This window comes from Ammodytes marinus (genome assembly GCF_949987685.1).
Source record: "Ammodytes marinus genome assembly, chromosome: 4".
Classification (NCBI taxonomy): Eukaryota; Metazoa; Chordata; class Actinopteri; order Uranoscopiformes; family Ammodytidae; genus Ammodytes; species Ammodytes marinus.
The window spans coordinates 15877284-15986845 of record NC_137233.1 but is presented as its reverse complement, the minus strand read 5'-3'; the positions used below and the strand labels follow the sequence as shown (position 1 = coordinate 15986845).

The 109562-nt window shown below is 39.8% G+C and overlaps 3 protein-coding genes across 3 annotated transcripts; all 3 read left to right on the top strand.

Annotated features, from left to right (window-relative positions):
• Window positions 1–43126: 43126 nt before the first annotated feature.
• cfap20dc (CFAP20 domain containing) lies at window positions 43127–85305 on the top strand (the record flags this gene model as incomplete). The annotated part of the gene is made up of 22 exons (XM_080026549.1): window positions 43127–43147; window positions 43293–43382; window positions 44036–44129; window positions 44214–44286; window positions 45315–45429; window positions 45552–45699; window positions 46578–46712; window positions 49265–49428; window positions 49523–49631; window positions 51479–51583; window positions 51707–51835; window positions 53158–53477; window positions 60144–60539; window positions 62639–62854; window positions 72781–72842; window positions 78242–78327; window positions 79165–79277; window positions 81520–81523; window positions 81659–81693; window positions 82466–82572; window positions 82851–82956; window positions 83092–85305. The coding sequence occupies 22 exons, from the start codon at window positions 43127–43129 to the stop codon at window positions 83104–83106; spliced, it is 2643 nt and encodes an 880-aa protein (XP_079882675.1). The 3' UTR covers window positions 83107–85305.
• Window positions 85306–89859: 4554 nt separating this feature from the next.
• On the top strand, window positions 89860–92931 carry LOC307250010 (protein FAM3C-like). Its single transcript, XM_080026933.1, has 9 exons — window positions 89860–90001; window positions 90092–90184; window positions 90287–90316; window positions 90419–90542; window positions 91274–91332; window positions 91532–91582; window positions 91704–91788; window positions 91879–92020; window positions 92141–92931. The coding sequence occupies exons 1-9, from the start codon at window positions 89989–89991 to the stop codon at window positions 92243–92245; spliced, it is 702 nt and encodes a 233-aa protein (XP_079883059.1). The 5' UTR covers window positions 89860–89988; the 3' UTR covers window positions 92246–92931.
• Window positions 92932–95237: 2306 nt separating this feature from the next.
• LOC307249698 (actin-associated protein FAM107A) lies at window positions 95238–106659 on the top strand (the record flags this gene model as incomplete). Its single annotated transcript, XM_080026548.1, has 5 exons — window positions 95238–95350; window positions 101686–101740; window positions 104909–105092; window positions 105169–105325; window positions 106552–106659. The coding sequence occupies exons 1-5, from the start codon at window positions 95327–95329 to the stop codon at window positions 106657–106659; spliced, it is 528 nt and encodes a 175-aa protein (XP_079882674.1). The 5' UTR covers window positions 95238–95326.
• Between the last annotated feature and the right edge of the window lie 2903 nt (window positions 106660–109562).

The window sequence follows — 109562 nt, the reverse complement described above, 5'->3', positions numbered from 1 at the left end:
TTTGTTGCACAGGTGTTTGGTTTTGAATAAAAATGCCCCGCTCATTTGCAAATATAATTCAATGTGAGATACAGGAAGAGGTTTTATAGAAGTTATATAACTCTTGACAAATCGCTTATTCAACAAAAACATCTCATAAACGGCTTTGCCTGATAATCTCAGTATGACCATTCAATGAGAAAATACCAACTTGCCACCAATGTTTTTTTTTTTTACCCTTGGCGGCATTATCAATCCTCTTAGCAGGAAGTGAGATTGGGCTTTCTTTCACGGTGCATTCATAGGTGCAGCAGCACACTGACAGGGATGGTGCATATCCACTGTGAGGAGATAACAATTATCGGCTATCACAAGTCATTCAGCCCCTGCACCAACGCCAGAAGCAGCCTTTTTCAAGATGTTAGCGATTAGCATAGGGCCGGCTCTCGCCGGTAATGACATTTCGGAGCGTTCTCCAATGACAATGCTCGTATACTGCACTCATTAGCATTCCAGACACACGGGGCCGGGTCAGAGGTGGCAGGCAGGCAGGCAGGCAGGCAAGAAAGCAGGATGTCTGACTTCATGCCAAAAGCAGCACAGCTGTCCACTTTACCAAAGACCGCAAATGCCCCCTCAATCATCCTTGGCGCAGTTTCACCCTAAGAAACGCAGGTATCTGCTGACTCACCCAATGCGTACAGTGGCCACAAAACAGACTGTGATGAATGATGAGCAAGTTGGCTGGTGGCAGGTCTGTTCTTCCATCTGACTTGTTTCCTCTGCAGAAACAGAAAAATAATATGACAGGAGCAAGACAACGACAAATGTAAAATGCAGCATTGTAATGTAGCTCCTAAAATAACTTTCTCATGCTCCAACAACTCTTTTGAGGACCCGTGAATGAACGCAACATGAGAGAGAATCTCGTCACAGAGTCCAGTTCAGTCCAAGACGAGTGCTGGCTGCAGCCGGGATCTATTGATCTCCCTGCCATATTGTGTCTTAAAATGTTCTCTTTATATTTTCTTTAACATTTTAGTTGGGTTTTGTTGGGAGTAAGGTCACGATGCTGAACAGTCACAGTAACAGATGCTGACAGGTGAGTTGACAGATGGCTTTTTAAAGTCCTCTGAGCTCAGTGCAAACATGAAAAATAAATAGATAATTGTAAATACTGCATCATGTCAAAGATTAGACACTACTGTTCTCATCTCCACGAGTGTTAGCAGAACCATTAGGGTTTTATGTTCAGCAGAATGGAGATGGAGATCCACACTGGCTGCATGCCCATCAGTTGGCATTTAACCCCACACAGGTGCCAGTGATGCTGCCTTTGGATTTTGAGTAGTGAGTCAGAATGATAATCTCTGTGCTAAAACACAGGTAGTGCAAGGCCAACCCAGTCTCACAGTGAAATGTAAAATAGCTACGTTGGTCCACAGTGCAAAATGTAGAGATTTCACAATAAAGGCCTTGAAATTGTGAATTACCTACATTTGTTCCCCCTATTCATTTCTAATGGACAGCGTACATGTCACGTGACTTTCAAGTCCTCCAGGCCGAAACGAAACCCAAGCTGTGACCGCCATTGCCCCAGCTTTTATTCTGCAGATTTTTAAGATGTATAAGCTATTAAATGGGTTTTTGATAACATTGTTAGTGAGAAATGTGTGTCTTGCTTTCACAATCTTCACTCAGTGAATGTATACGATGTAGTTTGATGGTTATCACGAATATTATTCTGGACATCGCCAAGAAAATGTAGAAATACAACATTTCTTTCAGTTGATATACTGGTTGCTATGCTGTTGCTATGACGCTCCTGGCGCTGCCTTAAACCGGAAACCGGAAGCGTTTGAATTATTATTATTTATTTGCTGTAAATGCTTAATTTGTTGTTCTCTCATTTAAAAAACACATGTTTATTACAGAGGAGGGATGACGTCTACATAGTCGCCTGCTTACAGCTCCCGTGACAGTTATGAATGTTTTATATTTTCTTTGTCACGAGGAAAGCCAATCAAGAGAGCAGAGCTCAGTCATCCTTCACGGTCAGACAGGAAGTGAAGCGATAAATTACAAAGTAAAATCAGTTTGACACTTCCGGTTTCACCATATGTAATGAATTTAGCTTTCTTGATATGTCATTTAGAGCGATCTGATGATTCTGATCACTCGATATTGCGGACTTTACAGTTAAAATAGCAGGAGAGATCACTTTGCTTGCTTTTTAACCTCTGTATAATCTTGTGGATTAAATTACTTTTTATTTTATTCATTATTTTACATGAAATTACCTTTGAGGGATATCCTTGACACCTATTTTTTTTTCTCACCTGCACACTTTGTTACCTTTTACCTTTTACGTTGTATCTTATTTTCTATTGTCTATATCTTTTTAGTTTTTTTATTGTGCAAATAAATTAAATCAAATCAAAAGCATTAAACCGGAAACAGGAAGCGTTTTGATGACTTTCGTTTTTTATTTTTATTTTATTCTTTGCTGTAAAAGCTCAATGTAACTGCTAAATTGTGTTCTCTAATTTTTAAAAAAACATGTTTATTTAAGAGCAGGGATTACGTCTCCAGAGTTGCCCGCTTACACCTCCCGTGACCGTTAGGAACGTTTTTTTTTCACGAGCAGCTCCCATGAAGCATGGGAGCGATGCCTATGAGTGAGTTCCGAGCTGTCCACCGGTGATGGGCCGCATTCTTTCAGCTTGTGACGTCATCTGAATGGCCGCATTCCATTTTCATGTCTGCACCAAGCTAGTCTGGCATGACCACTTCCGCCAGCGTCTATTCGCTTGCGTCGAAAAGCTACGCAGCCCTGACGCAGCCCCCTCCTTTTCCGGTTGCTGGCTTTCCCCTATTGTGATCCCCCTCAAATTCGGAAACAATTCGCTCACAGTCAACCCGTGTGCTTATGTGCAGCGCTCTCTCTCACACACACACACAGGGTGTGAGAAGTCACATTACTGTAGACAGAAATAAAGTGTGGCGATACTTCGGGATAATAATATTGGCGGCGGCGGTCCGGGATGCATCCTAGCTTAGCCTAGCTGTCCAACTTCATTGTACAACTACCCCCGGGCAGAAATACCCTCATACACTCTGGAAAATGAAGCGTGGGGGTTTGAATTGAGCACCGGACCTTATAACCAGCTAGATTAAGATCCGCCGTTCCCTTTCTTTGGTGAATTAGGGACTATGCAGCGGTGTTTTAGCGACGGGGAAAGATTCCAACAGCTTCCACTATCACCTAGCAACTCTACCGGCTACTTGCTGCAGTTGGTGTAGCGCTCACAACGTCAAAACCCTGTTCTGCCTGTAAACAGACGGACTACGGCTCTGACTACAGCGATAGGAGGTGGTGACATAAGTTCTCGAATGCTAAAAATTCTACTCGACCGCCGTAGCCGTCCTCTCAACCGCCGATGATAATGTTACCAGAGATAACACTACGTGGGTGGCTAGTTAACTCCAGTTAAGTTATCCCGTGAGCTCCTCGGGGGCTAAAGTGTATGGTGTCTTGACATGCTGGTTAGAAAGCAACACACTATGTATATTCCTTTTGTCTTTAATAGTTTTTGTGTGGCGTTTGCGGGTTTAGCCATTTCTCTGACAGTCTCTGGACGTGAAGACGTTCCATCAAAATAAGTCCCCCCCCGGCACTATTTTGCAGGACACCGCTGCTGCTTCCCGGGGTTAGCCCCGCCCTAGATGATTGTGATTGGTTTAAACAAATACAAACAGGCTAGCCCAGTTTCCCCCGGTTTCCCCACCCGAATAGACGGCTCTAAACAGAGTGCTTCCAGACCCTACTACTTGCTGTAGTTTGGTCTGGCTTTGCGAGACTAGCACCAAGCTGAATCAAAAGGCCACTATGTTTGTTTTATAGCCTGATATTGATTTTAATGTATTTTCATGTGGCTGATTATATTTATTTTGAAATAAAATATATTAAAAACATATATTATATCAGTTAATAGGCCTATTGAACCAAATCATCCACTAAAGCCCTACTGTGTGTGTGTGTGTGTGTGTGTGTGTGTGTGTGTGTGTGTGTGTGTGTGTGTGTGTGTGTGTGTGTGTGTGTGTGTTTGAGTGATAGTGAGAGAGAGAGAGAGAGAGAGAGAGAGAGAGCATGGTCAATCAGACTGAAGACTATGCAGTGAGTGAGTGAGTGAGTGAGTGAGTGAGTGAGTGAGTGAGTGAGTGAGTGAGTGAGTGAGTGAGTGAGTGAGAAAGAGAGAGAGAAAGCATGGCCAAATTGACTAAAGACTGTTAAGAAATGTTTCATTGCATGCCCCTCATTTAATCCCTGCACTCTCTTCATAGGCCTATTTTAATAAGATATTCAGAATATTCAGCAGTTGAGGGTGGTGCATGCATGGCATGCACCATGCATGGCACAGATTTGTGCCATGCATGTTGTGTGAGGAAGATGATCGAGATGGTTGTGGATTTTTGGATGAAATGGAGCACTAGGCCGAAAACAATAGGATGCCTGGCTACTCGAATCCTGGGGGAAGAGGATGAGATGGTGGAGGGCTACAGAGACCTGCATTTACTTCTACAACAGACTGCAAATGTAACATGGGGGTTGTGCATGGAGGGACAGAGCAGACTGTACTTCATGAGCAAATCATTATTCACCTATTTGGGCCCATAGTTGGTTGTGGAGAGAATGATAATTCACAAGCTGCTGAAGATAATGGACAGCACTGCTCCTTCAGCTATTCAACCACTACAGAAAGTCATTCCTGCCAACTGCAATACAATCCACAATAACTGCTGCTTCAATGCTACAATTTCCCTATGGCAATAAATAAAGTAGGCCTACATTATCCATCTACAAATCCATCCATCCATCTATGCAGGTATATTTGATTTAGGCCTGTATTTTAGATTATGCATAGCGTTCTGCATTATAATCTCTGAAAGTGACATCCTTTGGATTATTATTTCCAAAAGAAAACAAATGAGCAAACAAAAAGCTTAATTTTCGTTATTGGGCTTTAAAAGTGATCAGGGGCCTATTTCAGGTAGCTGGTTTTGAGGCAACCCAGAGTTTGTTCGCTCCGAGTTAGTGGAAACACAGGGTTTTCCGTTTCAGGTAGCAGGTTCAGCGCAACCGAAAGTCAGTTACTGCGGCAACATACGCCGTGGGTCTAACCTGCTGGATAGGTGGTTAGACCTACCCTGAGTTTGTTTTCACTTTACGCTGCAGCTCCGACTGAAGAAAGAGTGTCACTGTCACACGCGTCCCTACAGTTTGAAGCAAAATCACTCCATAGAAATCTCCATCGGGATGTTTTTATCATTTCCTGATGATTTTACGTTTGACCGATTATTTATCTGATCAGTAGCCTTGTTCTCAGTCCGTTCATATAGGCGGCCACCTTACACATCGTGACATGCTCTACATTCAGATTAATAAACCTATTTGTATTGTTTTTAACGTCTGTGCCACTGAACAGATTTATGTCAGGTGGATTCATGTAACGCTGCGGCTGCACGCGATTGTTACTGTTCACTTGTGCGATCCTAAAGTCACAGACGAGCCTCGTTAAATAGCCTAATATGAATATAAAAATGATATAATAATTTAAACTGTGATCACTTGAGGAAAATGGATCTGGTAATAAATCAATCAGGCTCTTCAATGGAAACTGTCACCTTATGTGTCAGACGTTAATGTCTTTCACTCCCCATTTTAAAGAAGCGACAGTCTGTTTACTGCACAGTGGGCTATTAGGCTATAGCTTCCCAACATATTATACAGCGAATATAAAACACTGTCAGAAAATGCTGTGCCGCGCCAGCTTTATTACTTTACTGCTGATATGCGTAACTTTTTTAAATAGACTATGGCTTCTCATACGGAAGCGAAATGATTGCTCTGTTTTTTTTCTGAATTGCCGAGGAGATTAGATCAGAGTTATGTGACAATATCCCCGTTAATTCTTCTCCATATAGGCTACCATAAACTCATTCGTTAATATTTCTAACTCCAGTGGGAGTAGCGGAGAAGTTTTTTTTATTTTTTTTTTAGAAGTGGTGAAGTGGGAGGATCACGCATTTGTTTCTTCTGTTTCCATGGTGAATCATGTTATCAGCGATCCATTGACGATGGCTTTTATGCACACGCTCCACCCAGAGTGAACACGCTCAGAGTTGATTGACCCAACGCTGATCCACTGTTCTGTAACCGAAAACCCAGAGTTACTCATCAACCCTGCGCTCTGAGTTGACCAACTCAGAGCGCAGGATTAAACTCAGAGTATGTAAAACCAGCTACCTGAAATAGGGCCCAGAAGATCAAAACCTTGCCATAAGAACACCAACTGAATACATCGCTGGAAAGGTCTTGATGTTGTCAGTGTAAAGATTCTACGACTCTACATTTAAACACACCTACAATTCACCATCATGCTTATTATTTGATTTAATTTATTTGCACAATAAAAAAATAGGCCACAGAAAAATAAGATATAAAGTAAAAGGTAACTTGTGCAGGTGAGAAAAAAAATGGGTGAAGGATATCTCACCTCAAAAGGTAATTTAATGTCAAATAATGAATAAAATAAAAAATATACAGAGGTTAAAAAGCAAGGAAAGTGCTTTTTGTTAGCACTTTCCTGCTATTTTAAATAATATACATATATTTTGCAGGTTTCATAAACTTCTATTTTAAAACGCTCTATAAGTAGAAGACACCACCACTCAAGGGCATGTCCGTCTAAAGGAAATGCAATGAAGAGAGTAAATCATGATATCTATTTCTTCTCTTCTCTCTCTTTATGATGAATGTAAGTTTGATTTAATTTATTTGCGAGATAAAAAAGGAGGTGTAAGCGGGCAACTCTGGAGACGTAATCCCTGCTCTTAAATAAACATGTTTTTTAAAAATTAGAGAACACAATTTAGCAGTTACATTAAGCTTTTACAGCAAAGAATAAAATAAAAATAAAAAACGAAAGTCATCAAAACGCTTCCCGTTTCCGGTTTAATGCTTTTGATTTGATTTAATTTATTTGTACAATAAAAAAACTAAAAAGATATAGACAATAGAAAATAAGATACAACGTAAAAGGTAAAAGGTAACAAAGTGTGCAGGTGAGAAAAAAAAATAGGTGTCAAGGATATCCCTCAAAGGTAATTTCATGTAAAATAATGAATAAAATAAAAAGTAATTTAATCCACAAGATTATACAGAGGTTAAAAAGCAAGCAAAGTGATCTCTCCTGCTATTTTAACTGTAAAGTCCGCAATATCGAGTGATCAGAATCATCAGATCGCTCTAAATGACATATCAAGAAAGCTAAATTCATTACATATGGTGAAACCGGAAGTGTCAAACTGATTTTACTTTGTAATTTATCGCTTCACTTCCTGTCTGACCGTGGAGGATGACTGAGCTCTGCTCTCTTGATTGGCTTTCCTCGTGACAAAGAAAATATAAAACGTTCATAACTGTCACGGGAGCTGTAAGCAGGCGACTATGTAGACGTCATCCCTCCTCTGTAATAAACATGTGTTTTTTAAATGAGAGAACAACAAATTAAGCATTTACAGCAAATAAATAATAATAATTCAAACGCTTCCGGTTTCCGGTTTAAGGCAGCGCCAGGAGCGTCATAGCAACAGCATAGCAACCAGTATATCAACTGAAAGAAATGTTGTATTTCTACATTTTCTTGGCGATGTCCAGAATAATATTCGTGATAACCATCAAACTACATCGTATACATTCACTGAGTGAAGATTGTGAAAGCAAGACACACATTTCTCACTAACAATGTTATCAAAAACCCATTTAATAGCTTATACATCTTAAAAATCTGCAGAATAAAAGCTGGGGCAATGGCGGTCACAGCTTGGGTTTCGTTTCGGCCGGGAGGACTGATAGGCCTTTCACACCAAAATGAACCAAGAGTCAGTTCCAGGCTGGTGTTGGGGTCAGTTCAAAACTGGTTACAGCCTTATCCCAGTTATGAACCGTTTGGTTTCACATCGACCGGAGACAGCCATGGAGCCGGCAAGAGAGCAACGTCATGACGTCACTGTAAACGTGTGTGTACGTCACCCGACGCCGCTGCTCTTGTGGCTAACGCTAAAGCTACCGCTAGCTTTAAGCACAACAACAGCGGCGAATACGTCTTATTTTTACACTTGTTGGCTCTCGCTTTGCTTTCTTAAGCAAACAGGACCCATACAGCGTATTCTCGCCGGTCAATTTGATCGCTACGTTCGGTAATTATGTTATGTTTACGTCTCGTAGTAGCGGTGTTTTTAAATATGGCGGGCATGAGGTTTGAGTTGCTCTGGTTGGTCAGGATAATCCCTCCCCCAACCGTTCGCGCAAGCAGTTCTTATCAAACCCTGCTCAATCCTGGGGTATGAGTTCCCCCGGTTTTTACGGCCCGGAGCAGGCTCTCTGGCGGTGTGAAACCAAAACACTGGCTCTAACTCCGAACAAGCCCAGAACTAGCTCCGATTTTGCGGCGGTGTGAAAGGCCAGAGGCAGGCACCTATTTGCAGACCCATGGGGAAAGTGGAGCTCCACCGGAAGCCACGCCCTGAACTCATTTCATTGGTCAGAATTGTAACCTACTCTGAATTTGTTTTCTTCTTTTTGTTTTACTGCCGGAGTTCACCTAGCGGTGAATAATAATACACAGTTTCCACCGGTTATGGTGCTAGTACCTAGTACACAGTAAAATACGTCAGTTTGTTAAGGGTCCCAAGTGGCCAGGACGGTGGTAAAAAAGTAGATGTTGAGGTAGAAGATGAATGAAGCAACGAAGCTTTGTGTACATCTTCCGAAATCCGTCTGTTTAATTCACAATTATCACGAGTAGGTCAATCACATACAAATATAAACTCTTATAAATGAAACACAAAAAGTGCCACCACATTAAAATAAATAACTCATTTTAAAAAGTGCAAACACATCAAAACACACAACTCATTTTAAAAAGTGCAAACACATCAAAATACAAATACAAAATTCACATGAACTTTTTTTGTTTTATTTATAAGAGTTTATATTTTTATGTGATTTGTGTCTTTCAGTGACCCCCACATTATTATTGTGTGTGTGTGTGTGTGTGTGTGTGTGTGTGTGTGTGTGTATTTTACAGTACAATCATTGAATGAAGCTGTCAAATGTACTGGCACTTATAGCTGTCAAATTTACAAATCGTCTTCTAAACCAATGAAATTGAGAGTTCATGGTTTTCCACCAATGAAATGACGTTCGGGGAGGGACAACGCTTTTGACCAATGAACGAATGAACTGAGTTTGGGGTGTACAATTCTGACCAATGAAATTAGTTCGGGGCGTGGCCCCATCCTATTTCCGGTGGAGCTCCGTTTTCAATAGGCTCGTTCGACCTAACTTTCAGCTCGTCTGGAAAGTAGACGAGAGTAGCCGAGTGCAGTCGGGGGAGTGACGAAAAAGCCTGACTGAAGCCGGACAGCTCCGAGTCGGAAGTAGCGTCCTTGTTGCGGATGCAGTTTGTTTTCTAGTTTTATTTTGAAGGCCTATAAGAAACATATTCGCAGGAGAGTCACACATGCTACAACCGATTAGAAGCAGAACACAACACAAAGACGAGTAAACACTTTAAAAGCGAGGGGCATTTTCAAAACAAGAAACGAGATATAATATCCCCATTCCCCACACATCTTTATCTTTCTTGTTACTTTACTAGAAAACCTAATTTTAAGTGATAAAGAATAATTTACAAATCCAAATAAAGGAGGTTTAGTATTTCTCCCTTCACATAACGAAGATGATCGGCCTAAATAAAGTTAAAGAAGGTCTAAGAAAAGATCCCTTATTATTATTGTAGAGATGGATATGATGAACTGTATTATGATGTGTAACAAACAACTACTTGTTGTAGTTTTGGTCTGGCTTTGCGACACTACATGTAAAATACAATTCCCAGACCATTTAGATCACTTGAAATAAGCCTATGATTTAATCTTAATGGTATAAAAATCACTTCACCAAGATCTTATGTGACTCAAGTTTGTGTTCACTTTTAAATCTATACAGGAGAGTTACACATCCAAATTATTTCTATGTCAAGGGTTCAGATCAGTGGAGGTTTAACTCTGATTAAGTAGGCTACATTTCTGCTTAAATGCATATTGTGGCGGCCTAATGATTAAACATAAATTAAAATCAAAAAGAATGGATCGTAATTTAATTTTGAGCGGTGATGTCAGACTTTTGCCTAACCAATTGGGGAAACGCATCGAAGGCACGAGGTTTAAACTCCCAATTAGCGCTCAGCTCCGCCTGTCAGCAAGACGTTTCCCATCAGACATTTCGCTCCCGCAGCCCGTGGGGAGCAACTGCAGCGACTTGCTCCAGTGTCTGTGTCCGTCTTGATACCGCGGGACTTCAAAGTCTCAAGCAGCCGAGCCGCAGCCAGCCGCGGGTGCAAGTGGGACAAAAAGTCTAACCATAATGCAGTGCGCTCAGCAAGACGAGCGTCATAATTGCGCAGGTCTTAGCAAGACGGCGACAGGTCGAACGAGCCTAATGGTTTCCCCCATGGGTCTGCAAATAGGTACTCTTGGGAGGACTTGAAAGTCACGTGACATGTACGCTGTCCATTAGAAATGAATAGGGGGAACAAATGTAGGTAATTCACAATTTCAAGGCCTTTATTGTGAAATCTCTACATTTTGCGCTGTGGACCAACGTAGCTATTTTACATTTCACTGTGAGACTGGGTTGGCAAGGCCTCATGGTTCTGTTTTAAAAACAAAAATAAACAAACCTGTCCTTTAAAACTGACCTTCAACGTGCTTGTGTGTCTCTGAAAGTGTGTTAATGTGTGTGTGTGGGTGGGGCGGTGGGTGGATGATTGAAGGGGGGGTATGGTGGGTAGGGGGGTGATGCTCAAAATGGTAATCGCAAATCTCGTTGCATGTATAATGAATCACTGACAGTGAATCAGCATTCACATTTGAATTTTTACAGCTTATGTGGACAAAAACAATGATTGTCTGTTTACACTTGTACACGTATGCATTTAGGTAATCAACCGGACTGCCACAAGATGATGCGTGGTAGATCATGGTATCTACTGACATCAATAAAAACAAAACATATCTTTATAAAAATAATTTGACCCATTTTTAAATGTCTATGTAATAATGATCTATGTTTGACTGACATACCGAAATATACAGTATATATATTTTTCTTTTAACCTTTATTTATACAGGTAAATCCCATTGAGACCGAAGACTCTTTTGCAAGGGAGACCTGTTCCCATTCACACGTTACCATTTACACACACATTCATACATCGATAGCAGGCTAACTATCGACATTCACACGAGGCAAGGTGGGTGAAGTGTCTTGCTCAAGGACACAACAACTGTGACACAGATGGCAGGGTGGGGATCGAACATCCAACCCTTTGATCATCGGCCGACCCGCTCTACCACTTGAGCCACAGTCGCCCCATTATGAGGCTGCAAATAACAATGATCTACAAATGTCAAGTAATCTGCTTATATTTTTATTCATACACTATTTTGCATCTAAAACATTTAAAAAAATTACCATTATAATTTAGCAGTCTCTAAGGTCACATTTTAAGAATTTCCAGTTCAAAACCCCGAGATATTCAGTTAAGAAATCCAGCAAATATGTAATGTTTGGGATTGAAAGATGAGAGAAAAGATTTATCAATAATTTAAAATATTTATTCATTTTCTGTCTGTAAATAAATCATTGTAGTTCTGGCAGAATCTGAATTTCTGATGCGAAGCTGGGATTCTCCCAAACCTTACAGTGAACCACTTTACATAATAGATATTGGCATTTTAAACAATACAATATGTCCAATTCTTGTCAAGGTTCATATGCAATACAACTGTATTGACCGCTTAGTAAATATTGTCCGTGATCATGCAGCAACGTGTATAAAACACTTCAAAACACATTACATTAAACACATTACATCACAAAAATCATATACAACAGGAAGGACCTCAAATATACGTGCTGTATTAATAATATGCAGAGGTCAAGGTAAAGGCCAGAATAATAGTAGCCTAGCAGTAGTGGTGATAGCGTGTATTGAAAATAAAATCAAAATTTGAAGTTTAACATATCAGCTGCACCGGGAATACATTACTAGGTAAATATTATTTTTTGCCAATGGCATCCCTGAGGGCCAGAATTCAAACAAGGCATACAGGTCCGGGAGAGATGCTCTCTCGAAAATGCTCAGCGTTTTGTTTTCCGTTCTGATCTTGGACAAATCCCCGGCTGATGCTGTGCTTTCCACTCCAGTTTAAAGTGTGTTTGTGCTTAAGGTGTCCATAGTGGTGTGTAAGATTGGAGAGGGTATTCAATGTGAAGCTTTTAATGCAAGTTCAAGCAGAAAGGCAGTTATCATTAGAACTTCCCATCACCCTTGAGATCCACCTTTCAAGCATTTCACTGCGGTTTGTTTGCTGTTCATGTTAGCTGTAGAATATATACCACCTCTACTGTTTGGACTGCTGTCATTGCAGTCTATATCGCTCAGCCCCTCAACCATCCCACTGCCAGCAGTCTTATTTATAGGGCCAAAGCCACTCGATGTTAAATAATGCTTTGGTGTTCACTTGTAATGTCTTTCCTGGCTGAATTATGTTCATTGCAAACAGCATCACAACCGGAGAATCTTATTGCTCTTTGCAAAAAGATAAAAGTAACAGGGTATCGTGGTGATTATGTATACCGTTGCCCTTTTGCATGTTGGGTAATTTTCACACTTTCTATTTTCTCTCTAGAGAACCTGCAGTTGTCATATGATTTTTCATGTATTTTTCATTCTGTGAAAGCCTCGGAGGCTGCAACTATTATTAAGGGATGCAAATAAATGTGACTTGATGCAAACGCCTTGCTTTACAGACTTCCGAATACATCAATAGTTCCCCAAAGATTGTTTTCCAAAAGGAATTTCCTTGTTACTTAACATAACTCAATCTAATGGGGAGATACTTTGGTGGGTTTCTTTATTTTTGTCTTCGGGTTGTGTAGAAAACAAGTCCCAAAGTCTCAGTGGGAAAAGCCCTACAGCTAGGCAATTGCTATATGCAATGGAATTCTTATGATATATTTTCATTTTGTACTGAATAATGATTAACATAATGCATTATTAATTATGTATTTAAAAAGAACATGCATGTTTTCCCTTTCTGCTGATTTTGATCTTTGTCTGTCAAATACATTAAGAAAATTAATTCATTTATTGAGGGACGTTATCTCCCTCATTTGATTTGCAATGTTTTCTTTGTTTTATAAATGCTCATTAAAACCCGGCCTCAGGTTAAACACACAGGAACATGGTCTACACATGTGGCCCATCACATGCTGTGTGCATCAATACACTCTGCATGACAAAATCCCCAAACCACTTTCATTTACTGAACCCTGGCAAGATCTTTGATGTAAGAATCTACAATCGTAACTGTGGTAATATCAGGAGGATAATAAGAGTCAATGTGCCAAATGAGGTCCATTAAATAGCAAAATAATGAGAAAGTAGGCGAAAATCATTTACATTTGCGGTAATGTGAAATAATAAATCAAATAAAAAAGGGGTAAATTAGATACAGCAATATGAGTCAAATCAAAAATGCATTTCAGTTTATCTTTGCTAATTTTTGAATGTTTTTGAGCAAGTCCATCATCTACTTGTGGAGTGAAAAAAAGCACTTTGATCTAAACATTAGTTTTTAAATGGCTACGGGAAAGGAATGATAGAGGTGTCAACCCAATTATTCCTTTAAAGTAATTAATAAAAATTGCCATAGAATTAAATCAAACAATTTTTTAAAATTTCAATCATGCTCATTCTGGCTTGAAGGTATACTCCTGTGCGCTTCATCTGAAGGACACAATTATAATTTAATGCTGGAGGAGATGTCTTTTGTTCCAATCCCTTATTTAATGGCTTTATCATGCATATACAGTAGCTCGAAATTGTTCTATGAGCAATCACACCGGGGTCATGAATGAAGGCTGTTTTAATGAGGTATTCTGCCCAAAAAGAAAATTCCATGGGGGATTTGTGTCCCTGCAAACAAGTCTGCAAACAATTGGAACCATCATAAGACTGTCAGGTCAAAGAAGCTCACTCACTGGGAAACCTATTTGGCAAATGCGCTTTGTGAACATTTAATTTATAAAAATAAAAAAAAAAGCTCTAAACTAGACATTACTGATTTACTGCCCTCATCTCCCTCGTGTAAACATAAGCCGAGCTCAACACAGCAGAGATTGGAGGGTTGGCGGTAATAACGCCTTATCAAATGCTGCATTTACTTAAATGTTGTTGGAGGTGGCAGCGGTGTTATCCAACACAGACTTAGACCACAGAGGAATATTACAGCCTAGTGAGCGCTCTCTTTGTGAGGTCTCAGGGCTCCAGATAGGCTACCAGCGGCCCTCCCCCATCAAAGCACGCGTTATGTAAGAGCATGCCCACACAACACGGCAACTGAAGAAAGAAAAAAAATTGCTAACATAAATTGCTCTTGATTTAATTTAATAACATCTTTTAGGCTAATATTGTTTTCATGACCAAGAAGGTATACAGCCATGCTAAGAGGTGCTTTGAGCTAAACGCTATCATCATGCTCACATGCTCATTGCTCACAATAAAAACTGTGATGTAGTGTTAAGCATGTTTAATGTTTCCTTGTTCACCTAATTTGTTTGATGTGGTAGCATGCTAACATTAAGGCCAAATGTCATTGGCTTTGCAGGTAATCTGTCAGAAAGCACATTAACCAGAGTACAATTTTGACCCGGATAAGCGTATTAATATGATCTCTCGCTCTGTCATTGTCTCTCTCAATCCTTCTTTGGCTCTTTATAATAAACAAAACAAAAAAGACATCATCTGCGAGGCACTAACTGACCTGTATATGTTAGATGGGTCATGCTGCTGAAAAGCCCTTAAGAAAAATCTAACTGGATACAGGTCGAACTTGTATTCTCAAAGAACTCCCCTCCTTCTATTGTGGCTTGACTTTGCTTTTTTTTGTGTGTCCCTTCAGACAAAAGCATCTGCCAAATGAATAAATGCAGTACAGTGTCAATGTAATATGTTATCATGGAAGCCCTGATGAAAAGTTAATTTTGAGGTGGACATGAGCATGCGTACCAAAATTCATAGCAATCCATCCAACAGCTGTCTAGGCGTTTCACTCAAAACCACAAATGTCAACCTCATATTGGCACTAGAGGAAAAGTCAGGGGATCAGTTGTGGGATAGATTGTGTGTGTGTACTAAATGTTTTCATCCGCAAGCATCGGCGGCCTCGTTCGCTGTATAACATTATACTGAGAGGTGTTTCTACTCACACTGAATAAAATGAGGTGTAATGACCTTTCTCAAAAAATCTCAATCTGCTGCGCCTTTGAATTTTAGTCAAGCTTTCAAAATAACGCTTCACTTTTTGTAAAACAAAAACAAATTGGTGCTGTGACTTATCAGCACTCCAACTTAAAGGTGCTACGAGGAACTTTTAAATATTTCTGAAACAGTCTTTTCCTCTGATGATCATAAATAACATGTAACAGCAAACGAGACCATCAGTTCAAAGAATGCTATTTTTATATAGTTTTTCTTAATGCCTTCGTCATGGGTCCCTCACCCTGGAACTACAGCTGGCATAGTAAAAAACACCACTGCTTTTGTCCAAAGGGGGTGAAATTTCCTCAGAGCACCTTTAACTTCTGAAAATGTACTTTTTTCTGTTAATCAGTGAATTGTTTTTGCAGAAATTAAATTTTACGGGGACACCATATTTATGAGTTCAGGGAGACAGTAGGCAGTAGTTAAATTGAAAGCAAAAACACCCACAGTGCATTTTTATTTATTTTTCATTTCGCAGTTGGATTCCTTGAGATATCCGCGGGACTGGATAGCAGCACGAGGGGATACAGCTCATTTGTTCGATGCTAATGTGATGGAAAAAAGATGAGGTCGGCAAGGCATCGGAGTCACCAAAGTGGCAAATTGGCGTCTGACCGTGGGCGCCGCTGCTGGGGGGTGGTATCATGCCTTGCCTCCGGACATGCGGTCGCGGCGGCCTCCGGGGCTTGGCTGGGTGGTCATGTCGGCTGACGGGGTTGGGCTGGGGGTGGGGCACTGGGGCGGCGGCGCTGCCTGCCGCTGTCATTGGTGTGCTCTGGGCTGGGGGTGGCCGGGGGGGTGGTGGTGTCGGGGTGCGTGCTCAGGCGTCTGCAGTGGCGCCGTGCTATTGCCTGACTGGACCGTTGGGTGGGGTGGAAATGGGGCATCGGGTGCAGATTGTGTAATTGTTGCACTGGTAGGTGGGCACTGCGATGTTTTTAATCGTTTGACGCGGGTTGCTTTTGACTTCCTCGGGAGACAATAGATTGTCCTGGGGTGGTTAGAAGCAATCTTTGCAATTTGCGTTTTAACTGTTTTTAACTGTTTTTAAACTGTTTTAATAATTTAATTGCATAACTGATACCATTTCTCTGACATTTGTTCTCCTCTGTCTATCTTCCATGATTGGCTGAGCGTTGCCCCGGGGGTTCTCTCCCTCTGTCTACCAAGCACTCTCCATGCTACTCGACTGACTCCGAGTTCTGTGCGGAATCAGCTGTCCTAGGAACGGATGATCCCCGCCTGCTATTGCCTCACATCAGCACTGATTCACCGTCCATCAGGATAGTACTCTTTCTACTCGCTTGCTTGTTCAATCTTTAAATTCATTTTTGCTTTGCTCACTGGTTGCCTGTCTGTCCTCTTCCAGTTTTCCCTGGTCGTGACGAGACAGTGTGGATCTGGTCACCCCTCCGGTAACATCTGAGAATGGACCATCAACGCGGAAGATGTTGCAGTGGTTAAGGACGCCACCTGGAGACGTGGGATGTAATCCCGGCGCTGGAAACCTTAGTTTTCCCTGGTGGAGACGAGACGGTGTGGATCCTCTGGCAGCATCTGAAGTCTTCCTGCATCACACTATTCGCACTTTACTTTAGTATTACCATGTAATCACCTGGTCGATGATCAAATTCCTTCGTGATTTTCTCTACTTATGACATCTATTGCAGTATGTCCGTCCTGGGAGAGGGATCCCTTACTTTGTCGACTCTCACTGAGATTTCTTAATTTTTTTTTTTAATCCCGGTAAAGGGTTTTTACTGGGAGTTTTTTATCAGCCGAGCTAAGGGTGTAAGGGCAGGGTGTCATATTGTATCATATTGTATGAAATGTAAAGCCCACTGAGACAAATGTATTTGTGATTTTGGGCTATACAAATAAAACTGATTTGATTTGATTGATTCCAGATCAGATCTCACTTACATGAGAAACACAGGTGTAAACGTATTGATTGATTGATTGAGTGCTCGGAAATCCTCAGTGGTTCTGGCTAGATTAAAGCAGCTGGAGCCAGAATCAGCAGTGTCCTTCTCCTCTGCCCTGTCCTTCTCTGACAAGATTGTGATTATCAGGGATCTGACTCTGTCAGTCCCCCCCCCCCACCCCACCCCGCCAACGAATCTACGACATTAACAACTGGTCAGCATAACTTTACTGGAAATCTCACTCGCTGAAGGTGTTTAATCAAAAGCTACAAATTCCATTTGCAGAGGTATTCCCACAGTATTACATTTAAAATGCAAGATTAGAAAAAATATGCTTCAACTTTGTCTACGTGCTACATTAATTGAGTATTATTTCAGTAGATACAAGAGAAAACTGCTTCCGTGCAAATATCTAATCATTCACAAGGTGACACTGGTAGACCTCAGAGGCGGTCTCCTTCACAAGTCTTAATAATAATCTGCATTTACTTACATCACTGATTATGTCTGTGGAAGAGAGAGTCCACCGGGCATTCAGTCCCGCTTTTGCACAGAGACAGAGAAACACGAAACACACAAGATTAATAATAGCCTGCGGTGCTCCTCCCCGGGGCCAAGCAGCTAACAACTCTTGACAAAACAGGGTTTAGAACGGCAGATGGATTGTCTGTAGAAATTAAGTGAATGTGCACTGGGAGTGTAATGAAGAGAGAGACCGGGGTGCAGGCTTCTCCCAGAGTCCCTTTGTCTACAAGTCTATGGAAATTAAATCAGCCCGTGACAGTTCCCATCGACTGGTTCCACCTGGGGACAGTGGACACAGATATGAACATTCGCTAATCAGCAGAGATGGGGGTAAGTCACTAATGTGCAAGTCACAAGCAAGTCTCAAGTCATAACCTTCAAGTCTCAAGCAAGTCCAAGTCACTGTGGTGAGAATCAAGCAAGTCACAAGTCAAGTCATTGCTCAGGTCAAGCAAGTCACAAGTCAAGTCATACAAAAATCATATTATCTAACCCAGTTTCTACATTTAAAAGACCTGCATTTCACAGTTCTCTTCTTCATACCGTCATCGACAACATCATCCTTGAACTACAATTGAATTATTCTTGGTCTGACCGAGGGGTCTTCAACTAAAATTGAAATGGGTCCAGTTGACAACATTTTCTTACAGCAAAGGTCCGAATCTCATAATGTCTGCATCCAATAGCGACCCCTTATCTATCACATATGATCAACACCGGACATTTCCTTTTCTTTCAACCACATTTAGGCTACTTTCAATTTTCAAGTAGCTTACTTTTAACATGGAAAACAAGAAAGGCAAATAGTAACAGATAGCCTACTACTTAGGCTACACAAAACAGACACTTAAACCTACAGTGTGTAGAATTTTGGGTTTTATTTCCTAGCAGATTTTGTAGAAAGTAATTATAATATCCATAAGTACATTTAATTTAGTGCATAATAGCTGAAATTTTTTTTTTTAATTATTTATTTTTCTCTTAGAAAGGGTCTCATATATGTCCATATTTCTGCATATTTTGGACCAAGGCCTAGTGCCGCCATCTTGAAAGTGTCATAGTTGGAATGTCATCAGGTGCATTGTTTAAAATTTAGAATTGTTCTTGTCCTTGAAGGCCACTGTAGCTTCTGTTATTATTCGAAAGGGTTGGGGTTACCCAGGGAGCGTTGCATTCTAGAACTTTCTAGAACTTTCTTGATGATGTCATATTACACACTGCACCTTTAATCCCCATAATGCATTTAGAATAAAACAGGGCAAGGATCTGTGCTATGGCAAAAATATCATATCACCTTTTATTTTATGGCAGGATCACATTTTGATTTATCCCGATTAATTAATTTTTCATACTGGGGGGCGAACTGTCATAACGGGCAGTTTGCTGTGCTGTCGGTGCGGGTGCGGCGGCTGTGAGCTGTCGGAAGGAGCCGGTGAACGTGGAAGGTTGAACTGCATCATATTAATAACCGCTGTTTTGTCTCACAGAGATGCTTATATATAAAGCCTACAGTCCATGGAGGTAGGGCGCTCGATAAGGAAGCGTGCGTTATCAAGGCAGCAGCGCTGCAGGAAACGCTCGTTATTTTCGTTTTCTTTCACAAGACTTCCCGGGGCCGTTACAACGTGAAAAGGGAAGGGAAGAAGGCGCTACATATTTACTGTGATAAGCGTGTGGGAGGCTCACGTGAATTACTCTTGGTCTAGCCCATGGACATATAAAGAAAGGTCTAGCCGCCTCCATGACTGCTGCTCCTGTGTTGACCTGCTGACGCTGTTTGTGCGTGCAGCGCGCTGCTTGCATTGCACTGTAAAATCACTCGATCATGTTTCAAAATAAAACATAATTTCTAACGTAATCTAATTTTTAAAAATTCAAGTCATTTCGAGTCATCCGTCTCAAGTCTAAGTCAAGTCTCAAGTCATGAAGACCAAGTCAAAGTCAAGTCGAGTCTTTTATCAGTGTTAGTCAAGCAAGTCTCAAGTCCTCAAATTTGCGACTCGAGTCTGACTCGAGTCAAGTCATGTGACTCGAGTCCCCCATGTCTGCTAATCAGCCTTTCTGTTCCAAAGGAAAGAGAGCTTTTAATAATCACAAACAATACTCGTGTGGCTCAATAAAAAGACAACCAGTCCATGGGAGAGTTACTACTGGGCCGACTAAAAATTCAAGGCGGGCATCAACATCTTTGCCGGCTGTGATGAGAAACGTGGGATGCATTTATTTATGAAAAGGGTAAGACCAGTGGAGCGTGTTTGGATGTGAAAATTAAAAATGTTGGATCATCTTCAACATCAAAGCTTTCAAGCACCTTCCTTTTAATTATAAATCTCGCTTCTCTGCTGCTGGAACTGAATGAGATTTTTGAATTGAACTAGAGGCTGTGGGGACAACTAAGTGTTACAGTTATAACAACGTGGGTCTGTTGCAGTTTTGCTCACCAAATGCAAACAGTACAGTGGAACGATCCCACAGGTACATATGACAACCCCAGATTAATTTCCTTTAGTTTGAAAAGGGAAACATAGGTGAGCTGTATAATGATTACCCATAACTGTATGCTACAAACATCTTAGTTTACAGTCTGTCCTTCTGATTGTGCGTGCACACAGAGTTCCTGTACAAGAAGGATTATTCCAACATTTTGGGTGGGCCGTCTCTCAATTTTCCCTCCAAATATTGTTTTTGATAATCCATGGCAGGAATAACATTAAACCCTGGTTAACCCACCATTGCCCCCCTTATACTCTCTGTAAAATGTTTTTCCTTGAACCCTGAACATCGATATTGGCCGATTATACAAAACCCTGGATTATGTTCAGTGCCAAACATTTCCAAGTACTAGGGCCAATTTTTTATTTTTTTTTAATTTGTGCCTTCTTTAATCTGTGCGTGTGGCAACATGACATGGTTACGATTAGGGAAAGATCACGGTTACAGATCAACACAGGCTGGAATCGATTAGGCAACGTTGCGATTTTTAGCAATGAATGGTAAGCCTCGGTTACAAAGGTGCTCCATGCACCACGTTTTCTGTGTGGTAATTTGATTAAACGGATTCATTTGGGAGCTTGCATCACAAACAAACATACACCCCAAACAATATAGCTCCAACTGCTATGTTATACTAATAATAATATTATACTTATGTTATTTTTTCTGTTAATAATGTGAAACAGGAAACTAAAGGTGATGATATAACTCCACTCTGAGTGACATATTGCTTCAGGGTCTTTAAAATCACCATCTTGTTTTGTTTTTTTGCCCAGCAACTTTTGGTTCACTCTTTCTCTAGTATATTGGCTGCAGCAAAGAGCTGCTTTTACTCTCAAAGCCCACTGTAAATTAGCTCCCCAGGATTTAACAGAAGACGGACAAGGGTATTAGATGTCTTTGGAAAACCCAGTTGAATTTTTTTAGCAGGAACTCAAATCCACACTCTGAATAACACACCTGGACGTGTTGAAATAATCAGTGAAAGGTAGCTTTAATTAGAAGGTGTAACAGCTCATGTACATGATGTGCAGACCAAGTAATACCTGACATATTTCATCCTTTGAGAGGGTCGAAATTTAGACAGGCATGGCCCGCAGGGAATGTTCAGAAGCTTGTCAACTCTAAAGGAGAAGGAGACTGCCACGTCCAATTGATTCCTTATACACTTGATTTAAATGTGTCCTCTGCCATTTGACCACATGGAAACAAAGAGGGGCTCTGCCATAGTTCTTTAAATAATATAATGCAACCCAACAAAATCAAAAAATATTTCTAGTTTTCCTCTCTATTTTTTATCATTAAAAAATAAATCTGAAACAAAAACTGAATGTTTGAATTGAAAATTATATCTTGTATTATCTTTCAGTAATCTGGAAATGAAGACATCAATATCACTTTGTTTCATATCTGATCATCTGTCAAAAAATTCAACATTATTGTCTAAAAATTTTAAAATACGACATAGGATCCTTATAGCATGTCAGGTTAGCCTGGCACCGGCCACATACCTACTTCTGCTCAATTTTTATTTCTCTTCAGTCGTCAGTCCGGGTTTGCGGTATATTAACGGGTTTTCTCCGGCAGATTTGTACCGGTCCGATCAGCGAACAAAGGGTGTGGCTGAGAACAATGACGTTGAGGTCGTGTGTCAGTTTCAGTTGTAGTCAGAAGCATGGACCTATAAAGAAAGGCGCATGACATACATCACGGCCAAACGTTATGTGATTGGTTGGCAGATCCAGAGTGGAACTGGGTAGATCCAATAGTTTTAAACTTCAACAGACACCCGCCTTCAAGTGAGTTTACATTTGTCAATTGAGCGATTCCAGACCTTCTGTACAAATTAAATGAAGTACGATGGTCTGGTAGGACCAGGCTAAAATCAGGTTGTACAGCTCTGAGTTTGGGCACTGAAATGGAGAATACAAATACAAAACGTACAATCCTGTTACATCTGTCAAGTGCCCATTTCTCACATTGAAAAGGATGAAGCTGAGTGACGTCACTTGTCAAGTCATAACCCCTTCCCTAGAAAAACCTTCAGCTACAGGCTTTTATCTATAGAAAGGTATCAAATAGTTCTGAATGCTCCCCTGCTTTTAGTTATACTATGGCATTAACATGAGTCATATCAATTTTGATGCATGGCTTGCATCACTTCCGTTCTTAAAAAGGATAAACTGTTTAATTTAATTTGATTGGAAAAATCACGCAAGTACAGGTACTTCAGTTTTAAAAGGACTTTAATTACTGTCTGTTGAGTTTCCTGTCTTTTTTTAAAATACTTACCCAAACCTGGGCAGCGTCCAATACCCATACTTCCCTGCTATTTAGTATGGTAGAAATTATTTAGGATGTCAGTTAGGCTTAAAAATTCCAAGAATGCTTCTACATCCGGTTGTAACTTTTAGTGTGGAAATCAGCATGCTATTTTGCCGATTCTGACCCCTGGAAGTTATGTGACATTGACAACCCCGACGGATCTAAAAGGGAGTAGGGGGTATTTTTAAGCATGCTGCATCTGACCACAAGAATTGGGATATCCTAAATCTTTTTCTACCATAAATAGCAGGGAAGTATGGGTATTGGAACGCAGGGTGCATGTGATTTGGAACGCAGGGCTGGTTGTTTTAAGTTCCTTTCCTCCTGTGCCGCCCAACCCTTTGATTATTGACACCTGCTCCCTATTTGTCACCCTCACCTCATTGGCTAATCAGCCTTCTCTACCAATTCACTTCCTTTATTCCAGATAAAGGGTCTTTGTTCGTCCCAGTTTGTTCATCGCTTTCCAGCATCTTTCCTAGTGATGGTCTCTGAGAGTTTTTGTATTTTGGCCTACTCCCCCATCTGGATTGATCACTTCGTTTTACTGCCTGGCTTTCCAGTAAAGACTTTGCCTTTTGAACCTTTCATCGTGTCCTACTTCACTGATACGCCCAGCGGAAGCGTTCAAACTTTAGCCCTGAAGGAGTTGCATACAGTAAGTATTTTGAATGCAACATCAGTTAAAGGCACAATGTAGTGAAGCTGTTGAATGCAAGTCTTGACAAGACCTTGTTCCTTTATTGATGCTACCTATTATCTAAAAATTACACCATCAACTACCATTGTTGCAGATTTAGAAGCTCCTCACAAAAGACAGTTCTATTTACTCTAATGTAATAAAAAAAGTCAATCAATTGGCTTTTGTGAAAGGGCCATTGTACAGTCAATACATCCTGAACCAGAGAGCAACTGTACGCTCTGGAGAACGTCATACTGCACACAGGAAGACACAGGTGGCAGGACACGGATAATGAATATGAGGTGACGATAGCGGAGGATCCTCAAATTTTTGCTACAACCTAACCTGCTGAAAGCACAAGCGGAGAAGTCCCCTGTTGAGAAAGATAAGTGGGGGGCCATCATGCAAAGATCAAGCTATCCTGATCTTTCAGACACGCCAGTATTAAACTACTACTATATGGTGCAGGTCGTCACACTATTCGACTCATTTTAATGAGACTGTTTTTGTTTTGATCTATTTTGGGCTACAAGAATACAAAAATATAACTGTAATGATTTGCTATAAATTGTCAATTTCTTGACAAAAAGTGACAGAACGTGTTTTGTTATTTCCACAGTCTCATGCATAAAGGAACAACACCCTGACCGGCACAATTTCCAGAAAATTTTGCTTGAACTTCATCCATGTGAGTTTGATTTGGTATGGTTAGTGATACTGTGTGGCCATCAGGTGACCCTCTGCTGCAAAGGATGCCCATTCATCTTTCTGCTGGCTTTTTACAGGACCACAAATCTGCTCTTGTTTTGCATTATACTAATTTGAGTAGAAGGTTTGGCTTAGGTTTAACATAGTGGAGGCAGATTTTCCCTGTTGCTCTATGGGGAGTCGGTCACTGGCTGGATGACTCCCTAGCATGCTGTTTAGTGGCATTATGTGGCAGCAGGGTGCTGTTTCAGGCATAATGCGTGACTAGAGAGTGATTACCGACTCAAATGAGCGTCTTACACAGCTTTAAGTATGTAAATTAACAGCTGAGTAAACAGTGCTTGCATAAATCATTAATATCGTTCTACGGTGAGTCCCAGTCATGCACATTTGCAGAACACGGATAACTAGAATAACTATTTTTTTCTAATACAGAGACATGGCCCTGGCTCTGGTCCGTTCAGGGGTCTCAGAACCTGGTACTTTTTGGCGAACCAGCCCACGTTCATACCAATTTGAGCAGAACCAAAGTTCCACCAGCCTACATGTCATGTCATGTTTCTGCTCTTTTGTTTTGTACTGCTCTCTAACTTCTCTTGGAAGTATAGGTTGATGCACCAAGCATGTATTTTCCTCGGCAGACCACTGACTGTTTCTTCTCTGCTGCCTTGGACATTTTCGTATTCTCCTCCCTTCTTCTCATCTTCACAGCTTAGACACGCCTGTTTATGACATCTCTGTTCGCAAAAAATAACGAATGTGTTTTTGTTAGGGAAAACCAAAGCACAACGTTTGTGCTGGCCTTGTCCTTCAATGAACTCAGAAGGGATATACTTTTCGCCACAGTATATACAGGTCCTTCTCATATAATTAGCATATTGTGATAAAGTTCAATATTTTCTGTAATGTACTGATAAACATTAGACTTTCATATATTTTAGATTCATTACACACAACTGAAGTAGTTCAAGCCTTTTATTGTTTTAATATTGATGATTTTGGCAAAAAAGTAAAGAAAAACCAAAAATCCCTATCTCAAAAAATTAGCATATTTCATCCGACCAATAAAAGAAAAGTGTTTTTAATACAAAAAAGTCAACCTTTAAATAATTATGTTCAGTTATGCACTCAATACTTGGTCGGGAATCCTTTCGCAGAAATGACTGCTTCAATGCGGCGTGGCATGGAGGCAATCAGCCTGTGGCACTGCTGAGGTGTTATGGAGGCCCAGGATGCTTCGATAGCGGCCTTAAGCTCATCCACAGTGTTGGGTCTGGTGTCTCTCAACTTCCTCTTCACAATATCCCACAGATTCTCTATGGGGTTCAGGTCAGGAGAGTTGGCAGGCCAATTGAGCACAGTAATACCATGGTCAGTAAACCATTTACCAGTGGTTTTGGCACTGTGAGCCGGTGCCAGGTCTTGTTGAAAAATTAAATCTTCATCTCCATAAAGCTTTTCAGCAGATGGAAGCATGAAGTGCTCCAAAATCTCCTGATAGCTAGCTGCATTGACCCTGCCTTTGATAAAACACAGTGGACCAACACCAGCAGCTGACATGGCACCCCAGACCATCACTGACTGTGGGTACTTGACACTGGACTTCAGGCATTTTGGCATTTCCTTCTCCCCAGTCTTCCTCCAGACTCTGGCACCTTGATTTCCGAATGACATGCAAAATTTGCTTTCATCCGAAAACTACTTTGGACCACTAAGCAACAGTCCAGTGCTGCTTCTCTGTAGCCCAGGTCAGGCGCTTCTGCCGCTGTTTCTGGTTCAAAAGTGGCTTGACCTGGGGAATGCGGCACCTGTAGCCCATTTCCTGCACTCGCCTGTGCACGGTGGCTCTGGATGTTTCTACTCCAGACTCAGTCCACTGCTTCCGCAGGTCCCCCAAGGTCTGGAATCGGCCCTTCTCCACAATCCTCCTCAGGGTCCGGTCACCTCTTCTGGTTGTGCAGCGTTTTCTGCCACACTTTTTCCTTCCCACAGACTTCCCACTGAGGTGCCTTGATACAGCACTCTGGGAACAGCCTATTCGCTCAGAAATTTCTTTTTGTGTCTTACCCTCTTGCTTGAGGGTGTCAATGATGGCCTTCTGGACAGCAGTCAGGTCGGCAGTCTTACCCATGATTGCGGTTTTGAGTAATGAACCAGGCTGGGAGTTTTTAAAAGCCTCAGGAATCTTTTGCAGGTGTTTAGAGTTAATTAGTTGATTCAGATGATTAGGTTAAGAGCTCGTTTAGAGTACCTTTTCATGATATGCTAATTTTTTGAGATAGGAATTTGGGGTTTTCATGAGCTGTATGCCAAAATCATCAGTATTAAAACAACAAAAGACCTGAAATATTTCAGTTGGTGTGCAATGAATCTAAAATATATGAAAGTTCAATTATTATCATTACATTATGGAAAATAATCAACTTTATCACAATATGCTAATTATATGAGAAGGACCTGTATATGTTTTACTTGAAGTTGAAATGCTTCAAAAGGGCAGAAATGGAAAAGCAGGGGAGAATATAGCGTCTATTATAAAATGTAATAATGTACTGCACCTCATCAGTATGACATACTATAGAAAACTATTATTTTAGCTAACATAACATGCACACACATCCATGTCGTATTCAAATGAGAGTGTTTTTCCGTAACTCATTTGAGAAATCTTATATGCTCTTACCCCGAGGGTGAAGCTTCATAAATTAAAGTGAGAATAGGGTATTTTGCAACCTTATCAGGTCATGTGCATTATTCAAACAAACAGACATTGGCACAGTTTCCCTGAAATCATTTATAAAAGTTGCATTAAGAAAAAACAAAACAACAGACCACACCATAATGAATCCAATCAAAAGCTAATTCGGTTTAGTTCTTACACTGTATAATATCGAGGACGTGGACAAAACTTCATGTGAGTGTTAAAATGGCCTGGATTAAAAAATGATTGAATGTAGTCTCCTTTTTTAAAAATCTATTAACTTCAGTCCGGTGATGAATAGGCGTATGATAGGGGTTTAACAGGCATACAATGTATTTAAAAATGTACTTTCCATATTATGTCTCGACCTCTATTACACATTATCTCGTCTTACTCTTAAAACAGGACCATCCATAGTGAGAACACTGCGTTTGTTGTAATGAGGCATCGACAACATTCGCCACTGATGGGGTCTTTCATCACTCAAATGACTGCCTAATGCTTGAAGTCATTTTGCTGAGCATATGGAGAAGGCTATCAAGGTCTCTTCAGTGGGTTTCAACAGAGACACAGCTCATCCAGCAATTCACAACACAAATGGGATCAGCAGTGTAAAAAAAATCAAGCAAATGGATTCTGTAAGAAAACTTACTTTCCGACAAACACTACGTGCACACAGATCACTCCTAAGAGTTTGTGCATTTTTTTCTTGCATGCCTGGCTTCATCCATATCTGTCATCCTGTTAAAATGAGCAAATGTCCTGTTTTTCTGTCAACGATTTTTCATTTGTTGAAGTCTTCCCACTGATAATGCAGAATGCAACTTACCAGATCACTGGTTTTCATTTGTTTATTTGTAATCTTTTTTTTCTTGTCAGTCCACTGTGTCTCAATGAATCAGTGTGAATTGTCCCTCTCTGTTCTGACCTCAAGCCAGCAGGTTTTCTGTCTGTTGTGTTTGTTTATCTGTGTGCAATAAATACCAATAAATGCTTTCAAATTTTTTCCAAATACAGGTAAGTTGTTTTAAACTGTTTCAATTGACTTCCAAATGCTGATATCAGCAATATTTTGTGGAAAGAAAAAAAAGTCACGATCCAGGTTTCAAAACATTTAAAAAAAATGTTTTTGCTCAAGTACATTACTGCACTTGAGTCAAAGAAAAATATGACATATGCACAACATCTGACATTGACTAGTATTTTGTTGCAGGGCATGGACAGGTATTCTGTGGCTTCATTTGGAGGACTTGTTAGGCCTGCAGCAATGCCCATGGACGCTCCATCCCGTAGCAGACCAGCACATTTCTGCTAAAATGCATGGTAATGTTGATATGATAAGCCTTGGCATGTTAATAAGTCGAACAGTATGCTACGTTAGCCTTAATCTTGAAGTGCAGCTTTGGAGTTTGTAAGGAATTCAGTGTTGAAGTGGAAATTCAACTTCTGACCAGCTGACGAAAGATGAAATATCAACAAATCATTAGACGACACAACATTTTACCGGGTTTATCTTACTGTTGATCAGATCTACTTTGGGTGTATCACTATGGGCCCAAGGGAGTTCAGTGCTCAGCGTGAAGTTGTTTGGTTCAGCAGTTCTGTAAAGAAACTGCGAAAACATGGACTGACTTTGGTGCACGTCTAACTGTGGTGTGGTGTGCTTAAAATAGACGTGCATTGAAATCCAAGCGGCAGCACGGACATGTCCTGAACACTGTGACACTTTGCTAGTCACTAAAAATGTGAGGTGTAAAGGAGGTCTGATGCTAATTAAAGGCTAATATTAAAAAAAGAAAAAAAAGAGGAAAACATTTGGTTAAATGGCAGGATTGATTATTCATCCTTGAAAGCAATGATTAGTGTAGATCAATCTATCTATCTGTTAAATCGATTTCACAAATGTAATTGCCAGTACTTTTTAGTACCATGTTGAGTATACGGATGTGCTGATTCAAAGCAGCCTTGAAAATGTGTGGCTCTGTCCTCTCAGTCCAGTCCTGTTGTAGAATATTTGCATTCTCTGCTTGGCAAATTAGATGGAAAGTCAACAATTAAACGTCATTGTCCATTGACTTTAATTTCATCAACAAACCACCATCCCTTCATTCACAGGTTTACTCATGAACGAAAAAAAGAGAAAATTGACAGTGATAAAACTATTCAATTAACTTTTCCATTCAAAAGCACTGAGGAGGACATTGGAACAAGAGTAGAACTTTCATAAGTAATTTCCAGGCGATGAGATATTTAAAGTTCTAATTCATACTTTTAGCCATCAGTTAAACCATGTTACCACAATGGGTTTTTGTACATTTTGCACACATTAGAATGCGCATGCATTTACTCTAAATGATGTCTGCGTACAAAGTGTAGGCCTATTAAGCATGTCTAGACTTACAAATAAATTACCGTAGGCCTAACTTCCCTGAAAGAAAAAGATGCTTGAAAGTAAAACAACTATGATGCTCTTGGGCTCAGGTTAAATCTCGATCCCTTGCTTCTGATGACTCACTTCGAGGCAGATCTGAGAATACCGCAGTGGATGCAGGGGGTCGAGAATCATCAACCAAGCGTTCCCAAACATGAAGCGCTGCAGGGAGCATTCTCCCCCTCACTTCCTCACTAATATTAAATGAAAAATGAATCAATCGTTTTTTTTATTATTTTGGCTCACATATATTCAGGCCACAAGTTATTGGATTATTTGTAGTCATAGCTACACACCTAGCAGGAGGCAGAGGCGGAGGCTCGGAAACAGCAATTTCTCATTGCAAAGACAAAGCTATGTTCCTCAAATAGAAACAATGTCAATATGCAAGTACAATAGTCTCTAGAAGACTAACAGATAGCAAAGTAAAGATACTGTGCACTAAATTAAAAATGCCTTAAGCTGAAATTGAAAGAGTTTCCGTATAGGGTCTTATCTGTCTGTGTATTAGAAATTACTTTTTTATCTTAAGAAGACTGTGGAAACGTATGAACTAAATGCAGTGCATAAGGTCTCCTCTAAGCAGTGCAAAAGATTACCTTACTCTATTATACAGCAATTTGAAAGTGAGGTAAAGGTTAATGATGAAAGAAGGGCCACCGTCTGTGGCAAAAGGTGCCATGCAGACCGGCAGAAGATTACTCAACAATGTTTTATTACAGAAATGACTTGACACCTAAGTAGCGGCTCCAAAGATGAGTTAATCAAATGCATTCAATATTTTTTCTCGTTCAAATATTTTGCTTGCCATTTTTCTTCTTCCACAGAAAATGAGATGTATGAAACAAACCAAGTCCTCCTTGCTGATTTTTTCCCTTGGCAGATATATGCATTCTCCAAGCATCCTAGTTCTAACTAGGTTTTTAAAGTAATCTAGTCTACAACACAATTGAAATGAGGATTTGAACAAATGATACCTTTATCTCAAGGAATGGCAATTTCGCTTTACACTGCATTTACAAAATTAGTTTTGGTCATTGAGAATTACTAAAAAATAGTCTAAATAAGAGAGCTGGAGGGAGTGTGTTTTGAGATCATTGTTCAGGTATCTCTTGTTATAGACATCAAATTAAAAATCATTTAGTATTTGTATCTTAAAATCCCCCAGAAAAAAGCATCGAAATATGTTTTAATAGCTAATGCAGCGATAATCCCTGTGTATATATAAATATATATATATTATCAAATAAAAATTTATTTTGTGGTTACTACCTAACCTGTTCATCAGAAAGAAAACTCTTAACTATTAGCTTGGTGATCAAAGTCACTAGCAAGGGATATCATAAGTCACAGGTGTGTGTTTTGATTTCAGTGGAAAAACATATATAAGTGATCAAAAAGAAAGTGCTTTCTCTAATTTCTTGATGTTCCTTCTCCTATGCCGACTTTCAAGCATTCCAAGCCTAACACTTCACTTGGAAATCTTATTCCAAAATGTAGGGGCTAAATGCTTATTTGCCATCTTTCCCAGAGTCAGATGCAACATCATTTCTCAAAACCAATTTAATTTGGCCCAATGATTGAAAAGTGTTTGACAATGTTTGAGATGCTGCATGTTGTAATTGGGTCCAGATGCACAAACTTGGTCAACTGACAATGTGTTTTTCTGCTTCTGAAAGCGGAAAACATTGATTCCAGAAACACAATTTTTCCCCCCGTGTTGTATTTTTTTCAGGTTTACACAAATAATATAAGGGCCACATTACTAATGCAAACAAGTTGACACAACAACAAATCCCAGGTTACTATGGAAACGCATTGTGGTGAGAGAGAAAACAGGTGGCCTATAATATGTGTTTTTGAGCGAGATACAACACAATCACCCACCCCAAGTTGCAGATTAAAAAGTTTTCTTTGTGTTAACACTGTTAATACACCTGAGAAATGAGTCCAGCTGAATGTAACCTACTCAATCGATTTAATACAACAGCTCAAAGAATGGCAATAGGGTCTGTATTTTACTGTATGTGTGTGTGTGTGTGTGTGTGTGTGTGTGTGTGTGTGTGTGTGTGTGAGAAATATGGACATATATGAGACCCTTTCTAAGGGAAAAAAAATAATTAAAAAAAATGTTTTCAGCTATTATGCACTAAATTAAATGTACTTATGGATATTATAATTACTTTCTACAAAATCTGCTTGGAAATAAAACCCAAAATTCTACACACTGCAGGTTTAAAGCGGCTACGAGTAACATTTAAATATATTTTAAACAGCCTCATGTTTCCTCTGATAATCATAAATTACCTTTAACAGCAAACGAGACCATCAGTGCAAAGAAAGACGTTTTTATATAGTTTTTATTACTGCTTTTGGTCTGGTCGCACACCCAGTCCGATTTTCGGTTCGCTCGTGTAGGCTCTATGGTCACATATCCGTATTGGTCGCAGATTTCAGTGTGGCTCTGCAACGCGATTTGAGAAGCCTATCCCTCCAGGTGAGGGAAGGGGAGCGGGAGCCTTGTTTGAGACAGTTATTTGTCGTCATAATGACTGATAACGGGGCTGAACCATCAAAGAAAAAAAAGAGAATGCAATGAAGAAAAGCTAAAAGGGAGAGTGATATAGGCTACGGGCGGGACGAGGGCGTTGCCAAGCAACGTGTATACAATTTCACGAGAGCGAAACTAGACTGCAGTGTTTACTCCTAAATGAATGAGCGGTTGGTACTAACACAAAGTTTGCTTTGCTTCACCATCATCAGATAACCATTATCTGAAATAGTCATTATTTACATCAACAACACAAACACATTACCTCATCGTGATCCATACTAACTGCCGTCTCTCGTTCATTCGCTTTCTGTGAGGACACGTAATCTTTCAGCTCCGTGAGAGAGAGTAGTTAGGTGACGCTGCTGCATCAACTCATTGCAATCAGGTGTGTGTAGCACTGACTGGCATTAGTTGATGCAGTGTCAAAACCACTCTCACGGAGCCGAAAAGAGTCCTCACACTTTCAACACACGGACATGCACTATATTGCGCCCTTCTCAGTTCACACTTGCACGCCTGGCACGAGCTAGAAAACAGCTTTGCGACAGCGGGCGTCGTAAAAATACTACCGCTTTTGTCCAAAGGGGACGCCAACGTGCCATGTTACTCGTAGTGGCTTTAAGATAGGAAGTTTCTGTAATATGGCCCAGGACTTCTTAATTTAGTGATGTCACCATGCCCTTTAATGTTACACGTCTGCACCTAACATCGAGTGCTGAGCTCTATAAAATGCCAACAATGGAGTCATAGTGTCCTGCAGCAAATTCAGTTCACTAAGCCCAGTTTGTTTCATATTGAGTCCTCCTGGCTGAAATACACACTGCATATAAATAACCCGTTTCCTTTATCGCTCAGAATGAGCTGCTCATACATTTTATGTTAAAAAATAAAACCAACTGAACCGATTCCTCCAGAATTTCATTATCAGGACTTACGTGTAGGTCTGCAAGATGCAATTCTCTGAACGCTAACAAGCTGATTACCGACCTGTCAATCACACAACAAAGTTGCAGTCCACAGCACGATTTGGAGATATTCACGTCTGCGAGGACACTGTTTCAAACTGTTCCTGGAAAATGTAACGATTAAATTAAAGTATGTAATTAAAAGTTTCAAGCCACTGAAACAATTTATTTCATTATTTCAGAAAAAGACGTTTGTATTTCTGTTCAGTATTTCTGCGCCCCTGTTTGTAATATAGCCTAGTTTGAAGCAGCTTTACTTAATTTGGCAGTCATGAAGTTGCTGATATAGGCCTAACCTAGATTCAAAACCATGGCAACATGCAGAGACACACGACTAACTTTTCCTTTCATACTTGGATCAACAGTCGCATCCCTGTGTTGTGTGTGATAGATTATTCATTACTACACTTACAACTTAAACCACGTAGGAATAACCACATTACTTCAGACAATCTTAGCTCGCGAATAAATTCCCCCAGTAGAACGGACATCATTATGTGTAAAGGCATGTGCTCAAAATATAGCGTGCTTCAGCAAATACCTCATACTCAGTAGGAAATTCAATTAAAACAACCAACACAGATTGCAGAACAGCACAAACCAAGTTAAGCATTTCGCACAGGCATAAGCATTGTTCATGCTAACAGTAATGTGAACAAAGCATGTTTTACATTCAGTGACATAGAGATCATGAAAACACAACTGCGGCTATAGTCTCTCACAGGGGTTGAAACAAAGGCTTTGCTGTGCTTTTTCTCTTGTTGGCAATTCCACATTAAAACCAGAACACCCGAGTTTACAGCAGCCATTTTCCTCCCATCATTTTGCAGGCACAACACTCGAATTGTGTTATTCAACGTAGGTGTTAATGCAGGCTGGCTCTCAGACACTCTCCCCAGTTTGTAAGAACTAAAAAAGCTCTTATCTTGTAAATCAACTGCGGCTGATTGCCAATGACTTTTTTCAAGGGTTATATCTTGAAATAAAGGAACTACACTGCACAGCTCATAATCAAACATAGTGTTGCCTTAGCTTTATTCCTTGTTTAAAAGTGTGACAGAATCATGCATAAGGAGAGTGATTGATCATAATGTAATGTGGGTTTTTAGATTTTTTTCCAGAGAAACTATTACACATTCAGCATATGAATGGACAGCAGAGAAGTAAATTATGATTTGAGAACACTTCTAATTTCAAAAAGGAAACTTGTTACAATTGAGGTACATTGTAACTGGCAATACTTCAAGCTAACTGCGGCTGCTGTGCCTTATTGCAAGGACACATTTTGCATGGAATAAAGCTTGGAGCACATTTTCCAGGTTGATCTCACTCTAAATCCACTAAACAAGGTATTTGGTGACTTTTTACCATGTGAAACTGCTGCTCTATTTTATACAGACTTTTAATGCATCTCCTATGTTACGTGATGCACGCGTAATATTTCTATATAATATGGTGCCATGTCAACACAATGAGGGTTATTGACGACAAACAAAGCATCCCATAAACCAAATTGCTTGCAATGCAAACATACATTTTCTTTCTGCTGTTACGAGCTTATTCAACCTGTGGGGAACCACTTACAACCACTACACACTGACAAGTCCATCTCCACGGCAATATACTGAAACACACACACACACACACACACACACACACCCAACACACACACACACACACACACACACACACACACACACACACACACACACACACACACACACACACACACACACACACACACACACACACAGGCATCTACTACTGTATATGTGGGATAAAGTCCACAAGAGCAGCTCCACTGAGAAACATGTTTAAATGAAAATGAGACAAAATCTCAGATAAAACACATATACAGATATAGAGAAAAAACAGAAATGGCAGGGCAGAGGTACCTGTGATTGGTTGAACAAAATATATAAAATGACAGAGGAGTCATTTGGCGTATGTACTGCACGCGTTTTGAAAGTGTAAAACCGTGCGATTACGCATATTGGAGAGACTGGGTTGGGTTGTGTACTGGGTAAGCAGTAATGTGCAGCTGTTGGCACTGCTGAGCCATACGAGCGGTTTAACAAATCACCACTGAGCTCTCAATGAGGCTCTGCCAACTACCACAGAAAATTACCAATTCTGTCTGTCTAGTCTCTTTCTCTCTCTAACACATAGGCCTTCACATACAGCCATTTTTCCCCCCTCACAAAAGCGGGTCTAATGAACCAGTCCAGAATCTTTTCACTGCTGTGCCACAACATGGTAAAGAATTTAAAAAATTGATCTTCCCTCTATCACTCAGCAGCAAACCTCTTGTTTAGCACAGAGCCAATTGCAAGTAGGCTATAGTTGTAGGGTGGACTGTGTATCTCGAATCATTCAATTAATAAAATAGCAATAACATCAGCAGGAATTAGTTGAACAACTTTTCATGTTTCTTCATCGTGGTGCTCTAATGAATGATGTGCAAGAATGTTCCATCACTGTAGTTCCAAACTTGGCTTGCATGGATTGTCATGTGGCATGTATCATAATTACAGTATAATCAATGAGGTATAACTTAAAAAAATCACATGATTATTCCAATGAAATGCTTTTCTCGTGTTGAAATAAAATTACATTTAAGAAGATTACTATCAATCAAATTTAAAAAAGAGAGTTAGGTAGCATTTTAATCATGAGCAAGTGTACTCTTTTAAACTTGCGCTGCCACACTGTGCCACAGGAATACATGGGATCTGCCAAACCTTCAATCGTTTGGCTACTGAGAAAAAACTGTTCCCATTGCACAGTTTACCCAACCATAAGCATAAATTAATACATAAACCTGGCAGAGGTAAACAACAATAAGAAAGGAGGTAATGAATAGATGCTTTCATTAACAATATTCCAATGAATTTGTGAATACAAAACAGGTGCCCTCAAATGATCAGATTTAACTCTTCCAGCAAAAACAACCAGCATTTTGAAATTAATGAGCCCTGCAAATGTCCCATTTATCTGTCCCACCATTCATCTACCTTGCCAAAGCATAATTACAACCTGATGAGAAAGAGCTTTCTGCTGTGCCAACCAACCAGTGTGGTGTCGCCAGCTCTTGTCACGCGGAGACGAGAGCTTTCTGCATGGCGTAAACAATTCTCCTGCTCTATGCACAGTGTTTCTCTTATTCTTCCTTTTTTTTGGACATCTGAAATGGTATGATACAGGTGTGTTTCCTGGTGTGTCCCCTTCAAAATAAATTGCCATTTTTAAAAAAAAATGTTGCCATATTTTCGCTTGTTGGAAGTTTTATTTTGAAGGGGACACACCAGGAAATGGTGAAACTACAGCGAAAGCTGCCAGTATGAAGTCAATATAACTCTCAGCAGAGTATTTCAAAAATCACTTTACTGATTTATACGGGAGAGAGAGAGGGGGGTGTGGTCGGGGAAGAAGAAGGCCGTAGACACAGATAGAGCAACGGAAAACTGTTGCGCTCATCATGATCTTTTTTATTTCTTCACTATATTGGATCTCTATATGTGTCATTTATCCAAAAATGAAATGTCAGAACTACTTGAAAATTAGGTTTTAAATCCCTCGGATTTTGATTGCACAATTAAATCGTGAAATAAAGGGATTATTCGCGTATACGACTGAGGGATGTTTTATTTTGAAATAAACACACCGGGTAAACGTGTAACTAGAGTGAATGCTGCTGGTAAGACTGTCAGCAGAGTATTTCTCTATCAGTTAAAGCACAGAGACGCGAGAGAGACGCGCTGCTCTCAGAAAAAAAATAGGCTCCTCCTCCTGAGGTGAAGGGGAGCGTCGCTGCAGACGTGCTTCCGACGCGCCTCAGCAGTGCGTCTGAGGTTGGATGTGTGCTCGCTCTACGTTGATTTCTGTGACAAAAAGTCAGACGCAGACGCGAGGTAGACGCGCAGTAGAGGTAGGATGTGTGTGGGGGCCGTAAGCGTTACATTTTTATCCTCTGGAAGCATAGAATGTCTAACAGCTGCAGTTGTGAAAGGACATTCAGCGTACTGAGACGCCTTCACACTTGGTTGAGGAGCACAATGGGGCAAGATAGGCTTCATCATCTTGCCATCATGTCGGTTGAGCGAGGAGAACTCTCCAAATTAAGCCAGTCACAATTGATCGACAGCTTCGCAAAAATGAAGCAGAGGCGCTACCGTTTACTGTTAAAAAAATGAACAGCTCCCCTATCTTTCTGGCCATGATATACACACCTCATAGGATCATCACCATCACACCATCATAGGATGGTCTGAAATAGAAATGATAAACACAGACATGTATGTATGTAGAGGTGTTTTTTTGTTTTTCCTTTTACAGTTGCACATTTCAAGTTTTCAGTTTTCAAGTTCATGTTTGCTGACAGATATTTAATGAAGATACGCTTTATGATAATAAATAAGTGCTATAAAATATTTGCTCGCGTGCTTGCATTAATTATCTGTGCCCATGCTTTTTTTAAATAAATAATTGCCCAAAATTTTTTTTTGGTGCCCTATTGTGCCCCTGTATGGTATTGGGTGAGCTGACACCCCTGCTTGATAGGGCAGGCTGCTGAGCATTAGTTTAATTTCAAACATTATCTTAAGCCACCTTTTAAGAGTAAATAATTGATCAAGAACATATTACCTTAACATTTGTAGATGCTCCACTCGATCAATGCTTTTTGGTGATGCGTAGCACATGTCCTTCGAAGTTTGTCCTATCTGGAATGGCTCATTTCAAACTAATGTTCCTGAAAAAGGCCGTTGCCCGCCCACTTTCCAAAAAATACTGTAGTGTACTGTAATTTAAAACTGTGTCATACTGTTAAGGGCTTCTGAGCTGTCTTTTCAAATTGACCTTTCCACAATGCATTGCTAAGTACAGTAAATAACCGTAATATATGAATACAGTAAATTAGTGTTAAAATGTGGCCGTAAATTAACAGCAATTGCCTACAGTGTACCTTATTTTAAGGGCAATTGTATATTAACAACTGTTGAAAAAAAAAAGTATTTATTTGTCTACAAGATATAATTTATACACTTTGGTCTCAATTCTTACCTCTCAGTTCTAGTGTTAATTGGCTGTTTTTCACTACAGACATGTTTTACCTGTCATAGTTGGAAAATCTACGAGTAACAGTAACCATTGTCTCCCATCTAAACAAGCGTCTCAATTCACCATGACAGTGTGACAGTAAGGCCGGCAAGAAACCTGAACCTGACTCAGCTAAATGGAATTCAGGCATCAATTGTATTATTTAAGGCTTACAACCCCATGCTACATAAAAGATGGTTTAACCACTTGGCCTCCATGACACCGTTTACCAACTTGCAGGCCAATGTTATTAAACCTGTGTTTTACAAATGCAGATGTGTTTGTGTTGTGTCATCTTCAGCTACTATTATAATCAGAGTGTTAAACAATTACTAAATGAATGGACAATAGCCTACCGGTAATCATCATTGTTGACTAGCTGAATGCAATCCAAACAAAACGATGAATTAGACTGACCTACATATTTCTTCAGATATAAACTGACTGTGGCTCAGTTGGTAGAGCGGGTCGGCCGATGATCAAAGGGTTGGAGGTTACTAGGCTGTAAATGAGCAGACAAGGTACCAGAAGCTTTTATGATTTTGCAAATTAGTTTCTATTTAAGGTTACAACCAGCTTTGTGGGATACAAAAAGCAGGTCACAGTGGCTGAAAATGTGTCCCACTTGCCACCAACGAGGTCAGAATATGGAGGACGGCAATGACACTGATTACTGACTCCTCACTTTGATTAGTTTGTTTTGAGTGAACTTAGGGTGTATTCACACATGCTGTGTTTAGTTCGGTTGAAACGAACTCAGGTGCACTTCCACCTTCGGTGCGCATCTTTCAGACAGGTGTGAATACAGCAATCGCACTCGGGGGCGGACCAAACAAACGCTCCGAGACCCAGCTGAAGAGGTGGTCTCGATGCGCTTCAAAACGCACTCTGCTGCAGTTCGTTTGTGGTATGAATTTGGCCGGACTCGATCCGACCCAATTGCAGGAAGCACTGCGCCTTTTCTTTCTTTTCTTTTTTAATAAATCGCCATCAGCTTCACATTATGGGAAAGTGTTGTTGTCGCCATTGTTAGGAAGATTAGTTGTGGTTTGACCGGGAGCCCCGAGCGAAAATATTACATTTGATAATGACGCGTGCGGATCTGCGATCAGATGGAGAGGAGCGTCTCCCGTAGCCTACAGTGCCAACAGGTTCACGCTGCGCTTTGCATGAAGTGTGTGTTTTTATTGTTCTTCCCAACGGGACCGTCAATACTGTCCCCGTGTCAGTTTGGTGCTGAACTGTGCCGAACTGACACCCAGCTGATACACAGCTTAATCAGCTGTGTTTCAGTTTGAGCCTATTCTTCACGCGAGCCGCGCGTCCAGCAGCAGAAGTAGGCTACAGTAAAAATTATGTTTCACATCGTAGGCTAGAAGCCACATAACGTGGCATTGTCATAGGGCTACATATTATAAACATATGAAACAACAATAATTTGATGTTTTTCTTCTTTATTTATAGGCTAGATGTAGGCATTTTTATTATTTTTAACCCCATATTATATCAATGATAAATTCGCAGTTTTTACTTCGTTCTTCCTGCTTCTCTCCACCCCAGAATGTCTGTCCAATGAATGAATGACCTCAGATCACGTGTGGTTTTGCTTCGTAATGCTGGTTCACTTGCAAAAGGGGCAATATGAAAGTGGACCACACCAACAAAAAAAAATCCAAATTCTATTTGGTCTGGACCAAAGCAAGTGAACTAACGGACTTTCCATGTGTGAATACACCCTTAGTGTTTCTAGATAGTGTTGAGGTCAGTGCTCCTTCCCATGTTTGATTTTGATTGAAGTAGTTTGCAAATGTGAGAGTGAAACAAGAGCAATACTACGAGCATGGGGCACAAGAGATCATGTAAAAACTTCCTTGATTTCATGTTTTCAAATGTGTTAATCTCAGTTACAAGCACAAGCTACAAAGATCATTCGCACAAGTGTGTCGAATGCTAGACTCCCAAAAGGATGAGCAATAAATTAGCAATTACAATTCCGACTATCGAAATCTTACAACCGGCAACAACATTTTTCAAAAGAAGCAAAGTTATATTTTCCTTGACTGTATTGTTGGCATAAGACATGATTTCTAGATAGACATTTAACAACGAGAACAGTCCCAAATACCTTTTTTTAATGCAGACAATCTGCATCAACATAATAACAAGTTGAAATGAAACAACAGGGATTTGACAGACATACAATATGTAAGGGTTCACAAATGCTGCTAACACCTAATATGTCCCACACTTCTAGCAATGTTACCACTTGTGATTTAGTCACCTTTTTAAGAACAGAGCCTAATCACTTCAATGCACCTTTAGTGCAAATGGATGCAAAAAACAACTGAATCTTTATTTGTCACTCTCTCGCCCTTAACTACTAAAACATGCCTTCACTTTGGTTAATGTTAGAAAAGTCTGTTGCTAATACACAAACAATAAATATGTTCAATGAGAATTCATTATTTAGTTAATTAAATAAAAAAAATAAAAAAATGTAAGCTTCTTGCACAAAGGGAAACTTTCGCCCTTGGATGTACAGTATTGTAGTACTATTGGGCCTTCTGGGAAACCATTTTCTACACCGTCTAGTAAAGGATGATTACATTTTTACTTTGAAAGGAGCCCATCAGTGATGATTAGCGTTAGGAAGAAACTCACAAACTGGATCAATACAAATAAGTTTACGGTGAATGTCAGCCACTGTATGTATGACATATTAAGATGGACTTTGGTTGGGCAGCTTATCTGGAGGCCTGGAGGGGCCACTCCCTCCATAGCTTAAGCTCCCTCCTTTCAAAAGATCATGTCATTTGAAATCCCTTATTTGCATAATTTCACATCACACAAAAGTAATGTTTCAGGTGGATATCAGCAACAGGAGAATTTGGTCATTACAACACTAATAATAAAAAAACATCTTGACTTTTTGTCACTCAACAGTATATCAAAGCTAACATTGTCGACACTAATTGATGTGTTTTGAATGATGCAAATTAATGGATTATTTTCAAAATAATGAGTGGATAATTAGTCATAATTAAGTATGCTAACAGGCACTGATTTATTAACTGATTTCTCCATACCGGCTTCGTCAGTGTTCACTGCATGCCAGGCTTTCTTTTAATGAGGCTGTCTGCCCCAATCAGCGTCAAGCCTCTCTGTAGAGAAAAAGTAAATTATGAAACTTTCACTATGGCACGCTCTACTGACGGTATACTTACATGAATGCAAAGAGAGTCATAATAAAACAGTTATTCATAGGGGACAAGCTTTAAAGTGATTATAGCTCCAGGGTTGATGCATGCAGAATAGTTACTACAAGCAGTACTTGACTCAACTGCTCTAACCATACCAGTACCATGACCTTAGTAGTGATGTTTGCACACGTGCCAATACATTTTTTTTATCAGTAAGGTAAAAGAGGTAAAAGGTCTAGGGCTATATCTAAAACTAAAATGGTGCCCATGGTCACCAGGTCACCATTTGCTATGCTCCACACAGATTAGTAAAGGCAGTCAGTCATTTAAGGTTATTTAAATTACTACTTTTAAATAGTAGTAGTCTGCAGAGAAATGGCATGGCCACAAGCCTGAAACAAGCTGTGGGCCAGTTCAAGTTCAAAGATATGATTAACCCAGAGGGCAGGAAGTTTTACAAGGCAAGCAGTTCGAGAGAGGCGGGGCATGTACAATACTGTGAATGTGAAACTGGTGCAAAGGAGAAACAGTCATAACACACCTGCTCTTTTTTCTATAGTGAAATTCTAACCAGTCCTTCTTAGGAATGATCCAGGGACAGCTTGGATTTAGCTACAACATCAGAAGGTGTCCCTGTTCTGGTGTCACTGCAGCGCAAGATATCCACGGAAATGAAAATGGGGACAGTGATTTTAAACTCTGTGGTGGCATTTGTTCGAGAACAATAAGCTTAACATAGGTGTGACCAGAGACAGACTTCTTTTTTAGTGGTGTATTTTGTTCTATAGCCATAAATAACAGAGACCACCTTGTGTTTGAAGTCAGATACATGCAAAACATGTTAATAAGCTGTAAGCCATACAGTTGCACTTCCGGATGTGGTCTCCCTCAGTAGCTAATTAAAAAGACATCTTTTTGATCTCATAATAGCCCTGCTGCCAGGGTAAACAAAGCCAGTGACAATGACACAATAAAGGATTTTTGCATTTCAAGAGAAGATGCAACTTTATAAGAGATATATATCCAATTTTTTTTTCTTTTAATTAACATCATCTAAGATGATGTTAATTAAAAGCAACCCATCTCTATGAACCATATAGCAAGTGTTTTCTATGATAACATATTGGTTTGCTCTTGAGGAGTCCAGAGATTAGGAAGAAAACATTTGCTATTCATTTTTGGAAAAGGGATTCAAGCTCACACAAAACTACTGTCCTGAGTGACAGATGAAGACTTTGTGATGGAAACTGGCAATCTAAAATAAAATGGAGCATTTTGCAAAATCGAATTGTCCAACATTTTGAAAGAGAAATCAAATAAAAGGGGAATTAAATAAAATAGCCTGCAATCGTTGTGTGAATAAGTAGGCTAGCCTAGGAGAAAATAACGTTTTTAGTCTAATAATGCCTGGCTTAGTTAAAAAGAAATATAGACCTATAGCTCCAGAAAAAATGAAGAGACCAGCCTGGATTTTTCTTCAATCTTCATCTCTACATTATTAATGGAAAGGCGTTTAATGACAATATTTGTATTGTGAATTTGGTACAAATATTGTTAGTTTATTTTATAAAAACAAAATGTTCATTCTACTCAAACATATGCCTCTAAAGAGTAAAACAAGAGACACTGAACATTTGGAGTGGTCTCTTAATTTTTTTCCAGAGCTAGGCTATAGCCTATATAGGCTAGTCAAATAATGCTGAATTATTTCAAAAAGTCATGGTGAGACTATTCATATGAATAACCTATTTATTCCATTTCACAACATTGCACTGCACTGCACATTGAACGCTTCGGGTCCGCTAATGGTCCTATCTCGAAACCCTTTTTTCTCTACACTTAAAGTTTATGATGAAGGGAAATAGGAGTTTCAGACATCCACTGACTGACGCAACTCTCTCTTTATATGGCTGTGGTTACCATAGATAGTATAATAAATACATAATGGTTACTGGCTACTGGTTGATGCAGAAGCGTCAGGTAGCCATGGAGACATATCCCAACTGTTGCTGCCTACACAGTAAGCTAGGCTACCATTAGCCAGGCAAACAAGGACGTTAGATATTTATTTCTACCGCGTAAAATGTTCAGGAATAATTACCAGGTACGTTTAGGATATTTGGACGCAGCTAACCTTACCTATCCAGGCTTTCAAATCCTTGTTAGCAACTTTTTATTCCAGTGTTTGTTATGCTGTCGTGAGCTTTTGTCGGATGTAACATGAGCTGATAGATGCTGTTTTCTTGCAGGGTGGAACTGTGGTGGAGATCTTCAGTGGACAGGGAAAAGACCCGGTATCCAAATGGAAACTCTGCGGAGGGCCATCAGCCATACATAAGGTTTATTTTTTTCAAAATATGGCCACAGTTACACTTAGCAAGTCCTAGTTCACACTGGATAGACAGCAATAAATACATTCCAGTAGGCCTAAATGAACAACACAGAGATGTCTAAACCACCCTTATAAAACAGTGTATACAATTAATGTATGCTCTCAGCTTCGAAAGCATGGCCAAAGTGTTTTACATTGTACATGCTCCCGTGGGTGTCATCCTGACAGGTTAGTAGTCCATAAGGCCTACATCAGAGATGTATGAATTGGCTTTGCCACCTGAAAATTTGGAATGCAGGGAAGATTGGTTGTAAATTGTTTAAAGGAGGGGGTCATCCAAACTCATTTAAAAAATAATTGCATTATCAGAGAAAAAACTCTTAACTTTATTTGACAATTTTAAAGTAGATGCCCAGCTGCTTCTAACTAGACAGTTTTGCAGCCCTCCTAGACAATAGATTTTATGTAACAATAAAGCTGTTCTCAACATGTACGCTTTCCATTTCCAACCTTGTATATGCCCACATAAAACATTTGCAATCATTGAAAGCGCTGGTCACAATACAGGTGCACAATACTGTTCAAACTTAGCAAGGACTTACACTAAGCAAGCCTCTACTGTAGAACTTATTTTATACAGTGTATTATTTATTCCCTTAGGAGTATAATAAAGAAGTCAGAGGATTTGTTTACTGTCTGGAAGGCAGCAGCCAGACAGTCAAGATGCAAATGCCAGAGAATGGGAAAATGTCTCGTAAGTCTCTCTGCTATAGCCTACTTGCAAACATTTGTAAATTACACTTTGTTATGCTCACATTCTTTACTTGTCTCTTTGCAGTCGGGCTTCTCCAAAGATTCTTGGCACTACAAGTGAATATCCCCCAGAGCAAAGATTTTTCCATTGAGCTTGTGTAAGTACATCGGCCAGTTTTTAAATACCCTTTTACACTTTATACATGGCAATTCACCTTGAAAAAATATGTGAGGGTGTGCACTATAGATCTCAGAACAACTGTTTAACTCTGTGGTTCGTAAAGAACTTTTATTATTGTGTTTGTGGCACAATATACTGTAGTAGTCATGAACATCTTTAATATAGAAAACGGACATTGTCTTACATGAGTTCATTCACAAAATTAAATTGATATAGTTCACAGGAAAATACAGAATAAAGTTAATGAAGCTCAGTGAATTCAGCTCAGGTCACTGAAAAAAGGAAAAGACAGCTTGTTTACATCTTGTCGGAAAACCCCTTGAGCCACCTGACAAATTGAGTGCATCATATTAGCGATGACTGTTATGTAATTGCTTGAATAACCATTTATAATTAAGATATTGTTGAACTTTTCCCTACAAAGAAGGCATTTTTCTTGCCAGCCACAGGAAATTCCACAAGGTTTTATGAGGGATAAGCCAAATTTGTTAAACATAGTATTAAGTGGTGTTTGGAACAACAATGGAAATTGAACAAGGAAGTTTTAAACTGAAAAAAACAAAGATAGCTTGCATTCAAAGAGAAAGAGAAAAGAGGAAGCAATTAAGTAATTTTTATCTTACAATTGTTCATCTTACAATGTGAACAACTGCAGATTAGTTATACTTAATGCACACACTCTCGCTCACATACTGTATACATTTGGTCAACTCATGAGTACCATCTTGAAAACAAAACTGGACATACTGTCAACTGATGAAATCTTTCTTGTTATGAATGTACTTACCTATTTACTCACACCCAACAACAATCTGATGAAATATTGTTGTCTCCTTACATTACAGTGTGTCATGACAGTTAAATTTCACAGCAGGAGCCTAAAGTGAAAACACTGCTCACCACACAGACCCCTGGAGCTTGTGGCTTTCTCTGGTCAGGACTTATCAGTGATACCGTTGATGTTGGGGATAATCAATGTTCTGCTCTGTTGCCTTTTATTTACAGGATAACGGATTCAGAACACCTGAAAAGACGACTTCACTTATCAACAGTGCACAAAGAGTTGTCTGCCACACTGTTTCATGCAAAGATACCTTTTGTTGGATTGAAACGCAATATTGTGAGTAAATTGTCTATGACATATTATTTTAATATTTTCTTTCAGCTGTATGATTTTGTATCTCTGGAAATCAGACCATATCATCATTGTAACTACAAAGAATATTGTTTCTTTGTTCTCAGTGGTCTACTTTGTGCATCGACCTTGTATCAATCACTTGTGAGCTGTTCAAAGGATTTTTGATGCTGGATGGCATCACTTTGTTTGCTACCTGCAGAATTCGCAGGATCTTCACCATGAAAACAGAGCCTACAGGTGTGTTGGATAATGGTAATGTAGTTCGTTACACCGAGATAATGAGTTTTATCCTCCTACCTTATTGTCCCCTCTATGAGTGGTTATTGAAGATATAAAATAGCTAAGCTTTTGCCATATAAGCAAGTCAGTGGTCTTCAATTTCTATAGATTTGTTGTTTTGGTTGAGTGTGTGTTTTGGTGGATAGCAAGATAAATATTGATTTGTTTTCTGTGGTAGATGTCTACAAGCTCGGCTGTGTTTTTGGTGTTATTTGGATATGACAGAGAAGTGCCAACAGCTGGACCCGTTGCTGGCTACTCAGTCTACGATATCCTTGCATGCCATTAAAGGAATAGTTCAAAAAATAAAATTCCAGCTCAACTGTGCGTGCAATCCATTTTTGATGTAGAAATGGGAAAAGGTCAATCATCCAGGTTAATTAAGCTTAATGTTAGCTGATTTAAAAATGTAATACATACTGGAAGGAAACCAGGAAGTGCCTATGATGTCACATGTATTTGATTCTAAAATTATATAAAGTGTAAAAATATAGTGCGCAACATAACATGATAAATAAAAAAGTCCCAACAAGCAGACAGGAGCATTTAGTGTTTATATTTAGTGTGACCTGCTCCCCTTGACTACCAGGGTTTGAGCTAAACTAATCTGGATCAGCGACATTTGCCCATTTTTATATCAAAAACTCACTTACAGGAATGGTTTCTGTCACCTTTTCGGAGAGTGAGGCAAAAAGCAACAAATGTAAAATGGTTTACTGATCCTTTCAAGTCAGTTTGTTATCTTGTTATTTTCTGTTTTTAGCTTTGCTGTCTGATGTTTTGTCATGAGTATGTTTTTGGCTCTGTTAGGTGATTGGGATAAATCTGAGATTGTTCTCATTTTAATCTAGATATGTTTTGCAGTGGATCTGGTCTCATGGACTTGGTCCCTCGCAGTTGCCAGTTCCCACCAGATGTTAATCATGTCACTCAGGTGCTGAACATGGAGGTTTTGCAGAGAACTGGACTGCTGAGCTCTGACTGTGGTAGGTAAGAGCAAATCACCACCCGGGAAATAAAGTGCTTACGACTAACTCCCATTTTTACCACATTCTACACTAAAAGTAATACTTACACATCAATGAATCAATAATTAAAATCCATAAATACAAATATACAGTCTGAGACCAAATTGAAAAATATTTTCATGTAAACCTGGAATTAACCAGAAAGTTTTCGGAGTAAAACATGTTATGTCATGACATGTCAAAAGAAAAATCAATAGTTTTTGGGCATTTGTCATGCTTTATTGACAGTGTGCAGAGACAGAGATGAAATAGGCTAAAGAGAGGAATGACATGCAAAGATCGACCTAGGACAGCTTCCAACCCGGGTCCGCTGTGACGAGTACTGAGCCTTTATGGGGGGCAAACTTAACTCCAACAAAACACTTCTCAGGAGGGGAAACAAGGCCAAACGCTTGGAGCCGGATAATAATTGGTAGCATTTCACAGTGGATGTCAATCCAAGTTTGAGATTCATGGAATTAACACAGGATTACATGTAAGAGAAACAGGGGGGAGGGAATTAAACTGTCTGTCTTTCATGCTTGAGGCTAGGCTGCTAAGACAGAGTTCAGAAAAATCTTAATGCTACAGCATACCGAGGTAGGTATTTAATGCCCACACTCCTCAAGCCAGGTCAAGAAATGGGTTTCCATGTTTGTTTTAGAAGAACTCAAACTCTCCTAAACAAACTCCATCCAACACCTTTATGGTGAACTGAAATGCAGAAGGCAGGCCAGCCTTTACTGCCAACAGTTGTGCCCTACCTCACTTAAGCTCTTGCGGCTGAAGAGGAGCAAAACCCTTGATGCCAGGTCCCAAGTCCTGTTATGAAAGCTTTCCAAGAAGAGTAGAGTCTATTCCTAATACCTATTGTATTGTATTGTACTGTTCTTCACATATAAGTGAAGGCGTCAGTGTACTTTTGTCCAATTTATGCATGTCTTAAGACTCTTTACTAATGCATCACAGCTTTAGTAGGTTCACAAAATGTGTTGTTCTTTGAGTAATTCATAGAAATCTATGGATTTACAACAAGTGAAATCAGCCATAATCTACCAATGAACAGTTAATATACATTGAGATGTGTCCGATGCAGAAATAGCTGCACATAGACAAATTGTTTTATACAAAGAGACAGTAATGATAATGGATTTGTTTTTCTTGTGTGAAATTCCCGTGGTCCTCATTTTTGTGTTCATTTGCACCTCACCTGTTCTCAGAGCTGCAATTATCTCTTCATATAAAAAGACATGCACCAGTAATCCAGTTCCGTCGCCTCTGTGGCCTTTTTTATCAGCGCTTATTTATTTGTTCTGACAGCTGTCTAAGTCATGTTGAGTCAACCGGCAATGCCCATAGAAGAGACAGTCACCACACACAATAAATGGCTTTTCATAATTAGCATCTGCATTATTAGCATAACATTCCTAATCATAATTAAAAAGATTGCTATTAAAGTAGGCATACAATTTCACCGTGACAAATACTGTGAATGCGAATATTGTTGCTTCAGTACCCAATCTGTCAAAAACGGTTAAAAGTTTGCTACAGCAGTTTGCGTCTTGCAGCAACAAGCAAACAAACCATGACTATCTGACACACGAAAGACATTCTGTTTTTCTCAAGGTCAATGAATTTTCAAACATCAAAGTCAAAGCTCAAATGTTTTTTTGGTAATCTCTTATATCTCATTTTGTTCCTGAAATGGACGAACTCCAAGCGCTGAATCTGTTGCATTAAAAGAGTGTGGTTGCGTTCCGAATCGCATACTTTCTACTATATAGTATGTAGAAAAAAGATTTAGGATGTCCCGATTATTGTGGCCAGATTTAGGATGGTTAGAAGTACCCGGATGTCCTACTTCATGCGGCCAAGATTGTTAGTGTTGAAAAGTGCATCCTATTTGGGCGATTCTGACCCACAATCCAGTGCGCACGTGAAGTGACGTCACATCAACGAAGCCTCCATATGAAAACAAACGGGGATGCGACGGATATAAAAGCAAAAGACAAGATCAAGGCGCAATGTTTTGATGAAATAAGAGAGTAAAGTATGTCCCAATAGTATGCCTACTGCATCCTAACTAGATTCTTTTTATCGTCAGATGTAGTATGTAGAATAGAAAAAAGAAAGAGTATGCGATTCGGAACGCAACCTGTGCCTTCTTCTAATCTTCAGTACATCCATCAATGTCTGAATCTTCTAGATTGTCCTGTGTTTATTGTGGTATGGAAGTTTCTGCTCACTGCTCTTATGTGGAAAAGACATAAAGTGGGTTTTATTTTTGGCATCAGCGTATGTGGTCCCTAATGAGTCCTGACACTGATTGTTTTTGTTTTTACATGATGCTACTGAACAAATTGATAAATTAAAGAAAAAAAGGTCATCTCAATCTGTTCAGCCTAAGTGTCTAATTTACATTCAACCATTCAATTTCTTTGTGTGTAAACTGCAATGTGTGATCAGTAGGGTTTTTTTCATACAATGTAAAGAGCTACAATGGTCAGTGAATAATTGAGATTTCTTTGCAGTTACTGATGCCAGATCAACCAGTTATCGTAGAGCCAGGCCCCCGGGTGTTTTACACACAGCCTCAGGCTCCAGGGTTTCAGGGCCAGTCTCTCAAACTGGAAGAAAAGGCAGTGCTGCTGTCTCAGACGGAATGGATACAAGTCTACTCTTTATCTCTAATACGGTAATGGCATGATTCCCATAATCTCACATCTCACTCTCTAAATGATTTGGACATAAGTAGAATATGTTGTTTCTTCGTTTGCTGTGCCCTGTAGACACACCCGTCCACTGGAATTATCCGAGGAATTACTAAAGAGAGTCAGAGCGTTGCCAACCTGAGTGGGAATTTATCTAACAAAGAACCTTCCCTCCAGCATTTCGAGGGTAAATTTGAATAAGAGTTCACAGTGTTGTCTAATCTGAATGATTTTGAGAAAAAAAAACGTGCCGGGGTCATCCAGTCATGCTTAACCACATATATTTTTATTACTGTTTTCATTTGACATTCATTTGTGTCTTTGTGTACTATCTTACTTACTATAATGACTAACTTTAATTCCCCCTGTTGAAGACAAATGGTTGATTCCATGATTTATTTAGTATTTTGAATTTGTTTATCAATTTTGAGTTGTTTGTTGATTATTTATTATTTAGATAATTTATGAATTAATGTTGACTGGTTGGAGGATAGGACGGTGCGTAAAAAGAACGCCGCCCGACAATTGGAATGGCGAGGGCGGCTTCTAATCAATATCAGCTGTGCCCAGTCGGGGAACTGGGTTCCCAGGAATGTAGTCGCACTGTTTTTAGACCGCAGCAAATCGGCAACAAAAACATGCTCAAATATATCGATCGCCAGGTAACGCACCGGCCTCTTTCTCCTCCAATCTGGTAAGAAAATAATGCTAACATTTTCTGTTAAGAAGAGGAATAAACAACCTTAAAACCAAAGGAAAAGTTGTGGTTAATTGGGCGCGTCTAGCAGCGCATATCCTGGAAACCTATTGAACCCAAAAGTATTGGACTTTTACCCCCCCACTCACCTTTTATACCAGAACTGGCTATATTAATTGTAAACAGTTTTTGGGATTGCCTTTCTGAACATCTTTGATGTGAGTTGGAGGATCAGTTTCTATTCTAAGTGCCTGATACATGGGACTAAGGAGTAAATTACATTTCAAATGTGAAAATTAAATATCAAGACGGTAAAACCCAGAGAGAAACCCCCCTGCCACAGTACAGACTGAACTACAGCGGAATCAGTATAACATATTAATTATAAAGAGCAGTATTAACTTTATATGCTTACCTTTTTGACACAATCTCAGCAATAATAATTGATTACTAAAGTAATAGGCCTACTGACGTCGCCAATGCCTTATCCCTCATTTGTTCATAATCCATTGGAGCCCTCTCTGTTGTGTTTTGAGTACCGAGCTTGAATGCCTTTTTTCTCATTTGTCAGCAAAGCAAATCACTATCATTTTGTGTCGGGTGTGGGAAGTTGTTTCACCTTGCTCCTGTTACTAGGCAGTAACAATGTCATTAACTGATCAGGTTACATGAAAGGTTAGACATTGACATTGATATTATGACAATGTAAATACAAATATCAAATCAGTAACATAAAACATGTAGTGACTGACTTCATCTAGAGAATGAGGAGCTAGAAGACTAGGGAATTTATTTCTAATATCTTGTGTCCAAGATTTTTAAGAAAAATAATGGGCACCAGAGCAGATCAGGCTCACAGCTGTCTGACTTAGAGTGGACCACTTGATATAAGCTTGTACACTGTATTCCTTTCATTACAGCTCTTTCCGCCCTCAAGAGTGCACACCATTATTCCTCTAAGTGCTGTGCATTGGTGAAAGCATTACATATGAACCAACAAACCAATAAAGCAAACATACCAGGCGCAGTATGTTCTCCCAAGCACCTAATAACAGCTTTTACAGTTGCTAATTCACCATCCTTTGAACATAACTGAATGCAAAAAAAGGTTATTTAAAACTCCTTAATTCAGCTCAACATAATGTAGCAGCATGTATTCTCTCTGCACTACATGAATGTAAGAAGCTCAGTTACTACAATTCCCTAACCCTTCATTAATAAAGATTTTCATGGTGCATAATCTGTTCAAAGATATGCTTCTGGCAGGCTTTGGTAACATTGTTGTCGAAGTGTTTTGTGTTCTAAAGCTTTTTTGACGTTGAAACTACTGTATGCAGGAACACCCGGCAGTTTACAGCCCCATCCCCCAAAGGACAGAGTGTTTGACAAGCAGGGATCTAAGAAGCTACGGCTGTATGGTGCTGGAAAGTTAGCGTTGTCAGGTAAACGTTTCTCCTTATATTCTGTGTACGTGGGAACTGGGAATGTTTAATAGGGTCATTTGAGTGTACCATGGTTTTAATATGGCAAGCTTCTTATTTTCCTGTTGACAACCCCTCATCTAGATGCTGTATTTGGTGACCACAGAAAAAGAAGTCAAACAAGAGAGAAGTGCACTCCTCCATCCAGTAGGCAAGAGAGCAGGCAGCATCCTCTGACCAAAACAACAGAAATGACAGAGCGCCAAACAGCAGGTGAGGCTGTGAATTGACCGGAAGCAGCAGCTGGAAGAGACGTGCACTTTCAGACTGAGTTATGGTTTGAAAAGAAGTAGAAAGAAGGGAGCGAGGGAAGGGAAAAAAGAGAATACTATGCATACTGGGTGATATTGGTATCTACCCTGCATGTTCTGATTTTACCAAACAGCTCCTTTAGTTATAAAAGTACCTATTCCTGCTATTCATTTATTAATTAGATCACTTCAAAATATGAATGCTAATAAGCCTCATTTAATACTCCCTTCACCATCGCTTTTTTCCCACTGTTTTAATTTTGCATAGACCAGGTCAAGGCTTTCTACATGAATTTTAGTGGAGTACCCCCCCATCCCCCACCACCATCATCACACACACACACACACACACACACACACACACACACACACACACACACACACACACACACACACACACACACACACACACACACACACACACATGCATGCACATCTAAACTAGCATTGTCCTCAATGTGTGCATGTGCTCTGAAAGCTCATTTGTGGATGTTTCTCCACAGCAGTAAGCCACTGTGCTGCAGCCCTGTCCACAGACGGAGAGTAGTCAGTTCATTAATGGTAATGTGGCACATTAAATAAAAGTCAGAGGGACATCTCCCGGGCCCAGGGTTTGCCACACAGTGGGCAATTAGAGAAGTGATTATACTGTCGAAAGGTTCAAATGTGCTCACTCCTTCAGATAGAGGTGGCTCTTTCTTTGAGCTCAGGCCTATCGCAGAGTTTAAGGATTCAGTTTTCCTTTCATGCACCCTTGATTACATGCAAGATTTTACCCCTTTGGATACCGGCATGACCACAGTGTCAGATAGTGTAACGCTGCTGTAAGATTTTCCTTTTCGGAAAACCCCAAAGACTGAAGCAATAAAGAAGCAATATTAGTTTGGAGAAAAGGTTTCCATGCCAGTCAGATTATATATTTTTTCTTACAGATTTTGCAGTAAATTGGTTCTGAACTACACAAATGTCAGTGCAGGGTAAATTAATGTTTTAGAAAGTAATGGAATTCATTAAAATTTTGAATATTGTGATTTGTATGTGCCTCTCATCAGATGAACTTAAATGAATAAAGCCACATGATATTTCAAATAAATAAGGTAACTGTGATTAGTTTCCTATCATCATTGTTTCTATTTAATCTTTGTGGTAAGGTTCTCCATATGAGACTTGTAATATTCATATGCAACATTGTTCATTTGTAGGCCATGTATCAAAGGCGGAATTTACTCCTCCTTATGTCAAACTGTCTTGCTTCTGTTTGTGTTCCGTAATCTATTATTTCAGAGTGTGGCTGCAGTGCTGCCAAGGAAAGTTCAGGAGCTGTTTCCACACCAGAAGAGTCTCTCTCCTGCTCAATCAGGCCAGAGTTGTCTGGTGACCTGCAGGTCTGTAGCAGCTGGGAAAGTAATGAGGGGTCCGAGCCCCAGCTTTCTCTGCAAGAGGAGGTATTCAATTTCTTGTCCCAGCCGCACTCACCCAAACGAGGGCAAGGCCAGGGTGACCACGAGAAGATGGAGATGGGAGATGATCAGGTCCAGGGCAAAATCGGGAGGCGGTATGAAGCCCGGCCTGAAGATGACTTTATCGGCAGTGAAAGTGATGAGGTATGTCTGCTCTTGGGGAGAGACACATGCACACGCACAGTTGAAGTTCGTCTTACGTAATTTTGCTCTGACACAAAATATATTTATCTGACCCTATCGACTGTCTGTAACTTTTTCATACAGCACATAAGCTAACTGTATAGACAGAGGTACAAGGATTTCAAAAAGTATCCCATTTAGGGGAAACAACCTGATAGGTGTTTTCTAGTTAAATCTTAGTTCATCAGCAAAGTTTCTGTTTTACATACAGGCATTCAATAAGCCTACCGTTTAGGTTATTTCATTACACTGGACATTTTCATTTGAATTTGATTTAGTGTACTGTAAGTCTTAAATGCCCAGTATATTTTGTATGTTGGAGTGTCATATTTCATAGTACGCAGCATAAATTAACTTCAAAGGTCAGTGGAGTCATCAGCTAATGTATTAATGGTTCTGCCTTAATAAAGAATACCAGTTTTCTTTTTGCTGAGCAGAGAAATTAAACTGTTGAACTATGAGTGTAAAGATTGCTATCTTCAAAGAGAAATGCTAATTGCTTTTACTTATTTAAAACTTTATAATAGGACTGTTAATTCAGACCTAAGAAACTAATTTTGTTGCACAGCTGATTATTTTGGCTTTAATGAAAAGAATTGTCTTCAAAGAAGTGTATTCTAATGCACCACGTTAAAGACGCAATCCAGGTTAAAACACAAACACCAAAAGAAAAACAGCATTTTTTAACTTCTTGAGAAAATCTGTAACTACATTCCTGTATGATGTAGATGAGGAACCAAACAGACAATGTTTGACTGTGTTTGTATATTTCCATATCATTTAAAAGTGGAGTCAGCAAATCTGGAGAATGCTTTTTGTTCAAATAACTTTAAAACTGTCAAAATCAGTGAATATCTCTCAAGATCCACTGCCTGTCCGTACAATGTGTTCACTGAATAAAATCCAGTGCTGCTAATACACAGCAGGCTCTGAAAACGGGCATTTTGCTAGTTACGGTGTGCCCCTTTGTTTACATATCCTTGGTTTACATACCCAATTAAATAGCCTAGGATGTGTATTAATACCAGATGTTTTTCAGTGCACAGAGGTACAGGTAGCTAGCGCATCATAGGGGGATAGTCAGTGATTTTGACAAAAAGTAAAGCAAGAAAAAATCTTCTTTAATAGAAAATTCCAGGTTGACGTAAAAGTGTCTCAAGACTCGCTTTATTTCATCAACTGTGCATTTGCATGTCTAGAAAATCAAACCAGGGGGATGCGGTAAGTGAAACAATTTAAAGCAGCTTCTGTTGTCTAATTATTTTAATGTTGAACTTTGTAAACTGCAGGCACAGTCATCTTTTCATAACCGCGAGTGGATGTTTTTATTATTTACTTACGTTATTATTTTTCATTACTCTCTCTTGGTTTTACATCACTATTCACTTCTGTTGAATGTACACAGCTTTTTCAATTTCCTTTGCTGCCATTTTACATTGCTTACTAGCCAAAAGTAGCTTTTTCTGATTATCAGGAATACCTCTTGGTATTACTTCCTAAAACAAATCAAAACAAAAAAAAGGAGAAAGAAAAATACAGGTAGCTGATTTTGGCAAGGCAAGGGGAGATCTTGAAACAAGCACACAAACACACAGGTTGTATACATTTATCACATTTATTTTCATTCTGTGACAGCAGAGTAAGCAACTTGATCTGGTGCATGAGACAAAAAGCAGAATAAAGGTTTGTTTTCTGTGAGATGGTCATTGTGGAAGTGACATTTCTGCAGAGGTGGAAATGATAGTGCCACACCTGGTTGTAATATCCAAGGGAAAAAACAGTTTTTTCTGTGATGGATTTTTATGATGGCTGATGGAAAGAAGCTATATGCGCGGTGCAGAACAAGGGCCGAAATTGCATTTTGCCCGGGAGCTCAGCTGAGAGAGAAACCTCATTTATAGGTTCCCTGTGATGTTTTTGACCTCTTGCAGAGCTACAGAGTTGTTTTTCCATGGGTGGTTCTCTTGTTTATCTCGTGCTCATTCGTGCACATGGCTGACACGATACACAGTCCTGCCAATGATTTTACATAATTCAACAGGTGTAGGTAAGAGCCAATAAATGCAGCAATATTATAGCAAAGCCAGGGAAGATAGCAGATAACCATGGCTTTAACCAAAGCTGGATTTAAAATACTTTAAAAAATCAGCTTATCAAGAGTTTTTTTAAGAAATTAAATGCATTCAACACATTTGTTAGACCTCAACGATATACATACTGTATTTAATGTGTTTTGGTGAGTAACACCGTATGTAAACATTCATAAGAAAACTCCACAGGGCACAGTTAGGCTATTCATAGTACTTTTGTAGTTTTTCCTAATGCTCTGTCTCCTACCATATAATCTGACTGCCCCAGTTCTATTGACAACAAGAGAAACACATACCCGTTTTAAAGTGTTGGTATGAATATAACATACATTTTGTTGTTTCCCATACGTCAGCTCTGGCTCACTGCTTTGGAATAAAAATAATTCAGTTCTGTCTGTGGTGATAAAAACACCACTGAATACAACAGTATAGCGTTGATCAGATAATCAGCTGGCTATGAAGCAAATGGATAATTTGTTGAAAGGGATTCAAATGACTTTTATTGGCACAGAATGTATTAACAACAAAACGTTACAAAGGTTTGTTTCCTTAACGACAGCAACTATAGCTTTGTCTCTCAGTTATCATGAAACACACAAGTTCCCATTTAATCATCAGGGAGCTGTGATGTATGCGGCTTCCAAACTTTAGTTTTGTGTGATCTTTTGATACCTGTCTTAATGTTGTGCAGAGGAAAAAGCCTGCTGTAAAACAAGTTTATAACTATTACTTGTGTATGGTTTTCTCCACTGTGAGAAAGGAACACCAAAGGAATGTATTTTTTTTCCTAGTCAAGTTGTTTCTGTGTCGTGGAAGTGGTCTTGTTCAGTTGAATCGTATGGCCAGTTTGATATTTCCTTTTTTTTTTTAAAGAAAAAAAAGATGCACACTCATTGCGCTTGTTTTTAGATTATTTAGCTTTTTAACAGTGGTTAATAAGGCAGGACAATTGCGAGTATGCTAAAGATGTCAGAGAAAAAGGCTTGTCAAGTCAAAATCTGTACAAACGAAACTTCGCTTGAAAGTCGTTGTAGTCAGCTTTCCTGAGACCTGTGATTGGGGGAGTGTTTCTCTGTTGTGCTTTCTGTTTGCCAGAGATGGTTTTAACCTTTTCGGATGGAATGACGTTTCATAGTCAAAATAATCAGACTGTGCCTCAACAGACTCTGATGTTGTCCCTGACGAGAGATAACAGAAATCGGCTGAATGAAGTTGGCAACAATATGCATAGAGCACCTTGGAGGTCTGTAAATTGGTAACAGCAGGATTCACATTGTGCCTTTCAACACAGCGCAGAGAAATTGAAAGGTGTCAAAATCATCGCGAGATAGCTGCATGCATTGAAAAGAGGGAGACAGAGTATTTTAATTTAGCAGCAGCTACACAGTTCCTGTCAAACCGATGAAACAGTCATACTATAATTGATGGTTGGAGGGGCCGGATGACTTGTGGTAACTTAAAATTGTCAGGTTTCCAGTAAAGCATAAATTCTACATTGTAAGGAGCAATAATGTATTTCCTTAGAAACCACTTGTTGGTAAAAAAAAAAAAGATAAAGCTACAGCAGAGCTACATTTGTTAGATAAGCAGATTAGCTGAATTTGTCAAATGCACCCTTCTCTTTCTATTACCTATCGAGACAGGAACATAGGAAGCTCCTATCACATTGGGAACCTAAAGTTAATAGTGGAAATGGACACAGAGGTGGGGGGTTTGGTCCCAGCACCAGCAGTGACTCAGAGCCCTTTCATTTAGACAGTGAACTCCGGGAGGGGAGAAGAGGGGGAGAATGGGACTGGGGAGGAGGGATAACTGGATGGGGTTCATCTTTGAGGTTTTCTGGTCCGTGGAGTGTATGCCTTGTGGTGTTGTGCATTGTTTTGATTCCTTGTGTCCTTTGCAGAGGGAGCAGGTGCGTAAAGAAGGAAGTGAAATAGATGAGAGATGAAAAGTTTCACTTCTGACTTGTTGAGGCAAATTCCATCTACACTAAAGAGGGGGGAAAAAAGCCAGCGATCGTTGAAAAAGTTAAAAGATTGTCACTATAGTTAGGGATGGCACAACATTGCAAATCTCAGGGTGCTGAGCTCCAACTGTCATCCGTCTCTCCATGTCCTGTGGAAGTGATTCATTCCTAGACACTGCCCCAGAGATGACGACTACGTGCAAGTTTATTGCCAGATGGACAGCCCTCTTTTTTCTTAGTAGCCTTGTTGGTATAAGTAAGCTGTTTAATAGCATTCTCCTATTGTCCGCTGTTTCGAGCACATAGTAAAAGTGGTATCACTCCTACACACTCCGTTTCCTGCACTGCATCGTTCTGAAGTCTGTAAAAGTAAGACACTGGAGCTAATGCCAGGTTGCCAGTTATTGTGGTTCAGTAAAGTGGCGCAGCAAAAGCCTTGGGCTGTTTGTAAACCATGATTGTGTGCAAACAAAAAATAATCTGGCCGTATCGCCTTCTGTGTGCTTGCCCAATTAAAGTCCAATGGATTCCCTTATATCCGTTATCTATGATTGAATAGCAGAAATAAACAAGAATATCAGCAAATCAATGTAAACTGAGCGGAGAGCAGGCAGCAGAGCATCAGAAATGTGCGGAAACATAAACAATTATCTGGACATATGTGAAAGAAAGCAAAATGTTAAAACGTTTATCTGCGTTGATTGTTTCCTTTTCCGATAAAAGAGTTGTGTACAGGAAATAGGTTCAATCATGACGAAAAGGCCAAAAGCTTCACTATTGTACACTGCTTCTTCGACAGAGCCTGAAAAAACATGGTTTTAACAGACCGACTTAACACTCTTATTCTGGCACCCAGGTAATAGTACGGTAATACAGCAGATTGGTTAGCAGGTCTCTGTCACAATTTGGCCAGATTTTGATTTTCATTCATTTATGACAGTTTGCTCATTTCCCAACATGGAGCAATATCAACTTTCAAGGTGTTGCATCAGGTTCATGCAATTCTTTGAAGCTAATGTTTGTTCCGTAACATGGAGAAATATTAGAAAATAAAACAAAGCAATGCGCCTATAATGTATGAACTATTTTGAATGTATGAGATACAACAGACCAAGGTAAAATGATTACATTTGTAAGCGAGATGCAGTAATTTTAATGCAAGAAGAGATGGACTATGCACACTTATACTGCAAATCCACATGTTCACAGCAACACCCATATAAAGGCCTTTCAATAATACATGTAGCACATTGTTTATTCATTTTATTCCCATCCAAAATTATAAAGCATCGGAAAGAAAGAAAAAAACAAATAACATATGGAGCGGATGAGCGAAAAACCTCAGGGGGTTTATGATAACCTTTCACACCAAAACAAAACACAGAGATGAAAGGAAACACCTTAAAAAGAGACAGCAGAAGGGAAAAATAGAGCGATAGAATCTACGAGTTTTGATGGGAGACTCAAGCCGTTTAATTCATGAGAAACAATTTCTTTCTCATGAACCTATCTTTATATGCAATCTGGATGTAAGTATTTTGCAATTTCTACACCATAAAAGGCTGGTGTGGAAATTGGGGTGAAAAAGCATCATAGAGCCTTCCTTTAAAATAAGTCAGATCCATTGAAAACAGTGTTTGTCATAATACAATTAAGGAAAAGCTACTCAAAAGACCAATCATTGGTCTTATCCATATAATGTAAATTTTTAACTAAATGTATGTATTCAGTCACTGGTGGCTGGTGAATGTTGGCTCTTAGTTTTTAGGTTTATCTGTTGTAGATGGCCACAGCCGTAGTCAGCTTTAATTCAACGGCTATAATAAACTTCCAATTCAGTTAAGCTGTCAAAGAAAAAATGTCCACACATATCCACAGTTCTAAAACTATCATATTTTCTCCAGTATGGCTAATTGTCTAGCTTTTGAGTGCCGCTAGCCTGCGTTTATGTATACACATACCACACTTGATGTGGATTTCAAAGGATGGTCATTTGTTTTCAAGGACAGAAGTGGATTTTTTTTGCTACAGGACTTTTTGGAAAAGTTTCCATGGGTGATTTTTTCTTCTTTTTCCTTGTGAAACTGGGTCACAAATGGAATCCATTGTTTCTGTTGAGAATACAGCTGTCGTCCTCATCGCTAAATTAGCAAAATACAAACTTCTCATAATCATTTATCTTTCAAGCCTACAGGGATGAGTGTTTGACATTCAAACCTTTGGTTTCCAGTACTCCTTTTAAGTTGAAAATAACCATGCACTGTGCAGCATGTTATGTAACCTGATTGGTAGGTGACACATTTGAACTACATCACTGGGTGTAAATTTGAATCTGAATGTGGGAAAGATTAGCAGACTTAAAGAGAATGCCATTAGCCTTTTAAAATGTGAGGTTAATGTAAAACTAAGCCACCAACACCTGGTCAATCCCAGTGACTGTTTGCCATCCCATCATCATGTATCATTAACACATTTTTCCAGAGGGAAGTACACAAAATCAACGTGTTAGTTGTTCTTTGTATGGTGTGTGTTTGTTTACAATAGGTTAAATATAAACTTATATTAACTTACTCTCTGTATTTATTTCAGGATAAGAGCAACACTACATTCCACCATCAAATGACTGCTGTTGAGTCCAACTCTGCTACTCAAAGATCTGTCAATATAACTTTGGATGTGCAACCTGAAGTTCATCCAGAATCTCATGATCATCTCAAAATACCAAGACAGCTCAGTCCAGCCACCAGCAGTATGCAGTCTTCATCCAGTGGGAGAGCTGACCCGGCTGGGATTCTCCCCACGCGCTGCCTCTCCCCGAGTGCCGCACCCAGTAGACAGCAAGACAAGTGTGGCTCGCACGGATCACAAGTATTGAACCAGTTTGAGGATGGGATCGCCAGGGTGTCACTTTCCAGGAGACTCCTGCAAGAAGTCAAATTGGATGACTCCACACAACACAAGGTTCTGGTGATATCTACAATTTTCACATATTAATAGAGTGCTGTGGCTATATATACATATTTTTTTCTTTTATGACATAGGGACTAGCATATAAATAACTTTTATTTTGATGTCATTTATAAATATTTATAGCTTATTTTTATTATTTATAGCTTATTTTCTTATTTTTTTGTTGTAGTAGATTGTCTTTATTGGATGCACCGACAGACAAAGGCAAACTTACTTGACAATACATTTCATAATTACAATTGACTGAATAGCAGTCAAATGACCATCACTACTAATAACCTCCACTGTGAGATACCCGATTTGAAGCTACATTATATTGCATCAAAACACATACTTGGCCGGTGTGGATTACACCATACTGTGTCAATTTACTAAAAACAAACATGCTCATTATTTATCCCAGGGATGTCACACCTATCCACAAAAACAAGTGTGACATCCCAACCAACACCTCCCCTGTTTGCAATGGCAAGCTGAGGGTACCAATTATTATACATAATGCTTTTTGATTTTAAGAATTGCATCATTGTTGATGAAAAGAGAAAGAGCAAGCCCGCTTGGTAGAATGTAATGTTGTTGACACCATGATGGCGGTATGTCACAAGAACTTTTTCGCACTAATGTTACTTTATTTGAACAGGGAAAATGTACAAAAAAACATAAACCTTCGGCAAGGAGAGGATATCTGGAAGATATATCCCGATGAAAAGATTCAATCTTAAAACTAAAAAATATTTGTAAAACATGCTGATTTATGAATCACTACGTAAACAGAAGGGGGCTGCGTGTAGATCCTAAAATCAAGGAGAATTAACTTTGTAGCTATTTAGAGCATCAAGCTTCTTTAAGCTCATGTTTTGTTTTCTTCTTATTGTTTGCAAATTTACTTTATAGTCTTAGCCACTCTCAAAAATCCCTGTAGGCCACTGTAGCCGAAAAGGCTTTGATAAATCCACTGTTCTGTGTTTGCCCAGCACCAAACATCAGAGAGGCAAAGTTATCACGTGGCTGGTGAACAAAGCTGAGCATCTAGCTGGCCTCAAAGATCCAGCCTCTTTTTGTTTGGAGTTGGTGGGGATAATATTTTATATTTGTTATGTTTTTCTTATACCAAGGTCGCTCAATGCAGCTTGGTTAAAGAACATTGGCTTGACTCAATTCTGCTGGCAGTGTTTGTTTACAGTAGCTGGCATGCATTGCAAGTCTTCAGTAGATGAGCTTGTCTCAATAATTTACAGCCACACAATTGTATTCATCTCTTCAGTTGGGATTTGCAGAGTGGTATTTGAAGTCTTTGTGGCAAAGTGTGCTGCTCATTCAAAGCTCTGATGGTATTCAGTCTAGCTCTCTCTCTCACTCTTTGCATAGAGTGAAGATGTGTGTGGTCACTGCTGATTTGGGACGGGGAAAGGAAGACTCATGCAGAGGTTCGTAATGCCGGGCCAAAAAAAAGATCAGACTATGGACTGTTACAAATCGAGGTAGGCCGCCTGCTCAAGTTGAAAAGACACGCAGCTTCAGAGGATAGTCAACTGGAGCAATCACAAGGCCTGAAGGGAGATATATCACTTGGCTGTTGCTTTCTGCATTTACACAACTCACTGCTGAGACGTAGCCCAGCGTCCTTCATCATCACGGCTCCTGACTGCTGATTTGTGCCAACTCCAGCAGGCGGCATGCGGTGAAGGCTTTGACTGAAAGGTTGTCAGGGAAATATGACAAGGAGTTTGTTTCCCCTTCCTGCAGCCCTGGCTTATTGACTGCCATCTATTCAACACCAGGGTAACACCAGGCTTGTCACAAATCAAGTTAGCATAGTACTCTGTTGAATCAATAAATAGCACTCTTAAAAGACAATTTCCTCAGAGGGTCAACACAATATGTCCAGCTTCTGCCTTTAAGCTCCGTCTGGGACTAATGTCTGCTGTTTTGTTTTTTTAAATTTCACTACTGCTCTCTTGGTTTCACATACCATTGTATCGGCTTAAGGGATAGAGAGCGACTGTGTGACAAAGTGCAACATATTTTTTATCGGGATTCCTTCCAAATAAGTAATTGCTGTGTTGTGCGTGATTGTTTTAAAGGAAGGAGTAGAGGACGCACTGAAGCCTGCTGACAGCTTACACCTGCTTAGCAGTCTACGGATGCATGGGGAGGATGACGAGGAGCTACAAATGCTGGCAAGTCTGAAGAGGGAGCAGGATGAAGATGAATACAGAGCCGCGGGCATCAGTGCGTCTCAGATCCACCAGTGTAATGTCAGCGTCAGCATGAGCAGTGACGACGCCTCTACGTGGACTCACATCTCCATGGTCTGTACTGTTATTCTCTGCTACTCTCAATCTTTTATTGTGGGAATTTTCAACAACAAGCAAATAACCCTGGCATGAAGCTCACCTGCTAATTGCGGTCGGACTCGTTAGTAGATTGTCCCTCTTTCTATCTCCTCCTTTTTGACCCTGGCTGATCCTCCCCCTTGCTAATTTCCACTTCAAGCCCCCCAACTCATGCCACTGTAAAGTGCGAAGGCATCTCTTTCTTCCAGGAGTGTTTTTCTGCACTACAAAAGATTATGGAGATAGAAACACAGTAATTGGCCTCTAACAGCTTTAAAAAAGTATAATGCCGTGATATCCACGGTTCCCCAAGTGACTAAGAATTATTTAGGTCACTTAAAATTATCCCCAGAAGTCTTTTTTAGAATTCGAAGATAGTATAGTTTGCTCTTGGCTATTGAAGGTCATTTAGATCTATGGTCTATTAGCATAAGCACGTATGAGCATAGAACACTGCACGCACGGCCCTCTCGAGTTTTAGGCCTGTTGCCATCAATGTACAGGCAGGTTGCCATTATTATACTGAGATGCAAGCCGAACATGAAGAATAGTGGTAGTACCAGAGGGATTATCATCTCGTGGTTCCTTTCTGAGGACACAATGAACTAATGAAAACGTGTTTCTATAGGGCTTGGCTTGCGGCTGGTATGCTTTTCCACAGGGGCAAGATGAGATTTACATCTGACTGGATCAAGCCCTGAAGTGTTGTTCTCAAAATCAGCTACAGTGCTTTACGATTTTAAATACATATGGCAACAGCACCACCATCAGCATATTAAGAAAACATTTGCCAATAAAGAGAGAGAAAGAGAGATAAAGAAAGGCACCAGCCATACAAATACATTTTCCAAGTGCAAACACAATGTTGGTGACATAGAAATGACAAGCCTTTTCTTGTCTCTGGATGCTGTGATTGGGGTGGCCCTGCTGTTACCACCTATGGTGTTGCTGCTTGTGTCTCTACTGCTGAAGCTGCTGTGTCAGCCCAGATGTTACTCTGTGGGCACATGACTGTGCCTTGTTATGATTGTGTCATATCAGACTTTTTTTTTCTTTAAATCGGTTGAATCATTAAGTCTAAAAACAGCTACAGATGGCAGATTGAATAAGGAAAACAATGAAACCTAATTGAACTGTTGAATAGAATAAAAAGGTGAGTTATCAAGTGCATCTTGATGGGATGAAACCTTTATTAAAATGTTGAACCAACTCAATTTCAACTAGAACTGCAAGCAGTTGTGAACGGGGGCCAAGCCTCCCACGCGACTCGGGATTGGACGTCGTCGTCCGCGGCGCCGGCCCCTCGCTTCACGGAATCCGGGGATGTAAAGTTTTTGAATGTGGGATGTTCGGTGTGGGAGTTATAGCCCCAAACGCGTTTTCTTTGCTTTTTGCGGTTTTGGTGCCCCCTATGGATGACATTCGCAAAACTGTGTTATGTAGAAAGATGCAGCTGACTTGTGGGCATCTGTGGATATAAAGTGTTTGACTGTGGGATGTTTGGTGTGGAAGTTATAGCCCCAAACGCGTTTTCTTTGCTTTTTGTGGTTTGGCGCCCCCTATGGATGACATTTGCAAAACTGTGTTTGATAGAAAGATGTTGCTCAATGTACCGAAGAAGTGGATGTCAAGTTTTTGAATGTGCGATGTTTGGTTGGGGAGTTATGAGCAAAATGAAATTGTGAACCTCTCCATTGTAAAGAGACTTTTTTGAATTTTCCCATTTTCCCGCCGAAAGACTTAGGAAATGGCGAAAAAAGGCCAAAAAATTGAAAAACTGTTTTTTTTAATAAGTCCGGCATACATAGGAATTTCTTGGCCATATTTTTCGTATAGACTCAAGTACCACCCATGATAGTCTCCCTTGAGTTTCAAGAAAATGCCTTTATTTTATTTTTTTAAGGAATTTTCGCAAATCTTTAAAGCGCTACCGTTTGGTCTTCCGATGGTCGTAGAAAAATTATTTGACTTACTTTTGCTCGTGGGAGTCGGTAGAGCATAATGCTTTTGGTTTCGTCCAAATCGGGCGAAAACTGTAGGAGGAGTATGTTTTGGTGACTGACACAGTTTTCGCGATGTAGCGAAAAATGTATATATACGCAAATGGGCGTGGCCTATCTCAAAAGATGCAGCTGACTTGTGGGCATCTGTGGATATAAAGTTTTTGACTGTCGGACTTTCGGTGTGGGAGTTATAGCCCCAAACATGTTTTTTTATTGTTGTAGCGCCACCTAGTGGCTGGCATGTCTGAATTTTTTTGTCTGCGTACCAGGCACGGACCTGGATAAGCCCTGCAAGTGGCATGTCCCAACCCTTTACGGTTTGGGCTGCAGCACCACTTTTACGTAAGGAAAAATAATAATAATAATAACTAGAACTGCAAGCAGTTGTGAACGGGGGCCAACCCTCCCACGCGACTCGGGATCGGGCGTCGTCGTCCGCGGCGCCGGCCCCTCGCTTCACGGAATCCGGGGATGTAAAGTTTTTGAATGTGCGATGTTCGGTGTGGGAGTTATAGGCCCAAACGCGTTTTCTTTGCTTTTTGTGGTTTTGGCGCCCCCTATGGATGACATTCGCAAAACTGTGTTTGATAGAAAGATGCAGCTCAATGTACCGAACAAGTGGATGTTAAATTTTTCAATGTGCGATGTTTGGTTGGGGAGTTATGAGCAAAATGAAATTGTGAACCTCTCCATTGTAAAGAGACTTTTTTGAATTTTCCCATTTTCCCGCCGAAAGACTTAGGAAATGGCGAAAAAAGGCCAAAAAATTGAAAAACTGTTTTTTTTAATAAGTCCGGCATACATAGGAATTTCTTGGCCATATTTTTCGTATAGACTCAAGTACCACCCATGATAGTCTCCCTTGAGTTTCAAGAAAATGCCTTTATTTTTTTTTTTTAAGGGATTTGCGCAAATCTTTAAAGCGCTAGCGTTTGGTCTTCCGATGGTCATAGAAAAATTATTTGACCTTCCTTTGCTCGTGGGAGTCGGTAGAGCATAATGCTTTTGGTTTCGTCCAAATCGGGCGAAAACTGTAGGAGGAGTATGTTTTGGTGACTGACACAGTTTTTGCGATGTAGCGAAAAATGTATATATACGCAAATGGGCGTGGCCTATCTCAAAAGATGCAGCTGACTTGTGGGCATCTGTGGATGTAAAGTTTTTGACTGTCGGACTTTCGGTGTGGAAGTTATAGCCCAAAACGCGTTTTCCTTTGTTGTGGCGCCACCTAGTGGCTGGGATGTCTGAATTTTTTTGTATGCTGAGAGACCGGGGGTCTGAACTAGTGCTGCAAGTGGCATGTCCCAACCCTTTACGGTTTGGGCTGCAGCACCACTTCTAAACATGGAATAATAATAATAATAATAATAACTAGAACTGCAAGCAGTTGTGAACGGGGGCCAAGCCTCCCACGCGACTCGGGATCGGGCGTCGTCGTCCGCGGCGCCGGCCCCTCGCTTCACGGAATCCGGAGATATAAAGTCTTTGAATGTGCGATGTTCGGTGTGGGAGTTATAGCCCCAAACGCGTTTTCTTTGCTTTTTGTGGTTTTGGCGCCCCCTATGGATGACATTTGCAAAACTGTGTTTGATAGAAAGATGTTGCTCAATGTACCAAACAAGTGGATGTCAAGTTTTTGAATGTGCGATGTTCGGTTGGGGAGTTATGAGCAAAATGAAATTGTGAACCTCTCCATTGTAAAGACAGTTTTTTGAATTTTCCCATTTTCCCGCCGAAAGACTTAGGAAATGGCGAAAACAGGCAAAAAAATTGAAAAACTCTTTTTTTTAATAAGTCCGGCCCACAAAGGAATTTCTTGCCCATATTTTTTGTATAGACTCAGGTACGCCCCATGATAGTGTCCCTTGAGTTTCAAGAAAATCCCTTTATTTTATTTTTTTAAGGAATTTTCGCAAATCTTTAAAGCGCTACCGTTTGGTCTTCCGATGGTCGTAGAAAAATTATTTGACTTACTTTTGCTCGTGGGAGTCGGTAGAGCATAATGCTTTTGGTTTCGTCCAAATCGGGCGAAAACTGTAGGAGGAGTATGTTTTGGTGACTGACACAGTTTTCGCGATGTAGCGAAAAATGTATATATACGCAAATGGGCGTGGCCTATCTCAAAAGATGCAGCTGACTTGTGGGCATCTGTGGATATAAAGTTTTTGACTGTCGGACTTTCGGTGTGGGAGTTATAGCCCCAAACATGTTTTTTTATTGTTGTAGCGCCACCTAGTGGCTGGCATGTCTGAATTTTTTTGTCTGCGTACCAGGCACGGACCTGGATAAGCCCTGCAAGTGGCATGTCCCAACCCTTTACGGTTTGGGCTGCAGCACCACTTTTACGTAAGGAAAAATAATAATAATAATAATAATCCCTACAAGAACAATAGGGTTCCCTGCCCCGCAGGGCTTGGGAACCGCGTTGCTCTGCAAAACGCGGTCCCAGCCCTACTCGGGCTTGGCCCCCTAATAAAAGGCCCAACAAAAACAATAGGGTTCCCTGCCCCGCAGGGCTTGGGAACCGCGGTGCTCTGCATTCCGCGGTCCCAGCCCTTCTCGGGCTTGGCCCCCTAATAATAATCCCTACAAGAACAATAGGGTTCCCTGCCCCGCAGGGCTTGGGAACCGCGTTGCTCTGCAAAACGCGGTCCCAGCCCTACTCGGGCTTGGCCCCCTAATAATAAGACTGTGATTTTCACGCTCATTTAATGATGAGAGCAGTGTGAAGGACAATTCTAAAGCCTTACTACACTAACACAATCTGGATATTAATAAATAGAGTAGATCATTATTTGATTAAGCTTGGCATATACAAATGATGAGACATTTATTCTGCTTTCCAAAATTCTGCCAGTCAGTGTTAGTGCCAAAAGCTGTCGCATTAGATCATGCTATCTCTCTGTTTCAAACAGCAAGAGCAGGTTAACAGGGTGAAAACCAAGGGGCGGTACAGAGCATGATTGGCAGGATTCGAGGAAAGTTTATAAAAACTACAATATTCATTATATATATTTTAAAAAACACAATCCGGTACCCACCCAAGCAAGCTTCTTACATTTTGTTAGGCAGGGGTTCAAAGATATTTCTTAAAATCAAGGGGAGATTGTTGAAGTATTGGAAATCAAACTTGGAGGAAGAGCAGTGATAGGTCTGAGATTTAATTGTAATAATGCAATGTCTGCAATTCTGTCAGGGCAGTTGTACAATGGGGAGTAAACAGCATATAATGTATTGCATATCTCTAGAAGAGAAGGCAAGACAAACTGCCACTAGAGTGCAGTTGGTAATCCAGTCAGCACATGGGCACTGCCAAAACAAATAAGGAAGTAAGTGTTCCATCTTAAAAAGCCCAGAAATGTTGTGCAGCATAGTTTAACAACTAGTATACATAAAAGAGGGAAGGCAAAAAGAGCCAACGATGACAGTCTACGGCTATGTTGATCAGAGACAAGTAGAGCTCCTTTAGGTTTTCTGCTTGAAGTGCAGGATAAAAGATGGCGCACATGGATATGTGGAAGTGGAGGCATACTTGATACTTGGCGGAGAGATATTGGAGCTTGAACCCCAGAATAGCTGGTTTTAACTTCAGTCAAACAGATTGAAGATGTTCCAGCTATCAAAGACGACTAGAAGTTGCACAAGGTTGTGGACCTAGGCCTATCCATACCTGACATGTAGCGACCTCTTTTCGCATGGGCCCGTGATATACTGACGATATGACAATAACTTTAAGCAAAAATACCTCAGTTCCACTGTATCCTGGGGCCTATCCGAAAAGTATTTTTTGCATAGGAAATTTCCTTTCCTATCGAGATGAACCGGAAGTACTCGGCGGATAGGTGATCCGAATTCTCAAAATGCTTAGGAAAGGCATAGGAAAGGAGCCTCGATTCATCCTTTAACCCTCCTTTAGCATAGGTTACTCCGGACCAACCTATGCGAAAGGAAAGGAGATAGTGGTATCCCATAATCCTTTACGGCGGCAAGATTTAAAGCAACAGGCCACCGCCGGAGTTTACCGACTCTACACGAATACGAACGAGAGGTAAAACAGAAGAGAGGAGAGGAGAAGAGAAGAGAGGAAGATTTAACTCGGCTAAAACAAAATACCCCCCTCCCCTCCCCCACTAAGATAATAAAGAACTCATAAAAGACCAACATCATACTAGTTATTTTCGTAGCACATAATTTACACCATAAGAAAATAAAATACCAACTTCACATTTAATGAAGTTACTGGGGGCAGTTCATTTCCACATCAACATAAGTGTAGCCTCTTTTTATTCCACATGTGAATTGGGATATATGGGAGTGATTCTCACTCTGTTGGCGACAACCTGATTAAAATCAATATGAAAAGAACGCATGGATCAAACGAGCGCTTGTTGTAGTAAATTTTCGGAGAATAGGCTATAGTGTAGTTTCACGCTAGTGACTCACGTCAGCAATACTCGCCGTCGCGCAATGACGTCGGTTAGGAAAAGTGGAGTCGAATTAATTTGAAACAGCGATGTCCTTTCCTATGTTTGATAGGAAGCACCTTTCATCTCTCCTTAACTCCGATGACGTTTAGGGGTTAAGGTATAGGAAAGGAGGCTTATAGGTTAGGAGATTGGACTTTTCGGATAGGCCCCTGGTATTGCGATTAAAGCTCTCAAAAAACAAAACGATCACAATCTTTTTATTTTTGAAAAAACATATATGATATTCTGAATATGTATACACTTGTATGGTAGCATAGTACAATAAATAATTTAATTATTCTAAACACAATTGTAAAAAGCAGTCCTTACAGTGAGCAGCTCAACAAGGTTTTTAGAGACATGCTTACTTTCTACACATTTCTCTTTTAGTTAAAGTTATGATGCAGGGTTATTGTGAACATTGATAAACTTGTATGTCAACATCCTGTGGGGAGAGGGGAGGGGGGTCTAATACCTTAGAACGGCATGACGAGAATAATAGTGGTTTTGAAAACTTGACTTTTTCAAACCCCATTAAACCTTGAAACCGGTTATCGCCCAATGCATAGACCTGCATAGCCAACATCTCTCCTTGGTTTTTCTGGGAAGCCGTACAGCAGGGAGTGTTTCATGGAAGTAATCAAATTGACTCTGCAGCCGTAAGAGGCTGCCAGTGCTGCTGTAGTGTGTTCACACTCCTGGCCACATTTTGCTGTTGGATTAAGAGCTGATGTCTGTAAAAAGTGAGTAATGTACGTCTGTTGGCAGTGGTTGTACTTCTAATTATTTTAGACCGAAGCACTCCTTTTGATTCTGTAGTTCATATCATTTTAAATGACCATTTGAGGCACTGAGATTAATATTACAGATAGAGTACCAAATTTGGTTCAGCTCCTACCTCCCCCAAAATAATATTCTCCTTCGGCCCGAAGGTAGCTCATCATCATCAGTACATCTTACCTGCTAAATTCCACAGGGTACAATTTTAGTTCCTGTCATATTTTTAGTAGAGGATTACATACAGAAGCCACTGGAGCACAGAGATAGCTAAAAATGTACTTGTGCAATTCAAGCACTACAGCCTCGACATGACTGCTTCTTCATCAACGTCATATAATGTACTAGGCTTTAAGCAGGCACTAGAGTTTAATAGCCTCCTGAGGCTATAATATGGTTTTAGCTTTGACAAGATGGAGAGGGTAATGCTCTTGTGTTTCCTATAGCTGAATATTTCTATATATTGAAAGCGAAACCATTCTTATCTTTTACTCCAGTGTTAAGGCCCTTATACTTACAGCTCACAAACAATTTAGCTGTTAGTGTTTTAAAATACCCCAATCATTAATATAGCTCCAAGCCCCAGTCCCTTTTTTCTTCCCTACAAAAGGTTAGAGTACATTTAAATTTCTGAACAGATTATAGGATTTTTTATAGGAACTTGCTTTGTTCACACTTCAGTGGTCACCCATGTTTTCCAAATCTTGGTGCCCTCTCAATTTTTCTTTGTGAGCTTTTCTCTAGTTCGCCAGGGAGGCAGTGATATTTCATACTTCACTTGTTTGCACGGCACACAACAGGATAAGCAGAGAAGGACTTTTTCTCCTGACTTGAACAGGCTGCACATGGATTTCCATGAACTGTACGATGCATATGATACAAAAATACCTTATTGTCAGAGCAAGTCTGAAGTTTGTTTTGCATCGCAGCAGCTCCGTTATTTACAACAGCAGAGAAAAGAAAAATAATAGACAAGAGAAGACAAGCATTAAGATGTCAAGACAGGATCCAAAATGACATACATTCAACATTATATTACAATAACAGAAGACAACATTTAAGGCCCATCAGCGTGCATGTGATGTGGGATTAAAGGCCTACTTCACCGGTTTGAATATGAAGGTGTATTGAATTCTGAGATCCTATGTAGTATAAATGTGCAAAAAAAATTGAAATTGGTTCATCCTAGCCTGAGAAAAGGCAGAAAGAGTGTTTTTTTAACCCTATATTAATCTTACTGTGACATCACAGTAAGATAAATATAGGGTTAAAAAAAAAACCTTACTTTGTAAATATTACTGTGATTTCTCCTACTGTGACATCACAGTAATATTTACAAAGTAATTTTTTTTTAACCCTATATTTATCTTACTGTGATGTCACAGTAAGATTAATATAGGGTTAAAAAAAACACTCTTTCTGCCTTTTCTCAGGCTAGGATGAACCAATTTTTTTTTTTTTGCACATTTATACTACATAGGATCTCAGAATTCAATACACCTTCATATTCCCACCGGTGAAGTAGGCCTTTAAGTACCATATTTAGGTTGTGTTCCGAATCACATACTCTTTCTTTTTTCTATTCTACATACTACATCCGACGATAAAAAGAATCTAGTTAGGATGCAGCAGGCATACTATTGGGACATACTTTTCTCTCTTATTTCATCATAACATTGCGCCTTGATCTTGCCTCTTGCTTTTATATCCGTCGCATCCCCGTTTGTTTTCATATGGAGGCTTCGAAGATGTTACGTCACTTCACGTGCGCACTGGATTGTGGGTCAGAATCGCCCAAATAGGATGCACTTTTCAACACTAACAATCTTGGCCGCATGAAGTAGGACATCCGGGTACTTCTAACCATCCTAAATCTGGCCACAAGAATTGGGACATCCTAAATCTTTTTTCTACATACTATATCGTAGAAAGTATGCGATTCGGAACGCAACCTCAGTTTGAGGATTGACTGTGTAGAGGATTTAAACTTAATTTGTGGTTGTACAGAGGTTTTTGTGAACATTTTCCCTGTCTGGCTTGGTCTTTATTTGGCAATTTTGTGTTGATGTGTGCCTGTAGAATTCAATTGATTGTATCTGATCTTGATTTTCTGGACATGTCTCTCCTCAAAAGACATGTTGCTCCACACCCTGCATTTAAACCAGTCAAGCTTGGAATAAGGAGGACATCAATTATTAAGTGACATGACTTCTGTGGCTAGCCTGCAGTAGATGTATTCATCGATAGACATATAAAAATGGAAATAGAGTGAACTTTTTCAGTGGCAATACATTTCAAGTGCACTGCAACAAATTACAAAATTCTCCATGGACAAAACGGCATAATATATAATTTGTCTTGAGGGACAATTATCAAGCTTAAATAGTGGTCATATCATGTTGGGCATACCGTCTTTCATTACTGGACCATTGAAAGATGGGGGTCATTCTGAAACTAGGAAACTCAGTGTTGTTCTGCTGCGTGTGTATGTTCTACTTCTCTATACTTTTATGCCCCAACAGTTCACCTTGTGTCTCCCTTCATACTTAATAATAAATGCTAAGGATAATGTTGTGAGACATAAGATCTGTGTATTTAGAGGCATTCTTAACAAGCCATTTAACTGTTTTACTTTCTCCGTATATTACTGATCCAGCCAGCCAATCAGGGTCACCACTATCAAAAGGAAATGAACCCCCTCCTGCAATCAAACCCGAGGTAAGCAAGCATATGACACACACACACACACAACCACACACACGCATTTATGGCAAGAATTCTCTGCTGAGCTCCCAATTTAAAAATGTAATTGAATTTGATTAATAAAATGCACTCTACAAGACATGACCAACAAAGTCTGAAAACATAAACAAAAGTCTTTTGTTTGTGTTTTGCACATTTATTATGTAATGTGTAAGAAGGTCAGGCTATAAATAGAGTAATTTTCATTAAAAATAACTGACATGCTGTCTACAAAAGCATATCTTCTCTGGTTACTGGGTCGTTATAAATCAGGTGAGAAGAAGTGATAATAGTTGATAAAACTGCAAGCCAAAATTATGTATTTTATGTGAAATGAAATTCTTAATCAGATGGTGACGAGCGACTGTGGAATTAAAGCTAAATGCCAACTGTCAGATAAATATGGAGACTGGGGCTTATCTGGCTCACTGATGAGTATAAATAAATCGACTCTGTGCCAGGTCCTGTAGTTTGCTTTTCCCTAAGCTTCTGTTTTTCATTTTCTCAAGTAAAGATTATTTTTCACCCACTGTTGTACATGTCAGGCAAAGTTTTTATGGCACATTTCATCCACCAGATAATTAATGTAAGATATAAAGCTTACTCCTTAGAAAAATAATTTAGCACTGACTTTCAGCAGCCATACAAGGAGAAATCCATCATTGATGAAGCAAAGGCCGACTTCTTCACAGTGGGAGGCTCGGTAGTTCATAATGCAATGCAGCCTCAAGACACGTTCCACCTTATTTAACCTGCTTACAAGTAAAAAAAATAGAGTAAAGTTAGTAAGAAATAAAACAATACACAACTGGAAAAGGCAGAATACTGTACCACTACTATTTCATATATATAGTATATATATACAGTGGCTTGCAAAAGTATTCATACCCCTTGAACTTTTCCACATTTTGTCATGTTACACCCATACAAGTAATTTTATTTTATTGGGATTTTTTGTGATAGACCAACACAAAGTTGCGCATAAGTGTGAAGTGGAATGAAAATTATAAATATTTTTCTAATTTTTTAAGAAATATAAAACTGAAAAGTGTGGCGTGCAAAAGTATTCATACCCCTTTACTCTGATCCCCCTAAATAATATCCAGTGCAACCAATTGCCTTCAAAAGTCACTTAATTAGTAAATAGAGTCCATCTGTGTGTAATCTAATCTCAGTATAAATGCAGCTGTTCTGTGACGGCCTCAGAGCTTTGTTAGAAGTGAACAAACCAACACAAGGCTCTCAACAAACAGCATCATGAAGACTAAGGAACACGCAAAACAGGTCAGGGATAAAGTTGTGGAGAAATTTAAAGAAGGGTTAGGTTATACAAAGATATCCAAAGCTTTAAACATGTCTCGTAGCACTGTTCAGTCCATAATATCCAAATGGAAAGAGTATGGCACATCTGGAAATCTACCAAGAAGTGGCCGTCCACCTAAACTGGCAGGCCGGGCAAGGAGGGCATTGGTCCGAGAAGCATTCAAGAGGCCCATGGTTACTCTGGAGGAGCTGCAGAGATCAACAGCTCAGGTGGGAGAATCTGTCCACAGGACAACTATAAGCCGTACACTCCACAAATCAGGCCTGTATGGGAGAGTGGCAAGAAGAAAGCCATTGTTGAAAAAAAATCATAAAAAGGCCCGTTTGCAGTTTGCCAAAGGCCATGTGGGGGACACAGCAAACATGTGGAGGAAGGTGCTCTGGTCGGATGAGACCAAAATTGAACTTTTTGGCCTGAATGCAAAACGCTATGTATGGCGGAAAACTAACACTGCACATCACCCTGAACACACCATCCCCACTGTGAAATATGGTGGTGGCAGCATCATGCTGTGGGGATGCTTTTCTTCAGCAGGGACAGGGAAGCTGGTCAGAATTGATGGGAAGATGGATGGAGCCAAATATAGGGCAATCTTGGAAGAAAACCTGCTGGAGTCTGCTAAAGACTTGAGACTGGGGCGGAGGTTCACCTTCCAGCAGGACAACGATCCTAAACATACAGCCAAAGCTACAAAGGAATGGTTTAGGTCAAAGCATATTCATGTTTTAGAATGGCCCAGTCAAAGCCCAGACCTAAATCCAATTGAGAATCTCTGGAAAGACTTGAAAATTGCTGTTCACAGACGCTCTCCATCCAATTTGACTGAGCTCGAGCTTTTTTGCAAAGAAGAATGGGCAAAAATATCAGTCTCTAGATGTGCCAAGCTGGTAGAAACATACCCCAAAAGACTTGCAGCTGTAATTGCAGCAAAAGGTGGTTCTACAAAGTATTAGCTCAGGGGGTATGAATACTTTTGCACGCCACACTTTTCAGTTTTTTATTTGTAATTTTTTTTTAAAACAATTTATAATTTTCATTTCACTTCACAATTATGCCCCACTTTGTGTTGGTCTATGACATGAAATCCCAATAAAATAAATTTACGTATGTGGTTGTAACATGACAAAATGTGGAAAAGTTCAAGGGGTATGAATACTTTTGCAAGGCACTGTATATATATATATATATATATATATATATATATATATATATATATATATATAGTATATATATATATATATATATATATGAGAAAGCGAATCCAATATCAACTTCAGGCTATGGTATCCGTAATTGACATTTAAGTCAGATCCTTTTTTAAATGTTCCTCAGAGGGGAAATATCTCCAGAGTTAAGGCTTGAGCCAAATAGCTCTTGCAGGCAGGCTAAATGTGTTGATTTAGAGGGCGAGTTAGACAAAACTCTTCAACACTATAATTCATAATACAACGGCGCACATTAACATGGGAACATATTAAAGAATATAGTACAGAGCATTGACTGAATTCTGAACAGTTTTTAAAGCTGGCTCACAAGCCTTGTTATATCTACTGGTGGTTCCCTGGATGGTTACCCATCGAAGAGTTGTGGAGACCCTAGAACGCCCCGCTGCCTGCTAATGCAGAGCCTTGTCTGAACACATCTACATCTCCTCGTGGGTGTACACAAACCATGCGGCCATACGGCATGTTACAAAACAAGACAAAGGGATTGCATCATTGTTCTACTGCTCAAATCATGCACCCACCTCCGCTCTATCACTTTTGATTTATTGATGAAAAGCAAAGTAGCCTGGCGTGAACATGTGTAGACATCCATGTATTGAAATATGCAGAAATTTAAACTGATTTGAAAATGTTACATGCATCACATCTGCTCTGACCCAACATTGGGGTCGAGCGGCAGCGATTTTTTGCCTCTTGTTTTGTCATATTTCAGTACTGATACGTTGGGGCTGTCTAAATATTCAGTGAGGTTACTCTGTTTGATTGAATGTCCACTGAAATGAATATTACTGTCGACAGGCACCTCAAACATACTCTCCCAGACTAGTCTCACACAGCACTACAGCCTCCGCAGCTGTAGTGCTGAAATAAGACTCCGGAGTAGGGCCTTGATTTACATACTGAAGAGCAGCTGCACAAGATTTGCTGTTGTTTCCGCTGCTTTTCTTTGAGCCATCGCATTCCCTTACAGTGAAGTCTAGCATAGTGTTTTGTGAGCACCCTGGCATCACAGCAAAGCTTTCTCGCTGTTGAGATTCACAGTTTTCTTGACAGCTAAAATGCTCCTGTCGCTTTTCTTAATGTAGTGAGGGCCTTCCTAGCATTTTTAACATGTTCCTCTGCTTGTGACACTGCCTTTGGCTTGCATACCAAATGCAAAACCACCTATCAGGCTGTCAAAGAGAGAGACCCGGGGTAGCAATTCAGCTGTTTTACAATGAAGACAATTGTGAAACTCAGTCCTATTGCCAGAGTGCCTAACAAAAAGAGTTCCCTTGAAACTGGTTCATTGGGAGATATTTGAAAAGCTTCATTTCAATTAACTTCACTGCTGTGCAAAAAGCAGGGTTCTCACTCAAATTAAATCAAACTAATTAATTCTCTTCATCACAGGTTTGTCAGTATCTGGATTCTTAAGACTTTTAAAATCTAAGAATGTAATCACTCAAGCCAAGTCCCATTTAACAATTTGAAAGTCTAATTTGCGGCTCTGTAGCAGAGGCCTTTGTCCTCAAAAATAGCTTAAGCTAGATAGAATTCTATCAACTTTTGAACTGTGTCCCTGTGTATGACACAGCCACAGAGGCGTCAAAGCAGAGTGAATGCCTTTTGTAAGTGAGTAAAATCAAGAGCCTCAGTAGATACCTTTAAAGGCATGAGGATAGAAATGAAGAAACTTCTCATTCATGCTTAAATGCATGGAAAGATCTAATTAAAAGGAATCAGCCTATAAGTGGTCTACTTTTTTACAGTGATTTATTAAATCTATGGATACCATATTGCTTTAACATGTATGCTGCATAGCCCCATTCCAGCTCGTATTCGATTAAAGCTAGACATTATGACAGTATTACTATTTAGTTCAGGTGTTACAATGGTTTTTATTTGATATACTATCAAACAGATCTTTGGTAATTTTACTTCCCTAGCACAGTTAGTTCCAGATATACTAAATTACCAAAAGTCAATTTAGCATTTAGTGTTATAATGACGAGGGAGAATCACTGGTGCCCATTAAAACCAACATCCTGTAAAGTCCACAACAGTAAATTTAACCAGAGAAGATTCTAGAATTGTAAATGTTTTTTTGAACATAGCCTGCCAATCGTTTTAACATGTCATTGCTAGTACTGTGGTTACTGAATGTAATTTGTTTTTCAGAGAGAGTGAAAAATACTATAAATCACTGCAGTTCTTGACGGTTAAACAGACAACGATGAAAATTGTCCTTGTCGGCTGTCAGTTGAATATTACACAGAGGAATATTATACTTTAGTTCTTCATTAAGTGTGCTGAGGAGTTATATCCAGAGGCAAGAGATGTATAGCCTTAAATGATTATGAATGCGGTTTAACAAATGAATCTTGGTGTGCTTCCGAGTGTAATAACTCATCGTTATTTTTCTCTACATTTAATATGTCGCCCCATACAACAACAAAAGAAAATCCTGGGACATGATTGTGTGTAGCTGTGTAGACTGGGAGACTAGTTTGGAGTGTAAGGAAGTCCTGCTCTCACTGACACAGACAAAGTTAAGACCACTACTCTGCGCCAGAAAGTGGACACTTGGAAGTCACAGCTTGAGTCAGAATCTAATAAATGATCCTTCAGGTAAAATTGTGAGGGCGGAGGGGAGCTAAGTATGCAGGAGAAGTGGCTCAAGGACGGCGGAGGCTAAGATGGGCTTCGGAGAGCACACGATGATGAGGCTTCATTGTTAAAATGTCATATGGAGGCAATTTAATGCGTGCGGTATAGTAGTGGGACGGCGACTGTAATGGCATGTGTTGTCAGAGACTGTGTGCTTTTTATGCTCTTTTCTCTAGGGAGTGGATGGATGTGCTCAGCCCACCCATTATGCCTCCCAGTCAGCAGAGAAGGTCAACCGACACACGGAAGAATTTAATCGGAGGTACGGTCCCCTTCATGTTGGTAACTTTTGCCCCTCGAACGCCCTTGTATGTCCTTTAAAGTCAGGCGAACGGCAAACAACACAATGCTTCAACATAGGCCGGACCAATTGCGCGAATGCATGGAACTAATGGAAACATTCACTGGCGTCAAAGCTTACAAAAATGTCAAGCTTCCCACCAAGCAATGCGCTCAGCATGGTGGGGAAAGCCATGAGAAACGGTATCTAATTAAGGGTAAAAACCCATGAGAGTGCAGCTCTCTGTCCTCCACATAACTCCATAGGTCAAAAGAGACAGGCTCATTACAGGTCTGCTCCGACTAGACACATCGACAAGGTTAATTGACGAAACCTTTTCAGTTTACAACATCATCTTTAAACCTCTCACACAATGTGTCTTATAATTAGTTTTCATTATCGTCGCCAAAAGTTCTGATAAGATAAAATGTTCTTCTTGGAGCATTCGTAACCTTTTTAGCATTTAACTGCCTGTGAATTTACTGCCTCTTCACAGCTTCATAATTTGGCCCTGGGATGTAAGTTTCTTAGGTCTCTTGATTGATGAGAGCAAAAAGCGGCAGCGGCAGAAAAACTTTTAAATCCGGTTTCAAGGTCACCTCACGGTCCACACTTTTCATTTCATTCCAGTAACAGCTGATAGAGCATGCCCCTTATTCATATCTAGGATGGTTATGCTAATGCACTACAATATACATTTACATATTTGTTTTATAAGTGCAAACTTCATTGATTTGAATGACTGTTGTACTGTTATCTATGTATGCTTGGAGCAATTACCTCTAATTTTTGTAGAGTGATTTTCTTGCATTATTACAGGAGGGGATGAGTCGGTGAAGGAGGAGGGGAACGAGGACGAGTATTTGAATCTGCTCTATGATCCTTGCTTGAACTGCTATTTTGATCCAAAGACGGGGAAGTACTATGAACTGGCTTGACTCAAAGCTCAAGATATATATATTTTTTTTAAGATATTTTTTGGCATTTTTATGCTTTATTGCCAGTGCAGAGAGACAGAGGTGAAATGGGGCAGAGAGAGGAGTGACATGCAGATAACGACCGCGGGCGGGATTCGAACCCGGGTCTGCTGCTGGGCCCGGGGGGGGGACGCCCTACCAACTGAGCTAAGGGCGCCCCCACTCAAGAGAATCTTAATGAATCAGTGATTGATTACAATCATTGACATGGGTGAAAGGCTTCGTTTTCTTTTAGGCCTAACTTATTGATCAGTGATGAATGTCCCATTCACAAATAAATAACCACAAGAAGTGTTATGGTGGTGTGTAAAGGAGTGAGAATCAATAAATCAAATGAATGCTTTTTTGCTAGAAACTGAGTTGTCGCCCAGTCAGTGGCACATCTTTTTAATTGAAATATGTTTGTCATTAAAATTTTGCCTGGATTGGCATTACAGTATATGAAATGTTTCCTGTATTTATCATTTGTGAAACAAAAAGAAAAGTCAGTGAAAATATGTTCATGTGTGTTTATATTGCTTGAATTAAATTTGAGAGAAATGGCGACAGATTTCACGTGGATTTGTGTTGTAGTGTCCTGTTAAGGTTAAGACAGCGGTTTTTGCTCTTATGTAATAGTTTAACAAAGAAAATTTTGATTAAAGAATATATTGATTTTGAATGTATTTGAAATGTCGAGTCCCTTGTGATAATAATTATACTACCATTACTATTGGCTACACAATATTTAGTTCTTACGGATATCTGTGACTGTGATCCTCATTTCTTTTATTCTTTAAAGCGTGTAAGTGTAAGCAGCTGTAGCCTAATAACAGACGGGCAGCTTGTGGGTCCGGCAGTTCTTTTCATCAGTCTTGCCAAAACACTGATCACACCTGAGGAGCAGCTGATAGATTAATCATGTTCAGCCTGAGATGAATTCTTGCTTCACGCTGGCTGGGGAAAAAACGAAATAAAAGAAGGTGGGAAGGGGGAATTACATTCATTAATCCAATGGCGATTCCAAGTGGTTTAAATCAACCAATAGTCCAACTGGTTCAGCGACGGAGCAATCAGTTAATATAATGGGACCACGTCAGAGGGCTAGCTGTGTGTTTTGTTAAATGGTGAAATGCAGCGAGCGATTAAATTTGGTGACCTGTCAAGAGAAACGTGCTCATAATTTGTGAAAAAACAGATTTGTGAAAAAAAAAAAACATTGTGTCCCATGGTGCATTTTCTTTTTTCATTGATTGTAATAGCCATTAATTAGCTAAACAATATCTTGAACATGGAAATCAACACACAGACACACATTTGAACAAAGACGCCTGCATAAACTGTGTATAGAAATGATGCCTCCTGGAAGACTCACAGTATATTCAAGCACCTGTTTTACAGTATGGTATTTTAAATGTAGGTGTTCGACTGAAATGGGTTCATTTTGCTGCCAAATTTGTATTTTGATCACAGACAACAGTGATATGTTGCCACTTGAAAGTGTATTTTTAAATTAAAATAAATGTATTGTGTGCAGCAGAAATCAGGAGCTTGAATGCTGTTGGTGAAGCCTAAATAAAATATAAATAATAATTAATTTTGGAAGGTCACGTGACGCTCCACCAAGCGTCACATGAGGGATTCTGGAGAGAGGGGCGTGGACATAGGCTACTGCTACATGTTTCAGGTGAGAACCAGGAAGTAAACAACCATGGCGTTTTTATATACTGCGTTTAACACAGACAGAAACACATCTATATTGAATGATTAAGATCCCTCCGCGCCACCAATTCGAGGCTGAATTCTGATTAAGTCGGCTAATAAACTTTGTTGTATTGTCCCGTGATGAAAGTAGCCTAGGTGAACCAGACTCTGAAGGTCACAAGGATGTCCACACAACAGGTAAAAGTGTCAAGACTGGGCAAATAGGCTACTGCCATTATATTCATACCGTATTAGTAATTGATTGGCAGAGTCATCCAAATACCAACATTTTTGCAATTTTGCCCCACAGTAGGCTAACTGCGTCTCTACAACGCGAAACGGTTTAAACTTTTACTTTTGTAAAAAAAAAAAAATCATGTAGGCCTAGTAGCCTTCTAGGATTTTTGTGTTTTGTAGGGGGAAAACGAAAGAAAAAAAGTTAAATTTTTCGCACTGAACACTGTCAATGTTATGATGATCATCTTTTTATTGCGCAATATTCACTGTTTTACAGATCCGTCTGGAATCATTCAGGTTGCCAAAAATCCCTTTTTACTTTCAGGGTGCAAAATGCCATCGACTGAGCAGAGTAACACACATTGCTGAAGAAGTAGGCCTACTGTGATGATAATTGTGGCTGACTTTGGGTTCAGTACGACTCTGCACAGCCTTTATGCTTGATGAATTTGTAAGTAGCTTCAAATCTCTGGCATTGAAAGATACCGTTCAACTGCAGGACCAATTGTAATTCGGCACCTTACAAAAAGAGAGGTAGGCTATAATGAGGGATTGACACAGGCCAAAAACAAGAGATAGCTGTGTGCTAAAAGTCAAAGATTGGACTCATTTTGACCTGAATTTTGCTTCAAAGTGAAAATTGGATTGTGTAATACTCGAGTATTAGGGACATTGCTCATTCAAAGACACACTAGTTCAACTGTGTTGAGTGTGGTGTAACAAAAAACGATCCAATCATGTGTAATAATCAGTTTCATATTATTTCGTATCTGAGACCTCCTCGCCTGCGTGATTGGTTGTTCCTGTTGGATTTTTTTTTTAAACTTTTTGGCCTGTGACTCTGTGCGAGTCCTAATTATCACTACAAAGACTTATGTTCTCACACTCCACTCCTGGCACTACCTATGATCTTATGCGCCGCTCAGTCTTTAAAGATATGGCCCAGTGATCACAGCGCTGAGATGACTGATTATTTATTGTAAAAAAAATGCATCACTTTTCTCCTGCTTTGACCCGGTGATTCACACCCCTGCTGTTGAGGCTTTTTTTTTTGAGTCGTGAACTGGCTTGATCCATAACACGCCACCGTTCAGCTGTCAGATCTCCTGCCCCTTATTTCCTTGTCATCTGGGCCACACATCATGAACTGAGCTGTTAGGTTTATGGGCTCTTTAACTACCCCACTGTTAGATCTTATTGGATTCATTTGTCTCTTTTTTTAGGCTGGGTCCAGGCTTCACCCTGGGATTATTGTGGCGGTCGTCTTCGTCTCTGCGGTTGCAATCGTTTGTGCCGTGCTGATCATCCGAAAATACTTCTTCCCCATCAAGTAAGATATAACATTATCAATGACGCTAAATGAAAATTATTTTAAAAATTCCGAGTGCAGTAAAAAGCATGTCAGACCCCCTGGTCCGTAACGTAATTTCTACATCCTAGTTCCTCAATGTTGATTGCTGTCTGTGTTTAAGTTTTATTTAAAGTAATTTTAAATAGTATCTTATCATGTCTAATGCATTTTATCTCGTTGAGGCCATTGTTAACAATAACTTGTTTTAATCACTTTCCTGTATAACTAAAAAATAAATAAATGAATTTTCTTTTCAGTGAGGCAACGTACAGATACTCAGTGCTGAGGCGGGCGGAGAATCAGGATTCTACAGTGACAGAGGAGGACACGGGGCCCTGCACAGTGGGAGAGGAGTCAGACGAGGTAAGTGCATCATGCCATCCCTGGTTGTAGCCTTCACTGTCATCCGTACCCACACAACAAGTTGACACAGCTGTAACCGTCCTCATCACATCGCGTTCACTCTGTAACTTTCCCCTTCTTCTGTTCTTGTCACAGGATCTTCTGGAATAAATGTCAACCTGTGAAGCTGCGAGACCGACTGAAAAAACTAAACGTTTGTTGTGGATGAACTGTGTGGATCAGGGATGCAGCTTGTTTTCTTTTAAAGATATTTTTTGGCATTTTTATGCTTTATTGACAGTATGTAGAGACAGAGGTGAAATGGGGAGGAGAGGGGAGTGACATGCAGAGATCGACCGCGGGCTGGAATCGAACCCGGGTCCGCTGCTGGCCGAGGCCCATGGGGGGACGCCCTACCAACTGAGCTAAGGGCGCCCCCCTTGTTTTCTTTAATTCTCGATTAATTGTATGGTCCCTCCACACAACGTCAGGAAACACAGGACAAAAATACACACATCACAATTTCCTACAGCCCGTGTTGACGTCATCAAACAGAATTCCATAACCAGAAAATATTAAATTCAGTAACTTTTAACTCAAGGAAAAGTAACACATTCTCCAACTGGCTTAAAAAATAACCTGAACGATGTATAACTTTAAAACAAGATTAAAGATGGATGAGTCAGCTATAATGTAGTTAGCATTTCTTGAATCCGTATTCATCATCTGGCCTGGATTCGTTTCACAGTGTTTATGCTCAAGACAAGTAGGGAAAAAAGTTACTGCTTGTTGTGAGTGACATTAATTATTCTTTAACAGGGCAGGCTCAAGTTACGTTAAATACATATAAGACAGAAACAGTGTAAAAACATTGACGATGCAAACCGTGCAAGATGCAAAATTGCTTAATGCCTAAAAAAAACATGATTAATGTTAAACATTGAGCGTCTTCTGAAATGATGGCTGTTACCCATGGATTAACCATCTTTTCAAGGTAACACTTAACCGTCAATGCCTTACGCAGCCTGTGCAAACAGATTTATAATTTTCTCTCTGTGGCTGTGGAAAGGGGCTTGTTACGTCTGTGAGAAGAACCCTGGTGTAGCTGTGATATAGACCTTTTCACAGTAACTCTCTAAAATCTCTCTGAACATAGCCTTCTTACTGTCAGGCTGTCAAAATGCAGATGTTAGCAAAGAGGAGGTGATAAACATGTCGATTACTCACCGCATACATTCTTAAAGAGCAGGGGTAAATCATTTAGGACTTCCTTTAGGTTTTCACCTCATCAGGCTATATACAAGCTACTCCCCGACACCTCTGGGGTTGTACCTGCAGGCACCACTAAGGGATGAAGAAAAATAATAACTCCTCTGCAGGTTGTTTGAGTAAAATGAATCGGTATGTTTCACTCTCAGTATTCTTCAAATCAAATATTTAACAATAGGCAGAAAAGAAGAGTGCTCTTTTTCTTATTGAAAATGCACATACAACATTAATCATATCATGAAGTATAAACAAAACTAAATGCAATTTTTAGTAGGGATGGTGTATTTTAAATAGAGTAATTTACACACAATTTCTTGGTTCGTTACACCACTATTCATTTGGTGTCTGGCCTTCAAGAAGAATCTCAAAAAACAGGAGGCTAGTAGTTCTGATCCAACTGAGAATCAACACTCATCTACTCAGATTTTTTTTATATATCAGATGTATGTATTTATATCAGACGTTTTTTTTAAATTCATTTGAGAATAAGAATGTCTGATTAATTCTTCTGTGATAAAAGGCCCATAATTTAGTTAAACGAATAACAATTTTAAAAGGCAATCAATGTGCTAAAACTGGCACAATAATACACATTTCACATTCCATTACTATAAAGAAAGTGCACCTTTACATTCAATCAGTCTAAATATGTCGGAGAACTCGCTTAACGTTATGCAGCAGTCACCAAAATGAGGGGTTTATACAAAGCATCGCATTGAGATTTGACATTTCTGATGCTATGAACACCCTAAATGATGGCAGCTAAAAATGCTCACACTAAAGACTACAGATATGTACGAGTTGGCCTGCCTGTTCGCCTTAGAAATAATTTCCCCATTTTCATGCTAATGTTGAACCACTTAAAGTTATTTTGCCGTAGACGTCTGGAGGCCACTTGACTAATGGACTTCTGAGTGATGTTGCGTGACACTTTTTGACGGCTACATTAGCCACAGAAGAGATAAAATAAAAATATGTGTGTGAACATAAGTGTCACAGGGTTACTGGTGACAGACCAAACTGATGAATAATGTATCACTTCGCTATGGTTAACTCTTTTAATTGGTGTGTGCATGATCAATAAATTAATCAATACATCAATCAGTCTGTTGCTATCAATCTCCCTCCTTCTTATGATACAATTCAAGAACTACTGATGATGGCATGGTATATGACTGATGTTAATGAGGACCACTGTGTCATTATGTATATTCTGGTGGGCGTTTGAATAATGTATAGGCCTACGTCAAAAACTGATTCATTGATATATTCCTCCTGTGGGCTGGCTGAAGGGGTTTGCAACCTGCTCGGGTTTGTCTTTGTGCCTTTCAACTCATGACCTTCACAATTCACTCGTTCTATTCCTTATCTGACGAGCGTCACTGCTGCTCTATTGAAAAAGGAAGTGTATTAATTGTTTGTGCTGCCCGTTCCAATCCAGTCTTGTCTCGTCGTTCATCCTGTAAAATATGTCCTTATTGTTCACCAAATAGGATTTTATTCCTTCAATGTTATCCATTCCTTTTGATTCCTCTGAATGCCTAATGTAATGTTCTCCTCTGATCAGTGAAAGAGTGGCACACATAGACCCTCTGCTGGATGTGTCAAGTATTACACCATGTTAAGAATTTGAGACCTTGTGAGTGCAGTAAGGAGAGCCGCTTCGTCTGAAAGAATAACAGCCTTTGTCATGTCTGAAGCATAGAATGTAGGTTACACATATCACTGCCTTTACAAACAGACCATTGGGTGTCAGCAGGCCACAGACACAAATTAACTACAAGGCCAGAAAAGAAACAGTTTGTGACCTAAAAAGGGGAGGGGGGCTTTGGGCCTTACCCTTACACACTACATTAACATTTCATTAGTTTTCAGTTGTCAGAAAACATTCTGCGGCTCTAACTATATCTGTGTTATTTGAGTTTTTCGCACAGATGGTGCATATGATTTAATATAAATTTGTATTTATCCAACATGGTGTAATATATACTGGCCCTCATTTATCAATCTTGCGTAGACCAGAAAAATGGGTGTACGTACATTTCCACGCAAATCTCGGCATTTATCAATATGGACGTGAGCGTAGCCACGCTCAAATCCCACGCCAGCTCTCAGCTCGTGTACGCAAATTTGAAAACAGCTTGGACTCGCAGTGCAGGCTGTGCCGGGTAGCCGATGACTTTGTTGGACAATTATTAGAAGATAATACAAATGCAGTGCAAATAAGACCGAAATAAAGATATTAATCACTTAAAAATTAGCAGCTTATGGTGTGCAACTCATGGGTGCAACTGAGTAGGAGAGCTGATTCAATAGTGCGCACACCGGCCACTTAGGAGGGCTGCATGGGACTGCGTAAGGGCAGTTGTCTCCGTCTTGGAGCAGCTGGGGGGACACTGAGGCACGGGGGCTGCATTCATTCAAAATGTTAGCCTATGTATTAAATATGTAGTAGACATACACTGCTCTTTATGATACAAAAAATACACGGCACAACATTCAGCTTAACATTTTATTTATTTGACGCACTTTGTAGATGTTAGTTCCTCTTTTAATGTGTCATTAATGCTAAAGCGAGCGATTTATTTCCACCGTTAACCGGCACGTTGTTCCTATCTGCTGGTGGAGCAGGACGGTGGGCGCTCTCACAGCTGATCGCTGCCGGGTCGGCTTGTGCAGCTGACGGCAGGGCTGACCACTCGTGCCAAGCGCATGCTGTCATACAGTAAAACGCTAAATGTGTTATTTTTAGTTTTTAAAACCCTTTTGAATAGTGCTATCTAAAAGGGCCAATACATTCTAATCATTCAAATCTCTGCAGACCTGTATTTATTTTATGGGGACCATTATCGGACAGTTGGTGCGTCTTTTTCTCCTCCACCACTTATATTATGCCCGCAGCCCCGCACCCCCAGTTGGTTGCATTTCAGAACAGCAACACGCTTTTTTTAGTGGCGATTTTGAGTCAACACCAACGCTGTTGACCGCAGCAGTTATTTCCTTCCTAACTGCTGCCTTCTGTCGTTCTTTGATGCTGCTTGTAGGCTAATGCTCCGAAATGAAACTTTTTTCTACTTTCGCTGTTATTCTGTCAATTTCTACTTCAGGGAAGTGCCGTATTGCGCATATCCATGTCGTAAAACCTCTGGGCGAGGCCTCTAAACTGAGAAAATATAGGGGCGTGATCATGTCCATGGGCGTGATACGCTAGTTTTCATCCGCCGCATTTATCAATAATGGCCTGGCGTACGCTGAGATTGGCGAGATACGCCTGTTTGATAAATCCCACGCGATACCTGGCGTAGGGAGGTATTTGCGCCAGAATCTGCACCAGTTTCCACGCAAAATTGATAAATGAGGGCCAATGTGAGAGAGGAAAGGAAATGCCAGGCCTTAAATTGTCACTGAATGGCACGTTGATGAGAAAATGAATGGCACGGCACTGAAGGAACTCTGCAATCTCAAAAATCCTAACCCAGCTTCACGTAAACATAATACAGGAATGTGATGGAGCTGGACAGCACATTACACCATTACCGCCATCATCAAAACACCAGATACTGTAAGCAAACATCTATTAGAGCAGGGGTGTCAAACTCATTTTGGTTCGAGGGCCACATACAGCCTCTCTGATCTCAAGTGGGCCGGACCAGTACAATAATGGCAAAATAACGTACATCAACTCCAAATCTCTAGCTTTGTTTTTCAGTAATATGCTTTATCACTCAGTCTACATTTGTAACCTACATTATCACGGATCACAAGGGATCTCTGTACCCCCCAGGAAATGTCTTAGTAAAGGTTGCTGCTGGCCATGGGAATAGGAGGTGCGGCGCGCAGCGCCGCAGCAAAAATTTGGGGGGTATTTTGCTCAAAGATGCCAATACGCACTAATGAAATAAACAACTGTTTATTTGAATACACAAATACAACAGGCACTGACGTTACAGTTGTCCAATTTTGTTTACTATATGTACAGGGACACATTTTGTGCAAACATGCAGACAGTACAAAATAAAATTTAATAAAAGTGCAACTTCTACTGTTTTGATTTATTTTTAAATACAGAGGTTATTGGTTGTTTTGGAATTCGTTTTTCCCAATTTAAAACATAAAAATAAAGCAGCATGGAAAATTAGGAAATAAATCTTGTAGGCCTACACTAGCATGCTCCTGCTCGTTTCGCACGTGCAGAGCCGCGGACACATCGCGCTTGCTAGTACATTAATTGTTCAGCACTAAAAATAAAAATTGTTTTATTTATTTTTTATTTTTTTGGTTTTTACTTTGCCATAAAGCACTGGAGGAAACATTAATAGCGGTGAAGCAAGATTGCCATTTACCATTTCCCACGTTGCTAAAATGTGCTTTTTTTTTATTTAGGCTGCCCCCTAGCGGCTGGAGTGAGCATTTTGGTTATTTCTTTAAAAATTCATATCTCCTCACAGGAATGGGCTAGAGACTTACTTTTTTTTTGAAATGCTCATAAATGTGTGCTCTACAAGTCGCGGGCCGTATGTTTGACACCACTGTATTAGAGGATCCGTGTTCATTGCTCCTTTAGACTTCAGAGGACAATAAGATCAAACAGTGCTGAAGCCATGCGGCTTGAGCACTTGAGTGGCAGTTTAGCAAGACATGTTGTGCTGTTCTTTTTCCTTGTAATCTGTCAACTATCTGTACATGTGTGCTTGATATGTCAATATGTGGCCATGTTTATTCCCCTTAATAATCAGCTACTCAACTGTTTCTTGATGGATGTGTTGTGATGATGGCCGTGAAATGATCTGCCCACAGTAGCTTGAATAACAATCACAACATAACTTTATTACTGGCTGTCCTGTAGGTAAATGCTTTATCTATGTTTGGAACCATCCAGAGATCAGCAGGACCGGATGCTCAGTGACACAAGAGCTTCACTTCCGCTACAAGGGATTACCATGTCACTTTTGAAATTGTCTGCAAACAAACAGTCTTGCCTATCAATCAAATATATGAACACAATTGCCGTATGTCTTGATAAATACACAACCAAAGACTTTACTGGCCCATTTATGTCATCTTTATTGTAATATGTCTACTTAGATTTGTACATAAATACAGATAGGTAAAAAGCAATGGTCCAAACTGATAGGAAACCTGACTTCTGTTTTTTTTTCTTTTCTTATCAGGCTTTTGTTTTATCTGCATGTGATGGTTTTGTATTTGAACATGTGAGCCACATCCGGGAGGGGTTTGGTGATTGTGTTTGCATATGTGTGTACATATGTATGTGTCTGTGTATGTATATATACACACACACACACACACACACACACACACACACACATATAAGCAGATCCTTGTAGGTATTATTTCCACACGTCAAATAGGATTTACTCAAATGTACATACAAATAGAAAACTGATAAATCAATGGTTCTTTAAACCTTCTCCTTATTCACCCTTTCCACGTATGGCCTTTTGTCTGTCATCTCCGTGTCAGTGCTTGTTTAAAGACTATGTACACTCCTTAGTTACCATAGTTACCACCCTAAAAGAAAGAAACTTGACTATCTGGTTAACAGTGGGTGTGTCATTTAACATCCTGGTATGACGTAACACAAGGAGGTTGTATGGGGCATGGTTTTAGTAATCATCAGGTAGGGCGTTGGCAGATGAGATGACACTAAAGCGTGTTTCTGTACGTACACTTCTCCTTGTTGACAGGGAATACTTGAAGAGCATTTCAAAGGCCTCAGCTCTTCCCTTGAGGAACAAAAAAACTATCTGACTTATCGCGGATATGAGATGTCAAGGTAAGACTTCACTTTTATTTCAATTAAAAAAATGGACAGTTTTTATTGCAGGGATTCATCTGTATTGCTCTGCTCTTTGTGGTTTCACAGCTACTTTGACCCTTTCTGCTATCCTTATTGTCCTGGTAATAACATGGGGACTCTTCTTCAACGATGTTCTGACCGAGCCAAGAAGGGTTCTTGGTGAGCAGTTTTTCAACTTATTACATCTTAAATACCCAGCTCTTTACATGCAGTTACATTTGCCACATCGTTACTAACGCATTCTCCTTTGATTTATTTTAGAGCTAATTAACAGAAATCAAATCAAAACAGGTAAATTGAGTCCGGCACGAGTCATCTTTCTGACATTACATGAATTTGACATTAACCGTATGCATGGCATCTTCTAAGTGTGTCTCCAACGCTACTTTGCAGCTATGCCACCACCCAGGCCAAAGTGCAGCCTCTCCAGAGTCTGCCCAGCTGATCATTTTGCTTTTCATTTGATGAGCGGAGCAGCAAACATTGTCGGACCAAAGATCTGTTTCAATGGTGAAAAGTATGTGTTTCATTATGGCAATAACCTGAATTAACTAAGGATGAATATGGTGACCAAGTTAAACTCAAGCCTATTGGTATCTAATGTGCATTCTATACTTGATGTATTTTAATCTTGCCCCTGTAAAGATGATAATAATAATAATAATAATAATAATAATAATAATAATAATAATAATAATAATAATAATAATAATAATAATAATAATAATAATAATAATTGTAATAATAATAATAATAATAATAATAATAATAATAATAATAATAATAATAATACATTTTCTTTCTTCTTTTTTTAAGATATTTTTTGGCATGTTTATGCTTTTATTGATAGTGTAGAGACAGAGTTGAAATGGGGCCGAGAGGGGAGTGACATGCAGAGAACGACCGCGGACTGGAATCGAACCCGGGTCCGCTGCTGGCCGAGGCCCATGGGGGGGACGCCCTACCAACTGAGCTAAGGGCGCCCCCTATAATAATACATTTTATTTGTAATGCACTTTATATTACTAAAATCTCAAAGTGCTACAGAGAAGCAAAATAAATAAAATAAAAAACAAGTCAATGAGAATAAGAACATTTAAAACAATTAAAAGGGGGCTCAAAGACAGTTTAACTAAAGAAAAAAAGTGTTATAAGATGCGTTTTAAGGTTTCTTTTAAAAAGCACTTTGAATGGCCTTGTGTCTGAATGTTGCTATATAAATAAACTTGCCTTGCCTTGCCTCAACAGCATTATGAGCCATGTGTTGAATAATGTGGGACATGGAATGAACATTGTCCTGGTAAATGGTTAGTAACTTACTCTTTTTAAGAACTAGTGTACTGTACATTGTAGTATTTGTTAACTGTACTATTCAACCCATACAGTAAATAATGTATACAGGTAATGTTCTTAATTCAAAAGATTAATTCAATATGTTGATGTTAATTATTATACATTTCTTCGTTTTTTTCTTACATTTTAAGTTTTCTCCTATGTTTTCTTCAGGTGAAACTGGAGTGATAGAAAAATGTGGGTTTCTCAACATGTTAGGTGGAAGTAAGAGTTTTCTCTCTTTTTTTAAAACAAAAATATATCCTGTTTTAAATTTCAAAGTTTACTGAAACCTTCAAATGTTGATTTTGTCTTTCCTCCTTTTTTATATTGTTCAAAACCAAAGACCCTGAAGAAATTCTGTCGTACCTGAAGGGGATAACACCTGGAACAATTGTTCTGGTGGCCTCGTTCAATGACGTGACAACAAAGTAAGTCTAAATCTCAGTTTGAATGATTCAACAGCTGAAAAACGAATGCCATGCACACAACGCAAACCCTTCTCTCCTACTCTGTGGCAGAATGACAGATGACATGAGGGAGATATTTGTTGGATTGGGAAGCACTTTGATCAAGTCATTAAAACACAGAGACAGCTGGGTGTTTGCTGGGTTGGCAAACACCCAGCTGTGGAAGGAGCCTGTAAGGAGCCTGTTTGAGGAGGTGAGTGAGCCTTTTCAATGCAGTTGTGTTGTGTCATCTATTATAAAAAATATGTTGTGTTAAAAAAAAGCACGATAATTTATGGCAAAACACGTGTCTTCTTCTCTGTTCACCTGTCAGAAAGCTGTTAATGATGAGAACGTCAATCTTTATGAAGGATGGCCACACGTGGTGGAGGTGGGCGGCTGTTTACCAAGGACCCAAACTGATGAAAATAAACTTTAAAGGACCGACATGGAAAGCAGAGTTCTTTTTTTATTATCCTTTCCAGACCTCCCTGTTAAAAAAAATGTCTCTCCAAATCGTTTAACACTCTTTCTGAACTTCAAAACCTAATTTATTGGATGTGTTATTCTCTTATTATTATGTGTGTATGATTTTGTGTCACATTGTGTTACTGGAAGAGGGATCCCCCCTTCTCTTGCTTTCCCTCATATACTGATGGTGCAAAGTCAAAGGATAGAAAGAGTTGCATTGTGTACAGATTGTACATTTCTCTGACGCTAGTTTGTTATTTGTGATTCTGGGCTTTTTAAATTAAACTGACAGCACAGGACTAGTATACTTTAATATGTATTTATATTTGTCCCTCTGGGATAAATGAAGAATATTTGGATCATTTATCATCTAACTGTTAATGATGCCCAGGTGCATACGTTTTTATTATCTGCGATGCACCTCCCTTATCTTATATTCCTATTTTTCTATTTACTTTTAACAGAAGCAACTTTTTCTATCCTTCTCACAGCACTTTTATGTAAATAAGTAAATGCACCAACACAGCATTGTAAATATACTCCTACTTTGTACTGTATGTAATAAGGTCACAAAAGATGTGTGAGGGGCCTGACTGTTGAGAGTATGATGAATGAGTGAGGAATAAAGAAGAAAAGAAAGTGCTGAAACATGGATTTGGATTAATTATTTGAATTTTACAACAAAGCTTTCCTTTTTTACTAAAATATTGTGTTCATTCCATGTCTCTTATCCAAATGAAACTAGTGGCCTTTAGTGGAAATGCATTTCAAATACATCCTGAAATATGACAAGGAGCCTCGACCAGACACTGTTTCTTTATCAAGGGGTTACACACCAAAAAAGGCTGGAACTACCTAAAGGGTACATCTCCTTACGGTGTGTGTGTGTGTGTGTGTGTGCGCGCGCGCTGAAAATAATCCAGTGGTAATGCATTTATATATATATATACAGTCATATGAAAAAGTTTGGGAACCCCTCTCAGCCGGCATTATAATTGACTCTGCTTTCACAAAAAAAAAGATAAAAGTGGTTTGTCTTTAATTTACCAGGAACAGCTAAGTACTGGGATGTTTTCCAAACAAAGATTTTTTGAAAAGCAGTATTTGGTTGTATGAAATAAAATAAAATGTGAAAAACTGGCTGTGCAAAAATATGGGTACCCTTGTGGTTTTGTTGATTTTAATGCCTGTAACAGCATGTAAAACTGATGACTTTAAACGCAAAGTTGGTTGGATTATGTTGTTAAGCCTTGAACCTCATAGAATTGTCTGTTTAATCATGAGAAAATGTATTTTAGGTGCCTAAATGCAAGTTGCACTTCTCTTTGACTCTCTGCTGAAGTGAAACAGAATGGGATCATCAAAACAGCTCCCAAAAGATCTGAAAAACAAAGATTGTTCATTGTCATGGTTTAGGGGAAGGCTACAAGAAGCTTTCCCAAAGGTTTCAATTGTCAATTTCGACTGTAGGGAACGTTGTCAGGAAATGGAAGGACACAGGCATAGTGGCAGTTAAACCCAGGCATGGCAGACCAAGAAAAAAACAGGAGCGGCATAGGTGGAGGATTGTGAGAATGGTTGCACACAATCCATAGATCACCTCCAAAGACCTGCAAGAACATCTGGCTGCAGATTGTGTATCTGTACATCGTTCAACAATTCAGCGCAATTTGCACCAAAACATCTGCTTTTTATAAAGACCAAATAACTTAATTTTTGTCTCATCAGTCCAAAGCATTTTCTTCCAATATGAAGCTGGCTTGTCTAAATGAGCTTTTGCATACTCCATGCAACTGTATCTGTGGCGTGGGCGCAGAAAGGGCTTCCTTCTCATCACCCGGCCATACAGATGTTTTGGTGCAAATTGCACTGAATTGTAGAACCATGTACAGATACACAATCTGCAGCCAGATGTTCTTGCAGGTCTTTGGAGGTGATCTTTGGGTTGTGTGCAACCATTCTCACAATCCGCCGCATATGCCGCTCTTGTACTTTTCTTGGTCTGCTAGACCTGGGTTTAACTGCAACTGTGCCTGTGTCCTTCCATTCCCTGACAACGTTCCTTACAGTAGAAATTGACAATTGAAACCTTTGGGAAAGCTTCTTGTAGCCTTCCCCTAAACCATGACAATGAATAATCTTTGTTTTTAAGATCTTTTGGGAGCTGTTTTGATGATCCCATTCTGTCTCACTTCAGCAGAGAGTCAAAGAGAAGTGCAACTTGCATTTAGGCACCTAAAATACATTTTCTCATGATTAAACAGACAATTCTATGAGGTTCAAGGCTTAACAACATAATCCAACCAATTTTGCGTTTAAAGTCATCAGTTTTACATGCTGTTACAGGCATTAAAATCAACAAAACCACAAGGGTACCCATATTTTTGCACAGCCAGTTTTTCACATTTTATTTTATTTCATACAACCAAATACTGCTTTTCAAAAAGTCTTTGTATGGAAAACATCCCAGTACTTAGCTGTTCCTGGTAAATTAAAGACATACCACTTTTATCTTTTTTTTGTGAAAGCAGAGTCAATTATAATGCCGGCTGAGAGGGGTTCCCAAACTTTTTCATATGATTGTATATGTAATTTTATATACCATCTATGGGTAATGCACAACCTAGGCTCTGTAATCTGGCATGTTGCTAGCTACGATGGGTCCTCTTTGTTTACATAGGTAACCCTTTGTTTAGAGGGTTACCAGGAATTACTAGGAATGGCCTAGATGTATAAAGTAACTTTAAATAGATAAACTCAAGCTTGTAAGATTCTCCTTTAGTGCAACTCTTCAGTAAATGTACTTTCAATTACTGCTCTACATTAAATACTTTTCCAGCACGTTTGGCCTGTTCTCCAGGGTTTGCCCTCCATGTGGTTGCTCCTTTTAGAGAGCGAGAGAAGAGAGGTGGTGGGGTCAGGGAGAGAGAGAGAGAGAGAGAGAGAGAGAGAGGGAGAGAGTTACCTCCAGTTATTATTGAAACCCTGTCCACTGAGGGAGCCCAGGAGGTTCCTGTGAAGAGACCCAATCTGGACTCTTGCTGAGGTCATGGGAGTCGCCCATGGAAAGAAGGTAAGTCTGATGTTTGTTGGTTTTTATTCTTGATTAATTTTGGTCTTTCTCTGTGAGACACAACACATGGATCATTACTCAAGTGGCATTAAGATAATCCAGCAGAAGCATCCATGTGGCATAAACACTTTCCTTGGCATGCCTTGTGTGTTTGACGAGCTTTGGAGACAATTTAACAGTATCTTCTGCTCTTACTTGTGTCCTGTCTGATAAGTGATACAAACAGAATTAATTGTGTCTTCTCTTTATCACATTTAAGCTTTACACAGCTTTTCTGTGGTATGTTTGACTGTTAACCATTTATTTCCCAAAGACAGGCAGTGCTTGAACCAGGCACGATCCTTAATCCAGCAAAAAAGAAAGCTACATACCAACCCCGGAGAGCGGGCCTTGGTAGAGTGTTTATCCCGTCGTTAGATCCTGCTCGGAGCAAAGGGTATAGTCTGCAATGTTTGTCCCACATTAAAACATCCAAACAAAACAGAAACAGTCTGAATCCCAGTGGGAAATAATTCTGCTCAAACTCCAGAGAATGAGTTGGGCTATTCAGTGGCAATCAGATTGTGTTTTGTTTGATCCTGTCATTAATGAGGTGGCAGCCTTCCACCTCACCAATCAGGGCACTCGCTTCACTGGAGATGCGGAACTCAAGCTGATGCTTCATTTGCCTCAGCATCATAATGTGGCATTGTGTTGCTACAACTCCCTATGCCATGCATTGCATTGTTGGCCTGACCAGGATTTCTAACTAGGCTACTTGAGGGCTGTACAACAAATCAAACTCAACAGAGCCTGGCCCTCTTTGTCTTAGCTGGCTCAACAAAAAAACTAAACCCACGGTTAACTTCATTTGTTAACACCGGGGTTTCTGCTTCAGGCTATGTAGGGCTATGCGTTCCCATGAAAGGTGGCATTTGACACATCCTTAGACTCTCTGCTTCCACACAAAATGTTATATTTCTAGCCGCTAACTTTACTCAAAAGGAACAGATTATCAACTCTGAAAAATGTAAGAAGAAATCCCAGCTGAAAGAAAAAGTGTTTGCGGCAAATAAAGCGAGAGTGGGATGCCTTTAGAAAATGTAGCCTATTTTACCACGTGTAGGCTACCTAACATGACATTAAAATCGGTTGGGCAGATTTAAACACTCTAGCAAACTGATTTAAACACTATATAGGCCTATAAACTAGCCTAAGCTAACACTATATCCTTCTCAAGAATTTTTTACGTCTTTTGATTAAAGCGGCTACGAGTAACATTTAAATATCTTTTAAACAGCCTCATGTTTCCTCTGATAATCATAAATTACCTTTAACAGCAAACGAGACCATCAGTGCAAAGAAAGACGTTTTTATATAGTTTTTATTACTGCTTTTGGTCTGGTCGCACACCCAGTCCGATTTTCGGTTCGCTCGTGCATGCTCTATGGTCACATATCCGTATTGGTCGCAGATTTCAGTGTGGCGCTGCAACGCGATTTGAGAAGCCTATCCCTCCAGGTGAGGGAAGGCGAGCAGGAGCCTTGTTTGAGACAGTTATTTGTCGTCATAATGACTGATAACAGGGCTGAACCATCAAAGAAAAAAAAGAGAATGCAATGAAGAAAAGCTAAAAGGGAGAGTGATATAGCCGTGTATACAATTTCACGAGAGCGAAACTAGACTGCAGTGTTTACTCCTAAATGAATGAGCGGTTGGTACTAACACAAAGTTTGCTTTGCTTCACCATCATCAGATAACCATTATCTGAAATAGTCATTATTTACATCAACAACACAAACACATTACCTCATCGTGATCCATACTAACTGCCGTCTCTCGTTCATTCGCTTTCTGTGAGGACACGTAATCTTTCAGCTCCGTGAGAGAGAGTAGTTAGGTGACGCTGCTGCATCAACTCATTGCAATCAGGTGTGTGTAGCACTGACTGGCATTAGTTGATGCAGTGTCAAAACCACTCTCACGGAGCCGAAAAGAGTCCTCACACTTTCAACACACGGACATGCACTATATTGCGCCCTTCTCAGTTCACACTCGCATGCCTGGCACGAGCTAGAAAACAGCTTTGCGACAGCGGGCGTCGTAAAAATGCTTTTGTCCAAAGGGGACGCTAACGTGCCATGTTACTCGTAGTGGCTTTAAATACGCCTATTTTATGTGATGAATACCAATAAACTATTGTATTACAAAGTCTGTGCTGTCTGCTAATATTTCTGACACATGAGTTTACTATGCTGTGCAGGAGCTATTAATGTTAAAGCCACTACGAGTAACATGGCACGTTGGCGTCCCCTTTGGACAAAAGCGGTAGTATTTTTACGACGCCCGCTGTCGCAAAGCTGTTTTCTAGCTCGTGCCAGGCGTGCGAGTGTGAACTGAGAAGGGCGCAATATAGTGCATGTCCGTGTGTTGAAAGTGTGAGGACTCTTTTCGGCTCCGTGAGAGTGGTTTTGACACTGCATCAACTAATGCCAGTCAGTGCTACACACACCTGATTGCAATGAGTTGATGCAGCAGCGTCACCTAACTACTCTCTCTCACGGAGCTGAAAGATTACGTGTCCTCACAGAAAGCGAATGAACGAGAGACGGCAGTTAGTATGGATCACGATGAGGTAATGTGTTTGTGTTGTTGATGTAAATAATGACTATTTCAGATAATGGTTATCTGATGATGGTGAAGCAAAGCAAACTTTGTGTTAGTACCAACCGCTCATTCATTTAGGAGTAAACACTGCAGTCTAGTTTCGCTCTCGTGAAATTGTATACACGTTGCTTGGCAACGCCCTCGTCCTGCCCGTAGCCTATATCACTCTCCCTTTTAGCTTTTCTTCATTGCATTCTCTTTTTTTTCTTTGATGGTTCAGCCCCGTTATCAGTCATTATGACGACAAATAACTGTCTCAAACAAGGCTCCCGCTCCCCTTCCCTCACCTGGAGGGATAGGCTTCTCAAATCGCGTTGCAGAGCCACACTGAAATCTGCGACCAATACGGATATGTGACCATAGAGCATGCACGAGCGAACCGAAAATCGGACTGGGTGTGCGACCAGACCAAAAGCAGTAATAAAAACTATATAAAAACGTCTTTCTTTGCACTGATGGTCTCGTTTGCTGCTAAAGGTAATTTATGATTATCAGAGGAAACATGAGGCTGTTTAAAAGATATTTAAATGTTACTCGTAGCCGCTTTAACCTGCAGCGACATCCGAATGTAACACCTGTCACCTGCCAGTCAGGAATGAGTCACGAATACTGTAGGCCTTGTAAATCCTCATGACATGGGTACTGGGTGTGATCTATAGACTGAACATAATATACTGTATATACCAAGCCTATTAATAGCGCATAGTGAACTTTGGTTGTAACCTGTGATTTTATAAAAGCAAACACTACAAACAAGTTCAGTCGTTCAGTTAGAACAAGAACAACTTTTCAAATATCACTGCTGCTGCATAGGCCTACAGTAGGCCTATATTATATTGTCATCAAAAACTCAATACCTAATGCAAAAAGCCACGGCGTGATGTAGCGGTTCACTCTGCTGTTATTTTCCGTCTTCAGTTCATTAATGTACGGATCAACAATCATCAAGTTTATTGATTCAACAATTCCCTCAAAGTGAGAATCTGGTCCTATCAGGGCTGTACAGTGCGACAGTTTTGATCGCATTTGCTACTGAAATTGATCACGTGCGATGATGAATACGAACCCATTAGCACTCGTGCGACAGGTTGATAATGAGCAGATGCTGTCTCTTTGAAACACAGAGGAGAGATGCACAACACTGCTTAGAGGGCTCTACATTAACACTGCGGGTAAATGAGTCTTAGGCAAGTAAGTTATTGAGTCCACCCTCCACTTTGGCTGGTGAAAGATGTGTGCTCGGGACAGGGGTGGACTGGGACAAAAATTCAGCCCTGGCATTTTTGGCCATGGCAGCCCACCATGATTATTTATACGATATGTGGAGGCAGGGGCGTTGCTCCAAATTCTGGGCCCCTATACAGGAAGTCCTGATGGGCCCTCTGAGAGGCGGTCTTACAATACAAACATGTAAAAGCTATGTTTGTCTATAGTCCAAAACGTATGAGTGACTGGTCACTCTCTGAGCCAGATAACAACACAATGTTTCTATTGATGAATGACCAAATCATTACGCGTACTTGAACACAACCCCTGGTCTAATGACTCTTAATAATCATGCACACACACAGTGTTTCTCACAGGAATTTGGGAGACTGTGTCGTGGACCCTGGACCTTCTAGGGGGGTCCGGGGGAATGCTCCCCCGGAAGATTTTTTTTCAAATGTTAAAGTAAAATTCATCAATCTGGTGCACTTTGAAGAGAAAACTAAGGATAAATCAACTGTTTCCTATGTAAGCTATTTAGTAGGCTATTATTTGCTGGAATAATGTATAGACACAGATGACCAAAAAGCAGAAAGAAGAAATGTACATGTTTAAAAAATCCAGTCAGCTTCGGGAATTTTTTTCCTGTTTGTATTTTTTAATGGCCCAATATAGGCCCCTGATCTTCGTAGCCCCGAACAATGTTATTTAAAAAATAACATAAATGTACTGACGAATGAAAGGCCCATGAAATCTTTTTTTTCCCTAAATAACGTTTTTCTGGGCCTTCAAAGATCAGGGGCCTATATTGAGCCAGTAAAAAAAAAAAAAAAAAAAAAAATATAGGCTATATATATTTTTTTGGGTGCAGCCCCCCTCTGCCTTGGGCCCCCCAAGCCTGTCCGCAGTCCGACGGCCCTGAACGTAACTGACCATCGTCAGATGCTCATAATTACGGAGTAGAAGTTGAATGCATGATAATACAATTTAATGCAGCCTCTGAATGGGCGGCCCTCTGCTGTGTGTGTGATTGGGCCAGGCCCAGCCTAGAACCAATCATAATGAGTAATGGCCTGGGACAAAGTTTTATTTAACTTTCAGGTGAAGTTGACAGCCTGCACGCACAATTATATGTCCATGGCACTCCCGAGAGGGAAGGGCCCTCGGCCCGGCCAAGTCACACAGCCGAGGGTCCATAAAAAAAAAAAAAAAAAAAAAAAAAAAATGTTTTTTTTTTTTTTTTTTTTTTTTTTTTTAATAAATGGACCCGGCCCGGCCCAAAATGCCTGCCGGCCCACCGGGACGATGCCCGGTATGCCAGATGGCCAGTCCACCCCTGGCTCGGGATCTGTGCGGGTGCAGCGATTCTAGGTATAAAAACTTCACCAACGGCAATTACCGGAAGGAGACGGCACATTACCGCAGTTAAGTTAGCACGTGTACAAACAGAACATTTCCTGTGCGCCTTCACATTAAAAGCCTGTTATTAGGCAAACGTTAGTTGACTTTTATTTTGAAGCCGGTAAGAACAGGAAGTTAGCGCTTTTTTCTAGCTTGAAAGGCAACTCATTCAGCTGCAGAGAGCAGTCAACAGTAGCCTAGTCTATTTACAAAGTTTTAAATAAGCCACTGAAAAGCTACTCCCAACACATTCACAACAACCTATTTAATTTATCCTAAATTGTACCAATATGTATACTTATTTATTTAATAGGCTATGTTTAATGTTTTAAAGTTTGGTTTTAATTAACAGAAGGACATTATAATAATAATTCTGAATCAGCAAAAAATTGCAATTGGCAGGTTAGATTCTTTTTTCTAAATCGCAATCAGTGCACCCCTATTAATTTTTCTACAATTATTACTGCACCCACTAGGATATCATATTAATTGTGAATCTCAAATGAGACCAGGATGACATGCTCAAAGGTAATTAGAGCAAAATGCAAGGGTTAAGGTTATGCAAGTTTTCAATCATAGCCTACTTTGTGTGCTACCAAATTTATTTTTGTGCTACTGAATTTTTTTGCTTGCTAGCACCAGTGCTACCACCTGAAAAAATAAGCGTACAGCCCTGGGTCCTATATTGCCCACAATTTTCGTCCAGTTCATGGTTTTTCCAAAGGAGTTGATTAATAAAAGGGCAGCGCTATTTAGAGTACATTTTTTAATCTAAAAACACTGAACAAAACCTCTTTGGAGCAGGTTAGCCAAGCAGCCTTAATAACTATGGGGATTGCCAGGTCAATAGAGCTGCCTTTGTGACTCAACATACCTTGCCAAGAGGCCTACGTCAATTAATCTTGCCACATAGTAGGCTACAGTAGTGCTCTAATGGGTGTGTCACACCATTGTTCTTTATGTTACACACTTGCAGTTTTGAAAGATAGGACTATATCTTAAAGTTAAGTTGTTCATAACTATAGATATACAGTGTATATTATTCATGTATAAACACCATTCACTTTGTTTTCTGTTGACAGAGAGATCTCCAACATGCTCCAACAGGTAGAAGTGAGACCAAGCGTAACGGGTCTGGTGAGAATCTAAGACTATCCAAAGTGATATTGTTGCTTTTTGTACCAGCCTGTAAGTAGCCTATTGTCTTCTACCTGTACCAGTTCACTTTCAACAACAACAAAGAGCACTTCACACATTATATAATAATAATTTTCCTAATCATCATAATAATAAAAGTTATTAGATAAAATAAAAAAAATAAAAAAATGTAATGCTTCATTTACACTGCAGAGAGACAGTGATGAAATGAGGTAGAGAGGGGAAAGACATACAGAGAACCGACCCTGGGTCGGACACAAACCGGGTCTGCGGCAAGGCCTGAGCCTCCTGGGGGGACGCTCTAACCACTACACCACGAGCACCTCCCTAATAAAAGTAATTTTTTTATCATCTGTCCCTTGTAGTGGACATCGGGTCTTCCTTACCTAATGATGTAATATACACTGAATGAATTTTCGTTTGGATCTCCATAGAAATTTCCATAAACCTGATAATTTATTTACTGTCTTAAGAAGTCAGAAGGCCTCCAGTCATTGTGACTGTGGCCAGCATTGTCCTGCAAAGTTTTATCCTCCTCAACATGGTTCAAATGAGTAGTTTAATGCATTTTTTTCCTTTTCTAGGCACTGTTATAAATGTAACAGCCCTAGCCTAAACATTGCTTCTTAGATATAGTGGACAGTGGGTGCTGTCACTTTATCCCTGCTGAGACTCCTCGAAAAATGTATTTCCTATGATGAGATGGGAGAAAGTAAGCCCTTCTGTCCACTACAAGGGACAGAGAATAAAAGTTGAAAATTGAAAGGGTTAAATTACTGTACATTTCCTAATTCTTACTCAGTTGTAGTTAAGACTCTCATGTTGTATAAACAACTCCATTAACAACAGAAACATAATTTGACCGTAAAATGAGTATCTATGTTTTGTTTAAGACCTTCTGCTGTGGGGCAGACCAGTACTGACCTGTGCCATCCCTACATTACATTTTTATAATCCCTATCATAAACAAGCAGTGTATGGTGTTTGCCTCTTTTGATCTGTTTGTGTGACTTTGGGAAGCACTGGACTGGCAGGTTTGGAGACTTTTGGATGTCAGGCGTAGAAAACCGGTTTTATATTTGATTGACTAATCAGGGGAATTTGTATGACAAAGAAGTGCATATCTCACTACAAACAGACCTTTGTAGGCGGAGAATTGTATATGTATAGTTTCCCTGCAAAAGTCATGTTATTCATAAACGTCCAGGGGTTTTAATATAAGGCAGAGCCCTGTAGATACTTGCATGGAAGATAGTTGGTCTGGGTGTCCCTCCCTGTGTCAATACAATTGGCCTATTCTCATTTAATTGTGGCTTAGACACAAGCAAAACTATTGTAATACCAAGTACGCCATGTGAGTAAGATACCATCGAATGCAACCCCCCAAAAAAATAATAATGATCTTGAACATTTTAAATACCTTGGACAAAGCAGTTTTACAAAAGAATGTTAGCACAGGGTCCACTTATTGAAGAGTTTCTGGAGCTTTCAGGTGCATCTGGTTTGATTCTTTAGCAAATGACAGTTTGATTATAGTGTTCAAGGCGACGGTTCAGTAGTCGCCCTGTAACATAGACTAGCATTTCGATCATATCAAGGGTTTAATAATTAATTGATAGTTTGATTTTTCTGTCTTTTCTTAGTTTGTATGTATTGTCTGGTGTTGTTTGTTTGTTTGATTATTGTTACAAAAAAAACAAAATAAAAAGAATTATACAAAAAAAAAAAATTAATTGATAGGTTTTATATAGCGCTTTATTGCCTAGGCACTCAAACACGCTTTACAGGGTTCCTGGTTCAATTCGTTCACACACAGTCATACCGGTGGTGGTAAACTACGAGAGTAGCCACAGCTGCCCTGGGGCAGACTGACGGTTTGTGGAGGGTTGTCCAACCAGTGCCACTGGTTTTTCAAATTCTCTGATGTCAGACATGTCTTCTTTATCTTAACAGTAGCCTACATTCTTTCAGAAATAATAATGCCCCACCTATTGAACCCTGTTTTCAAGTTTTCAGTTCTCATAAAGTTCTCCTCTTGCAATTAGTTAAAGCAGTAACATTTAAATATCTTTTAAAAAGCCTCATGTTTCCTCTGATAATCATAAAATACCTTTAACAGCAAACGAGACCATCAGTGCAAATAAAGACGTTTTTATATAGTTTGTATTACTGCGTTTGGTCTGGTCGCACACCCAGTCCGATTTTCGGTTTGCGCATGCAGGCTCTATGGTCACATAGCCTATCCGTATTGGTCGCAGATTTCAGTGTAGCGCTGCAACGCGATTTGAGAAGCCTATCCAACCAGGTGAGGGAAGGGGAGCGGGAGCCTTGTTTGAGACAGTTATTTGTCGTCATAATGACTGATAACGGGGCTGAACCATCAAAGAAAAAAAAGAGAATGCAATGAAGAAAAGCTAAAAGGGAGAGTGATAGACGGGCGGGAGGAGGCGAGGGCGTTGCCAAGCAACGTGTATACAATTACACAGGAGCGAACTAGACTGCAGTGTTTACTCCTAAATGAATGAGCGGTACTAACACAAAGTTTACTTTGCTTCACCATCATCACTCAGATGACCATTATTCATCTGAAATAGTCATTATTTACAACAACATAAACACATTACCTCATTGTGATCCATACTAACTGCCGTCTCTCACTTTCTGTGAGGACACGTAATCTTTCAGCTCCGTGAGAGTAGTTAGGTGACACTGCATCAACTCATTGCAATCAGGTGTGTGTGGCACTGACCGGCATTAGTTGATGCAGAGTCACTAACCACTCTCACCGAGCCGAAAAGAGTCTACGCCCTCACGGCTTTCAACACACGGACATGCACTATATTGCGCCCCAATCAATTGAGACTGGCACTACCGGCACACGCTAGAAAACAGCTTTAAGACAACTGGCGTCGTAAAGATACTACCGCTTTTGTCCAAAGGGGCCGCCAACGGACAAAGTTACTCGTAGTGGCTTTAATGTTTCCCATAAACCTTAACAGCAATTCTAACTGTCAGTAAAAGCTGCACATGCTATATGTGAATACTTTAATAATATATAGGCCTATTTAATTATGAAATAGGCTATATAGTATATTGAAAAAAATAGTGTGGAACAATATAGCCTAATGCTTGCCCCTTTCGCCCCAGTAGTGCAGCAGACACACCAAATTGAAGAGCAAGACGGATACACCGAGCTTCAGGCTCCTCCACTACGGAGCGATGAGGAGGAGGAGAGCGGTGATCTCATCAGACCCCAGAAGCCTCTCAATCCTTTAATGGCCTCCAAGAGTCACCGGGACCTCCACAGAGAACTGCGGATGACCCACACGAGGTTGGACAGGACAGACACATGCGTAGTCGTAGACACTCACCGCACAATGACTAAGTCCCTCTGTGTTTCTGTCAAGGAGGGTGTCTCAGGAAGGCAAGAGCGAACTCCACAGGGCTTTAGAAAAGAGGAAATGGGAACAAAGGAAGAGGGCGAGCAGGGATCAGGAGGAGGCCAAGAGGAGCACATCACCACTTCGTCAAGAGCTGTTGAGGAGACGCCAGAGGCTAGAAAAGGTTTCGTCGTGGACATGCATTCCCTTTGTCACACTTTACACACAAACATCATGCCTGTCACATCTGATTCACAAATCCACATAGTGGCTGGCATCAAATGTAAAAAATCTATTCACAGGCCCGCCTCAACCTGCCATTAGGCCCTGGGGCTGAGAGGTTTCATAGGCCCCGTGAGTGGCGGTTTTACAATACAAATGTGTAATATTTATTTTGATTAATAACCAAATCAATTTAAGGTAATACAGTGTTTGTCACAGGAATTTGAGAGACTGCGATGGGGACTCAGGACCGTCTAGGGGGATCCGGGAGAATGCCCTCCCGGAAGAAAAATGTTAACCTTTTTAAGTAAAATGCATCAATCTTGTGCATTTTGAGAAGAAAACTAAGGCTCATCAGCTGTGTCCTATGTGAGCTATTCAGTACTATTTTCTGGAATAATTTGGAGACACAAAATTACCAAAAAGCAGAAAGAAAAAATGTACAGGTTTAAAAAATCTTTTCTATTATTGTCTATTTGTTATTCTTTTACTGGCTCAAAATAGGCTCCCGATCTTCGCAGCCACGAACAACGTTATTTAAAAAATAACAAAAATGTACTGGCGCATGACAGGCCCCTGATCTCTGTAAACCCCCCCCCCCCCCCCCCCCCCCCACACACACACACACACACACACACACACACACACACACACACACACACACACACACACACACACACACACACACACACACACTGACGAAGGTCAGGGGCCTGTAATGAGCCATTCAATTACTTATTTTTTTAAATAACATTGTTCGGGACCTTCAAAGATCAGGGGCCTATATTGAGCCAGTAAAAAAAAAAGAAAGAAAAAAAAATTGATAGGTCCCTAATCTTCGTAGCAGTAGGATCTACCTTTCTGGCACTAGGCTATAGATTATTGTCTCATGCAAAACGTTTCAGTATTTTTCCACAGAAGATTGACATCTTTGATTATACTGTATATTTGTGGAGCATGTACATATTCTGCAATAAGCCAGTGGAGGGCAGTGTAGACATTGTTTCAGACACTTCCGAAGTCCAGCCTGGGCTCCTATTAGAAAACCATTCATCTTTTATGCCTGTCTGAATGCCTTAATAACGTGTTCTAGTGATATGAACAGCAAATACATGAATGAATTGTGCATGAAAACTGTGGCTAATCATGAGAGCTCCAAATATTTTGCATGCTTTTATTTCTCCACAGCTGGAGAGAGACAGAGGACAACAGCGTGAGGGGCCTGAGTTCCTCCTGGTCAAAGAGAAACTGAGAAGAACTGCTGCAGCGTCGGATGCTGGGGAAAAAGAGGTGTGACAGTTATGTATGTGATTGTAAGTGCATGTGTTCTTCTTTCTTTTCTTTTTTTACATTACCATAATGGACTGTTGTTGGGAAAAGCAATTTAATATATGAAATCACTATTGGGGCTTAGGTGTTTCTTTTTTCTTTCTTTTTTTCTATAAAAGCCTGAATGATAAATAGATAAATCTGCTCAGCATTCATGATTCAAAACAATCAGACTTAAGGAGCAGTCAGTTCCAAAACTTTAACTTCAATAATTGAGAAATTAAGGTGTGCATGCATTGACCAACTAGTGATTCCACTTTAAATAACATCACTTACATAGTCTACATGGCTGGGTCTTTTTATTGCAGTTAAAAAACTGGACCCCTTATTTATTCTGTCGCCTATGATTTCTCACTATTTGTCTCCAACAATTTTGTATTTTGGAATGTTTTTTGTCATGTGTCTGCAATATGTTGTCAGTATAATACATTTGAATGTCATTGTGTGGCTGAAGGAGGGGGTTTAGTTTGTCCTGCACATGTTCTTGTTTCATTCAGCCATGTTCTGTCTTTTTTTTGTGTGTTGTTGGGAAGTGTAGTATCAGTAGACTCATCAAACATACAATATGCATACTGTCTGACAATGTGACAGATATTACACTGAGGATTATTGTATTTCTATGACTTGAGAGATGTCTATTGTGTCTTTCTATGCTCTCCTATAATATTACATTAAACCTTTTTTGACAGCATGCATTTGTGTTTTCTCATGATGGCTCAGTCTTTTTCCTCAGTGATGTAGCACAGGGGGGGGGGGGGAGATGAAAGTCACAACCAACAAGTTCTTGTAAAAAAAATCTTTGATTAGGACTTTTTACAGAGGACTTTTACAGACTTATTTTGAAAAGAAAATATTATAATACCCCCTTTTATAAATGGTTGATATCACAAGTATAGCAATAGAAATCAAGCTGACATTTATATTTATTACGTATAGAGTTTATAGAACAGACTCATCAATTAAACCATATGTTTTGCATTGCATTATACTATATATGTGTACATTGCCTCCATTGTAACTTTTAAAATCCCTGGATTTTCATATTGATCATCCATTATGTCAATCAAAGAAAAGATAACCAAATATGTACACTTTTAAAAGAGATAAAATAAGTTAACATATTTTAAAAAAGATAAAAAATCAGTAATCTGTATGCATTGCATTTTGCATGTCATTTATTAATGTTACAGTTTACACGTTTGAATCTTTTCCACCCGTACATCGTTAGCACACATCTAAAAAATAAAGGAATCATATACGGACAGAACACACAATGCATAGACAAGGAAGTTTTATTTCATTTCTTGCAATCGTATCTCTGCGGGTACAAATCATTGTATTTTCTTACATCTTGTTCAATAACCCATGATGCATTGCATCCATACATTTGTAGCTCAAAACAGCTTTTACAAAAAAGGATATACAATATATACTTATATTTATATATATAATATACACGTGTTTCTTTTATGCATTAAGATGTGTTTGTAATGGGTAAAATAAGCTTTTTTTGAGAGTGGAAAAAAGAAAGAAAAACACAGCCTTGAGTGGAAATAAATCCCAGGAAAGGTTTAACATAAGGTCATTACCGAACAAATAATAGCCAGGTTATCAAAGTCATCAACATCGGCTATATTACAGTTAACATGAAGCCCTTCACACACAGTTTGCATATTTTCCACAATTACCGTCGTGTAAATCCAGAGTGAATGCCTTATTTCACTGTACTATGGACCTGTAGGTATTAATGACAGAGGGAGCTGGTTTTCTGTGGGCAACACAATTGTTACGGGTTGGTTGTCTATTATTACAGCGAACACGGTATGATTAATATCAGGATTATTGTCAATCTTTTCTTTTCTACATTAAGTGTGTCACCCAAACATCGCCCAATTCCTCTGAGTCGTGTATTTGTAAGGTTAAAAACATATCTGACTCTATAAGGAAATATCCCCATTTTTTCGCTGTATGGCTTTAGTACGGTAGTTTGTCTACTCAGGAGGACAAATGTATAGAGCTTGCACCCTGAAGGCTACTCCCATGCCAGACATCTGGTTTTCCAGCACCGTTACATTTCTTTTTCATGTTCTGTTCTGTGGCTGGCATCCGTGTCAAATAAGGATATGTGTATTTTTGTGACTTGGTATCAAGACAGGAATAAAAATTCTACAAAAACAGCGAAAAGAAAACCGACTGAAATAATATTTGAGTGGTAAATACACATAGTACAGGAGAAATGTCACTCCAGTAGAGGCTTGACCATCATAGTCAATGCAAAAGGATAAAGTCCACTGTGCTCTGTTGTCAACAACATTACTTTTGGTGTCACTCACTTCACACTATATAGCTCAAAATTACAGTATTACATCATATTTTTTTTTCTTCTCAATACAACAGAGTAATGATAATCATGTGTGTTTATACTAATTGATCATCATTCATGTAAACATATTTAACCAGGTCATGCAAACAGTAGACCAAAAACGTCTTCCACTAGAGGTTGCACAGCACAGAGCAGTCTGAGCTCCCAGACTGAGATCCCTCCGACTCAGCAGAAAACACCCAGATACGGACAGCAAAAAATTTCTTCTCCTGACATGATGCGGGCCCGCGGCAGAAGGTCACGTACCCATGACCTACACAGATTGACGGGGATCTCAGTTTGGGCCTCTGATAACAGAACAGCCATAAAACAAACAGATTTTTTTTTTAAGTCTCCTTTTTTGATATTCATACATTTCCAGTTCCAAGCATGCAGACACTCCAGGTCAGAACCACCCAACACAAACCCAGTCTGAGCCAGAATATAGAGTCCATAACTCCCAGAATAGTCATCAACTTAAAAAAATTAAATAAAATAAAAAGTAGTA

Coding starts and splice junctions, on each gene's coding strand:
- LOC307250010 (XM_080026933.1), top strand. Junction 90,185..90,286: donor CGAGCCAAGAAGGGTTCTTG/GTGAGCAGTTTT, acceptor GATTTATTTTAG/AGCTAATTAACAGAAATCAA. Junction 90,317..90,418: donor CAGAAATCAAATCAAAACAG/GTAAATTGAGTC, acceptor GCTACTTTGCAG/CTATGCCACCACCCAGGCCA.